General features: G+C 41.7%; 1 pseudogene and 2 gene segments (V, D, J or C); all 3 read right to left on the minus strand.

Moving 5' to 3' along the window:
* Positions 1–26,603: 26,603 nt before the first annotated feature.
* On the minus strand, positions 26,604–27,132 carry LOC112670948 (immunoglobulin heavy variable 3-74-like). The segment is given in 2 exon segments: positions 26,604–26,923; positions 27,023–27,132. Coding segments are annotated over 2 exon segments (366 nt in total).
* Positions 27,133–32,033: 4,901 nt separating this feature from the next.
* On the minus strand, positions 32,034–107,905 carry LOC112670967 (immunoglobulin heavy variable 3-48-like). The segment is given in 4 exon segments: positions 32,034–32,194; positions 44,553–44,785; positions 96,544–96,637; positions 107,792–107,905. Coding segments are annotated over 4 exon segments (534 nt in total).
* Positions 107,906–119,105: 11,200 nt separating this feature from the next.
* On the minus strand, positions 119,106–122,106 carry LOC112670968 (immunoglobulin heavy variable 3-74-like; annotated as a pseudogene).
* Between the last annotated feature and the right edge of the window lie 16,162 nt (positions 122,107–138,268).

Below are 138,268 nucleotides of genomic sequence, written 5' to 3' on the forward strand. Positions count from 1 at the left end.
AAGACATCACCGTGTGACCATATATAGTCATACATGTACACAATGCAGCACATTATGTAGCCTGGAAGTAAACGTGGTGAACCATTGGATTCTCCTAATTTCTTTACCCCAAGCACGTTTCACATTTCAAAAAAGAAGAAGATATTCAAGATCATTAATGACAGATCTATGGTCCAGACTCTGAAGCCTGACATCTCCCAATTCTTCCAAGATGATGCCTCAAGGGACATTCTCTCTTTCTGTCCAAATAGTGATTGTAAATATCCCCCCAGAAAAAGTAATACATTTTTTATTGATGCAAAGTGTTTAACCTGTATCATTCCTTCACTGTTGCTGTTGCTTCAAACCATCCTAGAGAGATTGGCGTGCACACAGCATTATCTTTGTCCCAAACCCCTGACTCATTGGTGTGAGGAAGTCAGGAGAAACCCTGTCCCTGTCACCTCCTCAGCCCTCCCCCACAGCTCTCCTCTCACCAGGTTTTCTGACACTCCCAGAATGTGGGTTCTCACAATGTGCCCTACACAATAATACACTCCCTAGTCCCCTTCTGACAGGTCACCCATAACCCACTTATCTCCCATGTGATAACCATCAGCTTGTACTCTGTAATGAAGGGGCTATTACTTGGTCTAGGTATCGACTTTATTCCCCTTTGCTCATATTCTTTCTCTTTCTTAAATTCAATATATGACTGAATTCGTATGATTGTCTTACTTTGATGGACTCACTTCACTTAGCATTATACTTGCTCCCTCTATCCACATAGCTCCAAATGGATTAGATTTCTTTTTTTTCTTTCTTTCTTTTTTTTAGATTTTATTCCATGTATGGATAGTTTTGATAGTTTGGCTAATGTACATAATGCTGCTGTAAAAATCTAGGTGCATGTATCCCTTTGAATTTGTATTTTTGTATTCTTTTTTCTTTTATTTTTTTAGGATTTTATTTATTTATACATGAGAAAGCCACACACACACACACACACACACACACACACAGAGGCAGAGACAAAGGCAGAGGGAGAAGCAGGCTAAATGCAGGAAAACCAATGTGGGAATCGATCCCCGGACTCTGGGGTTATGCCATGAGCCAAAGGCAGATGCTTAACCACTGAGCCACCCAGATGTCCCAGAATACTTTCTGTTTTAATGATTTTATTAATTTATTCATGGTAGACACAAAGAAACAGTGACAAAGAGTGAGAAACAGGCTCCTCCTAGGAGCCCGATATGAGACTCAATCCCCAGATTGGTAACATGACCTGAAGGCATGAGCTCAACTGCTGAGCCACCTAGGCATCTTAGTACTTTTGTATTCTTAGAGTAAATGACCAGTAGTCCGTTTGCTGGATCATAGGTTTGGTCTACTATTACTTATTTGATGTCACACCATATGGTTTCCCAGAATGGCTGCACCCTTACCCACCCACATCTAACCAGAGAATTCAGCAGAGCTTCAGTTCTAGTGGATGTGGTATCAGGGCTCATTTAACAAGCATAGTAAAGCTCACCCATTAAAACTCACCACATCTTGACCAGGGAGCACAAACTGCCCATTGCAGGCAAGGAGAGCCTGTGTAGACACCTGGCCTGAAGGAAATAGCAGCCAAAATAGGAGAGCACAGTGCATTCAGCACACACCACAGACACTCTCTGAACCCACACCCAGCATCCTATGTGAACTCTTTATCATAAAGCTGTTATTATGGAGCAGGAACTCTACCTGGCTTTTGTACAAACAGAGGGAGACAGAGACTTAGAGAAAATGCCAAGATTAAGGAACTCAATTCCAATTTGCTGCTCTGATCCATCTCAATTTTGCATTTCTCAGGTTAGTCCTTTTGACCCTGCCAAATGAGACAGGACTACTATTCTGTCTCCAGATCTAGCAGTTTCTGTCCCCGAGGGGATCCTGTACATCAGGGAGACTGCCAGCTTCCCACTCCATCCAAAGTGCATCTACCTCAATGGCATTAAGACAGAGTTGTGATAATAATATTCCCACAATTCTTGTCCTTGTGGAGAATGCCCGACATCCTGCACAAAGCCTGTGTCACATGTTGAGAGGTCCTTTCCTCTCTATGTCACTCACTAGTGAGATTATGTGCATGGACCACATATGTCACCATTACTTACTGAAAAATAATATAATACTTGTACAACATATACTCAAACACAAATGGATCCACAGGACTGAGATAAGAGTTAGGAAGGAAATAAATTTAGGTGATTTTGACATAAAATTCCAGAATCCCCGTTTGATCTTCAGCATATAAAGCAGAGGGAATTCTCCACACGGTCTTTGCTCTAACAGCATTGGGAGGGAGGACTTAAGATGCTGGATCAGGGTCTGTGAGCTTGTATCCTTCCTGGAACATGATAGTTATCAAATCATTCTGATCACCCATGATATCACTCAGAGGCCTGAGAGAACAAAACTGCAAGTCCACTCATAGAAAATTGACCACCTTTTGGACGTAGGAGGTGTGGACCTTGTTATCGGGAGATATAGCTGTGGTGGTGATGACAGGAGTGAGGCTGATCTAGAATATTCTCTATAGTATTATGAGCAGCAGACAGGAAAATCTGAACTTTAGATGTCTGCTTCCATGGGGATGTGCTGGCTTAAAAGTACTCCGGCGGTAAAGAGGGAGGAGTCCTAGGATACTAATGGTTCTCCAGATCCCCAGGGTCCTAAGAAGAATGTGTGCCATCAACGTGGTGCACAATTACTAAGCACAGAGGCATGGACGGTGGCTGAGGACAGTGAGTCTAAGTGTGGATTTCCTGCTCTGTTTTTTCCTTACCTGGCAGTTCTACTGGGACCATGTTGTAAAGAACAAATAAGAGGTGAGTACCTGTTTTAGTGTGTCTGCGTCATGTCACCACATCAGACTGGGTGGATTAAACAACAGAAACTCATTCTCAAAACTCTGGAGTCTGGTAGGTCTGAGGTTCAGGTGCAGGTAGATGTGGTGTCTGAAGAGCACCCACTTCCTAGCCCATCCTTTCCTGTCACTTCACATGGGGCCGAGTGCAGGGAGCTTTCCCAGACCTGGTGCATAAGGGCCCCGATCCCATGATGAGGCTGCATCTCCTGACCTAGGTGCTCCGCTAAGGGCCAAATCCTTCTCCTATCACAAGGGCACTAGGTTCCAACATGGGGATGGCAGATGTCACACACAGTGAGCTGATATCCACACCTGAAGGATCCATGAGTTATTCCCTGCTGGTGGAAGGTCCTCCTCTACTTTTGTTCTCTCATTTTTCAATACATTTTATTTATTTATTTATTTATTTATTTATTTATTTTTTATGATAGTGACACACACACACACAGAGAAATAGAGAGGCAGAGACACAGGGAGAGGGAGAAGCAGGCTCCATGCACCGGGAGCCCGACGTGGGATTCGATCCCGGGTTTCCAGGATCGTGCCTTGGGCCAAAGTAAGGCGCTAAACCGCTGCGCCACCCAGGGATCCCTGTTCTCTCATTTTTCATAATAGTTTAATGGAATCTGTCATCTTACCATATCTTTGAGTGTCACCTGCTAACTCCTTTGATCACCAGTCCTCCCTCTTCTCCTCCTGCCTCGCCCATGGGATATCCAGCAGGAGACTTTGAATTTCCTCCTTTGAAGCAGGTGGGACACTGACTCCACACAAGCCCCTCCTGGAGCAGGACCTCCTCCCCACCACTGACCCAAAACACACACCCTGAGCCAGTGTCCTTCCCAAATCCAAGCACTTATGACTTGCTGAGAGGTCTGCCCTGCTTTCAACAGACTGGATGATGCTGAAAAAGGTTTGCACTCTCCTGTCTGTGTGTGTGTGTGTGTGTGTGTGTGGACTCTTCAGACTACATATCTTCGCAACATACTTCTTGGCATCCGTTGCTTTCCCAGGTTGATGCTAATATTGATTCTGTCACTGTGGTTGAAGACTGAGGTCAAACCTGCAATCCGTCTTCTCTCCTTTTGATTTTTGAGCCCTATGTATTGTCATCACCAGCATGTACTTTATGTTGTTTCTAAAATGCTTGCACATTTGAACCGACAAATACCCACCCTTTACTTCAATGTGGATAGAACTGGAGGGTATTATGCTGAGTGAAATAAGTCAATCAGAGGAGGATAAACATTATACAGTCTCATTCATTTGGGGAATATAAAAAATAGAGAAAGGGAATAAAGTAGAAAGGGGGGAAATGAGTAGGGAATGTGAGGTAAGGAGACAGAACATGAGACTCCTACCTCTGGGAAACGAACAAGGGGTAGTGGAAAGGAGGTGGGTGGGTGGCAGGTGGGGGTGACTGGGTGACAGGCACTGAGGTGGGCACTTGACGGGATGAGAACTAGGTGTTACACTATATGTTGGCTAATAGAACTCCAAAAACAAATATATAAGTAAAAGAAAATAAAATCTTAGCACACTGAGCTGGGTGGTTATTTCATGTACCATGTATACAGCTGGGACTCCTCTTAGAAAGGAGAAGTTACAGTACATGGAGATATGGATAATTAACTGGTATTTAGGGACAATAGTAAGAACACTTAAGCAGATATGTCCTTACCCACATAAGAATAGTTGTTGACTAAAACCAAAAAAAGTTTCCAAATCAGAAACTGCTTAAGGATTAAGCAAAGAGGGAAACACTATCATTTTTGGACGTTGGCATATTTCTTTCTATGACACCAAAGTTTGTAAGTTAGAGCCTGAATACGTAAGCACAGAATCCTATGCCCAGTAGAGACGCCATGGGGGAAACTCTTCCTTGGAGAGGAAGCCCAAACCCTGATGGGAAACCTGCACACAATCTCCATCTGCACCTGCTCCTGGGCCTTCAACAGAAGTTATGAGTACTGCGGATCCCCTCTTGGTCCTGATCCCCTTCTACAGGGAGGTTTGTGTCTGGGCTCACACTGAGGTCGCCTCACAGTGTCCTTCACACAGTAATACACGGCTGTGTCCTCGGCTCTCAGGCTGTTCATTGCAGATACAGCATGTTCTTGGCGTTGTCTCTGGAGATGGTGAATCGGCCCTTCATTGCGTCGGTGTAGCTTGTGCTACTTCCATCATAGCTAATCCGTGCAACCCCCTGCATCCCCTTCCCTGGAGTTTGGTGGGTCTAGTACATGTAGTAGCTACTGCAGGTGAATCCAGAGGCCACACAGAACCGTCTCAGGGACCCCCCAGGCTTCACCAGGTCTCCCCCAGACTCCACCAGCTGTACATCACTCTGGACACCTGCAGACACAAGACATCCTGGTCAGGAAACTGTCCCACGTCCCCTGTTTCTCACTCACCTCCACTCAAGCCTCAAGCTCCATTGCTCTCCATGAGTTACCTTTTAAAATAGCGACAAGGGGGGGGAGGAGCAAGATGGCGGAAGAGTAGGGTCCCCAAATCACCTGTCTCCACCAAATTACCTAGAAAACCTTCCAATCATCCTGAAAATCTATGAATTCGGCCTGAGAATTAAAGAGAGAACACCTGGAATGCAACAGTGAGAAGAGTTTGCGCTTCTATCAAGGTAGGAAGATGGGGAAAAAGAAGTAAAGAAACAAAGGCCTCCAAGGGGGAGGGGCCCCGCGAGGAGCCGGGCTGAGGCCGGGGCGAGTGTCCCCAGGACAGGAGAGCCCCGTCCCGGAGGAGCAGGAGCTGCACCAACCTTCCCGGCGGAAAGGGGCTCCAGGGAGGTGGAGAAGGACCCAGGAGGGCGGAGATGCCCTCGGGTTCCCCGGGACAGTAACAGAGCAACTGCGCGCCCAGGAGAGTGCGCCGAGCTCCCCAAGGGCTGCAGCGCGCACGGCGGGACCCGGCGGGACCCGGAGCAGCTCGGAGGGGCTCGGGCGGCGGCTCCTCGGAGGGGGCTGCGCGGCCCCGGGAGCAGCTCGGAGGGGCTCGGGCAGAGGGAGAGGCTCCGTGCGGAGGGGGCTGCACGGTTCCAGGAGCAGCTCGGAGGGGCTCGGGCAGAGGAAGAGGCTCCATGCGGAGGGGGCTGCGCGGTTCCAGGAGCAGCTCGGAGGGGCTCGGGCGGCAGCTCCGCAGAGGGGGTTGCGTGGCCCGGGAGCGCGAATCCACCAGCGCAGGCTCCGGAGCACAGGGCGCCAGGACACAGCCCAGGATCCGGCCTCCCCCCGAGACAGGCAGAGGCCGGGAGGGCCCAGGACAGCAAGGACGCTCCTGCCCCGAGCTGAGCAGATCAGCGGCCCAGCCCCAGAGCCTCCAGGCCCGGCAGACGGAGTTCCTGCCGGAGCTGAATCCAGGTTTCCAGAGCTGCCCCGCCACTGGGGCTGTTCCTCCTGCGGCCTCATGGGGTAAACAACCCCCACTGAGCCCTGCACCAGGCAGGGGCACAGCAGAAGAAATGGACGCATTCCTGGAAAGCCACAAACTACCAAAACTGGAACAGGAAGAAATAGAAAACCTGAACAGGCCAATAACCAGGGAGGAAATTGAAGCAGTCATCAAAAACCTCCCAAGACACAAGAGTCCAGGGCCAGATGGCTTCCCAGGGGAATTTTATCAAACGTTTAAAGAAGAAACCATACCTATTCTCCTAAAGCTGTTTGGAAAGATAGAAAGAGATGGAGTACTTCCAAATTCGTTCTATGAGGCCAGCATCACCTTAATTCCAAAACCAGACAAAGACCCCACCAAAAAGGAGAATTACAGACCAATATCCCTGATGAACATGGATGCAAAAATTCTCAACAAGATACTGGCCAATAGGATCCAACAGTACATTAAAAAAATTATTCACCATGACCAAGTAGGATTTATCCCTGGGACACAAGGCTGGTTCAACACCCGTAAAACAATCAATGTGATTCATCATATCAGCAAGAGAAAAACCAAGAACCATATGATCCTCTCATTGGATGCAGAGAAAGCATTTGACAAAATACAGCATCCATTCCTGATCAAAACTCTTCAGAGTGTAGGGATAGAGGGAACATTCCTCGACATCTTAAAAGCCATCTATGAAAAGCCCACAGCAAATATCATTCTCAATGGGGAATCACTGGGAGCCTTTCCTCTAATATCAGGAACAAGACAGGGATGTCCACTCTCACCACTGCTGTTCAACATAGTACTGGAAGTCCTAGCCTCAGCAATCAGACAACAAAAAGACATTAAAGGCATTCAAATTGGCAAAGAAGAAGTCAAACTCTCCCTCTTCGCCGATGACATGATACTCTACATAGAAAACCCAAAAGTCTCCACCCCAAGATTGCTAGAACTCATACAGCAATTCGGTAGCGTGGCAGGATACAAAATCAATGCCCAGAAGTCAGTGGCATTTCTATACACTTACAATGAGACTGAAGAAAGAGATATTAAGGAGTCAATCCCATTTATAATTGCACCCAAAAGCATAAGATACCTAGGAATAAACCTAACCAAAGAGGTAAAGGATCTATACCCTCAAAACTATAGAACACTTCTGAAAGAAATTGAGGAAGACACAAAGAGATGGAAAAATATTCCATGCTCATGGATTGGCAGAATTAATATTGTGAAAATGTCAATGTTACCCAGGGCAATATACACGTTTAATGCAATCGCTATCAAAATACCATGGACTTTCTTCAGAGAGTTAGAACAAATTATTTTAAGATTTGTGTGGAATCAGAAAAGACCCCGAATAGCCAGGGGAATTTTACAAAAGAAAACCATATCTGGGGGCATCACAATGCCAGATTTCAGGTTGTACTACAAAGCTGTGGTCATCAAGACAGTGTGGTACTGGCACAAAAAGAGACACATAGATCAGTGGAACAGAATAGAGAATCCAGAAGTGGACCCTGAACTTTATGGGCAACTAATAAAGGAGGAAAGACTATCCATTGGAAGAAAGACAGTCTCTTCAATAAATGGTGCTGGGAAAATTGGACATCCACATGCAGAAGAATGAAACTAGACCACTCTCTTGCACCATACACAAAGATAAACTCAAAATGGATGAAAGATCTAAATGTGAGACAAGATTCCATCAAAATCCTAGAGAAGAACACAGGCGACACCCTTTTTGAACTCGGCCATAGTAACTTCTTGCGAGATACATCCACGAAGGCAAAAGAAACAGAAGCAAAAATGAACTATTGGGACTTAATCAAGATAAGAAGCTTTTTCACAGCAAAGGATACAGTCAACAAAACTCAAAGACAACCTACAGAATGGGAGAAGATATTTGCAAATGACATATCAGATAAAGGGCTAGTTTCCAAGATCTATAAAGAACTTCTTAAACTCAACACCAAAGAAACAAAGAATCCAATCATGAAATGGGCAAAAGACATGAACAGAAATCTCACAGAGGAAGACATAGACATGGACAACATGCACATGAGAAAATGCTCTGCATCACTTGCCATCAGGGAAATACAAATCAAAACCACAATGAGATACCACCTCACACCAGTGAGAATGGGGAAAATTAACAAGGCAGGAAACAACAAATGTTGGAGAGGATGTGGAGAAAAGGGAACCCTCATACACTGTTGGTGGGAATGTGAACTGGTGCAGCCACTCTGGAAAACTGTGTGGAGGTTCCTCAAACAGTTAAAAATATACCTGTCCTACGACCCAGCAATTGCACTGCTGGGGATTTACCCCAAAGATACAGATGCAGTGAAACGCCGGGACACCTGCACCCCGATGTTTATAGCAGCAATGGCCACGATAGCCAAACTGTGGAAGGAGCCTCGGTGTCCAACGAAAGATGAATGGATAAAGAAGATGTGGTTTATGTATACAATGGAATATTACTCAGCTATTAGAAATGACAAATACCCACCATTTGCTTCAACGTGGATGGAACTGGAGGGTATTATGCTGAGTGAAGTAAGCCAGTCGGAGAAGGACAAACATTATATGTTCTCATTCATTTGGGGAATATAAATAATACTGAAAGGGAATATAAGGAAAGGGGGAAGAAATGTGTGGGAAATATCAGAAAGGGAGACAGAACGTAAAGACTGCTAACTCTGGGAAACGAACTAGGGGTGTTGGAAGGGGAGGAGGGCGGGGGGTGGGAGTGAATGGGTGACAGGCAGTGGGAGTTATTCTGTATGTTAGTAAATTGAACACCAATAAAAAATAAAAAAAAATAATAATAAATAAATAAATAAAATAGCGACAAGGAAAACCCAGCTGAGACTCCATTGTGGTATGTCCGTGTTCTGTCCTGGTCTCTGAATGGTGTCACCTGGAGATCCTGGGGCCTGGGCTGCTCTCCCAGCTGCAGGGTCATTAGAGTGAGGGCCCTATTTTCATTTCCTCTAACTATATAGTCAACCCCAGACTTAGACTCATTTTTTACAAGTTATATACAAGTATTACTTCACAATCCTAGATCACTTTCTTTACGTGGGACAGTGGATTTTTGATGTTCTAACCCATCAACATATTTATCTTTACATTTCCCTGTGCCTTTTGAAATTCTTTCATCAATATAGGTCATTTTTTAAAGATTTACTTATTTATTTGTGATAGATGAGAGAGAGAGAGAGAGAGAGAGAGAGAGAGAGAAAGGCAGAGACACAGGAGGAGGGAGAAGCAGGTTCCATGCCAGGAGCCTGATGTGGGACTCGATCCTGGGACTCCAGGATCGTGCCCTGGGCCAAAGGCAGGCGCTAAACCACTGAGCCATGCAGGGATCCCCAATATAGGTCATTTTTAAACAGGATTTTCTCTCCATAATGAAGTTTAATCATAAATATTTATTTTTGATACCAGTGTAAAGTGGATTATTTTGCAAATTTTATACAGAAAAATTTGTTGTTACTGTGTAGAAATTAACTTTATTGTCTATGTTTATTTGATATCATGTATTTTCCCTAAGCTCATTACTTACTTCTAAGTGTTTTTCTCCAAGGATTTTCCTCGTTTACTTTGTATATGCAAACACATTGTTTTTCTTCTTGTTGACTGATTTTAATATCTTTTATTTTATTTTATTTTTTTATAACACCAAGAGTGAACCTTAATGTAAACTATGGAGTTTAGTTAATAATAATGAATTAATATTGGTTTATTAATTATAAGTATTAGTTACAATTAGTGTAACACTGTAATGCGTGTTGTTTTTTTTTAATATCTTTTATTTTATTATTGCCTAATTTCTATGGTACTCTTCAATGGCATAGACGTTTTCCCTCTTCTCTATCTGATTCTTCGTTTGAATATTTTGTTTGAATATAGCAGATCTAGGAGAGCAGATGAATTTCAACTTCATGTGGATGAGCTCACTAATCTATGGTGTGATGTAGGAATTCAGGACAGGACAGGAAGTCTGTTCACAACTTCTGCCCAATTCTGATTGGAGATACTGGTGTCTGTTGCATTTGATAATTAAGTGTAGATTTGATTTGAGCCTTTAATCTGATGAGACATTTCCAAAAATCTTCTCTCATTCTGTATGTTGCCTTTTAATTACACTGAGTGATTCCTTTGCTGTGAAAATGTTCTTTCCTTGATGAAGTTCCCATAGTTCATTTTCCTTTTCTTTCCCTTGCCTCTGCAGATACATCTAGAAGTGGTTGCAGCTGATGTAGAAAAGGTGCTGCCTGTGTTCTCCTGAGGATTCTGATGGTTTGCTGACTCACATTTAGATCTTTCATCAACTTTCAGTCCATTGTTGTGAATGAAGTAAGAAAAGTGCCCCCTTTCATTCTTCTGCTGTGGGTCTCCAGTATTCCCAACACCATTTGTTGAAGAGACCTCCTTTTTTTCCATTGGATATTCTTTCCTGCTTTGGCAAGACTTTTTTTAGAATATTCCATACTTTATTAGGAATCATGAAAATAATTACAGAATCATTAACATAAATCTTTTGGAAACTTTTACTGTCCCTTTTACTTTAAAATTTATTGATTCAACACATCTTTCACAGCACTTAATCCTTTATTGACATATTATCATGAAACTTCACCCTTGACCAAGGTCTTAATGATAAGCATGTGAACATAATGAAAACAAGATGGGATATGTCACTATTGCTGGGAGATGTAAAAATTATATAGGAGCAAAAAGTTTAGGACAAGAGTCAGAAAAAGTCAAGAGCATCAACAAAGCAATAGTGTTTTAATTTGTTCATTAACTCAACAAATACCTTAAGTGCCTTTGATATTTGGAACTTAGGCTACTGGACTGAACAAGACAATGTTCTTGCCCTCATGGAGCTTACGTTTTAGTGAAGAAGTGTGGTAGGTAGAATAATGTCTTCCCAAAGATGTCCTGTATACTAATCCCCATAACCTGTGAATATGTTATATTACATGGCAAGGGGAAATTAAAGTAGCAGAAGAAATTACGGTTGATAACCAGCTAACCTTAAAGTAGGGAGATTATTTTGTGTTATCTAGTTAGGCCCAGTATGAGTCCTTAAAAGTACAAGCAGGAGACAGAAGAGTCAATGTCAGACTAATGTGATATGAGAAAAGTCTCAACTGGCCACTGCTGGCTTTGAAGACAGAAGGGGTTCACATGCCAAAGAATGCATTCAGCCTCTAGAAACTGGAAGAAGCAGGAAAACAAGCTTTCCTAGGACTGCTCTACAACACCTTGATTTTAGCTTAGTGAAATCCATCTTGGGCTTCTTGACCTCAAAAACTGTAAAATAAGAAGTGTGTGTTATTTTAAGCCTCTTAAGTTTGTGATAAGTTATTATAGCAGCAAAAAAAACTAATGTAGAGAAAAGGAAAATAAGTAGGTAACTAAGATAATTACAGATTTGATGCTTTGAAGGAAATAAACAAGATGTGAGGAATAAAGGATGGAGCACGTTTGATTAGGTGGTTACAGAAGGGTTTGTTGAAGCCAGGACATTGGAGTAGAGATATGAGGGAAATAAAGAACCAGGCCTGCAAAGAACTAGGAATAGCATTCTAGGCAAAGGGAAAGGCAAGTGCAAGGGCTTGTCACCTGCAAAGTATGAAAAGAGTATTCAGTGAGGATGTGGAAGAGTAGGTGAGGACCCAAGCATGTGATCCCTTGCAGGCCATGATGGAACACTGGAAAACCATTGGCAAGAATGTTTGACCGCAGATTTCAGGTTCAGTTTCTGGGTTCTCAATCTTTTCTATTTATCTATATGCCTGTATTTGTGCCAGTGCCATACTGTCCTGATGATCACAACCTTGTAATTTACCTTGAATGCCAGAATCAGCATGTCTCCAGCTTTGATTCACTTTTTCAGGATTGCTTTCACTATTTGAGGTCTTTTTGGTTCCCTAAAATTTTTCAGATTATTTGCTCTAGCTCCGTGAAAAATGCTGGTGATATTTTTTTATACAGATTGCTTTGAATGTGTAATTTGCTCTTGGTAGCATAATTTTTCAATATTTATTCTTCTAATCTATGAGAATAAATATTTTCTATCTACTTCTCTCTTCCTTCCTGTCTTTCATACGTGTTTTGGAATGTTTAGAGTGTACATCCATCCCTCTTTCATTAGGATATTATCTCCGGGATGCAAGGCTGGTTCAACACTCATAAAGCAATCAGTGCAATAGATGATATCAACAAGAGAAAAAAACAAGTACCACAGGATCCTCTCAATAAATGTAGAGAAATCATTTGACAAATACAGCATCCATTTCTGATCAAAACTCTTCAGAGTGTAGGGATAGAAGGACCATTCTTCAGCATCTTAAAAGCCATCTATGAAAAACCCACAGCAAATGTCATTCTCAATGGGGAAACACTGGGAGCCTTCCGCTAAAATAAGAACATGAGGGGCAGCCCGGATGGCTCAGCAGTTATGCACCACCTTTGGCTCTGGGCCTCAACCTGGAGACCCGGTATCTAGTCCCACTTTGGGCTCCCTGTATGGAGACTGCTTCTCCCTCTACCTATGTCTCTTGCCTCTCTCACTCTCCCTCTCTCTCTCTCTCTCTGTGTGTGTGTGTGTGTTTGTCTCATGAATAAATAAATAAAATCTTTTAAAAAAAGAGGAGAAACACGACAGGGATGTACACTCAAACCACTGCTATTCAACATAGTACTAGAAGTCCTAGCCTCAGCAATCAGACAACAAAAAGAAATAAAAGGTATTAAAATTCGCAGAGAAGAAGTCAGACTCTCCGGCTTCACAGTCGACATGATACTGTTCAGAGAAAACCCAAAAGCCTCCACCCCAAGATTGCTAGAACTCATACAGCAATTCAGAACTGTGGCAGGATACAACATCAATGCCCAGAAATCAGTGGCATGTCTATACACTAACAATGGGACTATAGAAATAGAAATAAAGGTGTCAATCTCATTTATAATTGCACCCAAAAGCATAAGACATCTAGGAATAAACCTAACCAAAGAGGTAAAGGATCTGTACCCTAAAAACTACAGAACACTTCTGAAAGAAATTGAGGAAGACACAAAAAGAGATGGAAAAATGTTCCCTGCTCAGTTATACATTAATTCTAATACTTTTTAGTTAAGAATTTCAATATTTATCATGAAATCTACAACCATAAATGTAAATAATTAAAAATATTTTTCTTCAAAATATTCGTTTTCCAGATGGTATTTAAAGGATATTTTAGGTTATAAATTTTTTATGACTTAAAACCTAATTATATGAACGTATACTATGAGTAAAAATATCATGACTTTTCTAAATGCAGACCTACAAACCCACAATATATTCTTTAGCTAAGAAGAAAGACAATTCACATTCTACACCTCTTCCTGGGTGTTATACTGTCCTTGTGATTCCTAAATGGCCCCAGTCTATGAATATCCCTGGTGACCAGAGCTCCACCTGTATCCTCAGTGCTTCCCGATGACCTGAGTGCCTCCCGGTGAACTGAGATCCCTCTGGTGACCTAAATATCTGCTGATGACCTCAACACACCTGCAGCCCATCCCTTGCCCTGTTCCTGCAGGGACGTGTGTTTAGACTCACACTGACAGCCCCTCCCCATATCTCCTGCACAGTAAGACATGGCTTCCTTTTTGGTGGGACCTGAGCTCAGCTACAGGGGCACTGGTACTGGTACTGGACTCTGAATATGGACATGTGGCTCCTGGGGGACAGGCTGTTGCCTGTGTTATAACTATAATTATGAACCAATTCACTGCACCCACTCTCCTGGGGTTGGTGGATGCATTGCTACCAAAATCACTGTTTCATATGGAGACTCCACAGGCAGTTGTTTTGAGGTGTGGGGTCTGTGAGCCCCTCCCCAGTCCTGGGTCTGACTCCTGCAGCATCAGCTGGGACAGGAGTCTCAGGACAAGGAGACTCAGGTCTTCTCAGTCATGAACAATCACAACAATCCCCACAGTCCCAACCTGACATCTGAGACCCTAAACTTGAGGAGCTCTCACCAGACACAGAGAAGGCCCTATAAACTCATCTTCCTCCAGAACACAGCTCTGCCTTCCCCAGACACCACACCCTGCCCTGAGGAAAGAGCAGTGAGCTCATACTGCCTGAGAGTGGATTTTATCCATTTGTTGAGGAAAATTGGGCAGGTTTGGGAGGAAGCCTGTCCCCATAAGTGGACAGCCACTGAGTCAGGCTCCCTGGGACCTCCCAGGAAGACCGATGGGCATCTCCTCATTGAACCCACAAGGCATGCTGTTTGCTGTTGGACAAGCATGGGGTCTAGAAGTTGTGTTGGAATCAGGTCAATAAATGGCCTCAACATTTAGAGCAAAAGAATCTGTGTTGGACAAATGAGTGGATCACTATTTTTTTTCACAATTTAATTAAGCCTAATGTATCTTTTAAAAAAGAATTTAAGAGGATCCACATTGGTGCAGAGAACTTTACCAATCTAGTCGTATGTACAGTCAAATGTAACATTCATCCCAGACATAATTGCATGAAGAAATTTTATATTGGTAACTAACCAGCTGTAAATATAACGATACATAAATTTACTGGTTCCCAAGATCACATTTCTTTCAGTTTCCACATGGATGTACTTGACCATTTGTGAACTGCTACCTGCACAGCATAGACCACCTGGAGACCTTGATCCTGATGGTCAGTACTGACGGGCTTTGTCTGCCTGGACACAGGTGTCTGCATTCCCTGGATGTGGTACCCACATCCTTGAGGGCACAGACAACAACACAGGGCACCTAATCTGTGATCTTCAGGTATGATTCCTATGGGGGGGAGGCTGCCTCACTTCTCCTGAGACCTGTACCTGACACAAGGGCCTGTTAACTTAGGGAGCAGGGACGTACTTTACAGAACGTGGACTATGTTCCTCTGATGCAGCACAGAGATCATAACTATCTCAGGTGTGGACTTAGGGAACAACAAATAGCTACCGTGAAGGAAATGGAGCATCAGTCCTGGGGTTGACTATGATCTAATCATTAGGGGCCTAAGAAGAGATTGCAGGAATTCAGTTCAGATTCCTGACAGGCTCATGACAATAGGATAAAGGCTGAGCTAGATGAAGAGACCTCAAATAGACTTCAGATGAATATATGAGAGATTGATGATAGACACTTAGATACATTTTAAATATTTTATTTATTTATTCATGATAGTGACAGAGACAAAGGCAGAGGGAGAAGCTGGCTCCATGCAGGGAGCCCGATGTGGGACTTGATCTCTGGACTCTAGGATCACACCCTGAGTAGAAGGCAGGCACTAAACTCCTGAGCCACCCAGGCATCTCTCTACTTTGATAAAAAATAGTGAAAGGGATTTTAGGGGTAAGGAGAGAAAATGAGTGGGAAATATCAGTGAGAGTGATAGAGCATGAGAAACTCCTGTATCTGGAAAAAGAACAAGGGGTGGTGGAAAGGGAAGTAGGCGGGGGTTGGGGTAACTGACTGGGTGATGGACACTGAGGAGGGCACTTGATGGGATGAGCACAATAATGCCACTTATATAACTCAGAATGGATACAGTAACAAGGCCATAACAATAAATATAAGTGAGGATATCGAGAAAGTGCAACTCTCTTCCACTTTTTGTGGGGATGCAGGCTTGTTCAGCCACTCCAGAAAACTGAATGGTATGTCCTAAAAAAGTGAATATAGAGCCACCCCAGGACCCAGCCATTGCACTACAGGGTATTTACCCCAAAGACACAGATGTAGTTAAACGAATGGACACCTGCACCCCAATGTTCACAGCAGCAATGTCCACAACAGCCAAATTCTGGGAGGAGTCATGATGTGCTGGTACAGAAGTGTGGATAAAGAAATCATGGAAGGAGCCTCAGTGTCCATCGACAGATGAATGGATAAAAAAGATGTGGTTTACGTATACAAAGGAATATTACACCTCCATCAGAAATGAAGTATAACAAGTATAACATGAAATTACATTTCCTTAACATGTTTGGACCTGGAGGTATTATATTGAGAGAAATAAATCAATCACACAAAGACAATTATATAGTCTCACTCATATGTGGAATATAAGAAATACTGAAAAAGACCATAAGGAAAGGAGTGAAACTTAGTAGGGTAATAACAGAGAGGAAGCCAAATCATGAGAGACACTATACTCCAGGGGGAAAAAAAAACTAAGGGTCGCTGGAAGGGAGAGGGTGTGGGATGGGGTAACTGGGTGATGGGAGTTAAGGAGGGCACATGATGTGATGAGCACTGAGTATATAGTAAATGTTGGTAAATTTAATTTAAACAAAGAAAAAATTGAGTTTAGCCTGTGCGACTTGCTGGAACATCGTACATGGACTGGGCAGATCAAACAACAGACACTCATTCTCACAGCTCTGGAATCTGGGACATCTAAGGTCCAAGTGCAAGCAGATGTGTCTGGAGAGCACCCACGTCCTACCCCGTCCTTTCCCCGTCACCTCACATGGGGCCAGGGTACCGGGAGCTTTCCCAGTCCTGGTGTATAAGGGCCCTGATCCCATCAGGAGTCTGCACTTCTTGACCTAAGTGCTCCCCTAAGGCCCCACCACCTCCCCCCATCTCATGGACATTAGGTTCCAACATGGGGATCGTAGGGGTCACACAGAGTGAGCTGATGTCAGCACCTGAATAATCTATGAGTCATACTTTGCAGGTGGAAGGTCCTTGAATCCCAGTCCTTACCCCTAGGATCCTGATGGATCCAGTAGAAGCTTCTGGACTCTGAACACACTACGTACACATGACCTTAAGAGCCAGCTGGAGACCCTGGGGAGAAGACAGCTTCCATCTGAGACCTGGTAGGATCTTGGCCTATTTGTATTATCATTTTATGTTTTGTGCTGCTTCCATATATTATTCCTCTCCTTTCCGCGGGATTCAGACATTTGTCTACTGAGAATGTAAATGTCTCTCTTTTGTCCTTCCACTTTGATACTTGTTTAGTGAAATTATTCCTCACACCATGTCCATTCTTTATTGCCTGCTAGCTCACTGACGTTCCTTCCTCATTATTCTCTTCCACAGATAGGATAAGAAATCAAACAATAACCCAGGAGTCCCCTCTTTTGATACAGTTGGGACACTGACTCAACACAAGCCCCTCCTGGAGCAGGACTCCATCCCCACCACTGACCCACAACACACACTCTGAGCCAGTGTCCTTCCCTGGCACCATCCAGGCATTTGTAATGTAATGAGAGGCCTGCCTGGCTCCCAACGGACATGAAGCTGAGGGAGATAAAAATTTATACTCTCATGAGTGTTTGTGCGTGTGTGTGTGTGTGTGTGTGTGAGTGACCTTCGAGTCCACATCCTTACCATGTCATGCTGGGAATCTCTCACACTCTCAGGCTGTTATTACCATTTTTGTAGAATGTCTCTATTCTCTTGTGTTGATTGGAAATTCCTCTATACCGTGATATTCAATACAGCATATTAACTTGGGGTCCTGTGATACACAGTGAGTGCCACTGGGTCTCATAAAGAAGTTCAGATAACATGAATGGAGGTATCTGTAATTGATTAATATTTCGTGTCAGGAAAAGTTAACTACAAGTAATTGCAGTGCTATACTTGAATTTCTAAGTCTCTTAAGAAAGAGACTGAATAGGTAAACACATAATCAAGTGTTCAGAGAGGCTCCCTAGGGAAACTGCTCATGGAAGAGGAAGCCCAGACCCTGACAGGAAAGCTGCCCAGAGCCTCCATCTGCACCTGCTCCTGGGCCTTCAAGACAGAAATGGTGAGGAGTTTGCACCCCCTGGTGGCCCAATCCCCTTCTACAGGGAGGTTTGTGTCTGGGCTCACACTTAGGTCAACTCACTGTGTCTGCACAGTAATACAAGGCCGTGTCCTCGGCTCTCAGGCTGTTCATCTGCAGATAGAGCATGTTCTTGGCATTGTCTCTGGAGATGGTGAGTCGGCCCTTCACAGCATCTGTGTAGTATGTGCTACTTCCACTATTGCTAATTTTTGCAACCCACTGCAGCCCTTCCCAGGAGCCTGGCGGACACAGCTCATGCTGTAGCTACTGAAGGTGAATCCAGAGGCCACACAGGACAGTCTCAGGGACCGCCCAGGCTTCACCAGGTCTCCGCCAGACTCCACCAGCTGCACCTCACCCTGGACACCTGCAGACACAAGACATCCTGGTCAGGAAACTGTCCCACATCCCCTGTTTCTCTCACTCACCTCCACTTACAGACTTATGGTCTCTTGTTCCTCCTGAATTACCTTTTAAAATAGCTATAAGGAAAACCCAGCGGAGCACAGACTTCAGACTCCATGGTGGTTTGTCTTTATTGTGTCGTGAGCACTGAATGGGGTCCCCTGGGTATCCTGGGGCTGGGGCTTCTCTCCCAGCTGCAGGGTCCGGGATGGGCTGGTTTAATCAGTGGAGTGAAGGCCCTATTTGTATGTGGTTAACTATATAATAAACTCCAGACTTAGATTCAATTCTTTACATGTTATATACAAGGATTACTTCACAACCGTAGATCACTTTCTATAGGGGGGACAGTGTATTTATGATGATCTAACCCATCAATGTCTTTATCTTTGCCTTTCTGTGCCTTTTTAAGTCTTTCATTAATATTGCTCATTTCTAAATGGGATTTTCTCTCCCTAATGAGGTATAATCATAAATATTTATTTTTGTTTTTTTTTTATTTATTTTTTATTGGTGTTCAATTTACTAACATACAGAATAACACCCAGTGCCCGTCACCCATTCACTCCCACCCCCTGCCCTCCTCCCCTTCTACCACCCCTAGTTCGTTTCCCAGAGTTAGCAGTCTTTACGTTCTGTCTCCCTTTCTGATATTCCCCACACATTTCTTCTCCCTTCCCTTATATTCCCTTTCACTATTATTTATATTCCCCAAATGAATGAGAACATATAATGTTTGTCCTTCTCCGACTGACTTACTTCACTCAGCATAATACCCTCCAGTTCCATCCACGTTGAAGCAAATGGTGGGTATTTGTCATTTCTAATAGCTGAGTAATATTCCATTGTATACATAAACCACATCTTCTTTATGCATTCATCTTTCGTTGGACACCGAGGCTCCTTCCACAGTTTGGCTATCGTGGCCATTGCTGCTATAAACATCGGGGTGCAGGTGTCCCGGCGTTTCATTGCATTTGTATCTTTGGGGTAAATCCCCAACAGTGCAATTGCTGGGTCGTAGGACAGGTATATTTTTAACTGTTTGAGGAACCTCCACACAGTTTTCCAGAGTGGCTGCACCAGTTCACATTCCCACCAACAGTGTAAGAGGGTTCCCTTTTCTCCACATCCTCTCCAACATTTGTTGTTTCCTGCCTTGTTAATTTTCCCCATTCTCACTGGTGTGAGGTGGTATCTCATTGTGGTTTTGATTTGTATTTCCCTGATGGCAAGTGATGCAGAGCATTTTCTCATGTGCATGTTGGCCATGTCTATGTCTTCCTCTGTGAGATTTCTGTTCATGTCTTTTGCCCATTTCATGATTGGATTGTTTGTTTCTTTGGTGTTATTTTTGATAGCAGTGTAAAGGGAATTGTTTTGTAAATCTTATACAGAAAATTTGTTGTTAGTGTGTAGAAATTAGCTTTATTGTATAAATTGATTTTATGTCCTGAATTTTCCCTGAGCTCCTTAGTTATTTCTAAGTGTTTTTGTAAGGCTTGTTCTCATTCATTATTTATATAGCAATGTCATATAGAAGCAAATTATTTTTCTTTCGTTGACTGATATTAATATCTTTTATTTTATTATTGCCTAATTTCTATGGTAATCTCTGAGTAAGGGGCATAAACGTTTTCCTTCTTTTCTGTCAGATTCTTTGTTCTAATATTTTGATGGATATACAGCAGTTCTAGGTGAGCAAATGAAATTTGTTTTGCATGTGGATGAGATCCCTAATATATGGTGTGATGTGGGATCTCAGGACAGGACAAGAAGTCTGTTCACAACAACTGCCCAATTCTGATTGGAGATTCTGGTGGCTGTTGAGTTTGATAAGCCTTTTGTATATTTTGGATTCCAGCTCTTAAATAGATAAGACATTTCCAAGTATCTTCTCCCATTCTGTAGGTTGACTTTTAGTTACTTTGAGTGATTCCTTTGCTGTGAAAATGCTCTTTCCTTGATGAAGTCGCCATGGTTCATTTTCCTTTTCTTTCCCTTGCCTCTGCAGACAACAGCTGAGGTAGAAAAGGTTATGCCTGTGTTCTCCTGAGGAATCTGATGGTTTCCCAACTCACATTTAATTCTTTCATCAACTTTGAGTCCATTGTTGTGAATGATGTGAGAAAAGGGTCCCCTTTCATTCTTCTGCATGTGGGTCTCAAGTATTCCCAACGCTATTTGCTGAAGAGACTTTCTTTTTTCCATTGGATATTCTTTCCTGCCTTTTCAGGATTTTTTGACCACAGATTTCAGGGTCCATTTCTGGGTTCTCAAACTTTTTTATTTATCTATACATCTGTATTTGTGGCAGTGCCATAGTGTCCTGATGATCACAACGTTGTAATATATTTTGACAATCAGAATCAGGATGTCATAAGCTTTGCTTTTGCTTTACTTTTTCAAGATTGCTGTCGCTCCTTGAGGTCTTTGTGGTTCCCTAAATATTTTCTGATTATTCTAAATCTGTGAACAGTGCTGTTGATATTTTTTACAGATGTGCTTGTTGGCCAACTGTAGGTTTGTTCAGAGAAATTTCTGTTAATGTTTTCTCCCCATTTCTTGACTGGATTCCTTGTTTCTTGGGTGATAAGTTTTTTTTAAATTTTTATTTATTTATGATAGTCACACAGAGACAGAGAGAGAGAGAGAGGCAGAGACACAGGCAGAGGGAGAAGCAGGCTCCATGCACCAGGAGCCCGACGTGGGATTCGATCCCAGGTCTCTAGGATCGCGCCCTGGGCCAAAGGCAGGCGCTAAACCGCTGTGCCACCCAGGGATCCCGGGTGATGAGTTTTAATAAATTCTTTATACATGTTGCATACAAGCCTTTTGTCTGATATGTCATTTCTAATATCTTCTCCCTTCTGTAGCTAGTGGTTCAGTTTTGTTGACAGTTTCCTTTGTTCTTCAGAACATTTTTATCTTGATGGTGCTCCCAGAATTCATTTTTGCTTTTGTTTCCCTTGCCATATTGGGGAATATAATGTTGTGATTCTCCCACGGGGACTGGGACAGAGAAATTCATCCATGGGGTTCACATTACTTCTTTACCCCAAACACGTTGTCACATTTCAAAAAAGAAGGAGATATTCCAAGCTCAATGATGACACATCTACAGTCCAGACTCTGAAGCCAGACACCTCCCAAGTCTTCCCAGATGATGCCTCAAGGGACATCCTCTCCTTCTATCAATATGGAGATTGCAAATATCGCCACTACAGAAAGTAATACATTTTTTCTTCATTCAAAGTGTTTGACCTGTATCATCCCTTCAGTGTAGCTGTTGCTCCCAAACTTCCTAGAGAGAATGGCGTGCACACAAGAGCATCATCTTTGTCCCAAACGCCTGACTCATTGATGTGAGGAAGTCAGGAAAATCCTTGTCCCTGTCACCTCCTCAGCCCTCCCCCACAGCTCTCCTCTCACCAGGTTTTCTGACACTCCCAGAATGTGGGTTCTCACAATGTGTCCTACACAATAATACACTCCCTAATCCCCATTTGACAAGTCATCCATACCCCACTTACCACCCATGTGATAGCCATCAACCTGTACTCTGTAATGAAGGGGCTATTACTTGGTCTAGGTATTGACTTTATTCCCCTTTGCTCATTTTTTCTTTGTTAAACTCAATATATGACTGAAATCATACAACGATTGTCTTACTTTGACTGACTCACTTCACTTAGCCTTATACTTGCTACCTCCATCCCCATAGTTCCAAATGGATTAGATTTCATTCCATGTATGGATAGTTTTGATAGTTTGGTTAATGTGCATAATGCTGCTGTAAAAATTCAGGTACATGTATCCCTTTGAATTTGTATTTTTGTATTATATTTTATTCTATTTTTAAAAGACTTTATTTATACCTGAGAAACACAGACATACACAGAGGCAGAGACATAGGCAGAGGGAGCAGCAGGGTCCATGCAGGGAGCCCAATGAGAGACTTGATCCCTGGACTCTGAGATTAAGCCATGAGCCAAAGGCAGATGCCCAACTACTGAGCCACCCAGGTGTCTCAGAGTTTTTTTCCTCTTAATGATTTTATGTATTTATTCATGGGAGACTGAATGAGGCAGTGACAAAGAGTGAGAAACAGGCTCCTCCCAGGCATCCAATATGAGACACAATCCTCAGATTGGGAACATGACTTGAGCTGAAGGGATGTGCTCAACTGCTGAGCCACCCAGGCATCTTAGTGCTTTTATATTCTTAGAGTAAATGACCAGTAGGGCAGTTGCTGGATCATAGGGTAGGTCTACTATTACTTATTTGATGTCACACCATATGATTTCCCAGAGCGGCTGCACCCTTGCCCACCCACATCTCCTAACCAGAGAATTCAGCAGGGCCTCACTTCTAGTGAAGGTGGCATCAGGACTCATTTAACAAGCAGAGCAGAGCTCACCCCATTAAAACTCACCACATCTTGGCCAGGGACCACACACTGCCCACTGCAGGCAAGGAGAGCCTGTGTAGACACCTGGCCTGAAGGAAATAGCAGCCAAAAGAGGAGAGCACAGTGCATGCAGCACACACCACAGACACTCTCTGAACACAGACCCAGCACCCTATGTGACCTCTTTATCATAAAGCTGTTATTCTGGAACAGGATATAGAACTGGCTTTTGTACATACAGAGGAATATAGAGACTTAGGGAAAATACCAAGGTTACGGAATTCAATTCCAGTTTCCTGCTCTGATCCACCTCAAATTTCAGGTTTTTCAAGTTAGCGCCTTTGACCCTGCCAAATGAGAGAGGACTTCTGTTCTGCCCCTAGTTCCCGCAGTTTCCATCCCTGAAAGGATCATGTGCATTTGAGAGACTGCCAGCTGCCCACACCATCTATAGAGTATCTACCACAATAGAATGAAGACACAGAATTGTGATAATAATATCCCTGCAATTCTTGTCCTTGTGGAGGATGCCCGACCTCCTGCCCAAAGCCTGTGTCACATGTTAAGAGGTGCTTTCCTCTCTATGTCATTCATTAGGGACAATATGTGCATGGATCACTCGTGTCAATATTACTTACTGCAAAATAACTGGGTGTTATTCTGTATGTTAGTAAATTGAACACCAATAAAAAATAAATTAAAAAAAAATAATAATTGTACAACATACGCTCAGGCAGCAACTTAATCCACAGGACTGAGATAGAGTTGGGAGGGAAATTAATTAAGATGATTTTAAAATAAAATTCCATTTCAGTTTCCACTTGTTAAAATTAAGACAAGTCTAAATGGAGTGTTTATGCTAAGCCCCACATCACTAAACTGAGACTTAATTACAATTTTGTCTTTTCCAGAAATGGAATCTTAAGCTAATCGATCAGAAATCATCTGACTAGCACTAGTTTGTAATCTGTCTCATAGATCTCTGCCATCCCCTAAAGGAAAGAAACCTTGCAATTACCAACCTGCTTTTTTGCTTACTGTAATTTCCTTGTTTCCACTCCCTTCTGCCTATAAAAGTCTTTCAATTTGTACAGCTCCTCAGAACTCCTTTCTATCTACTAGACTGGATGCTGCTTGATACATGAATCATTGAATAAAGCCAATAAAATCTTTGTAATGCAAAAATAAAAAATAAAAAAAAATAAAATAAAATTCCAGAATCCCCGTTTGATCTTCAGCATATAAACCAGAGGGAATTCCCCCCATGGTCATTGCTATAACAGCACTGGGAGGGAGGAGTTAAGATTCTGGATCAGGGTCCTTGGGATTGCCTCGTAACTGGAACATGATAGGTAGTTATGCAATCATTCTGATTTCCAATGAAGTCACTCAGAGGTCTGGCAGAACAAAAACTGCAAGTCGACATGTAGAAAACTGACCACCTTTTGGACATAGGAGGTGTGGATTTTTTTATGGGGCATATAGCTGTGGCGATGATGACAAGAGGGAGGCTGATACAGAATATTCTACAGAGTAGTATGAGCAGCAGAGAGGAAAATCTGAACCTTTTGATGTCCGTTTCCATGGGGATGTGCTGCCTTGAAGGTGCACAGGTGGTAAAGAGGGAGGAATCCCAGGATACTAATGGGTCTAACGAACCGCAGGGTTGTAGGAAGAATATGTGGCAAAATGTGATGCACAGCAACTAAGGACAGGAGCATGGATGGTAGGTGAGGACAGTGAGTCCAGGTGTGGGGTTCCTGCTCTGTTTTGTCATAACCTGAGTGTTTTCCTGGGACCAGATTGTAAAGGACAAATAAGAGGTGACATCCTGTTTAAGTGTTTCTGGGTGATGTCACTGCATTCCCAGACTCTGTGGATTAAACAGCAGACACTCATTCTCACAGCTCTGGAGTATGGGATGTCTGAGGTCCAGGTGCAGGCAGATGTGGTATCTGGAGAGCGCCCACGTCCTCACCTGTCTTTTCCCTGCCATCTCATATGGGGCCCAGAGGCAGGGAGCTTTCCTAGTCCTGGTGTATAAAGTCCCTGATCCCATCATGAGGCTGTACCTCCTGACCTAAGTGCTCCCCTAAGGCCACACCTCATCCTCCATCACATGGATGTTAGGTTCCAAAACAGGGATGTAGAGGTCACACAGAGTGAGCTGATATCAGCACCTGAAGGATCCATGAGTTAATCCCTGCAGGTGGAAAGTCCTCCTCCACCTTTTTTTCTCTCAGTTCTCGTAATAGTTTAGTTTAATTTGTCATCACACCGTAATTTGAGTGTCACCTGCTATCACCTGTGATCACCAGTCCTCCCTCTTCTCCTCCTTCCCCACCCATGGGAAATCCAACAGGAACAACAGAATTCCCTCCTTTGATGCAGGTGGGACACTGACTCCACACAAGTCCCTCCTGTAGCAGGACCTTGTCCCTCCCACTGTCCTACAACACACACCATGAGCCAGTGTCCTTCCAAAATCCAAGCACTTATGATATGATGACAGGCTTGCCCTGCTCTCAACAGACACGATGATGAAGTTGATAAAGGTTTGTTCTCTCATGTCTGTGTGTGTTTGGGGGGCTCTTCAGACTACACATCCTCACAACGTACTTCTTGGGGTCCCTTGCTTTCCCAGATTCACACTGATATTGATTCTGTGAGAGTGGTTCAAGACTGAAGTCACACCTGTACTCCATCTTCTCTCCATTTGATTTTCGAGCCCTTTGTAGTGTCATGACCAGCATGAACTTTATGTTGTTTCTAAAATCCTTGCATATTAGAAACGAGGAATACCCACCCTTTGCAACAACGTGGATGGAACTGGAGGGTATTATGCTGAGTGAAGTAAGTCAATGGGAAAATGACAAACATATGGTCGCATTTATGCAGTGAATGTAAAACATTGAGAAAGGGAATAAAGGAGAAAGGAAGGAAAATGAGGGGGAAATGTCAGGGAAGGAGACAGAACATGAGAGAATCCTTACTCTGGGAAATGAACAAGGGGTCGTGGAAGGGGAAGTCAGCGGAGGGTTGGGGTGACTGGGTGACAGGCAGTGAGGGGGGCACTTGGCCGGATAAGCACTGGGTGTTATGGTATATATTGGCAAATTGAAATCCAATAAAAATATACAAAATAAAATAAAATCATTGCACAGTGAGCTGGGTGGTTGTTTCATGTTCCATGTATACAGCTGGGACTCTTATAAAGGAGAAGTTGTGGTAAATGGAGATATGGGTAATAAACTGGTTTTTATGGACAGTAGTAAGAAATTTTAAGCAGCTTTGTCCCTGAGCATATAAGAAGAGTTGTTGACTAAAACCAACCAACATTCCAAATCAGAAACTGAATAAGGAATAGGCAAAACAAGAGACACTGCCATTTTTGGACGTGGGAATATTTCTCTTTCTATGACAACAAAGTTTGTAAGTTAGAGACTGAATACGTAAGCACAGAATTCTGTGCCCAGAGACTCCCTTGGGGAAACTGCTCCTTGGAGAGGAAGCCCAGACCCTGACAGGAAATCTGCTGATAACCTCAATCTGCACCTGCTCCTGGGCCTTCAAGACAAAAGTGTTGAGTAGTGTGCACCCCCTGGTGGTCCTGATCCCCTTCTACAGGGAGGTTTGTGTCTGGGCTCACACTGAGGTCACCTCACTGTGTCCTTTGCACAGTAATACATAGCCGTGTCCTCGGCTCTCAGGCTGTTCATCTGCAGATACAGCGTGTTCTTGGCGTTGTCTCTGGAGATGGTGAATCGGCCCTTCACAGCGTCTGCGTAGTATGTGCTACTTCCATCACTGCTAATTTGTGCGACCCACTGAAGCCCCTTCCCTGGAGCCTGGCGGACCCAGTACATGTAGTAGCTACTGAAGGTGAATCCAGAGGCCACACAGGAGAGTCTCAGGGACCCCCCAGGCTTCACCAGGTCTCCCCCAGACTCCACCAGCTGCACCTCACCCTGGACACCTGTAGACACAAGACATCCTGGTCAGGAAACTCCCACATCCTGTTTCTCTCACTCACATCCACTCACAGACTCAAGGTCTCTTGTTCTCCATGAATTACCTTTTAAAATAGCGACAAGGAAAACCCAGCAGAGCACAGACTCCATGGTCGTTGTCTCTGTTGTGTCCTGAGCACTGAATGGGGTCACCTGGGGATCCTGGGGCTGGAGCTCCTCTCCCAGCTGCAGGGTCGGGGCTGGGCATGTTTAATCAGTGCAGGAAGGGCCTTATTTGCATGTCCCTGACTATATAGTCACCTACCAACTTAGATGCAATTCTTAATAAGTTATATACAAAGATTGCTTCACAAGCCCAGATCAGTTTCTTTCGGTTTCACAGTGGATTTATGATGTTCTAATCCATCAATGTATTAATCTTTGCATTTCTGTTCCTTTTTAAAGGTATATCTTTAGTACAGGTCATTTTTAAGCAGTATTTTCTCTGCTTAATGAAGTTTAATCATAAATATTTTTTTTTGGTACCAGTATAAAGGTGATTGTTTGTAAATTTGATACGGAAAATGTGTTGTTAGTGTGTAAGATTTAACTTTATTGTCTATGTTGATTTTATTTCCTGAATTTTGTTTGAGCTCACTAGTTACTTGTAATTGTTTTTAGAAATAATTATCCTCATTGACTATGTATATGCAAACAAATTATTTAACTTCCTGTTGACTGATTTTAATATCTTTTATTTTATTATTGCCTAATTTCAATGGTAATCTTAGATTTAGGTGCATCAATATTTTCCCTGTTATTTGTCAGATTCTTTACTCTAATATTTTTTCTGATATATAGCAGAACTAGGAGAGAAAATGAATTTCTTTTTGCATGTGGATCAGCTCCCTAATATATGGTGTGGTGCGGGACCTCATGAAGGACAGGAAGTCTGTTCACAACTTCTGCCCAATTCTGATTGGGATATATATCTCTGGTGTGTGTTGAGATAAGTTCATTTTATTTTATTTTTTTTGAGATAAGTTCATTTTAGATTAGAATTTGAGACTTTAATCTGATAAGACATTTACAAATGTCTTCTCGGATTATCTAGGTGGCCTTTTAGTTACTTTGGGTGATTCCTTTCCTGTGGAAATGCTCTTTCCTTGATGAAGTCGCCATAGTTCATTTTCCTTTGTTTTCCCTTGCCTCTGGAGACACGTCTAGAAGTGGTTGCAGCTGAGAAAAGGTAGAAAAGGTGCTGCCTGTGTTCTCCTGAGGATTCTCATGGTTTCCTGACTCACATTTAGGTCTTTCATCAACTTTGAGTTCATTTTTGTGAATGATGTAAAACAAGTTTCCACTTTCTTTCTTCTGCATGTGGCTCTCCAATATTGCCAATGGCATTTATTGAAGATATTTTCTTTTTATCCATTGGATATTCTTTCCTGCTTTGTCAAGATTTTTTGACCATACTATTCTGGGTCCATTTCTGGGTTCTTAAAGTTTTCTATTTGTCTATAAGTCTGTATTTTTTCCAGCGCCATACTGTTCTGGTGATCACAATGTCATAATTTACCTTGCAACCAGAATCAGGATGTCTCCAGCTTTGCTTTACTTTTTCAGGATTGCTTTGGTTAGTGGAGGTCTTTGTGGTTCCCTAAAGGTTTTTAGAACATTTGCTCAAGCTCTGCAACAAATGCTGGTGATATTTTATAAACCTGGCTTTGAAAGGATAACTTGCTCTTGGTAGCATAGTTATTTTTTCAATATTTATTTTTATAATCTATGAGAATAAATATTTTCTAACAACTTGTGTCTTCCATTCTGTCTTTCATAAGTGTTCTGGAATGTTTAGACTATACATCCATCCCTCTTTGGTTAGGATTTTCCCTCATTATCTGATGATTTCTGGTGCAATTATAAATTGCATCCAGTCCTTGTTTTTCTTTTTTCTATTTCATTTGCACTATATAGAAAAGCCATTGACTTCCTCGTATTCATTTAACATGCTCCAATCTTGCTGAAATCCGGTGTAGGTTCTAGAAATTTTTTCAAAGGAATCTTTGGGATTTGAGATTAAAATAACTTGCCTGTGAAGAGTGAAAGTTTGATTTTTTCTTTGCTGAGTTGGAGGAAATTTCCTTCTGTTTGCTGTCTGATTGACGAGACATTGCCTTCTACCACAATGGTGAAAAATAGGGGTGACGGAGGGTATCCCTGTCCTCTTCCTGATCTTAGGGGAAAAGCTCTCACATTTTCCCTGTTGAGGAAGACATTCTCCATGTGTCTTCTGTAGATGGCTTCTTTGTTGAATATGTTCCCCTATGCTACACAGCAAGAAATGTTTTACATGAATATATAATCGCTCTTGCCAAAAGCTTTTTGGGCATGAGTTGAGATTATAAAATGGTCCTTATCCTTTGTTTTATTAATGATCCAAATCCCATTGTTGGATTTGCACATGCTGATCCACCCTTACAGACCAGAAATTAGGCCCATTTTGTCATGGTGAATTATCCTATTAACGTACTGGTGGATCCCGTTGGTTAGGATCTTGGCAACATTTTGCATCCATATCCATCAAGGATATTAGTCTGTAATTCTCCTTTTAGGTTGGATCTTTGTCTGCTTTTTAGATCAAGGCAATGCTACCTTCTGAAAATGAGCTTGGAAGTTTCCTTTAATTTCTATTTTTTGGAAAATTTTCAGGATAGGTATTAATTCTATTTCAATACTTCTTGCATTCCCAGGGGTAGCCATCTGTCCCAGGACTTTTGATTGTCAGAAGACTTTTAAATATGTTTGATTTTCATTCCTTGGTTTGGAGTCTTTACAGATTTTCTATTCATTCCTGTTTCCGACTGGGTTGTTTCTACATTTACTTGAAGGCATCCATTTTTTCTCTGATTGTTGAATTTGTTGGCATGTTATTGCTCATAATGTTCTCTCTAATAGTTTGTTTTTCATGTATTTATTCAGTATTTATTTAAGCTCAATTTCCCAACATAGAGTAACACCAAGTGCTCATCTCATCATGTGCCCTCCTTAGTGCCCGTCACCCAGGTACCAAGTCCCACCACCCACCTCTCTTCCCCAGCCCTTTGTCTGACTCCCAGGGATAGGAGTCTCTCATGTTTGGTCTTCCTCTCTGATTTATCCCCTCTCATTTTACCTCCTTCCCTTATGATCCCTTTTGTTGTATGAGAGAAAGTATGATAATTCTCCTTCTGGGACTGACTTATTTCATTGACGTAATACTGTGTAGTTCCAAACACGTTGATACAAATGGTAGCTATTGATCCTTTCTACTGACTTAGAAATATCCCTTTGTATATATAAACCATATCATGTTTATCAATTTGTCTCTCAAAGGACATCATGGCTTCTCCTAGAATTTGGCTATTGTGCACACTGCTGCTATAAACATCGGGGTGCAGGTATCCTGCCGTTTCACTGCATCAGTATCTTTGGGGTAAATCCCCAGCAGTGCAATTCCTGGGTCGTAGGGAAGATCTATTTTTAACCCTTTAGAAACCTCCACACTGTTTTCCAGAGTGGCTGTACCAGTTCATATTCCCACCAAAGGTGGAAAAGGGTTTCCCTTTCTCTACATCCTCTCGAACATTTGTTGTTTTATTTCTTATTAATTTTCACCATTCTCTGTTGTATAAAGTAGCAGCTGATTGTGTTTGGATGTGCTTTTCTCTGATAGAAAGTGATGTGGAGAATTTTTTCATGGACTTGTTGGCCATATGTAGGTCTTATTTGGAGAAATTCCTGTTCATGATTTCTCCCCATTTCTTAACAGGATTCCTGGTTGGATAAGTTATTTACGCATGTTGGATACAAGGCCTTTGCCTTATATGTTACTTGATAATATCATCTTCCCTTCTGTTGACTGTTTCTTTTGCTGTGTAGAAGTTATTTATCTTGAAGAAGTTCCAATAATTCATTTTTGCTTTTGTTTCCCTTGCCCTCATGGATGTATCTTGCAAGAAGTTGCTGTGGCCAAGTTCAAAAAGGGTATTTCATGTGATCTCCTCTACGATTTTGATGGAATCTTGTCTCATATTTGGATTTTATCTTTGTGTATGGTGTAAGAGAATGGTCTAGTTTCATTCTTCTGCACGTGGCTGTCCAATTTTCCCAGCACCATTTATTGAAGACACTGTCCTTTTTCCACTGGAGAGTCTTACCTGATTTTTCAGATAAGAGTTGACCATGGAGTTGAAGGCCCATTTCTGGGTCTTCTATTCTGTTCCATTGATCTATGTGTCTGTTTTTGTGCCAGTAACGCACTGTCTTCATGATCACAGATTTGTAGTGCCACGTGAAATCCGACATTGTGATGCCCTGGCTCTGGTTTTCTTTTTCAGTATTCCCAAGGTTTTTTGGAGTCCTTTCTGATTCCACACAAATCTTAAGATGATTCGTTCCACCTGTCTGAAAAAGGTGCATGGTATTTGATAGGGATTGCATTGACTGTGTAAATTTCCCTGTGTAACATTGACATTTTCACAATACTAAATCTTCTAATCCATGAGCGTGGAATATTTTTCCATCTCTTTGTGTCTTTCTCCCTGGTGCACAGGGAGTGCTGCTGTGATTCAGGAAAATGTTCAGTTGATGAGTATGGAGGTATTTGTAATTGATTTATAGTCCAGGTCAGGGAAATTTAAGTTCAAGAAGTGAAAGTAGTAGAGTTGTTTACAAAAGTATGCAGATGCTAGAGTTGATTTCCCAAGTTTCTAAGACAGAGAATAAAAAGTTTAACACAAAATCCTATGTCCAGAGAGACTCCGTGGGGGAAAACTACTCCTTGGAGAGGAAGCCCAGACCCTGACAGGAAATCTGCTATTAATCTCAATCTGCACCCGCTCCTGGGCCTTCAAGACAGAAGTGTTGAGTAGTGTGCACCCCCTGGTGGTCCCAATCCCCTTTTACAGGGAGGTTTGTGTCTGGGCTCACACTGTGGTCCTGTCACTGTGTCCATTGCACAGTGATATAGGGCCGTGTCCTTGGCTCTCAGGCTGTTCATCTGCAGATACAGAGTGTTCTTGGAATTGTCTTTGGAGATGGTGTATCGGTCCTTCACAGCATCAGTGTATATGTGCTACTTCCATCACTCCTAATTCATGTGACCCACTGCAGCCATTTTCCTGGAGCCTGGCGGGCCCAGTACATATAGTAGCTACTGAAGGTGAATCCAGAGGCCACACAAGAGAGGCTCAGGGACCCCCCAGGCTTCACCAGGTCTCCCCCAGACTCCACCAGCTGCACTTCACCCTGGACACCTGTAGACACAAGGCATCCCGGTCAGAAAATTATCCCACATCTTCTGTTTCTCTCATTCACCTGCATTCACATATTAAAGGTCTCTTATACGTCATGAATTATCTTTTAAAATAGTGATGAGGAAAACCCAGGCGAGCACGGACACCATGGTAAATTGTCTGTGTTCCATCCTGATCACTGAATATGGTCACCTGAGGATACTGGGGCTTGGGCTACTCTCCCAGCTCAAGGTCGGGGCTGGGGTGCTTTAATTAGTGGAGGGAGGGCCATATTTGCATGTCCTCTGACTATATCTTCAGCTCTTGACTACAAATCAATTCTAACGAGTTTATAGCAAGGATTGCATTACCTTTGTAGATCACTTTGTGATGATGTCACTCAGGAAATATCAAGTTCTCATCTGTGAGTGGTGTAATCTTTTCATTTCTGTTTGCTTTCCAAAAAGTCTTTCATCAAAATAGGCCATTTTTAGTATGGTATTTTAGCTTTTATTCAAATTTATTTCTAAATAAAATTTAGAGATTATTTCCACATAATTTATTTATTTTATTTCTAAATTCTTATTTTTGATGCAAGTTAAAGTGATATTTTGTCAATTTTATATAGGTAGTTTTTGTTAGTGTGTGGAATCATAGCTATATTTATTTTATATCCTGAATTTTCCCTGAAATCCTTAACTGATTCTTAGAATTTGTAGAGTTTGTAGGCATTGCCCCTGTAGTAGATCATGTCATATGGAAATGAATAATATTTCTTCCTCTCTACTGATTAATTTTTTATTGCCTACTTTCCCTGGATAGATCTTCACCTTGTTGGAGCAGTAAAATTGCTCTGCTTTTCTTCTTATTTCATTGCCTTATCTAATAGCTCAGTAGACGTAAGACAACTAAGGGGAGATGCATGTCATTTTCCACGTGCATGAGCTATGTAAATTACGACACCCAGACAATGACTACAGTAGGCAGCACTTCTGTCCTTAGACAATATGATGTTGCGTTTGTAGATATTTAAGGCCAGGATTTGGGTTTGGGTCAGTGAATGAGTAAGCAGATGACAAAGGTTGTTTGCAGAGCCTTCTGAGCCCTGTTACCATGATTTGGAGGCAGGTTTTCCTCTCTTGAAATGGAGAAAGTGTGAATCCCACCAAATATTTATTTAACTGGCTGAGGGAACCTAAACAGTTCTTTACACAACATGCAGTCTGAAAATGCCAGAGTATCAGCGTTGGATTCATGTGTCACTAGTATCTTTGCCTGTGCCTACAAAACTTAGTAATGTCTGTCTCAACTCTGTAAAGAAAGTCTATGATGTTTTGATAAGGATTGCACTGACTGCATAGAATGTTCTGGGTAGCATATATTCTTAAAATATTCATGTTTTTAAAATTATTTCATAACTTTCTTATTCATGAGAGACACCTAGAGTGATGCAGAGATATAGTCAGAGGGAGAAGTGGGATCCCTACAGGGAGCCCATCATGGAATCCATCCAAGGACCTTGAGTTTGATGAGAGCCAAAGGCAGACACTCAATCACTGAGCAACCCAGGTGTCCCAACAATAGTTATTCTTCTAATACATAAACATGCAATGGTTTTCTATATCGTTGTGTCTTCCTCAGTTTACTTCTTGAAACGCTGTATAAGTAGAAAAATGTTGAAAAAATCGAAGTACCACAGGAAGGGGGCTCACAATGTTTGTGGTCAATCTATATTACTGAGTTGTTTTTTTTAATTTTTATTTATTTATGATAGTAACAGAGAGACAGAGAGAGAGAGAGAGAGGCAGAGACACAGGCAGAGGGAGAAGCAGGCTCCATGCACCGGGAGCCCGATGTGGGATTCGATCCCGGGTCTCCAGGATCGCGCCCTGGGCCAAAGGCAGTCGCCAAACCGCTGCGCCACCCAGGGTTCCCTATTACTGAGTTGTTATCAAAACAACCTGGTACCTGCACAAAACAACACGTAGATGAATGGAACAGAGTAGAGAAGCCAGAAATGGGCAATCAACTCTATGATCAACTAATCCTCCAGAATCAAGAGTGAAGGTGTAATGGAAAACACACAGGCTCATCAATAATTAGTGTAGAACGCTCAGCAAAGTAACTGAAGAAGATACAAAAAAAGGGAAAATATTCCATGCCCATAAAATGGAAGAATAAATATTTTTAAGATGCCTGTGCTACCCAGAGCAGTCTACAGATTCAATGCAATCCCAATCCATATACCATGTTCCCCCGTGTAGTTAACACGCCATGTGATATTGAGTGTACAATATAGTGATGACACTTCTATCTATCCCCCATGGCTCCTTAGGACCAGTGTTCTCCCTTATCCCGATCTGCTATGTCACTCGGGCCCTCCCATGCCCCCTTTACTAACCAACAGTATGTTTCCATCTTGATGAAACTGGTTTGTCTCAATAAATTTTTCCTCATGGCTAATTTGTGTTTTTTAATTGAATTTTGCATAGGAGTGAGTCATATGGTATTTGTCTTGCTGTGACTTAGTTAACATTACACACACTCATTCCATACTATTTGCTGCAAATTGCAAGGATTCATTCTTCTTTGTGTATATCCGCATCTCTGCATCCTTTCATCAGTAATGGACAGTTGGAATGCTTCCCTTATTTGCCTATAGCACAAAAAGCTCCTATAAATATAGGGATGCAAACTTCTCTTTGAATTAATGTTTTATTTTGGGGGGGTAAATACACTGTACCACAACTATTTGATCATACAGAAGTTCTATTTTTAACTGTAGTAGCAGTATCTATACTGTTTTCACAGTGTCTACACCAATGTCACTCCCACCAGCAGTGTAAGACGAACCTTATCACCTTTAGAATCTCTTCACGGTGTTTATGTCATGGAAGAAATTTTCAGAGCATGATGCTAAGACCCTAAGAGGAGATGACTGTTCAACTGACCTCCTTCCCTGGATTAAGAAATCCCTAGATCTTGTGTTCTCTGGTGAGTGTGAGTGTCCTCTGATGGTCCGAGTGCACCTGTTGGATCCCAGGATCCCAGCAGACATTCACGGACCTGTTTTCCTCCCTTCTCTTGTATCCACAATCAACATAGAGAACTTTGCAGCATGAGCACATGGAGCCACTGTTCAGAGAATGTCTCCCCTTACTTATTTCCCATCTTTGCCTCCTCACTCTGCTCCTGGCCTACAAATATCCAGCTACCCTTACTGTATTCAGAGGTGTCCAGGAATCTTGTATCAAGTATTCCTTAGCACATTTAAGAGACAGAAGCAGTTTTTCTTTGATAAAAGTGAGAAGAAAATGAAAGACGCTTTCTGGACTCACAAATTATACTGAAACAGGTAGATAAAGTGCTCTGCCTCAAACATGTACCAACTTCAAGGAAAAGGAAGGGTTGAACCAGATTTTTAAAAAAAAAACAGCACAGTAGTGGGAGTCTGAGATTCAGAACATTCTCAAGCCTTGATCCTAATGGAATGTTACCCAAATGGATGTTCATTGCGTAGTGTTGGTGATGCCTTTTGAACTTATATTTTACCTCCTCTGGAACAAGAATGTCAGCACCTGTTTTTTTATGTTTGTGGGGAATTGTGTTCATAAGGAGTTGATCTGTGTTTTATTTTATTTTTTTAATTTATTTTTTGTTTGCTTTTGCATTTTGTTGGGTGTTTCCAGTTTTTTATAAGATTTTATTTATTTATTCATGATAGACACAGAGAATGAGAGACAGACAGAGACACAGGCAGAGGGAGAAGCAGGCTCCATGCCGGGAGCCCATGTGGGACTCGATCTGGGGACTCCAGGATCACCCCGGGCTGAAGGCGACGCTAAACCACTGGGCCACCGGGGCAGCCTTGTTTCCAGTTTGTGTGTGTGTGTGTGTGTGTGTGTGTGTTATATTCATAGATCTATCACCTCCTAGAAAAGGATTTACACCAAAGAAGGTACCCAAATATCATGATACATGAGTTAGATGATTAGATTTGGGGCGATATAAATTATTATATGTAGGTAAAATTTGGCCTTGGGGCATTGCTGTTATGGGTTGCCATTTAGGGTGATGCCAATGTGCATCACTGTGAATGCCATGTGAGAATAAGGTGAACATTTGCATGTCTGAGTATGGACTGTATTTATCTAGGTCATTGTTGAATCTGTGGTTGGTAACTTTGTGGCCCAATGGATTGTCATGGTTGATAATTTCAGAGATCTTGATATTACCACCATGATGGCGAGTTTCAATCTGGACATTGGAGGATTGAGTGACATTCACCTTCTGTCCATCTCATGCCTCCAGATGCGGGGGACTGAGGACTCAACATCCATGAGTGGTTTCACTCTGTGAATTGGGCAGGGAAAACCTCAAAACCAGGTGAAGCCACTTTCCTCTATAAACTCCAGGTCTCTTTCTGGTTCTGTGTGCCTAACTGAACTCAGATACGTATACATGGATGGATGGAAAACTCCATGAGTCAGAGAGAGATTTTGCCATATAAACAAAAAAAGGTCCCTAAATTTGTCATTGCGCCTGAATCTGGTGTGCACCTGGTTCTCTGCAGGACTGATGGGATGATGCAGGACACTTGTCAGTGGAGAGGGGAGCCATCCATAAAAACATAGCTCTGGGATGTCTGCCAGAACCCATGACCATCCTCAGTGTGAATGTGATTAGACCCAGGTGCGTCCACAGGGTGTCTCTTACCAGCAATCATTAGGTCCCTGACTTTTTTGTGGAGCCATCAAGCCTCTGAGTCATTTCTCTCCAAGTGTTTCATTGCCATAGGTTCTATTGGATGGGAAATGTAGCCTCTCTCAGTAAGTTCAGGGGCCCTGCTTATCCTGGAAGGACTCATTCCTGGGATCTTGTCCTTGGTATAAACCTCTGATCTGTGTTCTGATAGTGTAAGTGAATGTCCTCTTCCCTTGAAGATAAAACCTGATATGGTTTCCACACTTGTTCCCAACATTCTCAGTTTGAATCAGTAATGAGGGATCCCTGGGTGGCGCAGCGGTTTGGCGCCTGCCTTTGGCCCAGGGCGCGATCCTGGAGACCCAGGATCGAATCCCACATCGGGCTCCCGGTGCATGGAGCCTGCTTCTCCCTCTGACTGTGTCTCTGCCTCTCTCTCTCTCTGTGACTATCATAAATAAATAAAAAAATTTAAAAAAAAAAAAAAAAAAAAAAAAAAAAGAATCAGTAATGAGATTGCCATTGGTCTGAAATTCTCCCTAGGAGCCAGTGCTGGGATGCATGGGTGGTGTCAGGGTGTGAAGACCAGGGTACACTCCTGGTAAACAGGCATCCCCAAGCTCAGTATTGTTTCCTACAGAGGAAAAGGAGGTGAATGGGAATGTCAGCTGACACTTGTCCGTGACTCCTGCAGATCCAGCAGCTGCCTGTGTGAACCAGTCTGGTCCAGGAGTTCAGTATGACCCCACGCAGGCAGGTTGTGGGAGACCATGCCTGGATCGGCTGCCCGTGAAGTGTGGGCACAGATGATCTAGGATGGGCAGCTTTGGATCGATGTCTAGCCCATGGGACACCACACTGATAGTCCCTATAGTTTAGCTAACCAATGTCCTTTATCTGTTATTAATAAAATTATAAAATACAAAAAGAGAGACTTATTTAATTAGATTCCTTTGGCTACGTCCTTTGAGGCAAAATTTCTCTTTATTCCTGAATTTTGAATGATCATAAAATTATTCTGAAACCTTTAAAAAGACATTTATAAATATACAGTAGATTTTCTGTCAGTTAATCCGCTTCATATTTATTTTAGAAATAGTACACAGAGTGAATCTTAAAATTCTTGAGGTGTAAAGCACAGTACTGTTAGGCATATGCACTGGAAATTTTCACCCTGAAGCACCTACAACAGAACCTCATTGATTCCACAACACCTGATATGTGGGTCAGCCCTTCCAGGCTCAGAGGCTCAGGAACCAACCAGAGTCCTACCGCTGGTCGCATATCATCTGGGCCTTTGCAAGAGCTCCCATGGTTATTGATATACTTGAGTTGAGTAGAGATATAGATAATATGTTAATGTTTACAAGGTATATCCTCTTCATCCCTCATGTAGGAAGCAAATAACATCAGGACAATTAGGCAGGAGTTAAAGCAGAAGCATATTCCAAAGCAAAAATTTAAGAATAAGCCATCTACTCCCAGGTCATACAAGATTCTGAAGGGCAAGATGACAGAAGAGTAGGGTCTCTAAGTCACCTGTCCCCACCAAATTACCTAGATCACTTTCAAATAATCCTGAACACCTACAAATTTGGCCTGAGATTTAAAGAGAGAACAGCTGGAATTCTACAGTGAGAAGAGTTCACGCTTCTACCAAAGTCAGATGATGGAAAAAAATAAATAAAACAGCATCCAAAGGGGAGGGGCCCCAGCGAGGAGCCGGGCTAAAAGAAGCCCTAATAATCTACATTTTTTAAAAAATATTTTATTTATTTATTCATCACACACACACACACACACACACACACACACACAGAGGCAGAGACACAGGCAGAGGGAGAAGCAGGCTCCATGCAGGGAACCTGAAGTGGGACTCGATCCCGGGTCTCCAGGATCACACCCTGGGCTGAAGGCGGTGCTAATCTGCTGAGCTACCCTGGCTGCACAATAATCGAATTTTATCCTACTTTTCACTACACCAATTGTTAGATTATAAAGTCCAGAATTTCCATTTTTTATAGATTATTAAATTTCATTTTCACATAAGTGGTAATTAGTGAATCCCTGAATACTATCACCTTTGTTTAATAGAAAAAACTGCCTGAATTATGCATGAAACATAGGACAATGAATAAAATTTCCAGTTGTAGTTCTTTTTTAAAATTTTTATTTTAATTGCAGTAGACACTCCTGTGTGTGTGCACGTGTGTGGTAATTAAGTATTATTCAACTATACACATGCGTATATTTGTGTAATCAGCACCACAACTAAGCCATAGAACTGTTCCATAGAAAGTATCCCTCATGCAATCCTTTTATAGTCAGTCACCACAATACCAGTCACTTCCTTAACTGTTGGAAACCACTAATCTTTATAACATTTTCATGTCAAAAATGTTATAAAATTGGAATCATACACAATGTACCTTCGGGATTGCTTGTTTTTCACTCAGCATAATTGCCTCTAGGTTCATCCAAGTTGTTGTGTGTATCAATAATTTGTTTCTTTTCATAGCTGAGTTGTATCCCATGATGTAGATGCAAACTGTTGGTTTAACCCTTCATTGGCTGAAGGATACCTGGGCTGATTCTGAGTCTTAGCTGTTACAACTAAAGCTGCTACGAACATTCAAAACATTAATTGCAGTAGAGGTCACTTACAGTGTACCACCTGTTTCATGTATCCAACATGCTGATTGAACACTTCCATACATCACCCAGTGTTCATCAGGACAAGTGCACTCCCTAAGCCCCATCTGACAGGTCACCCATCCCCAACACTCCTCCCACCTGGTAACTATCAGTTTTATCTCTGTATTGAAGGGACTATTTCCTGATCTCTGCATCAATCTCTTTGCTCATTTGTTCTGTTTCTTAAATTCAAACTATGACTGGAAGTATACAGTATTTTCTTTTTCTCACTGGCATGGCAATTAGCATTATGCGTACTACCTCCATCCTCATACTTGTAAATTGTAAGATTTAATTCCACTGCATTGATTAGTAAAATCCCTATGTATCTAACTCTATCTATCTATCTCACATGTTCTTTATCCATTCATCAGTTGACAGATACTGGGATTGTTTCCATAGTTTGGCTAATGTAGATAATGCTGCTGTAAACATCGAGGTGAGTGTATCCCTTTGAATCAGCACTTTTGTAATCTTAGTGTAAATACCCAGTAGGGCAGTTGCTGGATCACAGGGGAAGTCTACATTTACCTATTTGAGGCACCACCATATGGTTTCTCTGAGCGGCTGCACCCCTGCCCACCCACATCTCCTGACCAGAGAATTCTGCAGGGCCCCAGTTCTAGTGGAGGTGGTTTCATGGCTCATTTAATGAGCTGAGCAGAGCACACCCAGTTAAAACTCATCACATTCTTCCCAAGGACCACACACTGCCCACTTCAGGCAGAGAGAGCGTGTGTAGATTCCAGACCTGAAGGAAAGAGGCACCAAAACAGTACAGGACAGTGCACACAGCACACACCACAGACACTCTCTGAAGACCCAGACCCAGGACCCACTGTGACCTCTTCTTCATAAAACTGTTATAGTTGTAGCGGGATCTATAACTGGCATTTGTACACACAGAGGAAGATAAAGACTTAGAGAAAATTCCAAGATTAAGGAATTCAATTCCAGTTTGCCGCCTGGAGCCAGCTCAATTTGGTTTTCTCATGTCAGTCCTTTGACCCTGCCAAATGAGACAAGACTTCTTTTCTGCCTCCAGATCCAGCAGTTTCCATCCTTGAATGGGTCGTTTGCATCACGGAGACTTCCAGCAACCCATCCCATCCAAAATGGAGTTACACAAACTGTAGGGAGAGTCATATAACTCATGACAATTATATTCCTGCATTTCTTGTCCTTGGGGAGGTTGCCTGAAGCCCATGTCACATGGTGATAAGTGCTTTCTCTCTTTGTCACATATCAGTGAGATGATTTTCATGGAACACAAAACTCAACCATTACTACTGGAAAAATAATAACAATTGTATGACATACCCCCAGACAGATGGCCTCACATGGGGCCAAAGGGCAGGAGGCATTCCCAGTCCTGGTGTATAAGGGCCTTGATCCCATAATGAGGCTGCACCTCCTGACCTAAATGGTCCCCTGAGGCCCCACCTCCTCCTCCCATCACATGGATGTTAGGTTCCAACATGTGGCTGTTAGAGGACTCACACAGTGAGCTGATATCAGCACCTGAAAGATCCATGAGTTATTCCCTGCAGGTGGAAGGTCCTCCTCCACTTTTGTTCTCTCAGTTTTCATAATTGTATAGTGGAATTTGTCATCACACCCTATTTTTTTAGTATTACATGCTGTCTCCTTGATCTCCAATCCTCCCTGTTCTCCTCCTGCCCCACCCATGGGAAATCCAGCAAACGCCCTTGAGTTCTGTCCCCAGATACTGGTGGGAAACTGACTCCATATAATCCCCTCCTGGATCAGGACCTCATCATCACCACTTTCTCTCAACACAAACACTGAGCCAGTGTCTATCCCTGGCTCCATCCAAACATATCTGACTTGCTGAGAGGCCTGCCTGCTTTTAACAGAAACAATGATGAAGCTGAAAACATTTTCATACTCTTGTGTGTGTGTGTGCGTGTGTGCGTGTGTGTGTGTGTGTGTGTGTGTGTGTGTGTTGATGCTCAGACTCCACATTCACAGAACATCCTGGTGTGAATCCTGATTCCTTCCCAGGCTGTCACTGACATGGATGCTGTGTGCGTGGATCAAGATATTGACCCCTTTAGGGGTCTGTCGTCTTTTGCTTTAGATATTTGATGCATTGGCAGCCTCATGTCCAACATGGAGTTTATGCTGCTTTTACCAAATTTCTCTTTGAGCTGGGTGGTCCTCTGATGCACAATGATTGCAGGTGCAGATCGGGGAAATGCTTAGTTAATGTACATGGAAATATTTGCAATTACCTGGTATTTAGGGAAAATAGTAAGCAACTGTAAGAATCTCTGTCTTGGCAATACCACAGAAGTGATGTTGTGTTCTTGACAATGTATCATATCAGGGGATACATGGTATATTTTTTCTCTCAGGATATTTTGATCAAGGTAATGTGTGTTGGGTATTTCCACTGTAGATTTACTATTATTCCCTTTGTAACTAATAACTATATTGGGAGAGATGTTCTGAGATTACATAAATATTCTGGTTCACCCAATTATTTTATTATTTTATTTTATTTTAGTTTAGTTTAGTTTAGTTATATATATATATTGTTAGTTATGATTCTTTTTTGAAAATAATAAATTTATTTTTTATGGTGTTCAATTTGCCAACCTACAGAATAACAGCCAGTGCTCATCCCATCAAGTTCCCCCTCAGTGCCCATCACCCATTCACCCCCACCCCTCACCCTCCCCCCCTTCCACCATGCCTTGTTCGTTTCCTGGAGCTAGGAGTCTCTCATGTTCTGTCTCCATCTCTGATATTTCCCACTCATTTTCTCTCCTTTCCCCTTTATTCCATTTCAGTATTTTTTATATCCCCCAAATGAATGAGACCATATACTGTTTGTCCTTCTCCAATTGACTTATTTCACTCAGCATAATACCCTCCAGTTCCATCCACATCGAAGCAAATGGTGGGTATTTGTCGCTTTTTTAAAATTGTCTTTAAAAACTGATTTATTTATTTATGATAGAGAGAGGCAGAGACACAGGAGGAGAGAGAAGCAGGCTCCATGTGAGGAGCCTGACGTGGGACTCATCCCGGGAATCCAGGGTCGTGCCCTGGGCCAAAGATAGGCACCAAACTGCTGAGCCACCCAGGGATCCCCATATTTGTCGTTTCTAATGGCTGAGTAATATTCCCTTGCATACATATACCATATCTTCCTTATCCATTCATCTTTTGATGGACACCGAAGCTCCTTCCACATTTTGTCTGTGATATCGCCAAGAAATGCAAAACCTTAATCTAATCATCCAAAAGGGTCTCATAAACCCAAAGTGAGAGGCATTCTTCAGAACAGCTGACCAGTACTCATCAAATGTTTCAAGGCCATGAAGGACAAAGAAAGACTTAAATAGCTGCCATAGGTTAGCAGAAACAAAGAAAACAGCAACTAAATGCAATTTGGGATCATCGTTTGGATTTGGGGGCAGGAAAAAAACTATTTGGAAAACTGGTGAAATTTCAATAAGGGCTATAGATTACTCAATATTATAGTACCAGTGCAAATCATACAACCGTATAATAAATTTTATTATAGCTGGCAAATTAATACAATGTCACCATTCTGCTAAATTATACAGTTATTCACTATCCTAGCTTTTTTATTCCAAATAAATAGAGCATGTATTACTCCTTCTTATGAAACCAGTTGCATAAGCCTATGTTTTCTAGAATCATTACATTTACCTATCCCCCAAATTATCTTTTCTATTATACTATCTCATCAAATTCACATGTTTATTGATTGCCACAGTGTGCAGTGTACTCAAGATATAAATTAATATGTCTTATATATGTCTTATATACAATGTATAAGTATAACGTATATATCTTATATATATACTTTATATATATATATAAAGTATACAACGTATACGTGTAACGTATATATCTTATATTTGTGTCTTATAATACGTTTCTCCTGCATAAACAAACCTAGAAAAACAGTTTTTGTAATTTATGTTTTACATGCCTACTATAACCTATTATAATGTAAATTAAAATTACTGTGAAATCTAATGTGAAATGGTGCAGCCACTCTGGAAAACTGTGTGCACGTTCCTCAAAGAGTTAAAAATAGACCTGCCTTACCACCCAGCAATTGGACTGTTGGGGATTTACCCCAAAGATGCAGATGCAATTAAACATCGGGACGCCTGCACCCCGATGTTTATAGCAAAAATGTCCACAATAGCCAAACTGTGAAAAGAACCTTGGAGTCCATCGAAAGAAATGGATAAAGGAGATGTGGTTTATGTACGCAATGGAATATTACCCAGCTATTACAAATAACAAATACCCACCATTTGCTTCCACGTGGATGGAACTGGAGGTTATTATGCTGAGTGAAATGAGTCAATTGAAGCACAAACATTATATGTTCTCATTCATTTGGGGAATATAAATAATAGTGAAAGGGAATAGAAGGGAAGGGAGAAGAAATGGGTAGGAAATATCAGAAAGGGAGACAGAACATAAAGACTCCTAACTCTGGGAAACGAAGTAGGGGTGGTGTAAGGGGAGGAGGGAGGGGGGTGGGGGTGAATGGGTGATGGGCACTGAGGGGGGCACTTGATGGGATGAGCACTGAGTGTCATTCTGTATGTTGTCAAATTGAACGCCAATAAAAAATAAATTTATTATTAAAAAAATAAAATAAAATTACTGTGAAATCTATTGATAGAAAAAGAATCGCTGTCTTTTGTGCATGGCATAATAGCTGTTTTCATATAAAAAACAGATGTGTCTAAATCAGAGACTAAATAGGTATGCACATATCATCTGCCTAGATAACTCCCTGGGGAAAACAGCTCCTTGGAGGGGAATCCCAGACCCTGACAGGAAACCTGCTCAGAAACTCCATGTGCACCTGCTCCTGGGCCTTCAAGACAGAAGTGGTGAGGAGTGTGCACCCCCTGGTGGTCCTGATCCCCTTAACAGAGAGGTTTGTGTCTGGGCTCACACTGAGTTCGACTCACTGTGTCCTTCGCACAGTAATACACGGCTGTGTCCTCGGATCTCAGGCTGTTCATCTGCAGATACAGTGTGTTCCTGGCGTTGTCTCTGGAGATGGTGAACCGGCCCTTCACAGCGTCTGCGTAGTATGTGCTACTTCCACCACTGTTAATGTATGCGACCCACTGCAGCCCCTTCCCTGGAGCCTGGCGGACCCAGCTCATGGCATAGCTACTGAAGGTGAATCCAGAGGCCACACAGGACAGTCTCAGGGATCCTCCAGGCTTCACCAGGTCTCCCCCAGACTCCACCAGCTGCACGTCACCCTGGACACCTGCAGACACAAGACATCCTGGTTAGGAAACTGTCCCACTTCCCCTGTTTCACTCACCTACAATCAGACTCAGGGTCTCTTTTTCTTCTTGAATTACCTTTTATAATAGCGACAAGGAAAACCCAGCCAACGAAAGACTCCATGTTTAGTCGTCTGTTTTCCACCCTGATCCCTAAACAAGGTCACTTGGGGATCCTGGGGCTGGGACTCCTCTCCCAGCAGCATGTCGGGATGGGCTGGTTTAATCAGTGAAGTGAGGGCCCTATTTGCATGTCCTTTGAATATATAATCAGCTCCAGACCTAGATTTGATTCTTTACAAGTTCTTAACAAGGATTTCTTTACATCTGTAGGCCACTGTAAGTCTTCTGACATTATGAAGTTTTCACATTTATGAAAAAATGCCTTTGCATTTTTGTGACTCTTTAAAAATCTCTCATCCATCTTAGTTCTTTTATTTTTTTTTTTATTTTTTTATTTTTTTTTTTTCATCTTAGTTCTTTTAGTGGACAGTAATTTACCTCTTTCAGAATACTTAATCCTACCTATTACATTCTTAACACCGGTACCAATGTAATAATGTTTTATTAATTACCTTTTATGTACTTTATTGTTATGGATGTTTGTGTGGCTCAGTGGTTGAGGTCTGCCATCTGCGCTGGGAGTGATCCTAGAGTCCAGAGATCCAGTCCCACATTGGGCTCCCTGCATGGAGCCTGTTTCTCTCTCTTCCTATGTCTTTGCCTCTCTCTGCTTGTGCGTCTTTCATGAATAATTCAATAAAATCTTTAAGATATAAATAATTAGTTGTTCCTGTGTGGAAACCTAGATTTACTTTGTTTGTTGATTTTGTATCCTATCGATTCCCTGAAGTTATTCATTACCTTAGGGTGTGGTTTTGAAACTTGGCAGGTTTGACCCTGCAACAGATTGTGTCATATGGATACAAGTAAATTTCTCTGTATCTATTGATTTAAATATCTTTTATTCTTTGTTTCATAAACTTCCTGGTTTGGAATTCCAGTCATTACCACAGTATGGGCTTCCTTCCCTTCTTTCTGGTTATTTTTCTGAACTAATTACTCTGTAGACTTATGAGAGACCTAAGTGAAGATGTATTTCATGGTGCATGTGCCTGAGCTCCCTGAAACACAACACACAATGAACAAACTAAGCAGACCTTCTTCTTCTTACCCAACAAAACGTTGATTTGTAGAGATATAAGGCCAGGATACTGGATTTGGGTCAGTGAATTGGTGAGGAACTGACAAGGCTTGTTTTCACAGCCTTCTGGGCCCTACAGACGTTTCTGGTGCTGAGGATGGTTCACCCCTCCTGGTTCAGGGAAGGGAATTTTCCCGTGGGAGATTTATTTCCTTACATCAGGGTGAAAGAAGGGTTCATTCTCTCTGTCCACTGGATGATTCTCGTGTGATTTTATTCACAACAACCCAGGGAACCAGCTGACATATGGGGTGGCACAGTTTATTCTACTTTAGAATAATATGTTGAATACTGAGGGTGGGAATGACCCCTGTTTGGGTCCTGACTTACAGAAGGGCTTCAGATTTTCACATTTTTAAAAAGATTTTATTTATTTATGCATGAGAGACAGAGAGAGAGAGAGAGGCAGAGACACAGGCAGAAGGAGAAGCAGGCTCCATGCAGGGAGCCTGAAGTGGGACTCGATACTGGGTCTCCAGGAGCAGGCCCTGGGCTGAAGGCGGCGCTAAACTGATGAGCCACCAGGGCTGCCCAGGTTTTCACTTTTGAATGCAGTGTTGATTGTGGGTTTTTCATAAAACGTGACTACTTCCATCAGATAGGAGGCAATCTCTTCTGTCTCGACTGTTAAAATGTTTTGAAGATAAAAGCATGTTAGATTTTTTTCAAGCGGTTTTAGGTATCAAAAGAAAGAATCGTGTACATCCAATCCTTGAGTCTGTTAATACAGGGGCCAATTAATGATCTGGGTGTGTTGAAGCATCCTTGCATCTCAGGGATGATTCCTTCTAGGTCATCCTGTGCCATCTGTCCATGGGCTGTTGGATTCAAGATGCCAGGATTTTTGCATTTATGTGCATCTGAGATATTGTCCATGAGACCCTTCCTGTGGGGTCCTTGGCATGGGTTCGCTGTCAGACTCATCCTGGCCTCCTTCAATCAATTTGGTCACATTCCATTCTAAATACGTTTTGGAAGAGATTGAAACATTTTGGCCTTATTTCTTAAAATATTTGAATATTTGTAGATAAAGCTATCTGATTTTGCCCTTTTCATTACATTATTTTTAAATTTTCATTGTCTTTTTTGAGGCAGAATTTTTAAAAAAGATTTTATATATTCATGAGACACACACACACACACACACACACACACACAGAGGCAGAGACACAGGCAGAGGGAGAAGCAGGTTCCATGCCAAGAGCCCGATGTGGGACTGGATCCCGAGTCTCCAGGATCAGGCTCTGGGCCATAGGTGGTGCTTAACTCCTGAGCGACCTGCCCTGCCCCAGGCAGGATTTTTAGATAATGGTTTCAGGCTTCCTATTTGTTCTGTTTTGTTAATTTTTTTTATTTCTTCATGAAACAGTTTAATTTGCTTGATAATACTAGTAAGTTTGTAATTTGCCTTGGTTATCCATTATTTGCATTGTTAAAATATTAGAATTTTTTTCATGTTCCTTTCTATTTTTAGTGTCAGTTATTTCTTCTCTTTGAAATCTGATTATATTTATTAAGGCTTAACTCTTTTCCAAGAGTGTCTATGAGTTAAACTTCATTTTTCTTTTCCATATACTTATTAAATCTCCCTGAGAATTTTTATTTGTCCATACAAGTAGACAAATAATTTCTGTTCTAATTATTTTAATGTTGATTAAATTAATCAAAATATCAATTGTTTTCTTACATAATAGAAAAACTCCACATTCATATGGAAAACAAAATCACATGAGAGTGACCATACAAGTTTAAGAAATTAGAACAATAGTCAGACATCACACATCCCTCTACGGAAATGTATTTTAGTCGCACATTAAGCATTTCAGTGTGTGACTGCCTAACATCAGCAATGTAGATGGTGGACCATATTACAGAGCCCAGAAGTTAACGTGTGCATATACAGTCAGAAATCCTTCAACCATAGTATATGTAAGAATACACAGTGGGGAAAGGATAGTCTCTATAGAAAATGGTGTTGAACAGCCTCATACAAATAATGACACTTGGTCCTTATCAAACATCACACAGATTCAAGGACACAGAAAATCTCAAAAGTGATTAAGAGTTAAGCAGGGGGATCCCTGGGTGGCGCAGCCGTTTGGCGCCTGCCTTTGGCCCAGGGCGCAATCCTGGAGACCCGGGATCGAATCCCACTTCGGGCTGCCGGTGCATGGAGCCTGCTTCTCCCTCTGCCTATGTCTCTGCCTCTCTCTCTCTCTCTCTATGACTATCATAAATAATTAAAAATTTAAAAAAAATTAAAAAAAGGGTTAAGCAGAAGTCTCAACCCTAGAACTTAAACATGTAAACTAAGGGGAAAACATCATGATCTTTGCTTGGCTGTGATTTATTTATTTTTTAAAGATTTATTTATTTGTGAGAGACACACAGAGAAAGAGGCAGAGACACAGGCAGGAGAGAAGCAGGCTCCATACAGGGAGGCCCACTGGAGACTTGATCCCGGGATCCAGGATCATGCCCTGAGCCAAAGGCAGTTGCTCAACTGCTGAGCCACCCAGGCGTTTCATGATGTATTTGATATAACATTAAAATCACAGTAAAAAAAAAAAAACAATGACTGATAAGTGAGGCTACCTCATGCACAAAGTGTGCAGGACAAATATAATTGGAGCAAAAAGATAGCCTATGAAATGGGAGACAGTGTGTTCAACTATATACTGAGACGGACTTAGTCTCCAAAATACAGAAAGGAATCTTAACCTCAATAGAAAGTCTGAAAAAACGCAATAATAACAAACACAAATCTCTCTTTAAACAGTTGCTCAAGGATGGGTCGACTGGTCGACTCACATGGTTAAGCATCTAACTCTTGATCTAACTCTTGTTTGTGAGTCACGTCGTGATCTCAGGATCCTGGAATTGAGGCCAAATTCAGGCTCTGGTCATGGGGAATCCGCTTGAGATTTTCTTTCTCTCTCAAACTCTTCTCCTTCTCTTTCTCACTAAATAAATATATAAAATATGATTTTTTAATCTGGACAAGTTCTTCTATATTTATTTCTCTATAGAAAACAAACAGTAGTGGGATCCTCTGCGGACAGCTGATTAAAACTGTGACCTCACTCTGTTCCCAAACACTTGACCTGATTTCCACCTGAGTGAGAGGAAGGTCTAGACCTCAGGTTGTGGGGAGAAACAGTAGCAGGAGACAGATGGACTCAGTGGAGGTGTCTTAACCTTGTCCTGCTCAGATGCAGGAGAGAGCCTGAGCCAGAGATGCTGGAGGGGACAGTTCCTATCACAACACACGTCCGACTCTTAGGAACCCCCCATCAGGGGACAAGAGGTGGTTTGTTTCAGTGTGTGGACATCCCACACCTGAGGACATTGTGCACAGGAGGGGAGCATGCAGCCTGATGCAGAGGAGCTCATCATTTGGGTTTGGGGAAGAGAGAGGGACAGAAAGCCCAACCAAACAATTGTGACCCTGGCCTGGCTGTACAAATGCCCCAGGCTGCATGGCCTGTCATCTCCGAGACTGCTGAGCTTCATGGAACAGCATGTCCTTGAGGTTCCCCTGGGATCCTGGGTGTGTATCAATAGTGTGGCTTCTTATTGCAGAATCCCGTCCCATTGATGGATGTTTTCTACTGGCATTATTCTTTAAATCACGCAGGCTTTTGGGGGGGGGAGTTTCTAGGCTTCTAACAGAAATGAAGACACTATAATTCATCACATGCCATTTTTACAAGAACATTGGGTTTCTTTATGCTGGAGCAATCACTGAGGAGTGGGATTTCCATGTCCCCTGCTAGGTTATCCATCTTTAATTTCAGGAGGAACAGAAAAATGATTTTCCAGGACTTCTGTTTCATTTTTCATTTCTACTTGCAGGGGTGAGGCCCAGGTGTCCTGCATGCTTCCCAGGATGTTCTGGTCAGTGCTTCTTTCATACTTGAGCCCTCGTGATGTGTGTATAGGGCATCTCATTGTGGTTGACGTGCATTACCCTGAAAGACCCTGGTGGGATGTGTCCTCTCCTGTGCTTAATTCATGTATCTGTACCCTCCTGTATAACATGTTCAAAGATCTGCCTGTTTTATACATGAATTCTGTTGTTTTTTTCCACTGAGTTTTGATGGTGATTATGATATGCAGGTGAAAGTTTTTTGTTGGTTTTGAAATTTGTGCAAGTTTTCTCTTGGTCCATATCTTGTATTTTATTACCTTGATAACTACGTAGGTAGAAAAATGTAGCTGATTTTCACTAAGAGTATTCTTAATATTTGGTGTTATGCATAATGATTTTTACCTATAGCATTCTAATTTCATGATTAATGATTGCTTATGAATAGTTTCCCCATTGACAATACATTGAAAAGTCTTGTTTTCTTTTTCCTGGTCTCCTCAGCGTTGACCTGCCCCCTAACTGTTCTCTACTATATCAGTGTTATTTTTTTATATGAATATAGAATTTGGCAATTGATTTTCATGTTGCTCTTTTTGTAAGCTGTACGAATTTTTTTCTCATATTCAAACGTGAACTTGTGATTTAATGTAAGATGCTCTGTTGTATCTGATCAGTCTGGTCGTTCAACAGGTTCATCTAGTTGATTTTTCACAAAGTGTATTCTTAATATTTGGTATTATGCATATTGATATTTTATCTATAATATTCCTATTTCATGATTAGTGATTGCCTATGAATAGTTTCTCCATTGACAATATATTGAAAAGTCTTGTTTTTTTCCTGGTCTCCTCAGTGTTGACCTGTTTCATACTTGGTCTCCAGTAACTCAGTGTTTACATATTATATAAATATAGATTCTGGGGATCCCTGGGTGGCGCAGCGGTTTGGCGCCTGCCTTTGGCCCAGGGCGCGATCCTGGAGATCCGGGATCGAATCCCACATCAGGCTCCCGGTGCATGGAGCCTGCTTCTCCCTCTGCCTGTGTCTCTGCCTCTCTCTCTCTCACTGTGTGCCTATCATGAATAAAAAAATAAATAAATAAATAAAAAATTATAAATATAGATTCTGGGAATTGATTTTCATGGTGTTGTTTTCATAAACTATAAAAATTCTGTTCCCATGCTCAAACATGAACTTGTGATTTCATGGAAGATGATCTGCTGTATCTCATCAGCTGGTTGTTCATCACATTGAATAGATGTGGTTCTGGTGTGAAACATTATCATTTATCTTTCCAGGTGTTGGACTTTCTATACCTCTTGCTGCTGTTCAGAGACAGGTTGTGGTGCTCATTCTTTTCCCTCCAGACTTCGGCATTGACTCCAGGGCCTTCCCCTGGAGGCTGATGGACCCATGTGACACCCTCACTGACATGCGCAGTGAGAACTCAGAGAAGGGACAGGTGAGTGTAAGGTTCTGCCTATGTTTACCCAGCCCAGTCCAGACTCCTGCAGGGGAACCTGGGACAGATCTCCTGTGGAGAAGGACAACTCAGGATGGGGGCAGGACTTGTCTTCCAATAAAAAATAATTTTAAAAAAGATTTTTGGTCCTGCATGGAACGAACCTGGTATGATGGTGTTCAAGTGGCAAAGTGGGGAAATTTCCAGGATCTGTGGTCCCCCTGAGTCCTACAAACAAAAAGCGGCATGATGTGACGGATGGTTAAAAAGGACAGGATTCTGGAGATGGGTAAACATTATGTCAGAGTGCAGGCATTGTGATTTGTGTTTCCATAAACTGAACCATGTGTGGTCCTGTGCCTCTATCCTGAGACCAGCAGGCAGAAAGTAAGACACCATGAGACCCTTGCTCGGAGGACCATCCCAGATCTACACCACAGGAATACCTCATATTGACATTTAGAGACTCATTCATGTGTCTGAGATAAACCAGCTTAGACACAGGCAGGGTAAAGACTGGGTTCAGTTGTAAACTGAGGACAGGACGGCTTGATGACTCTCCTGTGAGGGGTCCCTGAAGAGTGGGGGTGAAAACATTCAACCCCAGGTCAGAGGTAGGAGGCCATGTTCAGAACAGCTCTCTGATAGAGCCAGGAAGAGAGTCACAAAACCCCCAAAACAGGCCTCAACAGGGTAGGGTGTGAGAATCTCCAGAGGAAACAAAATCAATAGCAAATGATAATAATCCATTATCAACTGCACTGTGATTTACAGATTCATCCAAGCCCATCTAAGGTCCAGGGGCTGCACATTACCAGAGGAACTGTGTGCTCCATCCCATGTTCCATCCTCTCACGTTATGTTCTGAGTGTGTGTGTTTCGGGACAGCTGCTATGTGTATAAATATTAATGAAATCAGCAAAGCCAACTACAGCCATGCTTCTGGGCAGTTGGAGCTGCTCCTCTGCCTTGCTGACCATGAGTGGACTAACCTTCTCTGAAACAGCTTCCCCGCCATGTAAGTTCATATGTAGACAATGGAATAGGATGGTAGGGCTGTTGGATATTGACATGACCAAGTCATGTTACCTGGTTGTTGCATATCCCATGACGAAAATGTTTGCATTTAAATAAAATGATAAAGAGTAAATAAGTCATGTAGGTCCCTTGAGGGGTTCCATTGAGGAAATCCTAAAGGGAATCTGATCTCATGTCCACAGGGAGACTCACAGATGCAGGTGGGTTTGAAATGAGGACACAGGGCACCAAATGTTCACCAGTGACAAGGAGCACACGTCACAGCCATCAGTACAACACAACCCTGTAAGCTGATGGTGAGATACATATCCCACAGGTTTATCAATTCCTCATCTTCTGGAAGTGTTATAAAAGAACATCCTTAAACTGAAGTTCCAAAGTGTCTGAGTATCTCTGACTCTCTTGTATCATTATTCTCCTTCTGTGTGTCCACTGTGAATTTTTAACAGATACCTATGGTTTGCAAGAAGTGAGTCCTAGTTCCAGGTGAGAAATGCACCCTTCACTGGATGAGGGAGGCTAACAGATACTTTTCAAAACAAATACAGCAGGGCAATGCCACAGCATCAATGTGTGCCTCATATCTCTCTGTGTGCCATAATAATCTTAAGATTGTATGTTCCTACTCTGTGAAAGATGTTCAAGGTGTTTTGATAAGGATTTCTTTGAATATGTAGAAGGTTCTGGGCAGCATAGAGATTTTCACAATACTTATTTTTGGTGTTGTTTTAAATATTTATTTTTTTATTCAGGAGAGTCACACAGATGAAGGTAGAGACATAGGCAGGGGGAGAAGCAGGATCCTTTCCAAAAGCCTGATTCAGGACACCATTCCAGGAACCCAGGATCAGCCAAGCCAATTGCAGGCACTCAAACTCTGAGCAACACAGGTGCTCTGACACTATTCATTGTTCTAATCCATAAGCATGGAAGGTTTTCCATCTCTTTGTGTCTTCTTCAATTCCTTTCCTAGATAGCCAAACAGGTAGAAACGTTTTGGCCAAAAAAAATCCTACAGCTGTTGGGCAAAACAATATTTACAGACAAGCTCTATTATAAAGTCTTTATCATCAAGATAGCCTGGTACTGGCAAAAACAACACATAGATCAATGGAACAGAGCACAATATGCAGCAATGGACCCTCAAGTCTACGGGCAATTCCTCCTCAATAAGCAAGAAAAAATATCAAATGAAAAAAAGTCTCATCAATAGATGGATCTGAAAAAAATTGTACAGCCACCTGCATAAGAATGAATGTGGACCATTCAGCTACACCAAACACATAAACTCAAAATGGATGAAGTACAAAAATCCGAGACACTAATCCATCAAACTCCTAGAGGAGAATTCAGGTCGCAACTTTTTTCTTCTTTTTTTTGTTAGCAACTTTTTGACCTCAGCTGCAGTGACTGCTATCAAGGCACCTCTCAAAAGGCATAGGAAACAACAGGGAAACATAGGGAAAGTAAACTATTAGGACTTCTTCAAGGTAGAATCTGTACAACAATGCAACATGTGACAAATTAAAAGGTAACCTACAGAATAGGACAAGATATTTCCTTAACAAAGTCAGCACCCAACAAAACAAACAATTCAGTCAAGAAATGGAGAGAATGCACAAAAGACATTTCTCCAAAGAAGACCTACAAATGGCCAACAGGCAGATGAGAAAAGTGAACCACATGACTTGTCATCAGGGAAATACAAATGAAAACCACATTAAGATCCCACTTGTACAACTCAGAATGGATAAAGTAACAAGGCCAGAAAAAATAAATATAAGCGAGGATATCCAGAAAGTGGAACTTTCTCTTTCACTTTTTGTGGGAATGCAGGCTTGTTCAGCCACTCCAGAAAACAGAATGGAATGTCCTGAAAAAGTGAGAATAAAGCCACACTATGTTTCAGTCACTACACTACAGGGTATTTACCCAAAATACACAAATGTAATGAAATATAGAGACCCCTTCACCCCAATGTTCACTGCAGCAATGTCTACAATAGTCAAATGTGGGAGAAATCATGAAGCCCTTCTACAGAAGTGTCAATAAAGAAACTGCGGAAGGAGCTTCAATGTCCATCAACAGATGAATAGATAAAGGACATATGGTCTATATATACACTGGGACATTACTCAGGCATTAGAAAAGACGAATACCCACCATTTGCTTCAACGTGGATGGATGTGGAGTGTATTATGCTGACTGAAGTAAGTGATTCAAAGAAAGACAAACATTGTATGGTTTCACTCATACAAAGAATATAAGAAATAGTGGAAGGGAATAAACGGGAAAGGGGATAGAATGAGTGGGAATTATCAGAGACAGTGACAGTACATGAGAAACTCCTAACTATGGGGAAAATAAAAAGAAAACAAGGAGAGTGAAGTGGAGATGGGAGTTGGGGTCCCTGGATGACAGGAGCTAAGGGGGGCAATTTAAAGAATGAGTACTGGCTGTTATAATATATGTTTGCTAATTGAACTCTAATAAAAGTATACCCAAAATGTGGTTTATATATACAATGGGATATTACACAGCTGTCAGAAATGATGAATAACATGAAATAACATTTCCTTCAACATGGGTGGCACTGGAGGTATTATGTTGAGAGAAATTAATCACAGAAAGGCAATGATATGGTTTCATTCATATGTGGAATATAGGAAATATTGAAAGAGACCATAAAGGAAGGAGTGAAACTTAGTTGGGTAATACTACAGAAGAAGAAAAATCATGAGAGACACTTAACTCTGGGGAAAAACACTGAGGGCTGCTGGAAGGGAGGGGGTGGGGGATGGGGGAACTTGGTGATTGGAGTTAAGGAGGGCACGTGATGTGATGAGCACTGAGTGTGTAGTAAATTTTGGTAAATTCAATTTAAACAAAGAAAAAAAATGACTTTAGCCTGTCCCAACTCCAGGAACATCGTACATGGACTGGATGGATCAAACAACAGACACTCATTCTCACAGATCTGGAATCTGGGATGTCTGAGGTCAAGGTGCAGACCGATGTGGTGTCTGGAGAGCACCCACGTCCTAGCCCGTCCTTTCCCCATCACCTCACATGCAGCCAGGTTGCAGGGAGCTTTCCCAGTCCTGGTGTATTAGGGCCCCGATCGAATCATGAGGCTACACCTCCTGACCATAGTGCTTCCCTGGGGCACCTCTGCCTCCCCAAATCCCATGGAGCAAGATCCTGTCCCCAACACTGACCCACAACACACACCTAAGCTAGTGACCTCCCTGGCATCATCCAGGCATTTATGATGTGATGAGAGGCCTGCCTGGCTCTCATCGGATATAAAGGTGAAGGTATTTAATTAAAGCTTACACTCTCGTGATTGTGTGTGTGTGGGTGACCTCAGAGTCCGCCTCCCTACCATGTCATGCTGGGAATTTTTCTCACTCCCAGGCCGTTATTAACATTTTTGTAGAATGTCTCTTTTCACTTGTGTTGAATGGAGATTACTGAATACCGTGATGTGCAAGGCAACAGTTATCATGGAGTCCTGTGATCCAAAGAGAGTGCCAAAACGACTCATGAAAATGTTCAGATGACATGAATGGAGTTATTTGTAATTGATTAATACTTCAGGTCAGGAAAAGTTAAGTACAAGTAAGTGCAAGTGCTATAGTGGAATTATAAGTCTCTTAGAAAGAGACTAAATAGGTAAACACACAATCAAGTGTTCAGAGAGACTCCTTGGGGGAAACTGCTCCATGGAAAGGAAGCCCAGACCCCGAGAGGAAACCTGCCAAGAATGTCCATCTGCACCTGCTCCTAGGCCTTCAAGACAAAAGTGGTGAGGAGTGCACACCCCCTGGTGGTACTGATCCCCTTCTACAGGGAAGTTTGTGTCTGGGCACACACTGAGGTCCCCTCACTGTGTACCTTGCACAGTAATATACAGCCGTGTCCTCGGCTCTCAGGCTGTTCATCCGTAGATACAGCGTGTTCTTGGCGTTGTCTCTGGAGATGGTGAATCGGCCCTTCACAGCGTCTGCGTAGCTTGTGCTACTTCCACTACCGCTAATTTCTGCAACCCACTGTAGCCCCTTCCCTGGAGCTTGGCGGAACCAGCTCATGTAGAAGCTACTGAAGGTGAATCCAGAGGCCACACAGGAGAGTCTCAGGGACCCCTCAGGCTTCACAAGGTCTCCCCCAGACTCCACCAGCTGCACCTCACCCTGGACACCTGCAGACATAAGACATGTTGGTCAGGAAATGGTCCCACATCCCCTGTTTCTTTCACTCTCCTGCACTCACACACTCAAGGTCCCTTGTTCTCCATGAATTACCTTTTAAAATAGTGACAAGGAAAACCCAGCTGAGCACAGACTCCATGGTGTTTTGTCTGTGTTGTGCCCTGAGCATTGAATGGTGTCACCTGGGGATCCTGGGGCTGGGGTTCCTCTGCAGATTTAGGTTCAGGGATGGGCTAGTTTAATCAGTTTAGGGAGCGCCCGATTTGCATGTCCTCTGAATATATAGTCAGCTCTAGTCTTAGATTCAATTCTTTACAAGTTATATGCAAGCATTACTTCACAACCGTACATCACTTTTTTTTGGTGGCACAGTGGATTTATGATGTTCTAAACCATCAACGTATTTATCTTTACATTTCTGTGCCTTTTTGAAAGTCTCTCATTGATATAGTTCATTTTTATTTTATTTTATTTTTTTTAATTTTTTTTAATTTTATTTATGATAGTCACAGAGAGAGAGAGAGAGATAGATACAGGCAGAGACACAGGCAGAGGGAGAAGCAGGCTCCATGCACCGGGAGCCCGACGTGGGATTCGATCCCGGGTCTCTAGGATCGCGCCCTGGGCCAAAGGCAGGCGCCAAACCACTGCGCCACCCAGGGATCCCTATAGTTCATTTTTAAAGAGCATTTCGCTCCTTAATGAAGTGTAATCATAAATATTTATTTTTGGTTCCAGTGTAAAGGGGAATGTTTTGTTTATTTTACACAGAAAATTGGTTGTTAGTGTGTAGAAATTAACTTTATGGTCTATTTTGATTTGATATCATGAATTTTCCCTGAGTTCATTACTTACTTTTAAGTGTTTTTTTTTTTTTTGGAATGATTTTGCTCATTGATTATGCATATGTAAAGAAATTATTTTATTTCTGTTGAATGATTTTAAATCTCTTATTTTAATATTGCCTAATTCTACAGTAATCTTCGACTTAGGGGCATTGTTGTTTTCCTTCTTTTCTGTCAGACACTTTCTTCTAATATTTAGTTTGATATATGGCAAATCTACGAGAGTGAATGAATTTTGTTTGACATGAAGATGAGCTCCCTAATATATGGTGTGATGTGGGATCTCAGGACAGGACAGGAAGTCTGTTCACAAATTCTGCCCAATTCTCATTGGAGATACTGGTGGCTGTTGAGCTTGATATGTTCGTTTTACATATGAATTCGAGCCTTTAATCTGATAAGACATTACCAAATATCTTTTCCCATTCTGTAGGTTCCCTTTTAATTACACTGAGTGATTCCTTTGTTGTGAAAATGCTCTTTCCTTGATGAAGTCGCCATACTTCTTTTTCCTTTTCTTTCTCTTGCCTCTGGAGACACTTCTAGGAGTGGTTATAGCTGACGTAGAAAAGGAGCTGCCTGTGTTTTCCTGAGGATTCTGATGGTTTCCCAACTCATTTAGATCCTTCATCAACTCTGAGTCCATTGTGAATGATGTAAAAAAGTGTCCCATTTCATACTTCTGCATGTGGGTCTCCAATATTCCCAATGCCATTTGTTGAAGAGACTTTCCTTTTTTCCATTGGATATGCTTTACTGCTTTGTCAGGATTTATGACCAGAGACTTCAGCTTCTATTTCTGGGATCTCAAACTTTTCTATTTATCTATACGTCTGTATTTGTGCCAGTGCCATAGGGTCTTGATTATCACAACGTTGTAATTTACTTCAACAACCGGAATCAGGATGTCTACAGCCTTGCTTTAATTTTTCAGTGTTGCTTTGGCTATTTGAGCTCTTTGTGGTTCCCTTAAATTTTTCTGATTGTTTTCTCTAGCTCTTTGAAAAATTCTGGTAATATTTTAATAAGGATGGCTTTGAATGTGTTACTTGCTCTTGGTAGCATAGGTATTTTATCAATATTCATTCTTCTAATCCATGAGAATAAATATGTTCTATCTACTTGTATATTCCTTACTGTAGTTCATAAGTTTTCTTGAATGTTTAGACCATACATCCATCACTCTTGGTTAGGATTTTTCCTCATTACCTGATGATTTCTGATGCAATTATAAATTGCATCCAGCCCTTGATTTTCTTTTTTCTGCAGAGCAGATTACTTTTATAGAAATCATAGGTTTCGTTTTCTTTTTTTTCTATAGTTTGACTGACCCTTCTGGGAGCCTACTCAGATTCTTTTGTTCCTTGCTGTTGAGTTTAATAAGTTCTTTATAGATCTAGGATACTAGCCCTTAATCTGTTAGATCATTGGCAAATATCTGCTGCCATTCTGTAGGTTGTCTTTTCCTTTTGTTGACTGTTTCTTTTGATGTGCAGAAGCATTTTATCTTGATGGAGTCCCAATAATTCAATTTTGCTTTTGTTTTTCTTGCTTTCATAGATGCATATTGGAAGAAGTTGCTGCAGCCAAGTTAGGAAAGTGTGTGAAAAATAAAAATATAAACTATTTTTTAATTTATAAAATAATTTTAATTAATTGATTGATTACTGTATATTTTTTATTGGAGTTCGATTTGCCATCAATCTTCATCAATATCCTGCCTCATGTGATAGGACGTAGGATCCAGCAGCATGGGGATTGAATCTGTGTAGGAGGAACAGTAAGCCTTTTTGTGGGACCTGATGTGCATGTTCTAGAGATATGTGCACGATGTTTACATCCTGTTAACAATCGTCCATGGATATTTTGATGTGCACAGACAGATTTGAGACACAGGTGTCCACATGTCTACCCATCGATCTTCACCAGCCCATGATTGAGGACGGGGCCTGTGCAGCTGGAATGGGAGGAAACATGGGGAGCAGCAGCCTGGCAATATGTTTTACCCTAATCTTCACTCTGCTAATGCACTGGATATGCTTCCATTTCTATCAGGTCCTGGAGAAGACCTGTATTGCTCTGTCGTTCCCTTTGTGGATGGGCTTCGATGTGTCCCAAAACTTTACAAGGAAACAAGGGGTTTCAGAGACATACTGGATTGTATGATTGTGATTTAATGTTCATTGTTTGAAATTTTGCTTAAATTCTTTAATTTCTTCATTGTCTCATTCCTTCTTCAATAAGATGTCCTTTTATGTGCATTTATTTAATTGTTATGTATTTTTTATTGAAGGTTGACTTCCAACATATAGCATAGCACGCCAGGCTCATCTGGTCAAGTGTTCCCCTCAGTGCCCGTCACCCAGTCACCCCATGCCCCTATCCACTTCTCCTCCCACTACCTCTTGTTCATTTCCCAGATGTAGAAGTCTCTCATGTTTTGTCACCCTCTCTAATTTTTTCCACTTATTTTCCCTCATTTCCTCTATAATTCTTACACCATTTTTTTTATATTACCCGAAAGAATGAAACCATATAATGGTTGTCCTCCAATTGACCTACTTCACTCAGCATAATACCCTCCAGTTCCACTCATGTTGAAGCAATTGGTGGGTATTCTTCCGCTCTGGTGACTGAGGAATATTCCATTGTAAATATAGAATACATGTTCTTTATCCATTCATCTTTTGATGGACACCAGGGCTCCTTCCACAGTTTGGCTATTGTGGACATTGCTGCTATAAGCATGGGGGTGCAGGTCTCCCAGTGTTTCACTGCATCTGTATCTTTGAGGTAAATCCCCAGCAGTGCAATTGCTGGGTTGTAGGACAGTTCTATTATTAACTCTTTGAGGAACCATCACACAGTTTTCCAAAGTGACTGTACCAGCTCACATTCCCACCAACAATACAAAGCGTTCCCTTTCTCCACATCCACTTCAACATTTGTTGTTTCATGTCTTCTTAATTTTCCCCATTTTCACTGGTGTGAGTTGGTATCACATCATCGTTTAGGGGCCTTCCATATTTTCACTGGGTTTGACTTCTTGTTTCATAGCATATTGGTCTGAAAATATGCATGGAGTGAATTCAACCATTCTGTACCACTTGACATATGACTTGTGACCATGTATATGATCAATTCTGGAGTATTTTCCACGTGCAATAAAGAAGAACATGTATTCTGCTTTGGGAAAAATGCTCTGATATATTTGTGAAGTACGTCTAATCCAGAATGTCTCTCAAACCCCTTGTTTCCTTGTTGAGCTTCTGCTTAGATGATTCTCACTGATGTCAGGGGACATTGAAGTCTCTGCTGTAAAGGTAATAGTAGCTATGAGTGTCATTAAATTTAGGGTTAATGGGTTTGTGCACTTGTCTTCTCTGAAGGTAGCAGTGTGAATATTTATAAAAAGGTAGATCTTCTGTTGGATAAACCATTTTTATGATATAGTATCCTTATTCATCCTTTATTATAGTCTTTGTTTTAAATTCTAGTTCAGCTGATATATGTGTTGCCATTCCTCCTTCCTCTTGTCCATTGACATGAATAGTGGCTGTTTACTCCCTCACTTTCAATCTGAATGTGTGTTTTTATTGAAAAGGAGAGTCTGCTGGAACTCCTGGATGGCTCAGCTGTTCAGCACCTGCCTTTGACCCAGGGAATGATCATGGAGACACGGGATCAAGTCCCACATCGAACTACCTGCATGGAGCCTGCTCCTCTCTCTGCCTATGTCTTTGCCCCTGTCTTTCTGTGTCTCTCATGAATACATAGATTACATCTTTCAAAAAAAATAAACAAAGTCTCTGCTATGATTTTCTCAAATATACATTCTGTCCTTCTCTCTCTTCCTTCCCTTCATGGGCCCCAAATATTTTAATTTAGTTTGAACTTATGGCACTAGTGATTTTTCAAGCCTTTCATGGTGCATTATTTGTGTGTCTCTACTTTCTTCACCTTATTTCTTTTCTATCACCTTGTCTTCTATGCCACCTATGCTTCCGTCGACCTCATTTACCATGGCTGTTAGAGCATCTAGTTTAGACTACATCTCACTTTGATCAGTTTTAATTTACAACTGAATTGGTTCATTTCTACACTAAGTTATAATGTAGTGTGTTTTAGCTTTCCTGAAATGCAAATAGTAACCTTATAATTAATATCCTGATTTTGCACTCTGATTTTTTTACTTTATCCCTCTCAATTAGATATATGGCAGAGAGAATTACCTCTGGTTCTTTCCTTTGTTATGAATAGCATATGCCCCAGGAATTGTATTACTGAGTATTTGCCCCAAACATACAGATGCAGTGATGTAAAGGGCAACTGAACCCCAGTGTTCATAGCAGCAAAGTACACAGTAGCCAAACCGTGGAGGGAGGCATGACATCCACAACAGAAGAATGGATAAATAGCATGTGGAATATATACAATGGGATATTACTCTGCCATCAGAACTATTAAATACCTACCATTTACAGTGACATTGATGGAACTGGAGGGTATTTCACTGGGTAAAATAAGTCAATCAGAAAACAATTATCATGTCATTTCTGTCTAATGTGGAATATACGTAACACTTCAAAATAACATTGGCTAAATTTGGGAAGACTGAGAATCATTAGAGAGGGATACAGAACACGAGAAAGCATTAACTATAGGAAACAGAATGAGGCATAATGCTTGGGTGGTTAGTGGGTGCATTGGGTCATTGTGTGATGCGCATTAAAGAGGGTACATGATGTGATCAATACTGGGTGTTATAAGCACCAGATGGATTATTGAAAATAATATAAATTATGTAGTATAAGCTGGCTAATTCAATGTAACAAAAAACAAAACTATTTTATTTAACAATATTGTTGTATCAAAGAAGATGTGGTATGTCTATTCAATGGAATATTACTCAGAGGGAGGGGTAAGATGGCGGAAGAGTAGGGTCCCCAAATCACCTGTCCCCACCAAATTACCTAGATAACCTTCAAATCATCCTGAAAATCTACAAATTCGCCCTGAGATTTAAAGAAAGACCAGCTGGAATGCTACAGTGAGAAGAGTTCACGCTTCTATCAAGGTAGGAAGATAGGGAAAAAGAAATAAAGAAACAAAAGGCATCCAAGGGGAAGGGGCCCCACGAGGAGCCTGGCTAAGGTCGGGGCGAGTGCCCCAAGGTCAGGAAAGCTCCATCCAGAGAAGCAGGAGCTACACCAATCGTCCTGGGCAGAAAGGTGCCCGCAGGGAGTTAGAGCAGGACCCCAGGAGGGCAGGGAGAGTCGGCCATACCCCGCGGCTGACCTCCCTAAAAGACTGCAGCACACACGGCTGGACCCAGAGCAGCTCGGAGGGGCTCAGACAAGGGCTCTGTGCGGAAGGGGCTGCGCGGCTGGGAACAGCTCGGAGGCGGCTCCTGCAGAGGAAGAGGCTACCTGAGGAGGGGGCTGTGTGGCTCCTGAAGCAGCTTGGAGGGCCTGGGGTGGCAGCTCTATGGAGGCAGCTGTGCGGCCCAGAGTGTGAATCCAACAATGCAAGTCCCGGAGCACAGGGCACTGGGACACAGCACAGGATCCAGACTCCCCCCCGGGACAGGCAGAGGCCAGGAGGGCCCAGGACAGCAAGGACGCTCCTGCCCTAAGCTGAGCAGATCAGCGGCCCTGCCCCGAGCCTCCAGGCCCTGCAGATGGAGAGCTCTGTAGTTATTGCGGGGGTTGAAGCCAGGGCTCCAGAGCTGCCGTCGCCACTGGGTTTGTTCCTACTGGAGCCTCACGGGGTAAACAACCCCCACTGAACCCTGCACTAGGCAGGGGGCAGAGGAGCTCCCCCAGGTGCTAACACCTGAAAATCAGCACAACAGGCCCCTCCCCCAGAAGACCAGCTGGACGGACATGTTACAGGGTAAGTCAAGGGTCTTAAAGTATACAGAATCAGAAGATACTCCCCTGTGTTTTTTTTTTCTTTTTGATTTCTCTTTGCATACACCACCTTTTTTCCCCTTTCTTTCTTTTTCTTTCTCTTTTTCTTCTCTTTTTTCTTTTCTTCTTCCTTGTTTCTTTTTCTCTTTTCTTTTCTTCTTTCTCTCCTCTTTTTTTTCTCCTTTTCCCAGTACAACTTGTTTTTGGCCACTCAGCACTGAGCAAAATGACTAGAAGGAAACCTCACCTCAAAAGAAAGAATCAGAAACAGTTCTCACTCCCACAGAGTTACAAAATCTGGATTACAATTCATTGTCAGAAAGCCAATTCAGAAGCACTATTAAACAGCTACTGGTGGCTCTAGAAAAATGCATAAAGGACTCACGAGACTTAATGACTGCAGAATTTAGATCTAATCAAGCAGAAATTAAAAATCGACTGAATGAGATGCAAGCCAAACTAGAAATACTAAGGACAAGGTTTAAATAGGTGGGAGAATGAGCAAGTGACATAGAAGACAAGTTGATGGTAAAGAGGGAAACTGAGGAAAAAAGAGACAAACAATTAAAAGACCATGAGGATAGATTAAGGGAAATAAACGACAGCCTGCGGAGCAAAAACCTATGTTTCATTGGGGTTCCCGAGGGCACCGAAAGGGACAGAGGGCCAGATTATGTATTTGAACAAATCATAGCTGAAAACTCTCCTAATCTGGGAAGGGAAACAGGCATTCAGATCCAGGAAATAGAGAGATCCTCCCCTAAAATCAATAAAAAGCATTCAACGCCTCGACATCTAATAGTTAAGCTTGAAAATTCCAAAGATAAAGAGAAGATCCTTAAAGCAGCAAGAGACAAGAAATCCCTGACTTTTATGGGGAGGAATATTAGGATAACAGCAGACCTCTCCACAGAGAGCTGGCAGGCCAGAAAGGGCTGGCAGGATATATTCAGGGTCCTAGATGAGAAGAACATGTAACCAAGAATACTTTATCCAGGAAGGCTCTCATTCAAAATGGAAGGAGAGATAAAGAGCTTCCAAGACAGGCAGGAACTGAAAGAATATGTGACCTCCAAACCAGCTCTGCAAGAAATTTTAAGGGGGACTCTTAAAATTCCCCTTTAAGAAGAAGTTCAGTGGAACAGTCCACAAAAACAAGGACTGAATAGATATCATGATGACACTAAACTCATATCTCTCAATAGTAACTCTGAATGTGAACGGGCTTAATGGCCCCATCAAAAGGCGCAGGGTTTCAGACTGGATAAAAAAGCAGGACCCATCTATTTGCTGTCTACAAGAGATTCATTTTAGACAGAAGGACACCTACAGCCTGAAAATAAAAGGTTGGATAACCATTTACCATTCGAATGGTCCTCAAAAGAAAGCAGGGGTAGCCATCCTTATATCAGATAAACTAAAATTTACCCCGACGACTGTAGTGAGAGATGAAGAGGGACACTATCTCATACTTACAGGATCTATCCAACAAGAGGACTTAACAATCCTCAATATATATGCTCTGAATGTGGGAGCTGCCAAATATATCAATCAATTTATCAATCAAAGTTAAGGCAAACTTAGATAATAATACACTTATACTTGGTGACTTCAATCTAGCGCTTTCTACACTCGATAGGTCTTCTAAGCAAAACATCTCAAAGAAACGAGAGCTTTAAATGATACACTGGACCAGATGGACTTCACAGATATCTACAGAACTTCACATCCAAACTCAACTGAATACACATTCTTCTCAAGTCCACATGGAACTTTCTCCAGAATAGACTACGTACTGGGTCACAAATCAGGTCTGAACCAATACCAAAAGATTGGGATTGTCCCCTGGATATTCTCAGACCATAATGCCTTGAAATAAAACTAAATCAGAACAAGAAGTTTGGAAGGACTTCAAATACGTGGAGGTTAAGGACAATCATGCTAAAAGATGAAAGGGTCAGGAAATTAAGGAAATTAAGGAAGAATGTAAAAGTTTCATGGAAACTAATGAGAATGAAGATACAACCTTTCAAAATATTTAGGATGCAGCAAAACTCTCCTAAAGGGGAAAAACATCACAATACAAGCATCCATCCAAAAACTGGAAAGAACTCAAATACAAAAGCTAACCTTACACCTAAAGGAGCTAGAGAAAAAACAGCAAATAGATCCTACACGCAGTAAAAGAAGAGAGTTACTAAAGACTCGAGCAGAACTCAACAAAATTGAGACCAGAAGATCTGTGGAACAGATAAAAAAAAATCAGATGATTCTTTGAAAGAATTAATAAGATAGATAAACCATTAGCCAGCCTTATTAAAAAGAAGAGACAGAAGACTCAAATTAATAAAATCATGAATGAGAAAGGAGAGATCACTACCAACACCAAGGAAATACAAACAATTTTAAAAACATTATGAACAGCTATACGCCAATAAATTAGGCAATCTAGAGGAAATGGACGCATTCCTGGAAAGCCACAAACTACCAGAGCTGGAACAGGAAGAAATAGAAAACCTGAACAGGCCAATAACCAGGGAGAAAATTGAAGCAGTCATCAAAAACCTCCCAAGACACAAGAGTCCAGGGCCAGATGGCTTCCCTGGGGAATTCTATTAAACGATTAAAGAAGAAACCATACCTATCCTACTAAAGCTGTTTGGAAAGATAGAAAGAGATGGAGTACTTCCAAATTCGTTCTATGAGGCCAGCATCACCTTAATTCCAAAACCAGACAAAGACCCCACCAAAAAGGAGAATTATAGACCAATATCCCTGATGAACATGGATGCAAAAATTCTCAACAAGATACTAGCCAATAGGATCGAATAGTGCATTAAGAAAATTATTCACTATGACCAAGTAGGATTTATTCCTGGGAAAGAAGGTTGGTTCAACACTCGTAAAGCAATCAATGTGATTCATCATATCAGCAAGAGAAAAACCAAGAACCATATGATCCTCTCATTAGATGCAAAGAAAGCATTTGACAAAATACAGCATCCATTCCTGATCAAAACACTTCAGAGTGTAGGGATAGAGGGAACATTCCTCAACATCTTAAAAGCCATCTACGAAAAACCCACAGCAAATATCATTCTCAATGGGGAAGCACTGGGAGCATTTCCCCTAAGATGAGGAATATGTCAGGGATGTCCACTCTCACCAGTGCTATTCAACGTAGTAATGGAAGTCCTAGCCTCAGCAATCAGGCAACAAAAAGACTTTAATGTCATTGAAATTGGCAAAGAAGGGGATCCCTGGGTGGCGCAGCGGTTTGGCGCCTGCATTTGGCCCGTGGTGTGATCCTGGAGACCCGGGATCGAGTCCCACAATGGGCTCCGAGTGCATGGAGCCTGCTTCTCTCTCTTCCTGTGTCTCTGCCTCTCTCTCTCTCTCTCTGACTATCATAAATAAATAAAAACTAAAAAAATAGAAATTTGCAAAGAAGAAGTCAGACTCTCCCTCTACGCTGAGACATGATAAGCTACAAAGAATCCGCAAAAGTCTCCACCCCCAGATTGCTAGATCTCATACAGCAATTTGGCAGCGTGGCAGGATACAAAATCAATGCCCAGAGGTCAGTCGCATTTCTATACATTAACAATGAGATTGAAGAAAGAGAAATTAAGGAGTCAAATCCATTTACAATTGCACCCAAAAGCATAAGATACCTAGGAATAAATCTAACCAAAGAGGTAAAGGATCTATACCCTAAGAACTATAGAACACTTCTGTAAGAAATTGAGGAAGACACAAAGAGATGGAAAAATATTCCATGCTCATGGATTGGAAAAATTAATATTGTGAAAATGTCAATGTTAAACAGGGATATTTACACGTTTAATGCAAACCCTATCAAAATACCATGGACTTTCCTCAGAGAGTTAGTACAAATTTTTTTAAGATTTGTGTGGAATCAGAAAATACCTCAAATTCCTAGGGGAATTTTAAAAAAGAAAACCATAGCTTGGGGCATCACAATGCCAGATTTCAGGTTGTACTACAAAGCTGTGGTCATCAAGACAGTGTGGTACTGGCACAAAAACAGACACATAGATCAATGGAACAGAATAGAGAACCCAGAAGTGGACCCTCAAATTTATGGTCAACTAATATTAGATAAAGGAAGAAAGACTATCCATTGGAAGAAAGACAGCCTCTTCAATAAATTGTGATGGGAAATTTGGACATCCACATGTGGAAGAATGAACGCTCCCTTGCACCACACAGATAAACTCAAAATGTATGAAAGATCTAAATGTGAGACAAGATTCCTTCAAAATCTTAGAGGAGAACAGAGGCAACACCCTTTTTTAAATCAGCCACAGTAACATCTTGCAAGATTCATCCACGAAGGCAAAAGAAACAAAAGGAAAAATGAACTATCCAGACTTCATCAAGAAAAGAAGCTTTTGCACAGCAAAGGATACAGACAACAAAACTAAAAGACAACCTACAGAATGGGAGAAGATATTTGCAAATGACGTATCAGATAAAGGACTAGTTTCCAAGATCTATAAAGAACTTATTAAACTCAACACCAAAGAAACAAACAATCCAATCATGAAATGGGGAAAGGACATGAACAGAAATCTCACTGAGGAAGCATAGACATGGCCAAGAGGCACATGAGAAAATCCTCTGCATCACTCGACATCAGGGAAATACAAATCAAAAATACAATGAGATACCATCTCACACCAGTGAGAATGGGGAAAATTAACATGGCAGGAAACCACAAATGTTGGAGAGGATGTGGAGAAAAGGGAACCCTCTTACACTGTTGGTGGGAATGTGAAATGGTGCTGCCATTCTGAAAAACTGTGTGGAGGTTCCTCAAAGAGTTAAAAATAGACCTGCCCTACAACTCAGGCATTGCACTGCTGGGGATTTACCCTTATGATGCAGATGCAATGAAATGCCATGACACCTGCACCCCGATGTTTCTGTTAGCAATGTCCACAATAGCCAGACTGTGGAAGGAGCCTTGGTATCCATTGAAAGATGATTGGATAAAGAAGATATGGTTTATGTATATAATGGAATATGACTCAGCCATTAGAAATGACAAATACACACGATTTCCTTCAACGTGGATGGAACTGGAGGGTATAGTGCTGACTGAAGTATATCAATCAGAGAACGACAAACATTATATGTTCTCATTCATTTGGGGAATATAAATAACATTGAAAGGGAATAGAAGGGAAGGGAGAAGAAATCGGTGGGAAATAGCATAAAGACCCCAACTCTGTGAAATATCATAAAGACCCCTAACTCTGTGAAACGAACTAGGGGTGGTGGAAGGAGAGGAGTGCGGGGAGTGGGGGTGAATGGGTGATGGGCACTAGGGGGGCATTTGGTGGGATGAGCACTGGGTGTTATTGTGTATGTTGGCAAATTGAACACCAATACAAAATAAATTTATTATTAAAAGAAATAAAAATAAAAATATTTGTCATTTCTAATGGCTGAGTAGTATTCCTCTGTACACTTAGACCACCTTTTCTTTATTCATCATCTGTCGTCGATGGACACCATGGCTCCTTCTACAGTTCAACTTTGGTGGCCATTGCTGCTAGAAACATTCAGATGCTAGCATCACCACATTTTACTGCATCTGTTTTTTTTTGTAGTAAATCCCCAGCAGTGCAATTTCTGGGTTGTCGCAAAGCTCCAGGGGAAGTTGAGGGATTTTTAGTATATAGAACTAGACATTACATTATGAAAAATTGATTTAGAAACAGGAATTCATGTTTGCTGTCAGGCGGTGTAGTTCAGGGGAATTGTACCTGGTAAAATCATTGACCTCCAACCGATTCCCAATAGAGGAATAGGAGCTTCAGATGAATGCCAGTGGACACTTGTCCATGCTTCGTGAGTGTCCAGCAGCACCCCATATTGACAGGCCTTTTCCATTAGTGCAGGAAGTCACCAAACAATCATGGGATTATGGGTGTCTGGACAGGCTGAAAGTGAGGTGCGGGCTTGGGTGAGTTAGGAAAAGCAGTTGTGGTTTGAATTACAACCCACATGTTACCATAGTGGAGTCATGATGGTTTTGGTTAATATCTGATCCCAGTTAGGGATAAAATGGATCAATCAAACATATATAATCTCCCCATATCTCAATGGTTATGAAATTTGAGGTGTAATTTCTCTCTTTCTAGCAAAATTAGATGAAAATATCAAAAGCATAGGGACATTTTAAAAAGATTTAATATATATATATTATGTTAGAATTTCTTTCAGTTCTTAAACATTCCCATTTTCTTTGCTGTATTTCAGGGGAAAAAAACACCATGTCACTTTTCAGATCTTAAGTTTTTTGAAGTGTAAAGGTCAATTGAGTTAGGCATATGCAGCACACGGCATCACCCTCAACCACCTCCAATGGATCCTCGTTTCTTCCGTGACACCTGACATGGGGATCAGCCCTTCCATGCTCAGAGTCTCAAGAATGGACATTAGCGATAAACCATTAGCCAGTCTTATTAAAAAGAAGAGAGAGAAGACTCAAATTAATAAAATCATGAATGAGAAAGGAGAGATCACTACCAACACCAAGGAAATAAAAACGATTTTAAAAACATATTATGAACAGCTATACGCCAATAAATTAGGCAATCTAGAAGAAATGGACGCATTCCTGGAAAGCCACAAACTACCGAAACTGGAACAGGAAGAAATAGAAAACCTGAACAGGCCAATAACCAGGGAGGAAATTGAAGCAGTCATCAAAAACCTCCCAAGACACAAGAGTCCAGGGCCAGATGGCTTCCCAGGGGAATTCTATCAAACATTTAAAGAAGAAACCATACCTATTCTCCTAAAGCTGTTTGGAAAGATAGAAATAGATGGAGTACTTCCAAATTCGTTCTATGAAGCCAGCATCACCTTAATTCCAAAACCAGACAAAGACCCCACCAAAAAGGAGAATTACAGACCAATATCCCTGATGAACATGGATGCAAAAATTCTCAACAAGATACTGGCCAATAGGATCCAACAGTACATTAAAAAAATTATTCACCATGACCAAGTAGGATTTATCCCTGGGACACAAGGCTGGTTCAACACCCGTAAAACAATCAATGTGATTCATCATATCAGCAAGAGAAAAACCAAGAACCATATGATCCTCTCATTGGATGCAGAGAAAGCATTTGACAAAATAGAGCATCCATTCCTGATCAAAACTCTTCAGAGTGTAGGGATAGAGGGAACATTCCTCGACATCTTAAAAGCCATCTATGAAAAGCCCACAGCAAATATCATTCTCAATGGGGAAGCACTAGGAGCCTTTCCCCTAAGATCAGGAACAAGACAGGGATGTCCACTCTCACCACTGCTGTTCAACATAGTACTGGAAGTCCTAGCCTCAGCAATCAGACAACAAAAAGACATTAAAGGCATTCAAATTGGCAAAGAAGAAGTCAAACTCTCCCTCTTCGCCGATGACATGATACTCTACATAGAAAACCCAAAAGTCTCCACCCCAAGATTGCTAGAACTCATACAGCAATTCGGTAGCATGGCAGGATACAAAATCAATGCCCAGAAGTCAGTGGCATTTCTATACACTAACAATGAGACTGAAGAAAGAGAAATTAAGGAGTCAATCCCATTTATAATTGCACCCAAAAGCATAAGATACCTAGGAATAAACCTAACCAAAAATGTAAAGGATCTATACCCTCAAAACTATAGAACACTTCTGAAAGAAATTGAGGAAGACACAAAGAGATGGAAAAATATTCCATGCTCATGGATTGGCAGAATTAATATTGTGAAAATGTCAATGTTACCCAGGGCAATTTACACGTTTAATGCAATCCCTATCAAAATACCATGGACTTTCTTCAGAGAGTTGGAAGAAATTATTTTAAGATTTGTGTGGAATCAGAAAAGACCCCGAATAGCCAGGGGAATTTTACAAAAGAAAACCATATCTGGGGGCATCACAATGCCAGATTTCAGGTTGTAATACAAAGCTGTGGTCATCAAGACAGTGTGGTACTGGCACAAAAACAGACACATAGATCAGTGGAACAGAATAGAGAATCCAGAAGTGGACTTTGAACTTTATGGGCAACTAATATTCGATAAAGGAGGAAAGACTATCCATTGGAAGAAAGACAGTCTCTTCAATAAATGGTGCTGGGAAAATTGGACATCCACATGCAGAAGAATGAAACTAGACCACTCTCTTTCACCATACACAAAGATAAACTCAAAATGGATGAAAGATCTAAATGTGAGACAAGATTCCATCAAAATCCTAGAGAAGAACACAGGCAACACCCTTTTTGAACTCGGTCATAGTAACTTCTTGCAAGATACATCCACGAAGGCAAAAGAAACAAAAGCAAAAATGAACTATTGGGACTTCATCAAGATAAGAAGCTTTTGCACAGCAAAGGATACAGTCAACAAAACTCAAAGACAACCTACAGAATGGGAGAAGATATTTGCAAATGACATATCAGATAAAGGGCTAGTTTCCAAGATCTATAAAGAACTTCTTAAACTCAACACCAAAGAAACAAACAATCCAATCATGAAATGGGCAAAAGACATGAACAGAAATCTCACAGAGGAAGACATAGACATGGCCAACATGCACATGAGAAAATGCTCTGCATCACTTGCCATCCGGGAAATACAAATCAAAACCACAATGAGATACCACCTCACACCAATGAGAATAGGGAAAATTAACAAGGCAGGAAACAACAAATGTTGGAGAGGATGTGGAGAAAAGGGAACCCTCATACACTGTTGGTGGGAATGTGAACTGGTGCAGCCACTCTGGAAAACTGTGTGGAGGTTCCTCAAACAGTTAAAAATATACCTGCCCTACGACCCAGCAATTGCACTGCTGGGGATTTACCCCAAAGATACAGATGCAGTGAAACGCCGGGACACCTGCACCCCGATGTTTATAGCAGCAATGGCCACGATACCCAAACTGTGGAAGGAGCCTCGGTGTCCAACGAAAGATGAATGGATAAAGAAGATGTGGTTTATGTATACAATGGAATATTACGCAGCTATTAGAAATGACAAATACCCACCATTTGCTTCAACGTGGATGGAACTGGAGGGTTTTATGCTGAGTGAAGTAAACCAGTCGGAGAAGGACAAACATTATATGTTCTCATTCATTTGGGGAATATAAATAATAGTGAAAGGGAATATAAGGGAAGGGGGAAGAAATGTGTGGGAAATATCAGAAAGGGAGACAGAACGTAAAGACTGCTAACTCTGGGAAACGAACTAGGGGTGGTGGAAGGGGAGGAGGGCGGGGGGTGGAAGTGAATGGGTGATGGGCACTGGGGGTTATTCTGTATGTTAGTAAATTGAACACCAATAAAAAAAAAAAGAATGGACATTAGCCCTGCTCCTCACAGAACATCATCTGCACCTTTCCCGGAGCTTCCTAGTTTTACTGATTTAATTGAATAGACTTGAGTTATGGATAATATGTTAATGTTTATCAGTTCTTATGTTCTTTCTTCCCTCATATAGAAAGCAATTAAACAGGAGACCAATAATTTAATTTTAAAATGAACAAAATAAGCAGTCAAAATCAGTATATGAAAGTAGACCCTCTACTCTCAAATCAAATAAAATACTGTATAAAACCTTAAAATAGATAGATTATGTTTCTTAGTATAACTCATTATATACTATTCAGATCAACAAATTGCCCCTTGATAGTGTATTGACTCTTCAGTTTCAGAGAACTAGTATTTAAAAAATCCCTGAATAATATAGTATTTGGCTATTATAAGCATCTTCTTGAGTTACACTATGAATTTAAGGGACTTAACACTGTTTAAGTTGTAATTAATATTACAGATTTTATATAATTACTGTTTTTAACATGTAGTGTAAGATCAGTGTCTGGTGCACAATGGAATGAGTCCACTCTTCCATAAAATGTCTGATGACCATCACAACAGGTCCTGATTCCCTTCAACAGGGAGATTTCTCTCTGGACTCACTGAAGTTCCCTCAATGTGTCACTCACACTATAATACACGGCTCTCAGGCTGTTCATATGCAGATAGTGTGTTCTTGGCGTTGTGCCTGGAGATGGTAAATCGCCCCTTCATAGCGTCTGCATAGCTTTTGCTGCTTCCACCAGTATTAATCCATGTGACCCACTGCAGCCCCTTCCCTGGAGCCTGGCTGACGCAGCTCATCCAGTAGCTCCTGAAGGTGAATCCAGAGGTCATAAAGGAGAGTCTAATCGATCCCCCGGGCTTCACCAGGTCTCCCCCAGACTCCACCAGCTTCACCTCACCCTGGACACCTGCAGACACAAGACATTCTCGTCAGGAAACTGTCCCTCATCATGTTTCTCTCACTCACCTCCACTCACATAGTCAGGGTCTCTGTTCTCCCTGAATTACCTTCTAAAATAGCAACAAGGAAAACCCACCTGAGCACAGCCTGCATGGTGAGTTTTCTATGTTCTGTCCCGATCCCTGAAAGGGGTCACCTAAGGTTCCTGGGGCTGGGGCTTCTCTCCCAGCTAAGGGTTCAGGCTGGGCTGGTTTAATACTAGAGCTGGGGCGCTATTTGCATGTCCTCTGAGTACATATCAAATTTAGCACTTAGCATCCTTATGATGCTAGTTGCTCAAAACACATGTGTAAATCATGGCAGAGTTTTTCAGACAAGATATGTGTCAGTAAATTGGGCTTTCTCCAACCTCATTTGCTGCCTGATTACTTATCATCAATTATCTTCCATTATTCCACATACGCACTCAAGATAGGTTATGAACATAACAATTTATCACCATTTACAGGTCTTATAACTATTCACTGCAGAAGAGAGCTTGTGTGAGTGTCTGAGACCACACAGCACTTTTAAGTGAGCCCCAGTGTCTTGGCTGTTTTCCCCACCATGGGACCTGGATCCTCCCTGAGCCACTTCCAAGAAGGAACTGGACATGAGATTTGTAGGTTTCTGGAATTTCCAGAAGTGCCAATTGAGTGATGTGTGGATACCATGTCTCTTGGTCACACAAAAATGGAGAGAAGTAGAAACTTTGACAGAGACTCACAGAGCTGATGGAGATGCTGTGGATTCAACTACCACAGGGGCATTTACACCTCCTCCCTCTGTACATATGACTGGGAATTCTAAATAAAGATACAAGAGTGGAATGATTATTAAAATAATTAATTCCATAAAATGTGACCAAAAAAGGATGTGTTGTACAGCTGTGTCCTCATCTATGACATGAAAATCATTGTACTTGTACACTCACATATATTGCCATGAAAATAACAGTTATATTGATCCTGGAGCTTTTCCTTGGCAACTTGGTTACAGGCTCTATGATTGTGTATTCAGAAATCTAGGACTCTTCTGTGTTTCCCTAGACTTAACAAACTGTTTACCATGTCCCTACATGATGATGTTTGAAAAGAAAGACGCTTTATTATATTCTTTATTCATCTGACAATGTACACTTGTGCTCTCCTGAAAATAATGAATCTATAAACATAGGTGTTTGAGGTTCCTTGTAAACCAGATTTTCTGTATTTTTTGTGTGAATTTTTAGGTTTTTGTTTTCTGGTTCATGCTAAGGCTCTGTTTTTAACTTTCTGAGTAATCTCAATACTGTTTCCTGGAGTGGCTGCACCACTGTCCACCCACATATCCTGACCAGAGAATTCTGCAAGGCCTCCGTTCTAGTGGAGGTGGTACCAGGCATCATTTATCAAGCATAGAAGACCACACCCAGTTAAAACTCATCACATCCTGGCCAAGGATCCCACACTGCCCACTGCAGACAGGGAGAGCCTCTGCAGGTATAACCCGATAGAAAGAGATGCCAAAACAGAAGAGCCCAGTGCATGCTGCACACACTAGAGCCACTCTCTGAGATGCCAGACCATACACAATATATAACCGCTTCCTCAAAAAACTGTTCCTTTTGGAGGAGGAACATAACTGGCTTTTCTAACACAGGGAACGAGGTACATGGTTAGAGAAACTCTCATGGTGGAGGAATTCAATTTCATATTGCACTTCTGATAGCCATCAGTATTTGGTTTCCTCAGGCCGATCCCCATAGCCCTGCAATTTGACCAGAGGGCTCCTGATATATGTCCGTTTGCAGGACTTTCCATCACTGAATGGATCTCGTGCATCAGGAAGACTGCAAGCAGTCCACACCCTCCAACTGGCAGCAACATCCACTGAACAGTGATAGAGGGTGGTGCTAATAATAGTCCTGCTATTCGAATCTATTGGAACTCATCTTTTGTCCCCCATGAAGCTCTTGTGTTACTGGAGACAAGAATGAGATCATGTGCATGGTCCTCAGGTGGCAACTGTCACTTCCTGCAAATCATATAATGATTGTATCATACTCAATGGACTTTCCACATTAAAAGAGCTCTTGAGTGCATACAAGTGCTGGATCAGGGGAAAGAAGGATATAAGATTATGATATTGTGTGATAAATGGCAGTGATTTTTAGAGTTTCCAGGTAACCCAGAAGGTAGTTATCCCAAAATATTTGTTTTTTTTTTTGTTTTAAACTTTAAAAACAGACATTTATTTTTTGCATCAAATGCAGGTGTTCCAAATATCCAAAGGATGGAATAAGGCGGGGTGGCCTACAGACTAAGGCTAAAATGATTGACCCTAAAATGATTTAATTCATGTCCAGTAAAAGAAACGTTATCACCACAAAAGGCTAAATAAAAATAATACCAACTTAGAGAGGTTAAAAGTATTTTTCATTTTACATTTTTAAATGAAAATTATCTAAAGAGATGAGAATCTTTATTTATTTTTTAGTAATAAATTTATGTTTTATTGGTGTTCAATTTGCCAACATATAGAATAACACCCAGTGATCATCCCGTCAAGTGTCCCCCTCGGTGCCCTTCACCCACTCACCCCCACCCCCCACCCTCCTCCCCTTCCACTACCTCTAGTTCGTTTCCTAGAGTTAGGAGTCTTTATGTTCTGTCTCCCTTTCTGATATTTCCTACCCATTTCTTCTCCCTTCCCTTCTTCTTTAAAGATGACTGGCATAAATGGCCAACAATTAGTGTAAAATGCACTATAAAACAAGGAGAAATAATCTGTTGTTGTCTACATGATATGTGCAGGGCTGGTGGAGTATTTTAACCATTTTTTTATTTAAATTCAGCTTGCCAGCATACAGTATACCATAGTATACCACCCTGTATTTGTCACATCGTATGTGGTAATTGGGTGATGGGCGTTAAGGAGAACATCTGATATGGTGAGAACTTACTGTTACGCTGTATGTTGGCTAAATGAATTTACATATTACATCATCTTTCAAACAAGAAAATACTGAGGATTTTGAAAAACACCCATTTTGGGAGTCGCTAAGAAAACTGAGTTCTGGGGCACCTGAGTGGCTCCATATTTGAGCTTCAGCCTTCAACCCACGTCAGGATTATGGAGTCCTGGGGGTGAGTCCTACCTCAGGCTTCCCAGAAAAAGCCTGCTTCTCCTTCAGCCTGTGTCTCAGCCTCTCTCTGTGTCTCTCGTGAATAAATAAATAAAGTATTTAAAAGAGATAAAGCAGAGTTCAGGGAGGAATCTATCCCCCAAATTACATAGAGGCATGTGTATCCACTGACATACCTGTGTTCTACATCATTTGTGGAGAAGCCTTGGATTTCCCTAGAAGTGAGAGTGTTTCCAGGTGAGATGACCATTGGATCCCTGGACTTATAAAGTACATTTCTCTCCGCAACCATAAGGAGCATCCCACAACTCATTGAATCCATGAATACAAGAATAGCCATGGAAGGCAGAAGTCATCTCTTTTATTTCTGTCTCAATGTCTGTGCTTGTCATCTCATGTTATCATCTCTTACTCTTATACTGAGCAACACACATGACCTTCCCTGGTTCTCATTACAACACATCAGAATGATTTTCACCAACATCAACTCTGTGGTTCTGGGATGCAGCAGACAGATCATGGGTCTTGTCAAGCTCTGTTACCCTAGGATCTAATTATAAATATTTTATCCAAATGGGATTAGAGATCATACTTAAAAAGAGTTCTACTTTCTATACAACCTTGATGATATTTAGTATTGTCATAGTTTAATTTATTCAATTCAGTAATTTAGTCAGTAAGTGGAGATGTAGTGGTGTATTGTGAGGATCATTATATTTACATTTATCATTTACCTTTTTCCAGGGAATAGAACATTAATCTGTTACATGTTTCTTAAAGAACTGCTGAGAATAGTGCCACCATCACGGACGTGGAGGATGTAGGGTTGGTGATGCTCCCCACGTGCCTATTCACTATTCCTATTTGGGCTTCATAAAATCTGAGGTGCTCTAGAAGTCCCCGATGGGCATTTCAGATTGATGGTCTTCAAATTTTGCGGGAAAACCCCTGCCAAACTCTGCTGATCATGGTTCATTTATAGAGAAGGCTTTAATGCAGTTTCTGGATCTTAGAATCCAGAGCTGGAAGCCTGTGTCCCTAGGTCAGCATGGAAACTGAGCTTTCCATCTTGAAGTGAATGGTATTTGAGCACCTAAGCCCAAGATTGGGGCACGCACAGTGACTCTCCATCACCAAATGGAAGAAGTGTTGGGTTCCTGAGGACACAGCATGTCCCATTAAGGAGCTTCCAAATCCTCATGGAACCCAGTCCTGCTCCACTGCATTCAGTCTCACACCCTGCACATATGAACTCATGGAAAGAGTAAGAAATTATTTGAAAGGGGAAAGAAAAGTGGAGCCTCCTCCACAGATGGTTCTGCAGATATTCAGGCACTACTTAAGAGTGGAACTCAGTAGACTAAAATTGTCTTCACATCCCTGATGCAGCTGGCTTTTGAGACGAGTGGAATTTCCTTTCAAGATGGGATTAGAGCGCTAAGTAGGTACCAATAGCTTGTAAGGAGGAGACCAAGCAGAGACCCTTCTGGATGAAGGTGTTGGTCGCCCTCTCAGGTAATGAGCTGTGACAAGGTGAAGGGTTGCTGAAATCAAAGAGTGTATGTAGTTGGTAGATGAAGAAGGAAGGTCAATTAACAATTTGTATTCTCGTTTGGTTACTAAAATGAGGATTGTAGGTGTCATGCATATTGCCTCCTTGTATTATTTCAGATATTCTTTGCTAACATACACAAGGGGAGAGGAGTTACGATGTCAGACCTGCAAGGGATCCTGGGCTTGTGTCATCCCTGAACACAGCTGGATATTTATCAAATAATTCTGAGCTAACAAGAAATCAATTGGAGGATGAGAGAACAAAAAATGCTAGTCTTAAAAAAAATGCTAGTCTGCAAGTAGAAAATCGACATGTTTTGGAATGTAGGTGGTGTGGAGTGTTGTGTTGGGGAGATTTAGCTGTGGGGCTAGGACAGGGAAGGAAAATACTTCCTGAAGCTACTACAATTAGGATAAAGAGAAAAGAGGAAAATTGTTTAGACTTCATTTCGTTTTATGAGTTCATCATAGAAATCCACCCACTTGAGGTTATGGCTGGTTAAAGGTGCTTAGATTACATAGCCGGCTGGAATCTAAAACAATATTTTTATAGATACAACTGGGTTTGAACAAACATTGAAGACACTCAAGAATCACTTATTTTAGAGATAAAATAAAAAAGCCATTGTCAGCCCAAAATTAAAACTGATATTACAGAAATGCTGTCCCAAATGCATGAAAAAAGAGGACGGATGAAACAACAGCATATTGGGGAACTAGAAGATAATATTGTAGAAAATCAAGAAAGAACACTATAAGGAAACAAAGTAATTGTCCCCAAACGTAGACAGGGAACTCAGTGACTTATGAAACAATAACATTCCTTTGATAAGAGGCCCATAAAATGAAGACCGAGAAATGGTGGCAGGTTTATTCAATGAAAGAATTCCTGACAAGCTCCCTAATTGGAAGGACAAAGACCTCAACATCCAGGAAGCACAGATACTCTCATGAAATTCAACAAATTCGACCTTCTCCAAGGCATTTCATTTTCAAACTCACAAAATATGCAGGCAAAGAAGGAATTATGAAAGCAGGAAGGGAACTGCTGTCCTGACCTCAAAGACATCAAACAGCATCTGGACGGTGATGCTCAGACTCAGGTCCCAGAGGATCAGCACATCCCCATCTTCTGGAAAGGTTGATAAATCATCATCCTTACACTAAAGTTCCACAATCTCCCATGCCCCTGCTCCCTGTGTAAAGTTTCTCCCTCCATGTACACTGGGACTTGATCACAGAGTCCTAGGAGTGTCCACAGGTTCATCTTCCCTGCAGAAAGGAACATGTGAGAAATCCACCCTTGATCCCATGGATGGAACCTATCAGGGACTTACCACAGCAAATGCAGCAGAAAAGACCAGATCACCAGGGCTTGAATTCCCGTGTCACCATTATCTTAGCCTGTGCCCTCTGCTGGAACATCGTACTTGGTCTGCGTGGATTAAACAACAGACACTCATTCCCACAGTTCTGGAGTCTGGGAAGCCTGAGGTCCAGGTGCAGGTAGATGTGGTGTCTAGAGAGCGCCCACGTCCTACCCCATCCTTTCCTCGAAAACTCACATTGGACCATGGGGCAGTGAGCTTTCCCAGTCCTGATGTATAAGGACCCTGGTCCTATCCTGGGGCTGCACCCTCCTGACCTAAGTGCTCCCCTAAAGCCACACCAACTCCTCCCATCACAAGGGCATTAGGTTTCAACATGGGGAAGGTAGAGGTCACACACCATGGGCTGATATCAGCACCTGAAGGATCAATGATTTATATCCTGGAAGTCGAAGGCTCCTCCAATCCAGCTCCTCACCCAGAGGATCCTCATAGATCCAATGGAAGCTTCTGGTCCCTGCACAAGGACACACATGACCTTCAGAATCAGCTGATAACTTGGAGGGTGATAGATTCCACTTCACCTTCTGGGTGAGTCGTCTGTCCACTTTTATAATCACATGATAATTTTTGCCTCTTCTCTCTGATTATATTTCTCATTTATCACTACATCAGGTATTATTTCTTTTTGTGCATGGATTGTAAGTCCCTCTTTTAAAAATGACTTTATTCTTATATTCATGAGAGACACAGAGAGAGAAGAGGTAGAGACACAGACAGAGGGATAAGCAGGCACCATGTGGGAGCTTGATGTGGTACTCGATATTGGGCCTCCAGGATCATGGCCTAGGCTGAAGGCAAACGCTAAATGACTGAGCCAACCAGGGATGCCCATATCCCTCTAGTCCTTGACATACATGGAGGTATTTGTATATTTCTCATATTTGGGTAAATAGTAAAAAAGTGTAAGCAACTCTGTCTTCTGTGCATATGAAGTAGCTGTTTTCCTAAAGAATCTAAGTTTTCAAATCAGAAGCTGAATAGTTAAGAACAAATTCCTGGTCCAGAGAAGCTCTCTGGGGGAAACAGCTCCTTGGAGAGGAAGCCCAGACCCTGACAGGAAACCTGCCCAGAACCTCCATCTGCACCTGCTCCTGGGCCTTCAAGACAGAAGTGGTGAGGAGTGTGCACCACCTGGTGGTCCCGATCCCCTTCTACAAGGAGGTTTGTGTCTGGGCTCACACTGAGGTCCCCTCACTGTGTCCCTTGCACAGTAATACAGGGCCGTATCCTCAGCTCTCAGGCTGTTCATCTGCAGATACAGCGTGTTCTTGGCATTGTCTCTGGAAATGGTGAATCGGCCCTTCACAGCGTCTGTGTAGTATGTGCTACTTCCATTACTGCTAATGTATCTGACCCACTGCGGCCCCTTCCTAGGAGCCTGGTGGACCCAGCTCATGGCATAGCTACTGAAGGTGAATCCAGATGCCACACAGGACAGTCTCAGGGAACCCCCAGGCTTCACCAGGTCTCCCCCAGACTCCACCAGCTGAACCTCACCCTGGACCCCTGCAGACACAAGACATCCTGGTCAAACAACTGTCCCACATCCCATGTTTCTCTCACTCACTTTCACTCACAGACTCAAGGTCTCTGGTTCTCTTTGAATTACCTTTTAAAATAGCGACAAGGAAAACCCAGCAGAGCACAGACTCCATGATGTTTTGTCTGTGTTGTGTCCTGATTCCTGAATCGGGTCACCTTGGGATCCTGGGGCTGGGGCTCCTCTCCCAGCTGCAGGGTCGGGACTGGGCTAGTTTAATCAGTGAAGGGAGGGCCCTATTTGCATGTCCTATGACTATATAACCAGCTGCAGACTTACATTCGTGTATTTAAAAGCCAGCACAAGTGTTGCACCACAATTCTATAGCAATTTGTGTAGATGGCTCTCTGACTACATGAAGTTCTAAGCACAGTTATTTTCAATTTTCTGGGTGCATTTCAAAAAACACATCAGTATAGGTCATTTTCTGGAGATATTTCATCTTGTTAGTATATTTTAATCCTAAATATTTATTTAAGGTGGTAGTGTAAATTGGATTATTTTGTTAATTTTGTACATGTAATTTGTTGTTATTTTGTAGGAATATATCATTATTTTATTTGCTGATTTTATATACTGATTTTTTTGCTGAGTTCATGAGTTATTTCTTCCAGTTTTATGTGACGTTTTTTCATTGACTCTATTGACATTGTCATAGTAATACTAATTATTTTCCTTCCATGTTACTACGTTTTCTTTTTTTTTATGTAGTTTTCTTGGTACGTTTACTGGTAGGTACTCCAGTCTGGGGCAGAAAGCATTTTCCTCTTGTCTTCAGGATGCATTGTCAGTTCTATTTATTTTACGTGCATCCTATGTTTATTGCAGCATTTTTTTCTTTTTTTTTTTAATTTTTTTTAAATTTTTTATTTATTTATGATAGGCACACAGTGAGTGAGAGAGAGAGAGGCAGAGACACAGGCAGAGGGAGAAGCAGGCTCCATGCACCGGGAGCCCGACGTGGGATTCGATCCCGGGTCTCCAGGATCGCGCCCTGGGCCAAAGGCAGGCGCCACACCGCTGCGCCACCCAGGGATCCCTGCAGCATTTTTTTCAATAAAAAATTTATTTTTATTGGTGTTCAATTCGCCAACATACAGAATAACACCCAGTGCTCATCCTGTCAAGTGCTCCCCTCAGCGCCCATCTCCCATTTACCCCCACCCCCCGCCCTGATCCCCTTCCACAACCCCTAGTTCATTTCCCAGATTTAGGAGTCTTCCATGTCCTTTCTCCCTTCCTGATATTTCCTACCCATTTCTTCTCCCTTCCCTTCTATTCCCTTTCACTATTATTTATATTCCCCAACTGAATGATACCATATAATGTTTGTCCTTCTCCGATTGACTTATTTCACTCAACCATAATATGCTCCAGATCCATCCATGTTGAAGCAAATGGTGGTTATTTATCATTTCTAATGGCTGAGTAATATTCCATTGTATACATAAACCTCATCTTCTTTATCCATTCATCTTTCGATGGTATTTTTCATAACAAATGCAGCAGGAAATTTCAGTTTCAATTCAATTTCAATTTGTGCCTCTGATCAACCATAATTTTTGTTTTCTTAGATCAGTCCCCCTGACCATGTAGGCTACATTCAGGACTTCTGATCTGTCACAAAATCTCGCCCATTCCACGTTTGTTTTTTTTAATATTTTTTTATTTTCAAGAGAGACAGAGAGAGAGAGTGAGAGAGAGAGAGAGAGAGAGAGAGAGAGATGCAGAGACACAGGCAGTGGGAAAACAGGCTCCATGCAGGGAGCCTGCTGTGGGACTCTATTCCTGATCTCCAGGATCAGGCCCTGGGCTAAGGGTGGCGCTAAATAGCTGACTCACCTGGGTACCCTCATTTCCATCTTTGAATAGATCGTATGCACCAGGAAGACTGCAAGCAGAGCACACCACACAAATGGCATCTGTGTCACCTCTACAGAGACATGGCCAATGGATGCTAATAATAAATCTGTAATTCTAATCCTTTGGGAGCATCTGTGCCTTCCTGGAAGCCCCAACCTCACTGCTAGGAGGTGCATTGCTCTTTTTTGTCACTCGTTGGATGACCTTATGTGTATGTACTACACATGTCTATAATTACTTCCTGAAACTTAATATGATATTATTACAATACTCAATAGGCTTTACAAACACAAATGAGTCCTTAGGATCCAGAATCAGAGTAGGGGTGAAAATAAGTTTATGATATTCTGAAACAAAACACCAGGATTCAAGGTTCACCTCCAACATATAAATCAGAAAGAATTCACCACACCATCTTTATTATAAGAAAATATGGGAGAGAGAAGTGAATATGTCAGAAGATTAGGGGGACTCAGGGATTGTCACATCCCTGGAACAGCTGGATAGTTATTGAATCATTTCGAACACCCATGAAATCAATCAGAGTTGAAAAAACAACAGAAAGACTCCTAAAAGAATACTGAGCAGGTTTTGGAGTGTTGGAGCTGTCTACTGTTGACACTGTGGAGATACAACCGTGGGGATACAGCAGGAGGGAGGTTGCTTGCAGAAGCTACAGTCAAGGGCTTTAAGGACAAGAGAGGAACATATGAACTTATAGAATTCTACTCCTGCGGGGGACAGACCTGTCATGATGGTGCTCAAATGGAAAAATGGGGAAATGTCCTGTATCTAAGGATGCCCTGAGTGCCAAGAAGAAAAAGTGGCACTATGTGATGTATATTGAAGGAGGACTGGAACCTGAAGTCCTGTGAACATTGGGTCTGAGTGCAGGCATTGTTCTTTGTTTCCATCAACTGAACTCTGTGTGGTCCTGCGATTTCTATTCTGAAACCAGCAGGCAGAAACTAGACCCTTTCTCATGACAACCCCTCGGAGGACCAGCCTAGGTCTAAACTACAGGAGCCTTCCATATTGACGATTAGAGACCCATTCATGTGCCTGAGATAAACCAGCTCAGACACAGGTACAGTGAAGATGGAATTCAGAGGTAAACTGAGGACAGAAAGGGCTTGATGGCTCTCCTATGAGGGCTCCCTGAAGACTCGGGGGTGCAAACATTCATTCCCAGGCTAGAGGTAGGAGACCATGTTCATAACGGATCTCCAATACAGCCAGGAAGAGAGTCACAAAACCCCCAAAAAGGTCTCAAAAATGTGGGATGTGAGCACCTACAGAGGAAAGAAAACCAGCAGCAAATGATAACAATCCATTGCCAACTGTACTGTGCATTTAGACATCCATGTAAGTCCAGCTCAGGTCCAGGGCTGCACACTGCAAGAGGAACTGTGTGCTCCATCACTTGCTCCATCCTCTCACATCAATTTTCTGAGCATTAATTTCAGGGGACAGCTGCTATTTGTATAAATATTTATGAAATCGTCAAAGCCAACCAATGCCCTGCTTCTGAGTATTCAGAGCTGCTCCCTTGCCTTGCTGACCATGAGTGGACTTACCTTCCTTGAAATAGATTCACAGTCATGTAATTTCACATGTTGACTATGAAATAGAATGGTAGAGCTGTTAGATATTGACATGACCATGTCATGTTACCTGGTTGCTGCAAATTCCATGACAGAAATGATTGCATTTAAATAAAACGATGAGGTAAATAAGTCATGTAAGACCCTTGAGGGGTTCCATTGAGGAAATCCTAAAGGGAAACTGATCTCATGTCCAGAGGGAGAGTCACAGATGCAGGTGGGTTTGAAATGAGGACACGGGGTACCAAATGTTCATCCAGTGACAAGGGACACACCTAACAGGCATCAGTACAACACAACCTTGTAAGCTGATGGTGAGACACAAATCCCACTGGGTCATCTCATCCTCATCTTCTGGGAACGTTATAAAAGAACATACTTAAACTGAAGTTCCAAAGGGTCTGAGTATCTCTGGCTCTCTTGTATCATTGTTCTCCTTCTGTGTGTCCACTGAGACTTTTTGACAGCTACCTCTGGTTTGCACAGGTTAGTCCTAGTTGCAAGTGAGAAATGCACCCTTCACTGTGTGAGGGCAGTTAACTGATACTTCTCACAACAAATAAGGCAGGGCTATGCCAGAGCATCAATGTGTCCCTAATATCTCTATCTGTGCCATAAAAATCTTAGGATTATATGTTCATACTGTGAAAAATGTCCAGGATGATTTCACAAGGATTGCTTTGAATATGTAGAGGGTTATGAGCAGTATAGAGATTTTCGCAGTATTTAATTTTGTTTTTGTTTTAAAGATTTATTTATTGATTCAGGAGAGTCACAGAGACAGATGCAGAGACATAGGCAGAGGGAAAAGCAGACTCTCTTCCAAAAGCCTGATGCAGGACACCATCCCTGAACACCAGGGTCACAACCTGAGCCCATTGCAGACACTCAAATTCTGAGCAACACAGGTGTCCTGACAATATACATTGTTCTAATCCATAGGCATGGAAGGTGTTCCCTCTTTGTGTCTTCTTCAATTTCTTTCCTAAGTCATCAAACAGGTAGAAACATTTTGGGTAAAAAAAAGACAGAAACAGAACTACAGCTGGAGGGCATCACAATGTTTGCAGACAAGCTCTATTTTAAAGGCTTTATGATAAAAATAGCATGGTACTGGCAAAAACAACACATAGATCAATGGAGCAGAGCAGAGAGAGCAGAAATGGACCCTCAACTCTATGGACAACTACTCCTCAAGAAGAAAGAAAAAAATATCTAAGGAAGAAAATCTCATCAATAAATGGATCTGAAAAAAAAATTGAACAGCCACCGGCATTAGAATGAAAGTGGACCATTCAGCTACACCAAACACACAGAAAATCTCAAAATGGATGAAATTCCGAAATCTGAGGTAGTATTTCATCAAAATCCTAGAGGTGAATTCCAGTAGAAACTTTTTTTCCTCACCTGCAGCTACTGCTAGCAAGGCACCTCTCAAAAGACATAGGAAACAAAGGGAGAAATAAACTATTAGGACTTCATCAAGATAGAATCTGTACAACAATGCAACAGGCGACAATATGAAAGGCAACCTACAGAATAGGACAAGATATTTCCTTAACAAAGGCAGCACCCAAAAAAACAATCAATCCAGTCATGAAATAGGTAGAATACATGAACAGGCATTCTCCAAAGAAGACTGACAAATGGCCAACAAGGAGATAAGAAAAATGATCCACATGACTTGTCATCAGGGAAATACAAATGAAAACCACACTAAAATCCCACTTATACAACTCAGAATGGATAAAGCAACAAGGCCAGATACAATAAATATGAGGGAGGATATTGAGAAATTGGAACCCTCTTCCAGTATTGGTGGGAATTAAGGCTTTTTGAGCCACACCAGAAAACAGAATGGAATGTCCTGAAAAAGTGAGAATAGAGCCACTCCAGGACCCAGCCATTGCCTTTAATGGAATTTACACCAAAAACACAGATTGATTGATTGATTATATAAATTTATTTTTATTGGTGTCAATTTGCCAACATATAGAATAACACCCAGTGCTCATCCTGTCAAGTGCCCACCTCTGTGCCCGTCACCCAGTCACCCCACCCCCACTGGTAGGATCTTGGCCTATTTGTATTATCATTTTAGGTTTCATGCTGCTTCCATATATTATCTATCTTGTTTTCTTGTTACTCAGGCATTTGTCTACTTAGAAGTACCATGTCTTTCTTTTGTCTTCCCAGTTTGATGCTTGTTTAGTGAAATTATTCCTCACACCATGTCCATTATTTATTGCCTCATAGCTCCCTGATATTCCATCCCTGTTCATCTCCTCCAACCAAAGGATAAGAAATGAAAAATAACCCAGGATTTCCCTCTTTTGATGCAGTTGGGACACTGACTCCACACAAGCCCCTCGTGGAGCAAGACCGTCCCGACCACTGACCCACAACACACAACCTGAGCCAGTGTCCTTCCATGGCACCATCCAGGCATTTATAATGTAATGAGAGGCCTGCCTGGCTCACAACGGATATGAAAGTGAAGGTGATAAAAGCTTATACTCTCATGATTGTGTGTGTGTGTGTGTGTGTGTGTGTGTGTGTGTGTGACCTCTGGGTCCACATCACTACCAAGTCATGCTGGGAATCTCTCACACTCCCCAGACATTTTAACATTTTTATAGAACATCTCTTTTCTATTGTGTTCATTGGAGATTCCTCTATGCCGTGCTGGTGCAAGACAGCGTGTTAACTTGGGGTCCTGTGATCCACAATGAGTGTCATTAGGACTCATGAAAATGTTCAGATGATGTGAATGGAGTTATTTGTAATTGATGAATATTTCTGTTCAGGAAATGTTAATTACAAGTAAGTGCAAGCACTATAGTTGAATTCTAATTCTCTATGAAGGAGGCTGAATAGGTAAACACACAATCAAGTGTTCAGAGAGATTCCCTGGGGGAAACTACTCCATGGAGAGGAAGCCCAGACCCCGACAGGAAACCTGCCCAGAACCTCCCTCTGCACCTGCTCATGGGCCTTCAAGATAGAAGTGGTGAGTACTGTGCACCCCCTGGTGGTCCTGATCCCCTTCCACAGGGATGTTTGTGTCTGGGCTCACACCGAGGTCCCTTCACTGTGTCTGCACAGTAATACAGGGCCGTGTGCTCAGCTCTCAGGCTGTTCATCTGAAGATATGGCGTGTTCTTGGCGTTGTCTCTGGAGATGGTGAATCGGCCCTGCACAGAGTCTTTGTAACTTGTGCTACTTCCATCATAGCTAATATATGCGACACACTGCAGCCCTTTCCTGGAGCCTAATGGACCCAGCTCATGTCATAGTTATTGAAGGTGAATCCAGGGACCACACAGGAGAGTCTCAGCGACCCCCCCAGGCTTCACCAGGTCTCCCCCAGACTCCATCAGCTGCACCTCACCCTGGACACCTGCCGACACAAGACATCCTGGTCAAGAAACTGTCCCACACCCCCTGTTCTCTCAGTCACCTCCACTCACAGACTCAAGGTCTCTTTTTCTCTATGAATTACCTTTTAAAATAGCGACAAGTAACACCCAGCTGAGCACATACTCCATGGTGCGTTGTCTGTGTTCTGTCCTATTCCCTGAAAGGGTCACCTGGGGATCCTGGGTCTGGAGATCATCTCCCAGCTGCAGGGTAGGGGCTGGGCTGGTTTAATCACTAGGGGGAGGGCTCTATTTGCATGTCCTCTGATTATATAGTCACCTCCAGACCGCGATTCAATTCTTTATAAGTTATATACAAGCATTACTTCACAACTGTAGATCACTTTCTTTTGGTGATACAGTGGATTATGATGTTCTAATCCATCAACATATTTATCTTTGCCTTTGTGATTTTTGAAAACTCTGTCATTATTATAGGTCATTTTTAAAAAAGTATTTCCTCTCCTTAATGAACTTTAATAATAAATATTTATTTTTGATACCACTGTAAAAGGGATTATTTAAATTTAATACAGATAATTTGTTGTTAGTGGGTAGAAATTAGCTTTATTGTAGATGTTTGTTTTATTTAAAATAAATAATTTTTTATTGGTGTTCAATTTGGCAACATACAGAAAACACCCAGTGTTCATCCTGTCAAGTGCCCCCCTCAGTGCCTGTCACCCACTCACCCCGAACCCCCACCCTGATCCCCTTCCACCACCCCTACTATGTTTCCCAGAGTTAGGAGTCTTCATGTTCTTTCTCCGTTTCTGATATTTCCTACCCATTTCTTCTCCCTTCCCTTCTATTCCCTTTCACTATTATTTATATTCCCCCCAATGAATGAGAACATATAATGTTTGTCCTTCTACAACTGACTCATTTCATTCAGCATAATACCCTCCAGTTCCTTCCACATTCAAGCAAATGGTGAGTATTTGTAATTTCTAATGGCTGAGTAATATTCCATTGTACACATAAACCACATCTCCTTTATCCATTCATCTTTCGACGGACACCGAGGCTGCTTCCAGAGTTTGGCTATTGTAGAAATTGCTGCTACAAACATCAGGGTGCAGGTGTCAGGGCATTTCAAGGCATCTGCATCTTTGGGGTAAATCCCCAGCAGTGCAATTGTTCGGTCATAGGGCAGATTTATTTTTAACACTTTGAGGAACCTCCACACAGTTTTCCAGAGTGGCTTCACCAGTTCACATTCCCCCACAAACAGTGTAAGTGGGTTCCCTTTTCTCTGCATCCTCTCCAACATTTGTTGTTGGCTGCCTTGTTAATTTTCCCCATTCTCATTTGTGTGAGGTGGTATCTCATTGTGGTTTTGATTTGTATTGTCCTGATGGCAAGTGATGCAGAGCATTTTCTCCTGTGCATGTTGGCCATGTCTATGTCTTCCTCTGTGAGATTTTTCTTCATTTCTTTTGCCCATTTCATGACTGGATTGTTTGTTTCTTTGATGTTAATAAGTTCTTTATAGATCTTGGAAACTAGCACTTTATCTGATACGTCTTTTGCAAATATCTTCTCCCATTCTGCAGGTTGTCTTTTAGTTTTGTTGACTGTATCCTTTGTTGTGCAAAAGCTTCTTATTTTGATGAAGTCCCAATAGTTCATTTTTGCTTTTGTTTCTTTTACCTTCGTGATGTATCTTATGAGAATTTACTGTGGCCGAGTTCAAAAAGGTGTTGACTGTTCTCCTCTAGGATTTTGATGGAATCTTGTCTCACATTTAGATGTTTCATCCATTTTGAGTTTATCTTTGTGTATGGTGAAAGAGAGCGGTCTAGTTTCATTCTTCTGCATGTGCATGTCCAATTTTCCCAGCACCATTTATTGGAGAGACTTTCTTTCTTCCAGTGGATAGTCTTTCCTCTTTTGTCAAATATTAGTTGACCATAAAGTTGAGGGTCCACTTCTAAATTCTCTATTCTGTTCCATTGATCTATGTGTCTGTTTTTGGGCCAGTATGACACTGTCTTGATGACCACAGCTTTGTAGTACAACCTGAAATCTGGCATTGTGATGCCCCCAGCTATGGTTTTCTTTTTGAAAATTCCCCTGGCTATTCACGGTTTTTCTGATTCCGCACATATCTTAAAATAATTTGTTCTAAGTCTCTGAAGAAAGTCCATGGTATTTTGATAGGGATTGCATTAAACGTGTAAATTGCCCTAGGTAACATTGACATTTTCACGATATTAATTCTGCCAATCCATGAGCATGGACTATTTTTCCATCTCTTTGTGTCTTCCTCAATATCTTTCAGAAGTGTTCTTTAGTTTTTAGGGTATACAACCTTTAACTCTTTGGTTAGGTTTATTCCTGGGTATCTTATTATTTTGGGTGCAATTATAAATGGGATTGACTGCTTAATTTCTCTTTCTTCTGTCTCATTGTTAGTGTATAGAAATGCCACTGACTTCTGGGCTTTGATTTTGTATCCTGCCACAATGCAAAAAAAATCATTTTTGCTTTTGTTGGCCTTGCCTTTTTAGATATGCCTTGGAAAAAATTGCTGTCACTAAGTTCCAAAAAGTTGTTCCCTCTCCTCTCCTGACAGAGATTTAGACAGATTGTTGTCTCACTTTTTTTCCTGTTGTCTCACATTTTAATTACTTTGACTTTACATTTTTGTTTGGTATAAGAGAATGGTCCAGTTTAATTATTCTACAGAGGTTGTTCAATTTTATTCATGCCAATTAGTTTTGAGACTGCTTTATTTTCCCAGGGAATATTATTTCCTACTTTCTCGAAGATTTTTACCATATATTTGGGGGTCCATTTCCTGGTTCTCTATGCTGTTCAATTCATCTATGTGTCTGTTTTTGTGCCAGGACCACACTGTATTAATGATCATAGCTATGGTGTATAGCTTGAAATCACACATTCTGATGCCCCAGGTTTCGTTTTCTTTAGAAGTTCTTTACAGATCTTGGAAACTAGCTCTTTATCTGATATGTAATTTGCAAATATCTTCCAGTCAGCACTGGCCTTGATGCTCCCAGCTTAGCCTTTTACTCTCAATATTGTAGGTAACTTTTATTATACAATATTTTATACTTCCTGAAGTTGAATCCTAAATACTTTATTTTTAATGCTGGTGTCAACAGAATTATTATGTTAATTGTCTTTTAGGTAATTTGTTTTTAGTGTGTTGAAACATAAATTTATTTTCTATGTTGATTCTGTATCCTATAGATTCTCTGAACACATTCATTAATTCTAAGGGTTTGTGAGTGGATTTGTAGGATTTGACCCTGTAGCAGATCATGTCATATGGACTCAAATAAGAGGAAGTGTGGCAAGATGGGTGAGAACCTCTGGGACAGGAAAGCCCAGCCCTAGAGAAGTGGGAACTTTAAAAAATCTACACTGGATTCTTCGAAACTGAAAAGCGCTTAGCAGGGAAATTGGACAGAATCGCAGGAGGAGCGGTGAAGTCTCCATTTTCCCAGAGTCACTAAGAGGAAGTGCACCATGGGGGAAAGCGCACCAAAACTTGTGGGTAGGTCCCAGTAAAGAGCTGGAGTGCAGCCTGTAGGACATTTGGGAGAAGCCAGGGAGGCAGGGGCTCCGGACAGTGGGGTCTGTATATTGCGGCCTTTGGGAGGTGCGGGCCATGGGAGTGCAATTCCAGAAGCGCATGGCCCTGGATCCAAGGGCACCCATCAGACAAACCCCAGGATCCTGCATTGCCCCAGGGACAGCCAGGACTCTCCTGCCGCTTGAGTCACCAAGCTGTGCAGGTCAGTGCCCCCCACTGCCCCGGGAGCATCTAAGCCAGTGTGGGGGGGGTACCGGGAGACTGGATTAGCTACTGCAGGGAGCTGACTCCAGGGCTGGAGACCTTGCTGTTGCCATTTTGTTGTTCCTCCATCAGAAAGAATCAATACCCACTATTTGCTTTGTCATGGATGCAACTGGAGGACATTATGCTGAGTGAAATAAGTCAGTGAGAGAAAGAAAGCAAACATATGGTCTCACTCATATGTGGAATATAAGAAATATTGCAAGGGGCTATAAAGGAAAGGAGGGGAACAGAGTTGGGAAAATTGGAGAGGAAGACAAACCATGAGAGACACTTAATTCTGGAAACAATGTAATGGTCTCTGGAAGGGAGGTGGGCAGGTGGATGGGGTGACTCAGTGATCTGTGGAGGCTGAGAAAAATTAAGGTCATTCCACCATAAGTTTGGCATTAGCACAAGTACAGCCATCTTAGGCCCCTGTGACTGAGAGCTGAACAGGAAAAAGGATAAAGTAGATGTGGTTTGTATATAAATTGAAGTATAATTAAGCCGCTAGAAATTATGTATAACATGAAGGAACATTCATGTCCACATGGTTGGAACTTGAGGTATTATATTGAAGAAAATAAACCAATCACTGATAGGCAATGATATGGTCTCAGTCATATGTGGAATATAAGAAATATTGAAAGAGACCAAAAGGGAAGGAGTGGAACTGACCGGGGTAACACTAGAGAGGAAGGTAAACCATGAGAGTCACTTAACTCTGGTAATTAAACTGAGGGTCACTGGAAGGGAGGTTGTTGTGGGGATGGGGTAACTGAGTGATGAGCATTAAGGAGTGTACGTGATGCGATGAGCACTGGGTGTATAGTAAATATTCGAAAATTGAATTTAATTAAATAATAATAATGAAGAAGAAGAAGAAGAAGAAGAAGAAGAAGAAGAAGAAGAAGAAGAAGAAGAAAACTTTAGCCTGTATTGGCTGCTGTAACATCTAAATGGATTTGGCAAATCAAAAGAAAGACCTTCATTTCCCATAGTTCTGGAGTCTGCGATGTCTGAGGTCCAGGTGCACAAGGATGTGATGTCTGGAGAGCACCCACGTCCTAGCCTGTCCTTTCCCTGTCACCTCACATGAGGCAGGAGGCAGGGAGATTTCCTAGTCCTGGTGAGTAAGGTTCCTGATCCCATCATGGGGATCTATCTGCTGTCCTAAATGCTCCCGAAGGCTCCACCTCCTCCTCCCATCTCATGGGCCTTAGGTTTCAACATGGGGATGGTAGAGGTCACACACAATGAGCTGATATCTACACCTGAAGGATAAATGAAAGGACCTCCTCCAGCTTTTCTCCCTTATTTTTCATAATTGTTTAGTGGCATTTTTCACCACACCACACCATGTTTTTTAATGTTACCTGATAACTCCTTGAACTCGAGTTCTACCTGTTCTCCTCTTGCCCTACTTGACAAACTGTTGTGACTGCCTTTGTGTGTTCATATTGACTCTTGTGGTACTTTGTAATGCTTTTTGCATGTAAATCTTGGTTGATAGGTGTCATGTGTCCCCATAGAGTGATTTTATCCTACCCCTTAAATTGTAGAGGTTTTGTCATATGTCCTTGCGCACATTTCAGTGAGTCAGAATCTTGGCCTGTGCCAACAGACAGAATAGGAAAAGATGTTTCCTTTTTTAAAAAACTTTTATTTATTTATTTACGATAGTCAGAGAGAGAGAGAGAGAGAGAGAGAGAGAGAGGCATGGACATAGGCAGAGGGAGAAGCAGGCTCCATGCAGGGAGCCCGACTTGGGATTCGATCCCGGGTCTCCAGGATCGTGCCCTGAGCCAAAGGCAGGCGCTAAGCCTCTGTGCAACCCAGGGTTCCCGGAAAAGATGTTTCCTTAACAAAGTCAGCACCCAACAATACAAACAATCCAGTGAAGAAATGCAGAGAAGGCACAAACAGCCATTTCTCCAAAGAAGACCTACACATGGCCCACAGGCAGATAAGAAAAATGATCCACATGACTTGTCATCAGGGAAATACAAATGAAAACCACACTAAGATCCCACTTATACAACTCAGAATGGATAAAGTAACAAGGCCAGGAAACAATAAATATAAGCGAGGATATTGGGGAAGTGGAACTGTCTCTTTTACATTTGGTGGGAATGCAGGCTTGTTCAACCACTCCAGCAAACAGAAAGGAATGTCCTGAAAAAGTGAGAATAGAGCCACCCTGTGATTTAGCCACTACACTACAGGGTATTTACCACAAATACGCAAATTTAATGAAATGAAGGGACCCCTGAACTCCAATGTTCACAGCAGCAATGTCCAAAATAGTCAAACCATGGGAGGAATCATGAAGCCCTTCTACAGAAAAGTGGATAAAGAAAGTGCGGAAGGAGCTTGAATGTCCATTGACAGATGAATGGATAAAGGAGATATGGTCTATATATACACTGGGACATTACCCAGCCATTAGAAACTATGAATACCCATCATTTGCTTCAACGTGGATGGACCTGGAGGGTATTATGCTGAGTGAAGTAAGTGATTCAGAGAAGGAAAAACATTATATGATTTCACTCATAAAAAGAACATAAGAAATACTAAAGGGAATAAAGAGGAAAGGAGATAGAATGAGTGGGAATTATCAATTCCCATCTATCTTAAACATCCCATCTATCTATAAATTCCCATCTATCATCAATTATCATCTATTACATGAGAAACTCCTAAGTATGGGGGAAAAAACAATGAGAGTGGAAGGGGAGATGTTCGGGGGGTTGGGGTGCAAGGATGACAGGAGCTGAGGGGGGGAAATTGGTGGAATGAGTACTGGTTATTATAATATATGTTGGCAAACAAACTCCAATAAAAAATATACTCAAAATGTGCTTTATATATATAATGGGATATTACACAGCTGTCAGAAATGATGAATAACATGAAATAACATTTCCTTAAACATGGGTGGCACTGGAGGTATTATGTTGAGAGAAATTAATCACAGAAAGGCAATGATATGGTGTCATTCATATGTGTAATATAGGAAATATTGAAAGAGACCATAAAGGAAGGAATGAAAATTAGTGGGGTAATATTAGAGGGAGACAAATCATGAGAGACCCTTAACTCTGGGGAAAAAACACTGAGGGTCGCTGGAAGGGAGGGGGTGGGCAATGGGGAACTGGGTGATTGGAGTTAAGGAGGGCACCTGATGTGATGAGCACTGAATGTGTAGTAAATATTAGTAAATTCAATTTAAACAAAGAAAAATTACTTTAGCCTGTCCCAACTCCTAGAATATCGTACATGGACTGGATGGAGCAAACCACAGACCCTCATTCTCACAAATCTGGAATCTGAGACATCTGATGTCCAGGGGCAGGCACATGTGGTGTCTGGAGAGCACCCAGGTCCCAGACTGTTCTTTCCCCATCACCTCACATGGAGCCAGGATACAGGGAGCTTTCCCAGTCCTGGTGTTTAAGGGTCCGGAACCTATCATGAGGCTGCACTTCATGACCTAAGTACTCCACTAGGGCCCCAACTCCTCCCCAAATCCCATGAAGCAGGGTCCTGTCCCCACCACTGACCCACAACACATACCCGAAGCTAGTGACCTCCCTGGCACCATCCAGGCATTTATGACTTGATGAGAGGCTTGCCTGGCTCTCATCAGACATGAAGGTGAAGGTATTTAAAGCTTATTCTCTCATGATTCTGTGTGTGTGTGAGTGACCTCAGAGTCCACCTCCCTACCATGTCATCCTGGGAATTTTTCTCACTCCCAGGCCGTTTTTAACATTTTTGTAGAATGTCTCTTTTCACTTGTGTTGAATGGAGATTACTGAATGCCATGATGTGCAAGAGAACAGTTATCTTGGGGTCCTGTGATCCAAAGGGAGCGCCAATATGACTCATGAAAATGTTCAGATGACATGAATGGAGTTATTTGTAATTGATTAATATTTCAGGTCAGGAAAAGTTAAGTACCAGTAAGTGCAAGTGTTATAGTTGAATTCTAAGTCTCTAAGAAAGAGACTGAATAGGTAAACACAAAATTAAGACCCCCTGGGGGAAACTGTTCCATGGAGAGGAAGTCCTGACCCAGACAGGAAACCTGCCCAGAACCTCCCTCTGCATCTGCTCCTGGGCTTTCAAGACAGAAATGGTGAGGAGTGTGCACTCCCTGGTGGTCCCAATCCCCTTCTACAGGGAGGTTTGTGTCTGGGCTCACACTGAGGTCCCCTCACTGTGTCCCTCGCACAGTAATACACGGCGGTGTCCTCGGCTCTCAGGCTGTTCGTCTGCAGATAGAGCGTGTTCTTGGCGTTGTCTCTGGAGATGGTGAATCGGCCCTTCACATCGTCTTTACCTTGTGCTACTTCCACCACTGTAAATGTATGCGACCCACTGTAACCCCTTCCCTGGAGTCTGGCGGACCAGCTCATGCCTTAGCTACTGAAGGTGAATCCAGAAGCCACACAGGAGAGTCTCAGGGACCCGCCAGGCTTCACCAGGTCTCCCCCAGACTCCACCAGCTGCTCCTCACCCTGGACACCTGCAGACACAAGACATCCTGGTCAAGAAACGGTCCCACATCCTCTCTTTCGCTCACTCATCTCCACTCACAGACTCAAGGTCCCTTGTTCTCCATGAATTACATTTTAAAATAGCGATCAGGAAAACCCAGCCAAGCACAGACTTCATCATGGTTTGTCTGCGTTGTGTCCTGAGCCTTGAATGTGGCTGCCTGGTTTTCCTGTGGCTGGGGCTCCTCTCCAGCTTTAGGGTCGGGGCCCGGCTGGTTTAATCAGTGTAGGGAGGGCCTTATTTGCATGTCCTCTGACTATATAGTCAGCTCCAGTCCTAGATTCAATTTTTTACAATATATACAAGCATTACTTCACAACGGTAGATCACATTCTTATGTTGGTACAGTGAATTTATGATCTCTAATCCATCAAAGTATTTATTTTTGCTTTTCTGTGCCTTTTGAAAGTCTCTCATTAATATAGTTCATTTTTAAAGAGGATTTTCTCCCCTTAAACGAGTGTAGTCATAAATATTTATTTGTAATATCAGTCTAAAGGGGAATGTTTTGTATATTTTATACAGAAATTTGGTTGTTAGTGTGTAGAAATTAACTTTATGGTCTATTTTGATTTGATATCCTAAATTTTCCCTGAGTGAATTATATACTTTTAAGTGTTTTTTTTTTTGGAATTATTTTTCTCCCTGACAATGTATATGTAAACAAATTATTTTATTCCTGTTGAATGATTTTAAAGTCTTTTATTTTATTATTGCCTAATTTCCATGGTAATCTTCGACTTAGGGGTATTGGTGTTTTTCTTCTTTCCTGTCAGACACTTTCTTCTAATATTTTGTTTGATATATGGCAAATCTAGGAAAGCAAATGAATTTCGTTTTGCATGAGAATGAGCTCCATAATATACGGTATGATGTGGGATCTCAGGACAGGACAGGAAGTCTGTTCACACATCTGCCCAATTCTCATTGAAGATACTGGTGGCTGTTGAGCTTGATATGTTCATTTTACATATGAATTCGAGCCTTTAATCTGATAGGACATTACCAAATATCTTCTCCCATTTTGTAGGCTGCCTTTTAATTACACTGAGTGATTCCTTTGTGTGAAAATGCTGTTTCTTGATAAAGTCCCCATACTTCATTTTCCTTTTCTTTCCCTTACCTCTGGAGACTCGTCTAGAAGTGCTTGCAGCCGAGGTAAAAAAGGGCTGCCTGTGTTCTCTGGAGAATTCTGATGGTTTCCCGACTAATTTAGATCCTTCATCAACTTTGAGTCCATTTTTGTGATGATGTAAGAAAACTGTCCCCTTTCATTCTTCTGCATGTGGGAGCACCAGCCTGGCAGTATGTTTTACCATCATCTTCACTCTGCTAATGCACTGGATATACTCCCATTCCAATCAGGTCCTGGAGAAGACCTGTATTTCTCCAGCGTTCCCTTGGTGGATGGCTTTTGATGTGTCCCAAAGCTTTACAAGGAAACAAGGGGTTTGAGAGACATACTGGATTGCATGATTGTGATTTAATGTTCGTTGATTGAAATTTTGCTTAAATTCTTTAATTTCTTCATTCATTTATTTCTTCTTCAATAAGATGTCCTTTTATGTGCATTTATTTAATTGCTATGTATTTTTTATTAAAGGTTGATTTCCAACATATACCATAGCTCCCCAGGCTCATCTGCTCAAGTGTTCCCCTCAGTGCCTGTCACCCAGTCACCCCATGCCCCACCCACTTCTCCTCCCACTACCTCTTGTTCGTTTCCCAGATTTAGATGTCTCTCATGTTTTGTCACCCTCTCTAATTTTTCCACTTATTTTCCCTCATTTCCTCTATAATTCTTTACCCCAATTTTTATATTACCCAAAAGAATGAAATCATATAATGTTTGTCCTTCAATTGACTTACTTCACTCAGCATAACACCCTCCAGTTCCACTCACGTTGAAGCAATTGGTGGGTATTCCTCCTCTCTGGTGGCTGAGGAATATTCCATTGTAAATGTAGAATACATGTTCTTTATCCATCCATCTTTCAATGGACACCAGGGCTCCTTCCACAGGCTGGCTACTATGGACATTGCTGCTATAAGCATGGGGACACAGGTGTCCAGGCGTTTCACTGCATCTGTATCTTTGAGTTAAATCCCCAGCAGTGCAATTGCTGGGTTGTAGGACAGTTCTATTTTTAACTCTTTGAGGATCCACCACACAGTTTTCCAAAGTGACTGCACCAACTCACATTCCCACCAACAATGCAAGAGGGTTCCCTTCCTCCACATCCACTTCAACATTTGTTGTTTCATATTTTCTTAATTTTCCCCATTCTCACTGGTGTGAGGTGGTGTCACATTGTCCTTTATGGGCTTTCCATGTTTTATTGGGTTTGCCTTCTTGTTTCATAGCATATTGGTCTGAAAATATGCATGGAGTGAATTCAACCATTCTGTACCACTTGACACATGAGTTGTGACCATGTGTATGATCAATTCTGGAGTATTTTCCACGTGCAATAAAGAAGAACGTGTATTCTGCTTTGGGAAAAATGCTCTGATATACTTGTGAAGTATGTCTGATCCAGTATGTCTCTCAAACCTCTTATTTCTTGTTGAGCTTCTGCTTAGATGATTCTCACTGCTGTCAGGGGACGTTGAAGTCCCCACTCTAAAGGTAATATTAGCCATGAGTGTCATTAAATTTAAGGTTAATTGGTTTGTGCACTTGTCCCAGAGTTAGCAGTGTGAATATTTTGAAAAGGTAGATCTTCTGTTGGATAAACAATTTTTATGATATAGTATCCTTCTTCATCCTTTATTATAGGCTTTGTTTTAAATTCTAGATCAGCTCCTATAAGTATTGCCCCTCTTCCTTCCTCTTGACATCCATTGACATGATTAGTGGGTGAATACTCCCTCACTTTCAATCTGGATGTGTCTTTTTATTGAAAAAGAGAGTCTGCTGGAACTGCTGGGTTGCTCACCTGTTCAGCACCTGCCTTTGACCCAGGGTATGATCCTGTAGACACACTATCAAGTCCCACATCAGGCTCCCTGTATGGAGCCTGCTCCTCTCTCTGCCTATGTCTTTGCCTCTCTCTCTATGTCTCTCATGAATACATAAATTAAATCTTTCAAAGAAAGAAAGAAAAAGAGTCTTTGCTATGATTTTCTCAAATATACGTTCTGTCCTTCTCTCTCTTCCTTCCCTTCATGGGCCCTAAATATTTTAATTTAGTTTGAACTAATGGCACTAGTGATTTTTCAAGCCTTTCATGGTCCATTATTTGTGTGTCTCTACTTTCCACACCTTCTTTCCTTTCTATCACCTTGTATTCTATGTCACCTATGCTCCATTCGGCCTTATCTATCATGGCTGTTACAGCATCTAGTTTAGACCCTATCTCACATTGATCATTTTTAATTTACAACTGAATTTGTTCATTTCTATGTTAAGTTATAATGTAGTGTGTTTTAGCTTTCCTGAAATGCAACTAGTAACTTTAAAATTAATATCCTGTATTTGAGCTCTTATTTTTTACTTTATCCTTCTTAATTAGATCTATGGCAGAGAGTATTACCTCTGGTTCTTTCCTTTGTTGTAAATGGCATATGCTCCAGGAATTGTATTACTGAGTATTTACCCCAAGCACACAGATGTAGTGATGCAAAGGGCACCTGAACCCCAGGGTTCATAGCAGCAAAGTACACAATAGCCAAACTGTGGAGGGAGTCATGATGTCCACAACAGAAGAATTGATAAATATCATGTGGAATATATACAATGGGATATTACTCTGCCATCAGAAATATCAAATACCTACCATTTACATTGACATTGATGGAACTGGAGAGTATTTTGCTGAGTAAAATAAGTCAATCAGAGGACAATTATCGTATCATTTCTGTCTAACGTGGAATATATGTAACATTTTAAGGTAACATTGGCTAATGCTGGGAAGCCTGGGAATCATTAGAGAGGGAGACAGAACACAAGAAAGCATTAACTAGAGGAAACAGAATGAGGTATAATGCTGGGGAGGTGAGTGGGTCTATTGGGTCATTGTGTGATGCACATTAAAGAGGGCAAATGATGTCATCAATACTGTTATAAACACCTGATGGATTATTGAACATCAGAAAAGAAGTATGTAGTACAAGTTGACTAATTCAATGTAACAAAAAACAAAGCTATTTTATTTAAAAATATTATTGTATCAAAGAAGATGTGGTCTTTGTATACAAAGGGATATTACTCAGCCATTAGAAACAACAAATACCCATCTTTTGCTTTGACGTGGATGGACCTGGAGGGTATTATGCTGATTTAAAAAAATCAATCGAAAAAGCCAAAATATATGGTCTCATTCATTTGGGGAATATAAAAATTAGTGAAAGGGAATAAAGGGAAAGGAGAGAAGATGAGTGAAAATTTCTGTGAGGGTGACACAACATGACAGACACCTAACTCTGCAAAATGACCAAGGGGTAGTGGAACAGGGGGTGGGCGGATTTTGGGTTGACTGGGTGACGGGCACTGAGGGGAGCACTTGGCGGGATGAGCACTAGGTGTTATGCTATATGCTGGCAAATTGAACTCTAATAAATATAATAAAAAATAATAATAGTTAAAAATATTATTGTATCATAAACTAACATTAACAGCAATAATATAAATAAAATATTACAAACTGTATTAATCCAGATTTCAACCCAAAAGAGCTTATTTTGTATTTTAGACAAATGAAAATAAATATTTTCCTGAACCTTCACCTATACATCCTGGTTCCATTTTACCCCTGCTGTCCTGAACAGGGCCTGGTGACCTGAGCACTCTCTGGTGACATGAGATCCCCTATATCCCATTGATACTTGAGTCCCTGCAGGAAATTTTCTGTCTGGGCTCACAGTGACGTCCCCTCACTGCATCTGCACAGTAATACAGGGCTATGTCCTGGGCTCTCAGGCTGTTCGTCTGCACATACAGCATGTTCTTGGCTTTGTCTCTGGAGATGGTAAATCGACCCATCACAGCGTCTTCATAGTATGTGCTGCTTCCACTACTGCTAATGTATGTGACCCACTGTAGGCCCTTCCCAGGAGACTGACGGAGCCAAAGCATGCTGTAGCTACTGAAGGTGAACCTTGAGGCCACACAGGAGAGTGTCTGGGAACCCCCAGGTTTCACTCGGTCTCCCCAGACCCCAGCTGCTGTGCTTCACCTTGGACAGCTGCAGACAGAAGACATCCTGGTCAGAATACGGTCACCCATCCCATTTCTCTCACTTCATCTCCACTCACATTCTCAAGGTGTGTTGTTCTCCATGAATTACCTTTTAAAATAGCGTTAAGGATGCAGTTTCAGTGAAATGGCAGGACACTTGCACCTCAGTGTTTATAGCAGCAATGTTCACAATAGCTAAACTGTGGAAGGAGCTTTGGTGTCCATTGACAGATGAGTGGATAAAAATACATGTGGTCTATGTATACAGAGGCATATTACTCAGCTATTAGAAACGATAAGTACCCACCATTTGCTTCAAAGTGGATGGAGCTGGAGGATATTATGCTGAGTGAAGTAAGTCAATAGGAGAATAACAAACATATGTTGTCATTCATTTGGGGAATATAAAAAATTGTGAAAAGGAATAAACGCTAAAGCAGAGAAAGTGAGTGGGAAATATCAGAAAGGGAGTCAGAACATGAGAGACTCCTAACTCTGGGACAAGAACAAGGGATAGTGGAAGGGGATGTGGGTGGGGGGTTGGGGTGACAGGGTGACAGACACAGAGGAAGGCAGTTGACAGGATGAGCACTGGGTTTTATGCTATATGTTCGCATATTGAAATATATATTATGAAATATATATATGGCATATATATGGCATATTGAAATATATATGGCATCAAGAAAAATGCAGCTGAGCACCGACTCCATAGTGAGTTGTCTGTGTTCTCACCTGATCACTGCATGAGGTTACCTATGGTTCCTGGAGCTGGGGCTCCTCTCCCACATGCAGGTTCAGGTCTGGGCTGTTTTAGTCCATGGAAGGAGGCCCCTATATACATGTCTTCTCACAATATACTCAACTTGGGATCATTTGTGTCAAATGCTGTGACCAGAGCAGATATGACTACCTTTGTGTGTTCATACTGACTACTTTGAGAAACTATGTTTTTATTAGGTAATATCCCAGACTTCAGACTTTTTGTCCATGTGGTACTTTGTAATGATATTTGCACAGAAATCTTGTTTTTATAGGTGTCATGTTTCCCCATACAGTGATTTTATCCTACCCCTTAAATTATTCAGGGTTTGTGATTTGCCCTTGGGCACATTTTAGTGAGTCAGAATCTTGGCCTGTGCTCCTCTCCACAGGACTTCCTGGCCCTCTTGAAACACCTGAATGACAGAGTGGCAGGGTTCCTTAGAAGTGTGGACCCCTCCTTTATTGAGGATCACATGATTATGCTAAATTTAGAATTTAGCTGAATTTCAGCGGATTTCAATTAATGCAGTTGGATTGTAACTCTCTATCAACTCAGTCACTGTGAGTCAATCCAGTCAAATCTGTGATTTTCTGTAATGGCCCTGATGAGCTTACATGATAAAGAATGAGCTGCATTCATGAAGATTTTGGGATAAAATAAAGTGGTGTCAGGATGAACATTTTCCATTGTATAGCCTATATTTCTATTTTTCTTATCCCTCCTAAATGAACAGTGTAATGCTGCCTTTCCACTGTAAATTTTGATGAATTACTTTTACATTCAAATAGTATATTCCATCTAAGAGAAGAAAAATATCTACCCTTGAACCCTTCTACAGATTGATCAGGTATTTTTGATAACAAATATGGCATGAAAATTCAGTTTGAATTCTTTTCAATCTGTGCCTTTCATCAACCCTAATTTTGAAATTCCCCCTGACCCTATGGGCTATGTACAGGACTTGTCTTCTGTCTCCAAATCTAACACATTGCAACTTTGAATGGATCACATGCATCAGGAAGACTCCCAGCAGAGTCCACCAACCAAAAGACGCCTGTGTCCACTTCACAAAGACACGGAGTCTTGCCTATAATATTCCTGCAATTCTAAATTTAGAATTTAACTGAATTTCAGAAGGTTTCAGGTAATGCAGTTCTATTTGTAAGTCTCTAACAACTCAGTCACTGTGTTCCACTGCAGTTAACTCTGTGATCTTCTGCAATCGCTTTGATGAGTTTACCTGATGCAAAATGAGCTCATTCAAACAGAGTTTGGGATATAATGAACTGGTGTCATAATGAACATTTTCCATTGTATAGTCTATATTTCTATTTTTCTCATCCCTCCTAAACTAACAATATAGTGCTGCCTTGCAAGTGTAAGTTTTTCATGAATTCCTTTTACATTCAAATACTATATTCCATCTAAGAGAAGAAAAGTATATACCATGAACTTCTTCTACGGATTTGTCAGTATTTTTGACAACAAATGCAGCAGGAAAATTCATTTTCAAACCAATTCCAATTTGTGTCTCTGATCAACCATAATTTTGGTTTTCTTAGATCAGTCCCCTTGTCCCTGCAGGCTGCATACAGCACTACTGTTCTTTTCCAAATCTAACCCATTCCATCTTTGTTTATTTTATTTTCTATTTTTTTGAACCATCTTTGTTTTTTTTAATGTTTTATTTATTTATTCATGAGAGACACACACAGAGAGAGAGAGAGAGAGAGAAATGCAGACACAGGTAGAGGGATAAGCAGGCTCCGTGCATGGAGCCTGATGTGGATCTTGATCCCTGATCTCCAGCATCAGACCCTGGGCTGAAGGCAGCACTAAACTGCTGAGCACCCGGCTACAACCCTTTCCATCTTTGAATGGATCATATGCATCGGGAAGACAGCAAGCAGAGCCCACCACCCAAATGGCACCTGTGTCACCTGCACAGAGACATGGGGTCCTACCAATAATATTCCTGCTATTCTGGTCCTTTGGGAGCATCTGTGCCCTCCTTGAAGCCCCGGTCTTACTGCTAGGTGGTGCATTGCTCCTTATCTCACTTGTTGGATGACAAAAATGATCCACATGACTTGTCATCTGCTAAATACAAATGAAAACCACACTAAGATCCCACTTATACAACTCAGAATGGATAAAGTAAAAAAGGCAGAAACAATAAATATAAAGGAGGATATTGAGAAAGTGGAACCCTATTTCATTCCTGGTGGGAATTAGGCTTGTTGAGCCGGTACAGAAAACAGAATGGAATGTCCTGAAAACGTGAGAATAGAGCCACCCCGGGAGCCAGTCATTGCATTACAGGATATTTACCCCAAAGACACAGATTTAGTGAAACGAAGGGACACTTGCACCTCAATGTTCACAGCAGCAAAGTCCACAACATCCAAACTGTGGAAGGAGCCTCAGTGTCTATTGACAGATGAATGGATAAAGAAGCTCTGGTCTATGTATACAATGGGATGTTACTCAGCCATTAGAAATGACAAATACCCAGCAATTGCTTTGACATGGATGGAACTGGAGGATATTATGCTGGGTGAAATAAGTCAATTGGAGAAGGAAAAATATTATATGGTCTAATTCTTGGGGAATATAAAAATTAGTGAAAGGGATTATAGGAGAATGGAAAGAAAATGAGTGGAAATATCAGAGAGGGTGACAGAAGTTGAGAGACTCCTAACTCTGGGAAAAGAATAAGGGGTAGTGGATGGGGAGGTGGGCGGGGGATGGGGGTGACTGGGTGACAGGCACTGAGGGGGACACTTGATGGGATGAGCACTGGGTGTTATGCTATATGTTGGCAAATTGCACGCCAATAAACAATATACAAAAAAAGGTGTGCTTTATGTATACAATGGGATATTACATAGCCATCAGACATAATGAATAACATGAAATAATGTTTCCATCAACATGGATGGAACTGGAGTCATTATATTGAGAGAAATAAATCCAGTACAGAAAGGCAATGTATGGTCTCATTGATATTGAAAGAGACCATAAGGGAAGGAGTGAAACTTAGTGGGGTAGGACTAGAGAGGAAGACAAATCATGAGAGACACTTAACTCTGGGGAAAAAATGAGGGTCACTGGAAGGGAGGAGGTGGGGAATGGGGTCATGGGGTGATCGGAGTTAAGGAGGTTACATGATGTGATGAACACTGAGGGTAGAGTGAATGTTGGTAAATTCAATTTAAATAAAAAAAAATGACTTCAGCCTGTGCCCCCTGTTGGAACATCATACATGAACTGGGCAGATCAAACAACAGACACTCGTTCTCACAGATCTGCATTCTGGGTTGTCTGAGGTCCAGGTGCAGGAAGCTGTGGTGTCTGGAGAGCACCCACATCCTACCCCGTCCTTTCCCAGGCACCTCAAAATGGGCCAGGGTTCAGGGAGCTTTCCCAATCCTGGTGTATAAGGGCCCTGATCCCATCATGAGGCTGCATCTCCAAACCTAAGTGGTCCCCTAAGGCTCCACCTCCTCCCCCCATCACATGGACATTAGGTTTCACCACAAGGATGGTAAAGGTCACAACCAGCGAACTGACGTCAGCACCTGAAGGATCCATGAGTTTTGCCCTGCAGGTCGAAGGTCCTTCAATCCAGCTCCTCTCCCTGAGGATCCTCATGGTCCAGTAGAAGCCTCTGGTCTCTGAGCACACCAAGTACACATGACCTTCAGAACCAGATGGTTCCTTGGGAAGAGGACAGCATCCATCTGAGACCTGGATAGGATCTTGGCCTATTTGTATTATTATTTAAAGTTTTGTGCCGCTTCCATATATTACACATCTCCTTTCCATATGATTCAGACACTTGTCTACTGACAATGACCATGTTTCTCTTTTGTCCTTCTGGTTTTACCCTGGTTTAGTGAAATTCCTCACACCATATCCAGTCTTTATTAACTGGTAGATCCCTGATATTCCTTCCTCATTCTTCTCCTCCACCCAAAGGAAAGAAATCAAACAATAACCGAGGAGTTCCCTCTTTTGATGCAGTTGGGACACTAACTGCACACAAGCCCTTCCTGGAGCAGGACGCTGTACTCACCACTGGCCCACAACACACACCCAGAGCCAGTGTCATTCCCTGGCACTATACAGGCATTTGTGACATGATGAGAGGCCGGCCTGGCTCTCAACAGACATGAAGGTGAAGGTGATGAGAGGTTATACTCTCATTATTGTGGGTGTGTATGAATGACCTATGAGTCCACTTCCCTACCATGTCATGCTGGGAATCTCTCTCACTCCCAGGCTGTTATTAACATTTTTGTATTGTGTGTGTTGATTTTCTTTTCTCTTGTGTTGATTGGGGATTCCTCTATACCGTAATGCACAAGACAGCATGTTCGCTTGGGGTCCTGTGATCCACAGTGAGTGCCACTGGGACTCATGAAAAGCTTCAGAAGATGTGAATGGAGTTATTTGTAATTGATTTATATTTCGGGTTAGGAAAAGTTAAGTACAAGTAAGTGCAAGTGCTATCGTTGAATTCTAAGTCTCTTAGAAAGAGACTGAATAGGTAAACACATAATCAAGTGTGGAGAGGGGCTCCCTGGGGGAAACTGCTCCTTGGCAAGGAAGCCCAGACCCTGACAGGAAACCTGCCCAGAACCACCCTCTTCACCTGCTCCTCGGACTTCAAGATAGAAGTGGTGAGGAGTGCGCACACCCTGGTGGTCCTGATCCCCTTCTGCAGGGAGGTTTGTGTCTGGGCTCACAATGAGGGCCCCTCACTGTGTCTGCACAGTAATACATGGCCGTGTCCTTGGCTGTCAGGCTGTTCATCTGCAGATACAGCGTGTTCTTGGCGTTGTCTCTGGAGATGGTGAATCGGCCCTTCACAGCGTCTACGTAGTATGTGCTACTTCCACTACTGCTAATAGCTGCAACCCACTGCAGACCCTTCCCTGGAGCCTGGTGGACCCAGCTCATTTCATTGCTACTGAAGGTGAATCAGAGGTCACACAGGAGAGTCTCAGGAACCCCCCAGGCTTCAACAGGTCTCCCCCAGACTCCATCAGCTGCACTTCACCCTGGACACCTGCAGACACAAGACATCCTGGTCAGGAAACTGTCCCACATCCCCAGTTTCTCTCACTCATCTCCACTCACAGACTCAAGGTCTTTGGTTCTCTATGAATTACCTTTTAAAATAGCGACAAGGAAAACCCAGCAGAGCACAGACTCCATGGTGGTTTGTCTGCATTGTGACCTGATCACTGAATAGGGTCACCTGGGGATCCTGAGGCTGGGACTGCTCTCCCGGCCACAGGGTCAGGCCTGGGCTGGTTTAATCAGTGGAGGGAGGTCCCTCTTTGCATGTCCTCCAACTATATAACCAGCTCCAGACTTACATTCTTGAATTTAAAAGCCAGCACAAGTGTTGCACCACAATTCTATAGCAATTTGTATAGATGGCCTTCTGACTATATGAAGTTCTAAGCACAGTTCTTCTTCAGTTTCTGCGTGTTTTTCCAAAGACAGGCATCAATATAGGTCATTTTCTGGAGAAATTTCAATTTATTAGTAAATTTAATCCTAAATATTTATTTTTCATGCCAGAGTAAATCAGATTATTTTGTTATTTTGTATATGTAATTTGTTGTTATTTTGTAGGAATATATCTTTATTTTATTTGCTGATTTTATATCCTGATTTTTTTCTGAGCTCATGAGTTATTTCTTCCAGTTTTTTTTTAAAGATTTTATTTATTTATTTATTCATGAAAGACTGAGAGACAGAGAGAGCCAGAAACAAAGGCAGAGGGAGAAGCAGGCTCCATGCACCGGGAGCCCGACGTGGGATTCGATCCCGGGTCTCCAGGATCGCGCCCTGGGCCAAAGGCAGGCGCCAAACCGCTGCGCCACCCAGGGATCCCCTTTCTTCCAGTTTTTATGTCAGCTTTTTACTCATTGACTCTATTAAGATATTGTTCTAGGAAAACTCATTATTTTCTTTCCAGGTTACCAAGTTTTCTTTTTTTAAAGTAGTTTTCTTGCTACGTTTTCTGGCAGGTCCTCCAGTCTCGGGCAGAAAGTATTTTCCTCTTGTCTTCAGGATGCATTGTCTGTTCTAATCATGCTGTTGATATAAGGCAGACCTAGAGGAGACAATAAATTTCATTTTGCATGTGGATGACCTACCTAATATAAAGTGAGAGTCGACAACTCAAATCAGGACAGGGTGCCTCTTCATGTCTTCCGCCCATTTCTGATTGTAGTTTTCACATTGTGGTTGTTTAGTTTGGTAATTTATTTTTCGATTTTGGAAACCTGCCGTAATCTGGAGATATATTTCCAAATCTCCCATTGTTTTTATTCTTTTGGAAGATGTTATTTGTTCATTCATTAGAGACAGAGAGAGAGATGCAGAGACAGGCAGAGGGAGAAGTGGGCTCCCCACAGGGAGCCTGATGCTGGTCTCAATCCTAGAGCTCTAGGACTCCCTGCACTAAAGACAGATGCTGAAGCTACACAGGCATCACTATCTTTCCAAATTGTTAGGTTGCTTTTAATTATGTTGAGTGTTTCCAGAGCTGTAAGACAGCTCCTTACTTGGTATAGTCCATAGAGTTCATTTTTACTTTTGCTTCCCTTCCCTTTGGAGATTTGAGTACCAAGAACCGGTTTGTGGCCGAGGTCACAATATTTCCTTGATTTTGATGGTTTCTTGCCTCCCATTTAGGTCTTTCATCTACTCTGAGTTTATCTTTGTGTGAAGTGTAAGAATGGCCCAGGTTCATTCTTCTACTTGCAGCTGTCCAATGTTACCAACACATTTTGTTGAAGAGATTGTCTCTTTTACAGTTGATAGCCTTTTGTAATTTGTTGAGGATAAGTTGACCATAGAGCTGTGTGTCCATTTATGGGTTCTTTATTCTATTCCATTGACCATGTGCGTGTTTTACTGCCACTATTATACTGTTTTGATTATCACAACTTTGAAATCCGGAATTGTGATGGCTTTTGCCTTGTTTTTTTTTAAGTTTTTTTATTTATTCATGAGAGACACAGAGTGACAGAGAGAATGGCAGAGACACAGGCAGAGGGAGCAGCAGGCTCCATGCAGGGTGCCTAATATGGGACTCGTTCTTAGGTCTCAAGGATCAAGCCCTGGACAAAAAGGCAGTGCTAAAATGCTGAGCCACTCAGGCTGCCCTGATTTCTTTTTGTTTCAACATTCTTTTGCCTAGTCAGAATCTTTTCTGTTTACTTACAAATTTTAGGCTTCTTCCATTCCCTAGAAAAATGTTGGTGGTGTTTTGGTAGGGTTCATATTGAATGCATAGATTGCTGTTGGTGGTATAGACATTATATAAATATTTAATTTTCCAATGCATAAGAATAGACTGATTTCCATATATTTCTCTCTTTAATGTCTTTCATACGTATTTTAGAAGTTTTGACTATAGGTCCTTTCCTCTTTGGTTAAGAATATTCCTCATTATCTGAAGTTTGTTTTGTTTTTCAAATTTTATTTCTTTTTTTTTAATATTTTATTTATTTATGACAGATACAGAGAGAGAGAGAGAGAGTCAGAGACACAGGCAGAGGGAGAAGCAGGCTCCATGCACCGGGAGCCCGATGTGGGACTCGATCCCGGATCTCCAGGATCGCGCCCTGGGCCAAAGGCAGGCGCCAAACCGCTGCGCCACCCAGGGATCCCGTCAAATTTTATTTCTTTTTTTTTTTTTAATTTTATTTCTTAATTATTTTTCATTGCAGTGTGCTTTGCCAACATATAGTATAACACTCAGTGCTCATCAGGTCAAGTGACGTGTCAGTGCCCATCATCCAGTCACCCCTACCCCCGGCGACCTCCCTTACCACTCCCCTTCTCAGAGTTCCTTCCCAGAGTTCCTTTCCCAGAGTTAGGAGTCTCTCATGTTCTGTCGACCTCCCTGATATTTCCCACTCATTTTATCTCCTTTCCCCTTTACTCTCTTTCACTACTTTTTATATTGCCTAAATGAATGAGACCATCTATTCATTCTTCTGTGACTGACTTACTTCACTCAGCATAATACCTTCCAGTTCCTTTCACTTTGAAGAAAATGGTGGGTGTTCTTCATTTCTAATGGCTGAGTAATATTCCATTGTATATATAGGCCACATCTTCATTATCCATTCATCTTTCGATGGACACTGAGGCTACTTCCACACTTTGGCTACTACAGACCTTCCTGCTATAAACATTGGGGTGTAGGTGTCGTGGTCTTTCACTGCATCTGTATCTTTGTAGTAAATCCCTGTAGTGCAATTGTTGGGTCGTAGGAAATCTCCAGGGGAAGTCGAGAGATTCATAGTATATACGACTAGACATTACATTAAAAATATTGAATTGGGATCCCTGGGTGGCGCAGCGGTTTGGCGCCTGCCTTTGGCCCAGGGCGCGATCCTGGAGACCTGGGATCGAATCCCACATCAGGCTCCCGGTGCATGGAGCCTGCTTCTCCCTCTGCCTGTGTCTCTGCCTCTCTCTCTTTCTCTCTCTGTGACTATCATAAATAAATAAAAAAAATTTAAAAAAAAAATAAAAATATTGAATTAGAAACAGACATCCATTATTGGTGTCAGGTGGTGAAAGTCAGGGGAACAGCACCAGGTAATCATGAATCGTCAAGCTCTGACCTATTCCCTATTGAGGAATAGTAGCTTCAGATGAATGCCAGTAGACACTTGTTCATGCTTTCTGAGTATCCAGTAGCACCTAGCATTAACAGGCCTTTTCCATCAGTGCAGGAAGTCCCCAAACAGGGATGTCATGAGATGATGGGTGTCTGGACACACTGAAAGTGAGGTTGCGGGCATGGTTGAATTAGGAAAGACAGCTGTGGTTTCAATTTCAACCCCCATGTTACCACAGTGAAGTCATGATGGTTTTGGTTAATTTATATCTTCTCCCAGTTGCGGATAAAATGTATAAATCAAACATGTTTAATCTCATTATCCTACATCCCAATGTTTATGAACTTTTGAGATATAATTTCTCTCTTTCTAGCAACATTAGATGAAAATATCAAAATCATACAGACATTTTTAAAAAGATTTCACATATATATTATGGTAGATTTTCTGTGAGTTCTTAAAAATGCCCATTCTTCTGTTGACGTGATAAACACTGGGTGATATGCTATATGTTGGCAAATTGATTCAAATAGAAAATATATAAATATATATTTAAAAAATAGTGTCAAGGAAAACCCAGCTGAGCACAGACTCCATTTTTCTGTTGTGTTTTGTCCTGATCACTGAATGGGTCACCTATTGTTCCTGGGACTGGGGCTCCTCTCCCAGATGCAGGGTCAGGTCTGGGCTATTTTATTCAATAGAAGGTTGACCTTATATACATGTCATCTCAGTATATACTCAGCTTGGGATCATTTTTGTCAAGCTGTTGTGACTAGATAAGATGTCACTGCCTTTGTATGTTCATATTTATTTGAAAAAACTGTTTTTTTTATTATGTAATATTCCAGACTTCAAACTTTGTGTCCACGTGGTACTTTGTAATTGTCTTTGTATATAACTCTTGGTTTGTAGGTGTCATGTTTCCCCATACAGTGCTGTGAACGTACCCCTTAAATTGTAGAGGGTTTCTAAGTGTCCTTGTGCACATTTTCAGATGAGTCTAACCCCAGATTCTTGGCCTGTGCTCCTTTCCACAGGACTTACCACCGCTCTGAAACACCTGAATGACAGAGTGGCAGCGTACCTTAGAATAGTGGACCACGCATGTATTGGGGATCCCATAATTTAGCAAAATTTAGAATTTAGCTGAATTTCAGAGGGTTTCAGGTAATGCAGTTCTATTTGTAAATTTCTAATAACTCAGTCACTGTGTTCCACCAACAGTGTAAGAGTGTTCCCTTTCTCTGCATCCTCTTCAACATTTGTGGTTTCCGGCCTCGTTCCTTTTCCCCATTCTCACTGGTGTGAGGTGGTATGTCAGTGTGGTTTTGATTTGTATTTCCCTGACGGCAAGTGATGCAGAAATTTTCTCATATGCATGTTGGCTATGTCTATGTCTTCCTCTGTGAGATTTCTGTTCATATCTTTTACCCATTTCATGATTGGATTGTTTGTTTCTTTGGTGTTGAGTTTAAGAAGTTCTTTATAGATCTTGGAAACTAGTCCTTTATCTGATACGTCATTTGCAAATATTTTTTCCCATTCTGTAGGTTGTCTTTGAGTTTTGTTGACTGTATACTTTGCTGTGCAAAAGCTTCTTATCTTGATGAAGTCCCAATAGTTCATTATGGCTTTTGTTTCTTTTTCCGTCATGGATGTATCTTGCAAGAAGTTACTGTGGCTGAGTTAAAAAAGGGTGTTGCCTCTGTTCTCCCCTAGGATTTTGATGGAATCTTGTCTCACATTTAGATCTTTCATCCATTTTGAGTTTATCTTTGTGTATGGTGAAAGAGAGTGGTCTAGTTTCATTCTTCTGCATGTGGATGTCCAATTTTCCCAGCACCATTTATTGAAGAGACTTTCTACAGTGGATAGTCTTTCCTCCTTTATTGAATATTAGTTGCCCATAAAGTTGAGGGTCCACTTCTGGATTCTCTATTCTGTTCCATTGATCTATGTGTCTGTTTTTGTGCCAGTACCACACTGTCTTGATGACCACAGCTTTGTAGTACAACCTGAAATCTGGCATTGTGATGCCCCCAGATATGGTTTTCTTTTTTAAAATTTCCCTGGCTGTTCACGGTCTTTTCTGATTCCACACAAATCTTAAAATAATTTGTTCTAACTCTCTGAAGAAAGTCCATGGTATTTTGATAGGGATTGCATTAAACGTGTAAATTGCCCTGGGTAACATTGACATTTTCATATTAATTCTGCCAATTGGGATCCCTGGGTGGCGCAGTGGTTTATTGCCTGCCTTTGGCCCAGGGCGTGATCCTGGAGACCCGGGATCGAATTCCACGTCCGGATCCCGGTGTATGGAGCCTGCTTCTTCCTCTGACTGTGTCTCTGCCTATCTCTCTCACTGTGTGCCTTATCATAAAAACAATTCTGCCAATTCATGAGCATGAAATATTTTTCCATCTCTTTGTGTCTTCCTCAATTTCTTTCAGAAGTGAACAGTTTTTCTTCATTTTAGAGGGGGATTTCTCTATTTCCTGGATCTGAGTGCCTGTTTCCCTTCCCAGATTAGGAAAGTTTTCAGCTAGGATTTGTTGAAATACATATTCTGGACCTCTGTCCCTTTCGGTGCCCTCAGGAACCTAAATTAAACATAGGTTTTTCTTCCTCAGGCTGTCACTTTTTCCCTTAATCTATCCTCATGGTCTTTTTTAAAATTTTTATTTATTTATGGTAGTCACACAGAGAGCGAGTGAGCGAGAGAGAGAGAGAGAGAGAGAGAAAGAGAGGCAGAGACATCGGCAGAGGGAGAAGTAGGCTCCCTGCACCAGGAGCCCGACGTGGGATTTTATCCCAGGTCTCCAGGATTGCACCCTAGGCCAAAGACAGGCGCCAACCTGCTGCACTACCCAGGGATCCCCTATCCTCATGGTCTTTTAGTTGTTTGTCTCTTTTTTCCTCAGTTTCCCTCTTTGCCATCAACTTGTCTTCTCTGTCACTCACTCGTTCTTCCACCTCATTAACCCTCATTGTTAGGACTTCTAGATTGGATTGCATCTCATTTAATTCATTTTTAATTTCTGCCTGATTGGATCTAAATTCTGCAGTCATGAAGTCTCTTGAGTCCTTTGCTATTTTCTAGAGCAAAGAGTAGTTTTATAATAGTGCTTCTGAATTGGCTTTCTGACATTGAATTGTAATCCAGATTTTGTAACTCTGTTGGAGAGAGGACTGTTTCTTTCTTTTGAGGTGAGGTTTTCCTTCTAGTCATTTTGCTCAGTGCAGAGTGGCCAAAAACAAGTTGTATTGGGAAAAGAAGTAAAAGAGAGGAGAGAAAGAAGGAAAGAAAAGAGAAACAGAAAAAAGAAAAAGGAGAAAAAAGAAGAAAAAGAGAAATAAAAAGAAGTCAGGGAAAAAAAGGGTGGAGGAAGCAAACAGAAATCAAAAAGCAAAAAAAAAAAAAACATGGGGGAGTATCTTCTGATTCTGTATACTTTAAGTCCGTTGACTTCCCCTGGACCTGGTCCATCTAACTGGTCTTCTGGGGGAGGGGCCTGTTGTGTTGATTTTCAAGTGTTAGCACTTGGGAGAGCTGCTCTGCTCCCTGCCTGGTGCAGGGCTCAGTGGGAGTTCTTTACCACATGAGGCCCCAGGAAGAACAACCGCAGTGGCAGTGGCCAGCTTTGGAGACCTGATTTCAGCTCCCGCAGTAACTACTGAGCTCTCCGTCTGCAGGGGCCTGGATGCTCCGGGGGCAAGGCCACTGATCTGCTCAGCTCTGGGCAGGAATGTCCTTGCTGTCCTGGGCCCTCCTGGCCTCTGACTGTCCCGGGGGGAGCCCGGATCCTGGGCTGTGTCCCTGGCACACTTGGGGACCCTACTCTTCTGCCATCTTGCCCCCTCTTCCTGCCTCTCATAATTTTATGGTCACTATCATTTGATTTCCTTTTCCTTTTTTTAAGATTTTATTTATTTATTCATGATAGTCACAGAGAGAGGGGGGGCAGAGACACAGGCAGAGAGAGAAGCAGGCTCCATGCATCGGAAGCCCAACGTGGGATTCGATCCCGGGTCTCCCAGACAGCGCCCTGGGCCAAAGGCAGGCGCCAAACCGCCACCCAGGGATCCCTTGATTTCCTTTTCCATATGAATATGGAATTTTCTATTATGTAAGAAAACAATTGGCATTTTTGTGAATTTAATCAAACAATTGGTATTTGGGTTAATTTAATCGACATTGAAATTCTTAGAAGAAAAATAGAATCTATACAAATAAAAATATTCCTAGAGACTTAAATAAGTATGAAAAATAAAAATGAAATTTAAAAGTCATAGGCACTCTAGGAAAATAGATAGGCCTTAAAAAATATAATCAGATTTCAAAGAGAAAAATTGACCAACACCAGTGACTCTCGGTGTACATTGAAAGATGAATGGATAAAGAAGATGTGGTCTCTGTATACAGTGGAATAATACTCAGCCATTAGAAACGACAAATATCCACCATTTACTTCGATGTGGAGGGACCTGGAGGGTATCATGCTGAGTGAAAAATGTCAATCGGAAAAGGATAAACATTATATGGTCCTATTCATTTAGGGAATATAAAAATTAGTGAAATGGAACAAAGGGATAGGAGAGAAAATGAGTGAAAGTATCAGTGAGGGTGACAAAATATGAGACACCTAACTCTTGGAAGTGAACAAGGGGTAGTGGAAGAGGAGGCAGGCAGAGAGTAGGGGTGACTGGGTGATGGGCACTGAGGAGGGCACTTGACGGGATGAGCACTGGGTGTTACAGTGTATGTTGGCAAATTGAACTCCAATAAAAAAAGTAAAAATAAAACAAAACAAAATAAAAAGGAACATAAATAAAATGCAAAGATTCTAATAGAGAAAGTATTGGAACATAGGCAAATTACATTACTAGTATTATGAATACACTAAAATTGTTTCATGAAGAAATAAAAAATGAACAATACAGATCAAATACAAAGACTAAAATTATTATCTAAAAACTTCTGCCTACAAAAGGACAATGAATGATTTAAGAAGAATAAAGCAAAAAAAAAAGAGTCTAAAATCAGATGGCTTTATCTATGAATTTTATCAAGTATTTTAAGAATTATGGTAAAACTTTTCAATCTCTTCCAATACAGAATGAGAATGGAAATTGCCCAAATTGATTTAAGGAAGGCAGAACGACTCTGACAGCAAGATCATGCAACGGAAACCACAAGAAGGGACACATGGACAATATGTCAGATACACATAAATGCAAAAATGCTGGCATTCTGAATCCAACAGGACATGGACGGATCACACAGGACGACCTAGAGTAAATCATGCCTGGGATGCATGGATTCTTGAACACGCCCAGACATTAAATGGGGCCCCTATATTAACAGAGTGAAGGATTGGATGTACATGATTCTTTCTTATGATTCCTAAAACCGCTTGAAAATGTCTAACACGCTTTGATCTTCAAAATATCTTAAGAGTTGAGGCACAAGAGCTTCCCTCCATGAATTAGTCACATTTATGAAAAACCCACAATGACCACTGCATTCAAAAGTGAAAACCTGAAGCCCTTCTGTCAAGTCAGGACCCACACAGGGGGTCATTCCCACCATGAGTATTCAACATGTTATATTGAAGGAATAAACTGTGCCACCCCATATGTCAGCTGGTTCCCTGGATTATTGTGAGTAAAATCACATGAGAATCATCCAGTGGACAGAGACTGTGAACCTCCTGTGTCACCCTAATGGAAGGAAATAAATCTCCCGTGGGAAAATTCTTTCTCCCTCCTGGGAGGGGTGAACCATCCTCTTCACTAGAACCATCTGTGGGACCCAGAAGGCTGAGGATTCCTCACTAATTCAATGACTCAAACCCAATATCCTGGCCTTATATCTCAACAAACCCAACGTCCCATTGTGTAAGAAGCACAAGGGCTGCCTAGTTTGGTCATTGAATTTTGTGTTCAAGGGAGCTCATGCACATACAACATGAAATACATCTCCACTTAGGTCTGTCATACATCTACACCATAATTAGTCCAGACAGATAATCACATAGAAGAGAAGGAAACCCTTACTGGGGCAATGACTGGAATTTCAATCCAGGAAATGTAGGAAACATAGAACAAAAGATAATTAAATCAATAGAATCAGAAAAAAAACTTTGTATCCATATGATATGATCTGTTGCAAGGTCAGACCCAACAAGCTACAAAACCAAGCCCTTAAAGAACAATTTCAGGAAATGTATAGGATGAAAAATAAACATGCAACATATATCTAGGTTTCCACACACTAACAAAAATATTTATATTTTAAAGGTTTTATTTAACTGTTAATGAAAGACACACAGACAGAGGGAGGCAGAGACACAGGCAGAGAGAGAAGCAAGAAGGGAGTCCAATGTGGAACTGGATCTCTGGACTCCAGGATCACTCCCAGAGCAGAAGGCAGACCTCATCTGCTGAGCCACCCCAGCATTCCTAACAATAAAGTATTTAAAAGGTAATTAATAAACCTTATTACATTGACACTGGTGTTAAGAATATATGTAGAATTAAGTATTCTGAAAAAGGTAAAATACTGTACACTAAAAGAACCTACATTGATGACAGATTTTTAAAAACTCAAAAAGAAATGCAAAGGTAATTTTTTCAAAGATTTGAACAATTCAGAATTTCAGAAGTCATTACACACAGTGGTCTAGAGATGTAAAGCAATCCTTGTTAATAGTTGTGAAGAACAAATCTAGGTCCGGTGCTGGTTTTATACTCAAAGGACATCCAAGTAAGACCGTCCCTTCACTGAATAAAGCAGCAGAACACGACTCTGCAGCTGTGAGAGGAGCCCCAGCCCCAGGACCCAAGGTGACCCCTGGTCACGTGGTAGGTTATCCATCATTAATTTCAGTAGGAACAGAAAAATGATTTTCCAGGGCTTCTGTTTCATTTTTCATTCCTACTTGCAGGGTTGACGCCCAGGTGTTCTATATGATCCACAGGATGGTCTGGTCAGTGCTTCTTTCATACCTGAGCCCATGTGATGAATGTACAAGGCATCTCATTGTGGTTGATGTGAATTTCCCTGACAGACCCTGGTGGGAGGTGTTCTCCCCTGTGCTTACTTCATGTGTCTGTACCCTCCTGTGTAACATGTCCACACAAGGTTCTGCCTGTTTTATAGATGAATGTTGGCTTATCCTGTCAATTGCCCCCCTCAGTGCTTTTATATTTGGTTTTATATATACTAATAGTGAGTCTTTATTTCAATGGTCCTGTTTTCCTTTGAATATTCTTTTATTTTTTTAAGTTTTCATTTGTTTTATTTGTTCATGAGAGACATACACACAGAGAGAGCCAGAGACATTGGCAGAGGGAGAAGCAGGCTAAATGCAGGAAACCCGAAGTAGGACTTAACCCCTATAGTCTGGGATTATGCCCTGAGCCAAAGGCAGGCGCACAACTACTAAGTCACCCAAGTATCTCAGGATTCTTTTCCTTTTACTGATTTTATTTATTTATTCATGGGAGATGCAAAGACGGTGTGACAAAGAGCGAGAAGCAGGCTCCTTTCAGGAGTCTGATATGAGACACGATCACCAGATTGGGAACAGGACCTGAGTTGAAGGCAAGCGCTCAACTGCTGAGCCACTCAGGCATCCCAGTACTTTTGTATTCTTATAATAAATGCCCAGTAGTGCAGTTGCTGGATCATAGGGTAGGTTTACTATTACCTATCTGATGTCGCACCATATGTTTTCCCAGAGTGGCTGCAAACTTGCCCACCCACATCTCCTGCCCTGAGAATTCTGCAGGGCCTCAGTTCTAGTGGAGGTGGTATCAGGGTTCATTTAACAAGCAGAGCAAAGCACACCCAGTTAAAAGTCACCACATTCCGGCCACGGATCACATACAGCCCACTGAAGGCAAGGAATGCCTGTGTGGACGCCTGGCCTGAAGGAAATAGCAGCCAAAACAGGACCCCACAGTGGCTGCACCCCACACGACAGACACTCTCTGAAAACCCAGAACCAGCATACTATGTGATGTCTTCATCATAAAGCTGTTATTCTGGAGCAGAAGCTAGAATGGGTATTTGTACACACAGAGGAAGATACAGACCTAGAGAAAATGTCAAGGCTAAGGAATTCAATTCCACTTTTCTGCTCTGATCCACCTCAAATTTGGCTTCTCATGTCAGTCCCTTTGACCCTGCCAAATGAGACAGGACTTCTCTTCTGCCTCCAGATCCAGCAGCTTCCATCCCTGAGGGGATCACATGCATCAGGGGGACTTCCAGCTGTCCACACCATCCAACGTGTAACTACAGCAATGGCATGAAGACACAGAGTTGTGATAATAATATTCCCACAATCCTTGTCTTGTGGAGAATGCCCGATCTCCTGCCTGAAGCCCGTGTCACATGTTAAGAGGTGCTTTCCTCTCTATGTCACTCACTAGGGAGAATATGTGCATGGACCACATATGTCACCATTACTTACTGCAAAATAAAATAAAAATTGTACAACATACATTCAAACACAAAATGAATCCACAGGACTAAGGTAAGAGATGGGAGGGAAATAAATTTAGGTGATTTTGACATAAAATTCCAGAGTCCCCTCTTGATCTTCAGCATATAAAGCAGAGGGAATTCCACACACGGTCTTTGCTATAACAGCATTGGAAGGGAGGAATTCTTAACTCCTGGATCAGGAGTCTCTGAGATTGTCTCATTCCTGGAACATGATAGATAGTTCTTGACTCATTGTGATCAACCATGAAATCACTCAGAGGTCTGAGAGAACAAACACTGCAAGTCTACAGGTGGAAAATCAACCTCCTTTTGAACGTAAGAGGTGTGGATGTTGTCATGGGGAGATATAGCTGTGGCGATGAGGGCAAGAAGGAGGCTGATCCAGAATATTTTGTAAAGTATTATGAGCAGCAGACAGGAAAATCTGAAATTTAGATGTCTGCTTCTATGGGGCATGTGCTGGCTTAAAGCTCCTCAGGTGGTAAAGAGGGAGGAATCCCAGGATACTAACAGTTCTCAAAACCCCAGTGTTGTTGGAAGAATGTGTGGCACCAACACGATGCACAGCTACTAAGCACGGAGCATGGAAGGTGGCTGAGGACAGTGAGTCCAGCTGTAGGTTTCCTACTCTGTTTTGTCATAACCTGAGTCTTTTCGTGGTACCAGGCTGTAAAGGACAAATCAGAGGAGAGACCCTGTGGAGTGTGTCTGGGTGTTGTCACCGCAATCTCAGGCTGGGTGGATTAAAAAGGCGACACTCATTATCCCTGCTCTGGAGTCTGGTACGTCTGAGGTCCAGGTGCAGGCAGATGTTGTGTCTGGAGTGCCCCCACATCCTAGCCGTTACCTTCCCTTTTACCTCACATGGGGCCTGGAGGCAAAGAGCTTCCCAAAGCCTGGCATTTCAGTTTCATGATCCCATCATGAGGATGGATCTCCTGACCTAAGTGCTGCCCTCAGGCCCCACTTCCCCTCCCATCACACGGATGTTATTTTTCAACATGGGGATGATAGAGGTCACACACAGTGAGCTGATATCAGCATTGATGCAGGGGGGACACTGACTCCACACAAGCCCCTCCTCAAGCAGTATCCCATCTTCACCACAGACCCACAACACAAACCCTGAGCCTGTGTCCTTCCCTGGTTCCATCCAAGCATTTATGACTTGCTAAGAGGTTGTGCTGCTCTCAACAGACATGATTGTGAAGGTGATAATGTTTAATACTCTTGTCTGTGTGTGTGTTTCTGATCCTGAGACAGCAAAAATACACAACATCCTGCTGGGCACCCCCGTACCTTCTCAGGTTGTTACTAACATTGCTGCAGGGAGGCTTGTTCAAGACAGTTACCACAACAGGGATCTGTCTTCTCTTGCTTTAGATGGTTGATGCTTCTGTGGCCTCTTATCCTGCATGCACTTTATGCTGCTTCCACCAAGCTTGCTCCTTGAGGTGAGTGGACCTGCGGCGCACAAGTTCAGATGTGGCTCCACTAAATGCATAGTTGATGTAACTGGAGAGATTGCAATTTTTTTTTCACGTAGCGGTAGTAATCAACAAGTGTGAGCAACTTTGTCCTTTGTACATGTTATAAGTGTTTTTCATAAAAAAATAATATTTCTAATTCAGATACTCAAGAGATAAGACCAGGATAATGTGACCATATGACTCCTTGGGGCATACTGCTCAAAGGAGAGGAAGAGCAGACCCTGACAGGAAACCAGCCCATAACCTCCATCTGCACCGACTCCTGGCCCTTCAAGTGACAACTAGTAAGGAGTGTGCACCTCCTAGTGGTCCCGATCCCCTTCTACAGGGAGGTTTGTGTCTGGACTCACACTGAGGTCCCCTCACGGTGTGTGCACAGTAATACACAGCCGTGTCCCAGCTCTCAGGCTGTTCATCTGCAGATACAGTGTGTTCTTGGCATTGTCTCTGGAGATGGTGAATCGGCCCTTCACAGCATCTGCGTGGTATGTGGTACTTCCATCTTTGTTAATTACTGAGACCCACTGCAGCCCTTTCCCTGGAGCCTGGTGGACCCAGCTTATCCAGTAACTACTGAAAGTGAATCCAGAGGCTACACAGGAGAGTCTCAGGGACCCCCCAGGCTTCACCAGTTCTCCCCCAGACTCCACCAGCTGCACCTCACCCTGGACACCTGCAGACACAAGACATACTGGTCAGGAAATGATCCCAATCCCCTGTTTCTCTCACTCACCTCCACTCACAGACTCAAGGTCTCTTGTTCTCCATGAATTACCTTTTAAAATAGCAACAAGGAAAACCCAATGGAGCACAGACTCCATGGTGAGTTGTGTGTGTTCTGTCCTGATCCCTGAATGGGGTCCCCTCGGGATGCTGGGGTCTGGGATCCTCTCCCAGCTGCAGGTTCAGGGATGGGCTGGTTTAATAGGTGGAGGAAAGGCCCTGTTTGCATGCCCTCTGAGTATATAGTTAGCTCCAGACTTAGATTAGATTTTTTACAAGTTTCATAAACATGATTGCATTACATTTGAGGTCAAAATTCTGTAATGTCATGTAACGATATGAAGCGTTCTAACATGTGGACAGAATTAGCTTTGCATCTCTCAATGTCTTATTAAAACCCGTTGGCCAATTTAGGTAATTTTTAGTATATAGCATGTTACCGCCTATGAATATTTAATACGAATTATTTTATTTTTTTGCCAAAGTGAAAGGAATATTTTAATTTTCATTTCTTTTTTCTTTTTTTTAATAAAATAATTTTTATTGGTGTTCAATTTACCAACATACAGAATAACACCTAGTGCTCATCCCGTTCTTTTTTTCTTTTTTATTATAAATTTATTTTTTATTGGTGTTCAATTTGCCAACATATAAAATAAACCCAGGGCTCATCCAGTCAAGTGCCCACCTCAGTGCTTGTCACCCAGTCACCCCCACCCCCTGCCCACCTCCCCTTCCACTACCCCTAGTTTGTTTCCCAGAGTTTGGAGTCTTTCATGTTCTGTCTCCCTTTCTGATTCTTTTAGATAATTTGTTGTTAGTGTGTGGAAACATAGCTTTATTTCACATGTTGATTTTATACCCTGAAGTTTCCCTGAAATAATTAATTTTACCACTTTGTGGAGCTTAAAGGGTTGGCCTCTCTAGCAGATCATGTCATGTGGAAAATGAATTTTTGTCCTGTCTATGGATTTAAATATAATTTATTTTATTATTGCCAAATTTATTGGTTTGATCTTCCAGTAATTGGAGCAGAAAGATTTTCCTTCGTTTCTTCTAGGTTCTTTGGTCTAATTACTCGGTAGACAGAAAACTGATCTAAGGTGAAATGTATTTCATTTTGCAAGTGCATGAGCTCCCTAGAATACAACACCCAGACAGTGACCAAATTATGTAGCCCTTGTGTCACTTCGACAACAAAACATTGGGTTTGTGTAGATATAAAGTTAGGATATTGGCTTGAGTCAGTGAATTAGTGAGGGACTGACAAGGGTTGTTTGACTTCTGGGTCCTAAGGTCCTTATTCTGGTGCTAAGGATGATTCTGCCCTCCAGGTATAGGGATGGGAAAATGCCCATGTAGATTTATTTCTTGCCATCAAGGGGACATAGGAGGCTCAGCCTGTCTCTCCACTGGTTGATTCCCAAGTGACTTTAGTTCACAACAACCCAGGGGACCAGCTGATATATTTGGGGTGTCACAGTTTCTTCTCCTTCATGGTACCAAGATGAATACTCATGGTTGGGATAAGCATCCTTGTGTGGCCCCTGACTTGACAGGAAGGCTTCAGCATTTCACTGTTGAATATGGTGTTGGATGTAGGTTTTTCCATAAATTACCAGTATTTCATGGAGGCAATTTCTTATGTTCCTTGATTGTTAATATTTTTTGAAGATAAACGTGTGTTGGGATTTGTCAAATCATTTTAGGCATCAAAGGAAATGATCATGTAATCTAATCTTTCACTCTATTAATACAGGGGGTCATTTATGGTTTGGGCATGTTGAAGGTTCCTTGCATCCCAGAGATGATTTCCTCCAGGTCATCCCGTATTATCCATTCCTTGTGCTGTTGGATTTGAATGCTAGGATTTTTGCATTTATGTTCATCTGAAAAATTGGCCTGTAGTTTCCTTTCTCATAGAGTCCTTGCCTGACTTTAGCGTCAGGGTCATGCTGGCATCCTACCAAGATTTGGGCATGTTCCTTACTCATTAGATTTGGAAGAGATCGAGATGTTTCAGCATTAATTCTTCTTTAAATACTTGGAAAAATTAATAGATCAAGCCATCTGATCTTAGATTTTTTTTTTCCTTCGTTCTGTTATTTTGGTTTCTTGTCTGTTTTGAGTCAGAAGTTTTTGATTATGGGTTCACTCTTCTTATTTGTTGTATTTTATTCATTTTTATTTTTTCATGAAACCATCTTAGTTGACTGGTGATTCTAGAAGTTTTGCAATTTGCCTTAGTTATTCAAATTTTGCTCTATAATCATCCTAATATTTTATTCATGGTTCTTTTCATGATTTTGGTGTAAGTAGTATCTTGTATTTTACTCTGATAGTATTTATTACAGGCTTATCAGTTTTCCAGACTACCTATAAATTTTAAATTTTACTTATCTTTCCCATATAAATAATTCAAACTCCTGTCTTTGTTGTATTTGTTTAGTACCTTTTTTCTGTTTTAATAATTTTAAAGTTAATTAAATTAATCAAAGCACCATTTTTTCCATAACAGAAATATATATATATATTTATATGGAAACACAAATCACATGATAGTAACCATACAATTATGGGAAGGGAGACCAATCCTCAGGCATGAAATTTTGCTCTATATAAATATACTATGGAGCAGAATTAGTACATCATTGTGTGGCTGGCCTAACATTAAATTTGTAGACAGTGAAGCACATGATGGAGATCTGAAGTAAATTTGTGCATATACATTCAGCAAATCTTCCACAGGTTATCTAAGAGTACACAATGGAGAAAGGACTGTCACTATGACAAGTGGTGTTGGACAGCCACATGCAAAATAATAACACTTGGTCCTTATCTTACATCATCCAGATAGATGGACAAAAAACCATCTAAATCTAAATATAAAATGGAAATGGAAAAATGGATTAAAGGTTGGGATCCGTGGATGGCTCAGAGGTTTAGTGCCTGCCTTCAGCCCAGGGAATGATCCTGGAGTCCCAGGATCGAGTCCCATATCAGGCTGCCTGTATGGAGCCTGCTTCTCCCTCTGCCTGTGTCTCTGCCAATCTCTCTCTCTGTGTGTGTGTGTGTTTGTGTGTCTCTCATGAATAAATAAATAAAATATTTAAAAGTGGATTAAATCTTTAAATAGAAGCCCCAACACTAAAAGATGTAGATGGAAAAATAAAAAGAGGAAAACATCATAACATGTGCTTGGCTCTGATTTCTTTGTTATAAAAGCAACATCAGAGGCCAAAAAGCAAGGAGACGAGTAGGGCTATATCGAAGGCAAAACTGTTAGGATGAATAATAACAGAGCAAGAAGGGAGATTATGAAATGGGAGTCAGTGTCTTCAACTATATACTGAAAAGGGGTTAGTATCCAAAATACAAAAAGGACTCAACCACAATAGAAAATGTGTCATCAAAAATAATAAGAGTAAACACATTCAGATGGACTTTTATATTATTTATTAGGGGTCTTTCTCCTTTTCTGGGATAAATCTAGGTAGAGGATTCTCTTTTTCTGTATACTTTTTAGTGGGGTTTGATTTACAAATATATAGTATAACTCCCAGTGCTTATTCTGTCTAGTGTCCCCCTCAGTGCCCGTCATCCAGTCACCCCCACACCCATGCCCACCTCCCTTTCCACCACCCCTAGTTCGTTTCCCAGATCTAGGAGTCTTTCATGTTCTGGCTCCCTTTCTGATATTTCCCACTCTTTTTTCTCCTTTCCCCTTTATTCCCTTTCAGTATTATTTATATTCCCCAAATGAATGAGACCATATAATGTTTGTCCTTCTCCAATTGACTTATTTCACTCAGCATAATACCCTCCAGATCCATCCACGTGGAAGCAAATGGTAGGGATTTGTCGTTTCTAATGGCTGAGAAATATTCCATTGTATACAGAAGCCACAGCTTCTTTATCCATTCACCTTTAATGGACACCGAGGCTCCTTCCACAGCTTAACTATTGTGGACATTGCTGCTATAAACATCGGGGTGCAGGTATCCCAGAGTTTCACTGCATCTGTATCTTTGGGGTAAATCCCAAGCAGTGCAACTGCTGGGTTGTAGGGCAGATCTATTTGTTACTCTTTGAAGAACCTCCACACAGTTTTCCAGAATGGCTGCATCATTTCACGTTCCCACCAAAAGTGCAGGAGGGTTCCCCTTTCTCCACATCCTCTCCACCATTTGTAGTTTCCTGCTTTGTTAAATTTCCCCATTCTCACTGCTGTGAGTTGGGATTCATGGTGGTTTTGGTTTGTATTACCCTGATGGCAGGTGATGCGGAGCATTTCCTCATGTGCTTGTTGTCCATGTCTATGTCTACTTCTGTGAGATTTCTGTTCATATCTTTTGCCCTTTTCATGATTGGACTGCTTGTTTCTTTGCTATTGAGTTTAATAAATTCTTCATAGATCTTCGAAACTAGCCCTTTATCTTATACAGCATTTGAAAATATTGTCTCCCATTCTGTAGGTTGTCTTTTAGTTTTGTTGACTGTATTCTTTGCTGTGCAAAAGCTTCTTATCTGGATGAAGTCCCAATAGTTCATTTTTGCTTTTGTTTCTTTTGCCTTCGTGGATGTATCTTGCAAGAAGTTACTGTGGCCAAGTTCAAAAAGGGTGTTGCCTGTGTTCTCCTCTAGGATTTTGATGGAATCTTGTCTCACATTTAGATCTTTCATCCATTTTGAGTTTATCTTTGTGTATGGTACGAGAAAGTGGTCTAGTTTCATTCTTCTGCATGTGGATGTCCAATTTTCTCAGCACCATTTATTAAAGAGACTGTCTTTTTTCCAGTGGATAGTCTTTCCTCCTTTGTCGAATATTAGTTGATGATTAAGTTGTGGGTCCACTTCTGGATTCTCTATTCTGTTCCATTGATCTATGTGTCTGTTTTTGTGTCAGTAACACAGTGTTTTGATGACCACAGCTTTCTGGTACAACCAGAAATCTGGCGTTGTGATGCTCCCAGCTATCGTTTTAGTTTTTAAAATTCCCCTAGGTATTCAGGGTCTATGGCCATATCACCCTGAACGTGCCCAATCTTGTCTGTTCTAATGATTTTTACATTGATTAAGTTAATCAAAATACCAATTGTTTTCTTACATAATAGAAAAACTCCATATTTATATGGAAAAATAGTAATGATACTGACCATGCAATTATAATAATAAGAGTAGTCAGACATTAAAAATAACTCTACAGAAATGTATTTTATTTTTTGAAAATATTTTATTATTTTAATTTATTGTTTTAATAATAAATTTATTTTTTATTGGTGTTCAATTTGCCAACATACAGAATAACACCCAGGGCTAATCCCGTCAAGTGCTGCCCTCAGTGCTGGTCGCCGATTCACCCCCACCCCCCACCCTCCTTCCCTTCCACCACCCCTAGTTCATTTCCCAGAGTTAGGAGTCTTTATGTTCTGTCTCCCTTTCTGACATTTCCAACACATTTCCTCTCCATTCCCTTATATTCCCTTTCACTATTATTTATATTCCCCAAATGAATGAGAACATATAATGTTTGTCCTTCTCTTATTGACTTATTTCACTCAGCATAATACTCTCCAGTTCTATCCACGTTGAAGAAAATGGTGGGTATTTGTAATTATCTTTTTATTTCTGTTTTCTTTTCTAAAAAGCCTTTCATCAAAATACATCATTTTTAGTACGGTATTTTATCTCCTATTGAAATTTAATCCTAAATCTTTATTTTTGATGCTAGCTAAGTTATGTTTTTGTGAATTTTATATAGATAATTTTTCTTAGTGTTTGGAATCATAGCTGTATTTCTTTATTTTATATCCTGAACATTCCCTGACATCATTAATTAATTCCTAGAGTTTGTGGAATTTGTAGGCATTGGCTCTTTAGCAGATCATCTCATATGGAAACAAATAACTTTTCTTCCCTCTCCTGTTTAATTTTTTAATTGCCTAATATCCCTCAGTAGGTCTTCAACCTGTTGTAGCAGAAAGATTTCTCTTCTATTTTTCTGGTTTTTTTTTTCTCATATAATAAATCAGTAGATATAAGTCATATCTAAGGAGAGATGCATTTCATTTTCCATGTGCATGAGTATGTAAAATACGACACCCACACAATGACCACTGTAGGCAGCCCTTCTGTTTGTTGGAAAATATGACAGTGCGTTTGTAGATAATTAAGGCCAGGATTTGGGATTGGGTTAGAGAATGAGTGAGGAACTGACAAGGGTTTTCTGCAGAGCCTTCTGGGCCCTACATACCCTACTCTGATTCTGAGGATCATTTTTCCCTCCTGATACAGAAAAGGGGTCGTTCCCACCGGAGATTTATTTCTTGCAGTCAGGGGACTCACTTTCCATGACTGGATTTCACTTCCTGAAACAGTTGCTCTACCAGTGAGTTCACGTGTAAACTATGGACAGGATAGAAGAGCTGAGATATACTATAAACACCAGGTCATGCCACCAGGATGGTGTAGAAACACTCTAGAAGAATAAATGCATATAAACATATGGATAAAGGATAAACAGTTATTCTAGGTGTTTGTGGATTTCCAGTAATGAGCTCACCATTGGAAACCTCCCTCGGCTATGGAGGGAGAGTAACAGAGGCAGCTGGGTATTAGGTTGGGGACATGGGGGACCAAAGTCGTTCCCAGTGGTGAGGCACACACCTCCAAGGAGTCAGTATAACAGAACTCTGGAAGGAGATGGTAACACTCAAATCCCTCAGGGTCATCAGAGACACGACTTGTCAGAGCATCATTACTTGAATCCATGTGTCACAAGGGTCATACCCTCTTCTGGCTGCTGTAATATTGTGCAAGGACTGGGTGGAAGTAAACAACAGACACTCAGGACGCCTGGGTGGCTCAGTGGTTGAGCATCTGCCTTCAGCGCAGGTAGTCCTGAAGTCCCAGGTTCGAGTCCCTCATTGAGCTGCCTGCGTGGACCCTGCTTCTCCCGCTGCCCCTGTCTCTGCGACTGTCTCTGTATGTCTCATGAAAAATAAATAAAATCTTCAAAAAAAAAAAAAAAAAGAAAAAGGGATGCCGGAGTTTTTCTGAATAGAATAAATAACAGAAGGATGAAGAGTTCCATCATTCTTCCTGCCTGGAGTCTTGATTTGGAACATCCATGTCCTCCTGCCTTGGGGTTAGTTACACATGCACGTCTCCAGATGCTCCAATGAGAGACTACTTCAGAGTCAGACGAGAATTACTCCACTGGATTCCCTGGGTCCCCACCTCATGAATGTAGATCAAGGACCTCTCAGCCTATTCAGTCATGGGAGCCAATGTGATGGGTCCAGTTCCTCAGAAGAACTCTTAAAAATTCATGCTATTACCTCTTGTGGGTTAAAGTAATTTCAGAAAGATGCCATGTTATAAAGTCCTGAGAAGTAAATTGCTATGAATAATGGATCATGTTTTGTGTTTGGGACAAGAGCTGGTTGAGGATACTGAGCAGCTATGAAATCCTGGAGAAACATCATGATGCAAGAGGGGAGAGACATTTGGGGCTTGGGCTCACTTGGCAGAAGTCAGTTTCTGCTCATTCTGGGGGCAATTCTTAGTCTTTGCAGACAGGGAAGTGTAGATGGCATCTGAGGGTGATATCATCATGTATGTAAGACAGGGAGATAATGATTTTGAATAAGGAATATTCTAATAAAATGAGTACATTTGAAGTGAAATTTTATATATCAATCCATATAGTTATTGATATAGAGTCAACTATTTGTAATCACATATTTCAGTATTCTCTCCATCAATAAATTTTACTTTTAGGTATTATTTATGTAAATATTCTATATAAAAAATATTACACACATTGTAGCACTCCCTGTCCTACCTGCATTTAATGTAGTTCCTCGAACAAGGCGACCCATCCTCTCTGAGAAAGCCTTCTCCAGAACCTTGTGCATCTGCTCCTGGGGCAGGAGCCTTGTGCTGCATGGTCCTGAGCGCCCCCTGTAGCCCAGACCCCGACTCTGCTTGTAGGACCCCGTCTGGGCTCACAGGGTATTTACTGCAGTGTCTCTACTCAAGTAGTACATTGTGAATGGGCACAGTATATGACCTCCCAAATGTGTCTCTGGAATTTACGCTCCTCGAGAAAAAGCCAATGCTGAGATATACTGACCCTCCCGACCTCTGAGGTGAAATCAATCTCCCGAAGGAAAGCTGTCCTCTCTGATTCAGGAAGAAACATTTCATTACCATAGGAAATAAGATTTTAGGGCCAAAGAAGCTGCAAAAGAAACCTTACTTCTCTAGGAGTTTACTTCCACAAACCCACATTTCTATCTGTTGTCATGCCTTTAAATCCCCACCCTGTATAGAGATGTAAGTCCTTTCTACTTTGCTCACATTTCTGTGTCTTTATATTTTACAAGCCGCTATACATGCAAGATTAATACTATTTTTCTCCTGTTCGTCGTATGACCAAGTAATTATTAACCCATCCTAAGAATGTAGAAGGGAATGAGAGAAACCTTTCTGCCCCAACAATGGGTGTGTTGTTCCTTCAGAGAGCTCTTCCAGTGACACCATGTGCTCTGATATCATCTGCAATAGTGACCTGGGTTCCTAGCTATGCACAGTCTGCAAGGAGACCCCAAGGAAGGGTCCTCTGAACTTCTGGTGGAGACATTTCCCTGTAGCCCCAGATGCACTGAAAGTTTACACTCACCATAAGACCAGGAACTGTCAGGGCTTTGGGGAGCCCCTTATCTACTTTAGGTTCCTGGGAAGGTTCCTGAAGGTCACATCTGATTATTTTTTTATGAAGACACATGCAGCTCACAGGGCACTGCAACTCCACTGTCCAATAACACACACACACACACACAAACACACACACACACACACACACACACACTGTAGCTGATATTTGCAGCCAAGATCCCAATGTGCCCTTCTTCCCTGCACCCAGCTCATGGGCAGTGTCCTCCACATGGATGCTGGGGGCCTGGGTGTGTGACTTGTTTCAAGTCAACCCAACTAAAGAAAATATGATTCAAGCAGAGATAGGGAAAAGAGTGCATACTGGGTTTGTCTGTCCTCCAAATGCCTGGGATCCTGCAAGTTTGTGCATATGAGAGCCCAGACCTGCCCCTCAGATGATAATTTCCAGGCTGACTCACCCTGTCTTTGCTTCCAGCACTGTGCCCCATACCCATAGGGAGGTCTCCATAAACATCAAGTCCCTGGATTTCCCCTTTCTCAGAGGGCATAGCCAGGACCCTGATTTGAGGCCATGGATGTCAAGAGAGGGCAGTCGCCCCAGAAGCAAATAAAGGATATGATGCAGAAATAGGGTCCCTGGAATACTGCATGTTGGATCAGCATCCCCTAAGTGACAGGGAAGGATTTCTGAACTGGGGGTTTCCCTATGGAGATCAGTTCCTGTCTCACCTGTGCAGAGGGGCTCATGTGTATGTCAGGTTTCAAGAAGAGAAGAGCTGCACATAAAAACCAGAGTGGATGAGATGAATCTGCTTCTGGTTTGAGTAAAATACCTCCTCGCTAGAGCTTGATATTGTGTATATATGGTACTCATGCGTCTTCTTTATGGTGAGCAGTGCTTTGGGGCCTGGGGGCATTCTGGTCATTGCCACAGTGTATATCGTCCAGCTTGTTCTCACAACCCTCTTCAATTATGCTATGCAAATCACCTATTAACGTGTTAGGGTGTGTATCCCCACTGACCTGGGCTGGGCACTGGTTTCATCCCCATCATACAGGAGACATGGTCAGTGCAGGGACTCTGGGCTGTGCTGACTGCTGTGCTTTAGGGTGGACATCACGAAGTGTAAACTTAGTCCTGGAGGAGAGGAGGGGCAGGAGCCATCATGCATTGATCATCCCTGGACTACAGCTGAGGGCGTGGTGACCTCATGATTGTGGAAGTGGTGACTATGAAAATTGGAGGAGCAGATATAGCAGCATCATGTCAGGTGACTCAAGATGCAGCAGGTCACCAGGTGTGTGGGAGAGCAGAGGGGAAGGTGAATGGCACCAGCTCCCTGAGAGTCACCCCATCTTCCACATGAGAACTCTTTGCCAGAAAGCTCTGCTTCTGTCCATTAATGGGGCTCCATCCTGCTGATTGCCCCTCCTCCTGACATCTGCTCCTTGCACCTCAGGCAGCAGGTCCTCCTGGATCTGTGCTTCTGCCAGAACCCTCACAGACATTCCTGCTAAACCAACAGACTGAGACTAGGGAGAGGTATTGGTCAAGACTCCTATGAAAAGGAGGATCCATGGTCCATGACATAGGGACCTCGGGTCGGTATGTATCTTGAGAGACCTGTCCTTGAGCTGGTGTCACTTTTTCCGTCAACACCCTTCATTCTCTTCCTCAGACAGATGGGCATCCTGTAGCCCCTCAACTTTAATCACTCCTGAGACACTGGTGTGGCAGTTCTGTGTGCAGAGGGGCATCAAATATTCTCATGAGTAAATGCCTGTGATTCAGAGGGCCTGGATCTCAGCTGGAACCTACACAGGGGACTCCAGAGGGCTGGCCTCATTCTTTGAGCACAAGACATCAAATGAGAAAGCTCTGTGAATTGGGCAAGGAAACCCTCATGAGCAGGTTCAGCCACTTTCATGTATAAAGTCCAGGTATCCTTCCAGTTCTGTGTGTCGAACTAAACCCATGTGGATTCATATTGGCGGTTGGAAAACCCTGTGAGTCAGAGAGAGACTTTGCAGTAACAACAGGAAAAGGTACATAAAGGGGTCATTGCCACCTGAGCCTGGTCTTCATCTGGTTAACTGCAGACCTGATGGGATGATGCAGAACCCCTGTCATTGGGGGATGGAGACAGCCCTACACTCTGGGCTCTGGGAGGTTCCACCAGAAACCACGACCATCCTCGACTTAATGTGATGATCTACAGTGTGTCCCTCACCTTAAGGGTCACAAACTCTTTGCTATTTATGTGATGACATCAAGCCTTTGAGGTGTTATCCTCCAGTTGTTGTATTGTCATAGTTTCTACTGCATGGGAAATGTATCCTCTCTAAGTAAAGTGACGAGATCTGCTTATCCTGGGAGGAGTCATTCCTGGGACCGTGTCACTGGTCCAAACTCTGCTCTGTCATCTGACAGTGAAAGTGAAGATCCTCCTCCCTTGCAGCTAAAATCTGATATGGTGCCCACATTCCACATTTGTTCCTAGCTCTTCTCAGTGTGATTCACTAATGAGATTGTCATTGGTCTGAGAATCCCCCCAAGGAGCCAGTACTGGGATCCATGGGTGGTGTCAGATGTTGAAGACAAGGGTACAGCTCCTGGTAAACAGGCATCCCCAAGCTCAGTATTGTTTCCTACAGAGGAAAGGGAGGTGCACGGGAATGGCAGATGACACTTTCCAAGACTCCTGCAGATCCAGCAGCACCATGTGTGAACCAGCCTGGTCCAGGCCTCGGGATGACCCCGCGCAGGCAGGGTGTGGGGACCGTGTGTCTGGAGGGGCTGCCTGTGAAGTGTGGGCACAGATGATCTGGAAGGGCAGCTGTGGTGACACCAGCCCACATGGAACCACAATGATAGTCACTATTATTTTAGTTAATTAATGTCCAACACCTGCTAGTAATAAAAGGAGTAAATGCAAAAAGGGAGACTCATTAAACTAGATCCCAGTGGTTATGTACATTTGAGGCATAATGTTACCCTTTATACTCCAGTGAAGAAGGATCATTAAATTATTCTTAATATAAAAAAGAACAACATTTAGAAATAGGTCAGCCCTTCTGCATTCAGAGCCTCAGGAAAAAACAGAGGCTTATCCCTGGGAGGACATCCTCTGGACCTCTGCAAGACCTATCAGGGTTATTGATTTGACTGTGTCGAGTAGTGAACAGAAAATATATTAATGTTTACATGCTGATATGTTATATTATTCCCTAAGTTAGGAAGCAAAAAAAAAAAAAAAACACAGTCCAATAGGCAGAATTTAATGCACATGAATATTCCAAAACCGCAATTCAAAAATAGTCAAACCACTCTCAAAACAAAACAAAACATACAAAACAAAACAGCTGTAAAACCTAAGGATTTACCGTATTTCTCACAAAGTCACTCTTTACAATATAAAGTAGGAACTTTCATATCTCATAAAGTATTGAATATTCAGTTTCACAGAATTGAAATTAGTAAATCACCGAATAACTTCTGTTTAATAGGAAAAATTCTGTGTTATGCTGTAAAATTTCAGAGAATGTGTAAAATGTCCACGTGTAGTTATATTTTAAGTTTTCACTTGAATTACAATAGTGTTCACATCCAGTGTAATATTCATTTCAGGTGTCCAATATAGTGATTGATCACTTCCATATATCACCCAGTGTTCATCAGGACAAGTGCACTCCCTAACCCCCATCTGATCAGGTCACCCAAACCCAAATAATCTACCATGTTTTAAACATCAGTTTCTTTCTCTGCACAGAGGGGGCCGTGTATCATTTTCCCCTTTGCTCATTGTTTTATTGGTTAAATTCAACATGTGATAGAAATCATACAGTGTTTCTCTTTCTCTGACTGTCACATGTCACTTACCATTATACTTGCTACCTCCATCCCCATACTCTCAAATGCTTAGATTTCATTCTATTTATGGAATGTTTCCATATTTTTGATGACAATAATGCTGAAAACCTCATGGTGTGTAAATCCCTTTGAATCAGTACTTTTGTATTTTAGGGTATATACCCAGGAGTGCAATTGCTGGATCAAATGGTATGTCTAATATTACCTATTTCCCAGAATGGCTGCACCCCTGCCCACCCACATCTCCTGGCCAGCGAAATCTGCAGGTCATCTGTTCTAGTGGAAGTGGTATCAGGACTCATTTAACAATCAGAGCAGAGCACACCCGGTTACAACTCACCACATTCTGGCCACGGACCACACAATCCCACCACATACAAGGAGAGGCTCTATAGATGCGTGACCTGATGGAAAGAGACGCCAACACAGGGCAGCACAGTGCATGCAGCACATGACACAGATACTTTCTGAAGCACTAAATCTTGGACACTCTATAATCTTTTCCTCATAAAGCTACTATTCTCTGGAGAAGGAAACATAACTGGCTTTTCAACAATGAGAAGAACATAGAGGCTTTGAGAAACTGCCAGGATGGAGGAATTCAATTTCAGCTCGCTGTTCTGATCAACTTCAATATTTGGATTTCTAATATTGATCCCGATAACCCTACAGGATGAACAAAGGTCTCCTGTTATGTGTTCAGTTGCAGGAATTTCCATCACTGAAGGGATCCTGGACATCAGGAAGACTGCCAGCAGTCTACACCCTCCATACAGCAGCACCGTTCACTGCATGGGGATAGAAAGTGGTACTAATAAAATTCCTGCCCTTCTGATCACTTTGGAGCTCTTCTGATGTCCTGCATGTTGCCGCCATGTCAACTAGAGACAAATCGTGTCCTATGCATGGCACTTGTTTAGTATTATTATGTGCAATGGTCCTGAGGTGGCAATCGTCACTTCCTGAAAATCATATAATGACTGTATCATACTCAATGGGCTTTCTACATTAAAACAGCTCTTGAGTCCATAAGGTTGTTGCATAAGATCGTTTAATAAGATTATATTGTTAGATAAAAGGACAGATTGCAAGTTAGAGCTTCAACATACAATGCACAAGATATTTATCATAATACATTTATTTTTTATTTAAAGCATATATTATCCATTGCCTTCAATAAAATTTTCCACATCCCCAAAGGAGGGAATAAGAAGGAAATAAGTACAACCAAAGACTAAAGTGATTGACCTTATATAGACTTTATTCTAATCTAGTAGAATAAGCTTTATCAGAGACCAAAATTGAAAGTAATTTAACACTAATTTGAAAAGTTAAAAGGGGAGGTGGGCAGGGGATGGGGGTGACTGAGTGACGGGCACTGAGGGGGGTAGTTGATGGGATGAGCACCGGGTGTTATTCTATATGTTGGCAAATTGAACACCAATAAAAAATAAATTTACAAAATAAGAAAATAAAATTTTATTTATAAAATAAAAATAAAATTTATAAAAATAAGTTTATAGAAAGAAAGAAATAAGAAGAAAGAAAGAAAGAAAGAAAGAAAGAAAGAGAAAGAAAGAAAGAAAGAAGAAAGAAAGGAGAAAGAAAGAAAGAGAAAAAAAGAGAAAGAAAGAAAGAGAAAGAAAGAAAGAAGAAAGAAAGAAGAAAGAAAGAGAAAGAAAGAAAGAAGAAGAAGAAAGAAAGAAAGAAAGAAAGAAAGAAAGAAAGAAAGAAAGGAGAAAGAAAGAAGGATTTGGGGGATCCCTGGGTGGCGCAGCGGTTTGGCGCCTGCCTTTGGCCCAGGGCGCGATCCTGGAGACCCGGGATCGAATCCCACGTCGGGCTCCCGGTGCATGGAGCCTGCTTCTCCCTCTGCCTGTGTCTCTGCTTCTCTCTCTCTCTCTCTGTGACTATCATAAATAAAAAAAAATTTAAAAAAAAAAGAAAGAAAGAAGGATTTGGGAGATTATAACTCAGAGTATTAGTTATAATTAGTTATAATTAGTTATAATCTCCCAAATCCTTCTTCATTGATTTTTTTTTCAAATCCAGATTGGATGATTTTTATTTTTTTATTTTTTGTAAATTTATTTTTTATTGGTGTTCAATATGTTGGTAAATTGAACACCAAAAAATAAATTTATAAAAAAATAAATTAAAAAATCCTTGAAACCTTACTGATATAAATAAATGACTGAATAAAAAGGAAAAGTTAAAAGTACATACTTTTTTACATTAAATGGAAAATTATCAAAATAAATGATAAGTTTTAAAGAATACTTGTAAAATGGTGAAAGATTAGTGTAAAATGCAATAGAAAACAACGTGGAAAATCTATCATTGTTGTGACAGATCATATCAACAAGAGAAAAAACAAGAACTATATCATCCTCTCAATAGATGTGTAGAAAGCATATGACAAAATACAGCATCCATTCCTATCAGTGGAGGTTGGAGACAGCTCTACAAACTCAGTTCTAGGATGTCCAAACAGAACCCATGACTATCCTCAGGCTGACTGTGATGAGAGCAAGGAGCGTCCACAGAAGGTCCCTCATCTGAGGCATCACAAGGTTCCTGCCATCTACTTGGTGTCCTCAAGCTTGTGAGGTCTTTCCCTCCAGGTGTTGTATCGTCATAGGTTATATTGGATGGGAAATGTAGTTTCTCTCAGGGAGGTGTAGGGAACTGCTTTTCCTGGGAAGAGTCATTCCTGGGACATAATCTGTGGTATAAACCTCTGCTCTGTCATCTGACAGTGAAAATGAAGATCCTCTTGTGTTGCAGCTAAAGTCTGGTATGATGTCCACACTTGCTCCCAACTATTCTCAGTGTGAATCACTGGTGAGATTGCCATTGGTCTGAGAATTCATCCAAGGAGCCAATGTTGGGGTCCATGGGTGGTGTTAGGTGGTGAAGACCAGGGTATAGCTCCTGGTAAACAGGCATCCTCAAGCTTGATATTGTTTCCTACAGAGGAACGGGAGTTGAACGGGAATGCCAGCTGACACTCCGTGATTCCTGCAGACGGAGCAGCACCCTGTGTGAACTAGCCTGGTCGAGGAGCTCAGGATGACCCCACATAGGCAGGATGCGGGAGACCATTTGTCTGGATAAGCTGCCCATGAGGTGTGGGCATAGGTGGCAGCTGTGTTTCAAAGTCCAGCACACGTGGCACCATAGTGATAGCCAATGCATTTTATGTAATTAATGTCCTCTACCTGTTAGTAATAAATTTGATATATGCAAAACACTGAGACTTAGAACCCAATGGCTATGACCTTTTGAAGCATAATTTCTCCCATTCTATGTGAGTGAAGAACAATCATTAAATTATTCTGAAATCTTAAAAAAATTACAATCATGGAAATTTCTCTGTCCATAGTTGCAAATGCTTATATTTTTATTTTACATAGATCACATATTCAGAATCTTACCATTTTTGAAGTGTAAAACACAGTAGTGTTAAGCATCTGCACCACATGATTTCACCTTGAACTGCCTCCAAATGAGCCTCATTGATTCCACAGCATGGACATGTTGGTCAGCCCTTCCAAGGTCACAACCTCGGGAACTAACCAGAGTCGTATCCCTGGTAGGACAGACTCTGGACCTTTGCAAGAGCTTCCAGGTTTATTGATATAATTGAGTAGAGATAAAGATGATATGTTAGGGGGATCCCTGGGTGGCTCAGCGGTTTGGCGCCT

Source organism: Canis lupus, chromosome 8 (genome assembly GCF_003254725.2).
Source record: "Canis lupus dingo isolate Sandy chromosome 8, ASM325472v2, whole genome shotgun sequence".
Classification (NCBI taxonomy): Eukaryota; Metazoa; Chordata; class Mammalia; order Carnivora; family Canidae; genus Canis; species Canis lupus.